Source organism: Pezoporus wallicus, unplaced genomic scaffold (genome assembly GCF_028554395.1).
Source record: "Pezoporus wallicus isolate ANWC-B61680 ecotype Strahan unplaced genomic scaffold, APGP_CSIRO_Pwel_v1 contig_6155, whole genome shotgun sequence".
Taxonomy (NCBI): Eukaryota; Metazoa; Chordata; class Aves; order Psittaciformes; family Psittacidae; genus Pezoporus; species Pezoporus wallicus.
The window spans coordinates 2,990,745-3,134,923 of record NW_026637610.1 but is presented as its reverse complement, the minus strand read 5'-3'; the positions used below and the strand labels follow the sequence as shown (position 1 = coordinate 3,134,923).

The window sequence follows — 144,179 nt, the reverse complement described above, 5'->3', positions numbered from 1 at the left end:
GGCTGTGTGCATCTCACCCTATGCATGCTCTGCAGGCACAGGGGTGCTGGTCACGGCACTGTTCCCCCCAGCGGCAGCACTGGGAGCCAACAGCAGGTTCAGTGCTGAGCTTTGTTCTCCCAGTGAATGGGAAATCCTCTATGCAGTCTTTATGTAGCTGTTTTCCTTTGGAAAGCACTGCAGGATCTGTGCATGTGTGTAACCTGTTTATACTGCATGACTACAGTGGTCATTTCACACGTGTGTCAATCAGGCTTGAAGAAGGGGTTGAGTCTGGCAGGGACAGAAAAGAACTGGAGCCTGTGCAGAATAGGTATGGCTGCTCCGGTGCTGATGGAGTCCTGCAAAGGCTACATTCATGGGTGCATGCTATACGAATAGGGGAATCATAGAATCACAGGCTGATTCGGGTTGGAAGGGACCTTAAGGCTCATCCAGTTCCAACCCCCTGCCATGGGCAGGGACACCTTCCACTATAGCAGGTTGCTCCAAGGCCTGTCCAACCTGGCCTTGAACACTGCTAGGGATGGGGCAGCCACAGCTTCCTTTGCCCTGTCACTGCATGCCCTTGTCAAAAGTCCTTCTCTAGATTTGGGCAAACATTTAAAACCCGTAGAGCATGATTACGGTTGCTATGGATATCCAAGCTAATCTGCTCTAAAAAGGTGTTTTGAACTCTCTTTTGATTACTAGGAAAAAATACTTCATCAACAGGCCCTGGATCCCAGAGAGGCTTCCTGGGTGCAGTGCAGCAGTCATTCATGGTGGCAGGACTGAGTGGCAGAGGAGGACAAGCAGCTGGGCATAGCACCTACATATGTCAGCTCTTCTTCCCATTAAAAAATAACAGGAAAACTTCCTAGCAGTGCCCCACTGGAACAGAAGGCGAGCAGGAAGTGATTTGTTGGTACTGGAATATTCACTGCCACCTGAGCAGGCTCGACTTGGGAAAATACAGATTCCAGGAGCTGAACCCCAAGGCTTCTTCACAAGCATTGCTTTGTGTTCACACAGACATTGATGCACTGGAGTGCTGGGTGCATATTTGTTTAGTTTCTTGAATTTCACCTTCCTTTCTCACTGTAGTAGATGAGAAATACCACAGAGCTCAGTTCTGCCTCTTTAGGGCAGTGAACACTACACAAACACCCCTTAGCTTAGGGTTTAAAAACACTATTTAAAGATTAGCATGCAGTTCATTTTGTTCCATGTCGAGGTATATGCCCATTCATTCTGAATGTGAATATGAAGTCCATAGATTCAACGTAAGCTGCTTCATTCCTCAGTGTGGATTTCACTGAGATGGAAGGAATAAAGCTGCTGCCCACCCCTGGACACAAGCTGATTTTTGGACAGGATTGGCGTTAGCAAATCCTCTCCAAAGGACAGCACAAAGGCAAGAGGTGTGAATTGCTGTAGCTATCTTACCTAAATTTAATTTCAGTCTGTTTTCTTTAAGGAACTACTCATGAGCTTATTTGAACAAGTGGCCTTTAATAATAAGCCCAGGGGTGCTCGTGATTGTAGGTGATCTGTTTCTGTTATTAATGCTTTATTTTTCTATATGATTTTGGGGGAAAAAAATCCTGAAAGAGATTTTTAAACAAATCAGCCAGTTTCTTAGGCACATGCCAATTTAGGTGACAAGAAAGCTGGAGAGTGACTTTTTACAAGGGCCTGTAGCGACAGAACAAGGGTTTAACCTGACAGGCTTTAACCTGACAGAGGGGAGATTGAGATGAGATCTCAGGAAGTTCTTCCCTGTGAGGGTGCTGAGACACTGGTACAGGGTGCCCAGAGAAGCTGTGGCTGCCCCATCCCTGGCAGTGTTCAAGGCCAGGCTGGACGGGGCTTGGAGCAACCTGATCTGGTGGAAGGTGTCCCTGCCTGTGGCAGGATGGAACTGGGTGAGCTTTAAGGTCCCTTCCAACCCAAACCAGTCTGGAATTCTGTGATAATCTATAAATACTTATTATTTGTACCAGTGCAGTTTAAAACAACCGTGACTCCAGCATGACCGTTTTGAGCTGTGTGTTAGAGAATGTGCTGTCAAAAATCAAGTCTTTGACTTTTTGTGTGAGCAAATGTGTGTCTTGGGCAGTTTGCAATCCACTTGGTGGGCTCAGAAGCAGGTCCCAGGGAAGTGCCACACAATTTGATGTGCTTTGCAGGTGATGGAGCTAAAACTTGGAGGAAAACTTGGCAAACATGAGAAGACTTGGGACTACACAAGGGCTAACCTGAGAACAAGGACTAACCTGAGCCATGGCTCTTCCATACACAAAGGCAGCAGTTCCCTGCTTGTGATCCAGCAGTGGGGTTCCAACACATGCTCTGGAATGACCCAGCCAAAAACTGCTTTGTGTGCTTTAAGGCATGTGTACAGGCTCTGAAGGACAAGAGCTCCTGTGCTGTTTGTGCACAAGTACTTGTGACCAAGAAGCTCTGGACCAAGATGTGAAAGCCCTGAGGTGTGAGTATCCCAATTGGCATGGTCTCCAGTATCACCACATTGTACTGTGTGAGAAAAACCCAAAGTTTTACTAAAGGCCCAAAAGCTATTTAGCTGGGAAAAATCACCCACTGAAATGGGCAAAACTTTTGATATCTTCCAAGAGGAGGGCTATCTGGGAAAGCATTTCAGATTTCTTCCTTTTGAATGCACATCTCATTTTTTAGGCCAACTGAACAAAATGTCTGTCTGGAGAGCTCCAGAAAGAGGAACAAAACTATAAATATTCAGCTCTTGACTTCAGGTTTTAATAAATGATGAGCTCTGGGAGAAGCATTTTTTCTTGCAAATATCAAATGACTTGATTCATTTTATAATTTCGTTATATAGTGCTTGTCACTTTCTCTCTGGATACAATACAGCAGTCTCTGGCAATGCTTTAAGATGACACATCCCGAAGGAAATTGGGTCCAAGGGTCTAATGAGGAACAACCAGCTGAAGTTTGTTCTAATGAGGAACAACCAGCTGAAGTTTGTATCTCTGTATCTGTGTCTATATCTATAAATAAAATCTCCTGCACTGGAAGGTCTGATACAAAACATGATGTTCAAAGGTTATTGACCTAAATATATATCTAAATGACTGAGCCCCTAGGGCAGGATGATGGGTAGAGGCTCACTCTGCTGCTGCTTGCCCACAGACCTAGGCTCTGCTTGCAGCACTGGCACTGACCAGACCTCTGCCTCTCAGATCTCTGCCAGCCAGCCTTGCATGGACAGAAGCCTGCCATCTGTGTTTCCAAACCACATCTGGCACACCTGGATGCTCATGCTTCTTGAAGATGGATCCTGTGGCCCATCCAGTATCACTGGCTTTTATTGAAAACCTTGACATGCAGATGCCTTCTGCTCTAAGGGATGTTATTGTGAAGCCAAAGCAGACTAAGGCCCTTGTAAACTGTTAGTGTTCTACTTGCTTATATGCTATACATATCAATGTTTACCAAGAAGTACACGTGGCTGCTCAGTGCAGTGCATTGGCACCACCCGAGCATGCCTGATTCCAGTAATGACAAAATAGCTATGGTGTGTTGCTGGCTGCTTCCGTCTGATGCTGTCCACTGCTTCTGCCCACTGCTGCCCACTGCTGCCCACTGCTCCCTGCTGCTGCCCACTACTGCCTGTTTCTGCCCACTGCTGCCCACTACTGCCTGCTTCTGCCCACTGCTGCCCACTACTGCCCACTGCTGCCGGCTTCTGCCCACCGCTGCCCACTGCTCCATGATGCTGCCCACTATAGCCTGCTTCTGTCTACTGCTGCCCGCTTCTGCCCACTGCTCCGCGCTGCTGCCCAGTGCTCCCTGCTGCTGCCCACTACTGCCCCCTGCTGCCTGCTTCTACCTCCTGCTGTTTGCTTCTGCCTCCTGCTGTTTGCTTCTGTCCACTGCTGCCCACTGCTGCCTGCTTCTGCCCACTGCTGCCCACTGCTGCCCACTACTGCCCGCTGCTGCCTGCTTGTCCACACTGCTGACCACTACTGCCCACTGCTGCCCCCTGCTGCCTGCTTCTGCCCACTGCTGCTCACTCCTGCCCACTGCTCGGTGCTGTTGCCCTCTTCTGCACGCTGCTGCCCACTGCTCCGTGCTGATGCCCACTACTGCCCACTGCTGCCCACCACTCCCCACTGCTCGGTGGTGCTGCCCACTACTGCCCACTGCTCTGTGCTGATGCCCACTACTGCCCACTGCTGCCTCCTGCTGTCTGCTTCTGCCCACTGCTGCCCAACACTGCCCACTGCTCTGTGCTGTTGCTCACTGCCCCGTGCTGCTGCCCACTACTGCTCACTGATGCCTGTTTCTGCCCACTGCGGCCAGCTTCTACCCACTATTGCCTGCTTCTGTCCACTGGTGCCCACTGGTGCCCACTGCTCCCTGCTGCTGCCCACTACTGCCCACTGCTGCCTGCTTCTGCCCACTGCTGCCTACGTCTGTCCGCTGCTGCCCACTGCCTGCTGCTGTCCACTGCTGCCTGCTGCTGCTCACTGCTCCCTGCTGCTGCCCACTGCTGCCTACTGCTGCTCACTGCTCCCTGCTGCTGCCCACTGCTGCCTGCTTCTGTCCACTGCTGCCTGCTCCCTCTGTGCTGCCGGCTCCCTCTCCCTGCTGCTTGTTCCCTCTCTCTGCTGCCTGCTCCTGCCTGCTCTTTGCTGCCTGCTCCTTCTCACTGCTGCCTGCTTACTCTCTCTGCTGCCTGCTCCTGCTCCCTGCTGCTCGCTGTTGCCCCCGCTTCAGTGTCTAAATCAGACACCAGCGCCGGGAATCCTGGGCTTTCCCAGTTTACACAAAGCATTTGCAGATGGTGTGTATCCCTTGAGTCAAGCGCTGCGTGTGACGAGTATCCCTCTGGTGATCTTGAAACGATTTCTTGTAACTTGAGGCTAAGAGAGATTTTATCATTAGTTTAATGCCCACCTCTAGGGAAGGAGAAGTGTGGTCACCCTTCCCTGCGGGCTTCCATGCACTGACCTTCCAGGGATTTTTATGATTATTTTAAAATCGACACAATAATATATTTAGGAATTTCAAGGAATAACTTTCCTCCCAAACAAATCCTGCCCCGCACTGCGTGGGCTATCACACGTCACACCAGTCAGTTCAAAGTAAGAAAATGAATAATTAATCCTAAGTGGGATTGCACTGCACGTACAGCAAAACTTCAGAGGGTACATCTTTCCACAATAGAAACCAAAGGTTTAAATTCTACCTACTGTTTTAAGCGGGAAATTTCAATTTACCCAAAGAGATTGCTAAACACTAACGTAACCCTGACTTTGGGAATCTGTTTAAAAGTGTTTGTTTCCATGAAAGAAAAGCCTTTGGGAAATGAAAATAGCATGAGTTATGTAAGGAGTGACTTAGAGAGCCATAATACAGAGAGAAAGCCTGAATTACAGATGAGTGTCTGCAGGGCTGCTCCAGGCTCCTCCAGAAAGCTGCCTGGCCACTGGCACACATCTCAGCTCCCCATCTCCTCAGGGGCCAAGCACCTGCAGTCAGCTCACGTCGGGTGCAGCGGGTGAGGAGGGCACATGTCTGCCCAAACACACCTCTGGGGAGAGACTGGTAAAGGGAACACAAAGATCCAAAGAAACAGGGAGAGGTTTGCTACTGGACTGAACCTCCTGGTTGGCTGCCCCTGTGCAAAGTGGCTGCTGTGCTTGAAAAGAGGGACATGCAGCGTATGAGAACCTCTGGACGAGCAGGTCTATCCCTGAAGTTCCCCTGGGATGCTGCATCCCTGCAGCCAAAGTGGTCCTTACTGGCTCAGCCTCTCCACCACATCACCTCTGCAATGGGAGCAGTGTATTTATTTTCCTCTTCCTGCTTTCAAACACTGTATGGCGCTGTGTGTGTCCGCTTCATCCCTGAGCCTCCCAGGGAGGGAAGCAGTTTTGGGGGAAGCTGCTCATTGTGCTGGTGGGCCTCATCCTGAGAGCAATTCCCCAGAGCAGCCCGAGATGAGAAGGAGTGCTTTTGGCCAAGCACTGCCTCTAAAATCACCGAGCTTCACTTTCCCCTCCTCTGAAAGAGCAAGTTGTGGGTTAGAAAAAAAAAAATCATGTGAAATCCGGGCTGAAATTCTCACACAGTGACAAGATTCGGGCATGTGGAGCTATAAGAAAATCAAATCCCCCAAACACACCAAATACTGTGAAATGCCTCCTATAGCAATTAGGAACTGGCGGCGCTGCAGGAGCTTGTACACCTGAAAGGCCTTTCTGGCCTGGCAGCCAGCTTCAGGTACAAATGCTTGGCTGTTGGTACCATTAAGATCTCAAGATAAGGGCAGAGCCCAAGAATGCGGGATGTTAATGAGGCATCTCCCACCCTCTGGCACAGGGGTCTGGGTGGCAGCTGCCCTCCCCCGGGCTGGTCGTCACCTTGTCAGCACAAGAGCTCCCCTTCCCACTTCCAAGCTTTCCTTTACTGCTTTTGCTCTGCAAATCCCAACGTGCACTATTTTTAGCTTCTGCAAAGATGGACCATGGTTTACTTTGCTCTTGAGATTGATGTCCTTGTGCAGCATCCTCCTGCCTTCTGCTCTGACTGGCAGCATTCACTCACTTGGCATAAAGTCTCATTTTTTTTTTTTTTGCTAGAATCCTTATGTAGCAAAGGGGACTTGCATACACTATGTGGTGTGGGCTCCTTGCAGGCTCACTCTGTCAGCAGCTCTTGTTAAGGCAAGACTGCAAAGGTTTAAACACAACCTCCTGCTCCCGCTGAGCACTCAGATGTGTTTAAATCCCTCTTGGTGACTCCTGAAGTATGAATGTGCTAAGATACAGAGTATTTGTCATTGTGCACTCTAAATGTTTGAACCGGTGCCATCGCCCGTGGCCAAAACAATGAAACTTCTCTCCAGAAGTGGAGCAGAGATGGCCCTTGTAAAGCTTGACTCTGTCTAACATCAAAGTGGGTTACACAAATCGAAGATGAATTCAGCAGCTCTGAGGGGGTTCCCCTTCCTGGCCTCACCTTAAGAAACCTTTGTGTGGAGCTGAAGCCTTTCAGACAGGGATTCAGGTAGGGGGGACTCGGAGAGCTTGGCCTGGCAGCCATGAGTCTGGGGAGAGGCTGTGCCTGGTGCTTGGCAGCTCAGCACTAGCACCCTTTGCTCTGGGGGAAGGAGGGAGCTGGTCCTCTCCCAAACATGTCAGATGAAGGGGAAGAGAGCAGCAGACTGGCACTGAGGACCAAACTGTGTCAAAGGGGCTGTATCCCACATGCTGGGTGCTTTATGGGAGCGGAAGAACACGGAGACCGTCCGTCATTATCCCCCGGTGCTGTTGCTCAGCAGTAATTCAGAGCAGGTTGAAGGTAACAGAGTTATTACAATGTTTCGGTGAAAGCCACTTCCTCATGGTCACAGCATCCCAGGAAATCCCTGTACACCCATGTTGCTGCCTGTCAAGGAGGTAGGTGCACTGCAGACCGCGACTGGCAGTGGAGCACCGGCTCTGTTCCAGGGCCAGCTGCAGGCTGCTCCGCTCTCCAGCCGGGAGCTGCAGGAGCACAGGGCTGTTTGGCTACAACAGACAAGATCCCTTTTCTTATAAAGGAGTGTGAAAGGTCTCAACAATGGGTGCCTCCTCACCAGAAATACTTATCTCCAATGCATTTGTCTTTTGCTGCATAATACTTGGCTCAGGTTCTTGGTGCCTTGGTCTCTATGTAATTTGTCTAGAGCAATATTCAAAATCCAAGTAGATTAAGAACTTATGTTCTTAAATTGGGTTTGGTTTTTGCTTTGTTGTTTTTTTGTTTGGTTTTTTTTTCCACTGTGCAGCTGTACAACTATGTCTTTCTAAAGAAATAAGAAAACCAAACTATGATCCAGAATGCTTTAGACAGATATTCCTGGGATAACCAGTGAGTAAGTTTTGCTTTCTTGGAAGAAATCATTTCCACAGACCTTAATACTGATCTTTCACATCAAACCTGTTAGAGGGAGCAGAATCATTACACCCATTTCAGTTACACTTAACCTTTTGACTTCCAATACCTTTAGGTTCAGACAAATTACAAAATCCTGACGCATATTAGGACTTTGCATTTCATCATACCATATAGTTTCCTTGCTAACGGTGCTTCACAGACTCATGTGAGACAGATGCTACTGCCAGCTTCATTTCACTGACTGAAAAACCGAGGCAGGGAGGGATGGGATGATAAGAGCAAGACGGGAGACTGGCAGGGCTGAGCCTGGCCCTCCCCGGTTTTGTCTTCTTACAAAGACGTGGGCAAGGCTCCCTTTGAACCCGGTCTGGTTTCCTGAACCGCTTCAGGGACTGTGATTAGCCAGAGGAAAAAAATGTAAATTTGTAAATGTGTATTTAAGAGAGAAAGAAGATTGAAAAGGTACACACAATAAAGCCAAGTGCTTTGGAAATCATGGCCATTAGGTCTGATTATCATTAAATCACAGCTTTGAGCAGAGCCCTAGGGCTCAGCTCAGCTCAGCTCGGCTCAGCCCTGGTGTCATCCCTGGTGCTGCTAGGTTACTCCCGCTGAAGGGCTTTAGCAATCACAGAGGTGTCAGCTCCCTGCTTGGAGCACTCAAACCTGTCCTCAACTTGCTATTCAAGTACTAAACCTGCACAAAATAAGTAAATAACATCTATTGGGTACTGAGAGCTGAGACATGAAACACGAAATGAAGCAGTTGGTAACATACATTTATCTTTTGGCATTTTTAGAAGATTACAGGAGTGCAATGATCTCATAAATTTCCTAATGCACTGAAGTCCGTGCCATGCTGAACTGTGGGGCTGGCAAGGCGAGAAGCCAGCTTACATAGGAGAATGACATCACTGTCCCTCACATCATCCCATCGTTAGTCTTAAACTACAACACATAAATGCCGCTGAACCAAAACTAACCCAAGTAATTTCTCACACCAACGGACCTATGGGGGGTTCTATGCTCTTCGGTTTCATGTATTTCAGATGCTGTATTAGGTACATCTAACTTAACTGCAGGACCTGCTGCCTGGATGGGGGGCTTAGGGATGGGTGGCCATGCGGATGCAAGCACCCCATCTGTAAGCTTCCACCTGGGATGTCTGGCAGAGGGGGGTCCCCAGGGAGCTATGCTGCACACCCCATAAAGGGGTGCTGCTGGGAGAGGCAGCAGACTCTGCCTGAGTCCTTGGGGAGTGGGCTGTGAGCAGGCAGACATACAGGCCCAGCTGGCCAGCTCTGCACTCATTTGGACCATCTTTAAGCACGTCTGTGTAGCCTGTGTATCAGTTCACACATGGCCCGTTCAGACGTGCTGGATGAGGAAACCTGGAGGGGACTCTGCTGCTAACCTCAGGAATTATCTGATGCCCAAGCACTGTCTGGGAGCAGACCATTTAGTTACAGCTTTTTAGAAGTCAGTTCCCCAGTCACGGAATGACTAAACTCTACAGGGAGGAAAACAGCAAAAGAAATTAATCTCCAAGGCAAGTAGATGTTCCAATAATATTATTCATTTGGTCAAATAACTGGCATAAAAGCAATATTTCCTGAACCTCTTGAGAGATGTTTTGCTTTAAGCAGAGACCTGACAATTAGGAGACCAAGGGGTGATGGAGACCTCGAAGGATTCAGACCCACACAAGGACAGAAATACCAGGACCAGGATCCCCATGAAAGGAAATAATTCTATTAGACTTCACTGCTTGTCTCCAGTAAATCTGCGTCAGTCCACCCACACTAACACTATCCGTTTTGGAAGTGAGAATCACTCAATAACTCCAGCCAAAGTGCATGATTTTTTTTTTTCTGTTGGACAAGAAGATGTCAGAAATCATCAGTATTACCTTGTGAATTCTCAATGTCAAGATGGTTTTGCACTGAATCTGGAGTGTTGACCACATGGGGCCAGTGGGGCTTTGTGCTTCTCACTTCAAATGTGAGTTATACAGGATAAGTGACTGAGGGTGAGGATGGAGTGCATCTTGTTACTTCTTATCAAAGCTCTATGTGCTGGCACAGGTTGCAGAAAAACATTAAACCATAGCTACAGTTAGAACAAGGTTTAGGAGGCACAAGAAGCTTGACTAGAACATTGAAGAAGTGCCTCTTTGGGAATAGGCCTGTGTTAACAGGGCATTTTGGCCAACTGAGAGAATTTGCATGCAGGTTTTGCTGCCTCAACAAAGCAAAAGAAAAGATCTTTCATCCTTTCGGCTGTTAATTCTTCCAGAATTTGCTTGCCAGGGTAATTGGGATGGTGAGTGATTAAGATCTGCTTGCAAACAGAAGTATAATGAGGTTTTAATATCTGGCATTTCCACAGCAAGACTCTAGAATCCCCATAAGATAAAATACACAGTCAGTAAGAACAACAGACATCTCTTGGGTTGTCACCAAGTAGTCTCTGGCTTCAGTGCCTTTGTGTGGTTTTTAAAAGAAAAAGGAATTGAGATGTGAGATTATAATTATCTGTGATGGCAACACAATGCTCACAACAAGAAAACAATGCTCCTTGGACTTCAAGCCAGGGCAGCACCCGTCCCTTCCTCTCTCCCTCCCAATGACTAGCTGCATTAGAACAAAACCACCACCGGAAGAGCAGGCACGCTGCCCATCGGCAGAGGGAGCACTCCCTGCCCTGCCCTGCCCTGCCCTGCCCTGCCCTGCCGTTCTGTGCCAGCCCAACTCTGGCATGAGCCATCGAAAGGCCCCCATGCCGCAGTAAAGTGCATTTGGGGCCCGTGCTGGAGGATACTGGATTATTTCTTGCTTTGAAACAGGAAGTCTGAGACAAGGCATTTCCCATTCTTGTTCCAGCATTATATGAATGGCCTTTTAAAGTGTTGAGGAGAACTAAACACAAAGGAATGTCCCACAGAGGAATGGGTTTTGACAAAGCCCCTGTTTTCTTCTTGTCCAGCTGCTTGGCTGAGCATGATCCCTCACAGGTCAGTGTAATTCTGCTCGCTTCATGGTGTGGTGAGCTTCTTCCTTGGTCCCCTCCTCTTGATGTCACAAACCATGAGATCTCTTGCACTTTAAAAATGGTGCTTCCTCTGGGGCTTTAGGACTAATGATCATGTTTCCAACCAGTGTGTGGGGGTTTAGATCCAGACCCACTTTTCCAGGTGCTGCCCAAATCAAATATTGAACGCTCACTTCAGTCATGGAGGAAGCATCCCTTCCATGCTCAAGTCTCACTGCTGAGGTCCCACCGCCTCCTAGACGTGGTTGAACAGGTTTCTACTGTCCTTGATGTGTAGGTAGAGCCTCTTCCAACTCTGCCTCTGCTTTCTGACCCTTCCTGGATCCTTTCCCCTTCCACCACCTCACCCTCTTCTACAAACTGCTTTTCTTCCCACATCTCTCTCCCCACCTTAACCCCTTCTTCCACTGTGCCTCTAAAATAAGATCTCATGTTCAGTACCACAATTTACAGCACATCTTGAACTCATTCCAGTCATTGTGTCAACAACTGGATGTACAAAAGTATAGTTGATGCCTTCGCCATTGCCCATTTCATCCTATTCTTCACCCGTCAGCTACTGAGCAGAAAAGATGTGGGCTCTGCATCTCAGGAAAAGAGGATCTCTTCTGAGACTGACCCAAGGAGGGAGAAGAACAGGGTTTGCACAGGTTAGTGCTGGACTGTCTTGTTGATAGAAACCTGGTCTTGAAGCAGCTGCTGAGGCTATTTTCAGCTGGAAACCTCTCCTGAGGAGGTCTCAGGTATCCCAAGTCCTGTTCTGAGCAGACAGGGTGAGTCCCATCTTTCTGAATATTCTTATAATAAGAATCAAATCCATGTCAGAAACAGTGAGTGGTAACTTCTTTGGGTTTATTTGTTTGTTTGTTTGTTTGTTAATGATGACTAACGATAAAGCTCAAAGGTTTTAGCTAACTTGTGATTACAGTCCTGATTATGGCTTATGGTCAATGTTAGATCCCCTGTTCACACCTGTCACTACAAATCCACTGCTGACTGTGTGTTAAAAGGGAATTCAAATATGGATTATGATATGGAAATTGAGTTCCCTGTCCCACAGAGACTCCCAAGTTGTGCTGCTCTCAGCTTAGCAGTTTCTGATGAGTACATCTCCAAAACGCCATGTTGAAGGCTGAGGCAGGGAAGCGGCAAGCACTCTGGATGGCTGGTAGAGCTGCCAAATGGCCTCCTGACAGTTCCTTTCTTTTTATTATCTTGATTATCGTTCACAATGTTTCTGCACTTTTACAGTATAAAACCGCAGACATGCCTCCTGGCTGCCTCTGTACACTGTCCGTTAATCAATGCTTAGCTAATTCATAAATATCCCCTTTAAACTTGCCTTCCAGCCTTTGGGCTGCTCTGTAAACTTTTCTATGGTGCATTTTGGAAAGAACTTGTAAATTATTCAAATCCCTGTTCAAGGTCAGGTTGGACAGAGCCTTGGGTGATATGGTTTAGTGTGAGGTGGGGTGGCAGGGGGGTTGGAACTAGATGATCTTAAGGTCCTTTCCAACCCTAACTATTCTATGATTCTATGATTCTAAATATTGCCTGAATTTTTCACGAGTCCTCTGCAGAGAGGTGACATTCATCTGAACAATCCATCTTTAATTTGCACCAAATGGGACAAAAAAAAAAGTTAATCTGTCTCCTCAAGGTCATGCAACAGTCCAGGTAGAAAAGTTTGTTTAGCAGTTTCTTGACTCTAGTCAAGACCTGGCCTCAAACCGTGCGGCAGGTTTAGCTGCAGATCTGCCACTAACAGCAGCGGTGTCTAGCTGCTGCTCAGACACACTCACCAGGCCAGTCTCACCTTAACAATGTAGCCATCGGTGGGGATGGTTTGTAACCTGTGTCACCTCACCAGGAGAGAAGTGCTTTGTGACTGATTCATATTTTGATAGTGCTGCATTTTATGTGCTGTATGTCAGGCTTTGGCACCATCAGAAAAAGTTCTAGTGAAACCTTTTTGTGAGAGGCAGAATGGGAGGGGGACAGGAAGATGGCTCTTCACCCTGCCTTGGTGAATGGAATGAAAAATATCTCACATAAAAAAAGAGAAACTGGCAGTTCACAGGAATGTTAGGCAGTCTGCCTGTGGCTCTGCCATGTACTAAGTTCAGAAACTCTAAAAACCCCGTGTTTTTTTTCCTTCTGGAATCCAGAGAAGCTGTATAATATTCACATCCTTCTTTAACAGACCGAGGGGGTGAGTCACCTCCCTTATCTCACACTGTGTTTCCTGACAGCATCACCTGAGGCACTGAGCAGCATCACATTATTCAGGGTAGGACTGGGAGAGTCAGCACAAGGGCTGGAACTGGGGACCAGATCCACATCTGGCAGCTGAGTAGCGATGATACACACACAAGAAATCCTGCCGTAGCTGAGGTTATACTCCTTATACTTAAATTGGGGCATATTATTAAAAGATCTGAGAACTCTTGGTGCAGCCAAAACCCAAACAACTTAAACTTGGTGAGTTAGTGTTTCTTTCAAGCTTTTCACCCCACTTGTAACCTGGTTGGTGCCAAATTGTACTTGAAAGACAATTTTCATCTGATGCTTTATGTTATTCCACTGGATCAATGTAATATTAGTCACCAGACAGAGCAGAATGAGCTGAAATACAGCACTGAAACTGCATTGCTCTAGTCTGGTGTACTCAGACACAGCTCAGCATCCAACTCTGTCACCTTAAATTGACCTTTTGTTCCTAATCCTACCTTCTCTGGAGATAATATCCAGTGAAAGTACTGTAACTTTATCTGGAGAAGTCTAATGTCAATCAAAGAACAGGGTACTTTAACATACAGAACATTGTGAGACAAATACCAGTCTTAGAAACAGAGAGGATGCAGAGCATGCTACGTCCTTTCATAATGAGCTGTGACAGGGAAATAAAGTTATTCATCTAATACCTCTGAATTTAGGAGGACTGAAGAGATTTCAAATAGGTCCTTGTGTTACAACAGTTGCATTATTTTATCACATTTTTATATCCTTTTGTATACTAATAGAGACATTTCTACTTCAACATTTGCAATCGTTTATCTTTCCTGCCACTGTGTTCCAAATATCCATTTCTCCACTGAGAACCTTCCAACACAACCATGTAATCACTGTCAACCAAGCACCTTAATGTTTGAGTATTGTATCATAGTTGCCTGTATCATGAACTGCAAGCTTCTTGGGACAGAGAGTGCAATGCACTTTTAGAGAAAATGTGAAACAATGGAGAGAAGATGAAAGTTGGTCTTGCTATAGAGCTTTCTCATGACCTCTTTCAAGCCCTTCAAACCTCCTCTGCTGAACTTTGTTTCTTACTTTTTCACTACAGCACTGTAAATCCTTACAGTCTCTCAATAAAGCAGGGCAGCACATTTTGTTCTCCCCCCTTAAAGATGTCTTATGCTTTGGGATGCAAGGCAAGAGGTAAGCAAGTTGTTTTTGAAGGGCCTTACAGTCTGACACTATGCCAGAGCTTATGAAGGTTTAAACAAAAATTAAAAACAAATGACATTAACTGAAGGTGTTGATTGGAGAGGGAAATGAACATTTTGGGAACTGCCAAATATTTTTTGATCCAGTGTCAATCTACAGGCTTCGCCTTCCATTGACTTATCACTTTATTGCTCTTTCAGCTCTTGCTTAGTTTCAAAATGACACAGGTTCTCCCAGGCATCTGGTAACCAGGGAGAATCCTTCTCTTCTGTAGTCTCGCATGCACTGCATACCTCACATTGGTGGCCTTGCAAGCTGTGATGATGTCCTTCCTGAAATACATCTCAAGAGTGAAATAACAACTGAATGCTGTACAGAAACTTTGGTAACATCTATGTGCATTGCTTAGAAGTTTGCAACATTTAGCATGTTAGGGGCTTGCCACTGCCATACTCTGGGCTTTACACCGGGCTCTAATTCTGGATCTATGACAAGTTCCTTTTGCCTGGGCAGTATGTCTCAAAGTTTGCCTTTGTAATCCCCATCTTACTCTTGACTGGGAGTGCAGTGCAGCTCTCAACAATGCAGACCACATGGGAGACCTTATAGAATCATAGAATAGTGAGGGATGGAAAGGACCTTAAGATCATCCAGTTCCAACCCCCCTGCTATGGGAGGGACATCTCACCCTAGACCATGTCACCCAAGACTCCATCCAACCTGGCCTTGAACACTGCCAGGGATGGAGCATTTACCACTTCTTTGGGCAACCTGTTCCATTGCCTCAGGAACCTCACAGTAAAGAACTTCTTCCTTGTATCTAATTTGAACTTTCCCTGTTGAAGTTTAAACCCCTTACCCCTTGTCCTATCACTCCTTATCTTGGGACACTTACTGCAGCCAACCATTAAGACAAGCTTTTACCTTTAAAGATGAGTTTAAATCTTCAAAATCTGACATGAGAATCCCTCAACAGATTTGAAATTTCTCCCTACAAGAAAGACCCAGAGCACTTCCTGGCTGTGAGGCAGTGAAGTATTTTCACATGTCTCATAAGAGAGCCAAGCTTTCATGGGATATAAAGTGCTTAAATCCTTCTTCTGTAATGGCTCCATCTTCTGGGATGCAATCAGGGAGCTTTCTAAGTACATTATCAGTTTGATGCCCAAAATTTTCACCGCTCCCTAAGCCCTATAAGCTTGGTAATAATGTCCATTGAAGTCTTCGAACCTGCTGAGCCTGCTCTCCAGTTGGAATTTACTAGTCCTGCTGCCTCTCTAGTACCAAGTCCAAACTTGTGAGCAAATGACTCTTCTTTCAGGAGTCCTACATGCTGGAAAGCAGAGATAGTTTCATTATAATCTCCTATGACAGCAGGATGACTCTTAGCCCTGGGAAGAAGTAGGTCGTATTAGGGAGACTAACAGGATTATGAGCAGTTCAGTAGGACACTCAGAGGCCACAGATCTCTCCCCTGCTGCAGCTGATAAGCACTATGCAGCACATCTGAAAGTGCTGGATGTCCCTGACAAAGGAAAGACTTAAATTATTTTTCTTCAAGTACACACCTGTTTTTAACCTGAATAGAGACAAGAACAGGCAGCCTCATAATAGGGTCCAGAGAGCCATTGGGAAGACGATGCAAAATGATTCCCATTTTACTCTTGATTCATCTCCTCAAAATTCCCACCGTCAGAGTGGGAGCTGTGAGTATGTGCAGGATGCAAGGCTGGGCACAGACCAAAGTCCCTGCTCTAAATCTCCAACCACTGTCATAACAGCAACAATTATATCCTCTCCACTGCCTCTAGAGGGTAGAGCAATCACGAATGTCGTTAGTGGGCAGGTTGAACAGGGCCACTTAACCCCCCCTGTTAAGTGGGCAGGTTGAACAGGGCCATTTCAGGCTCCTAAAAGCTTCACAATTTCCTTGGCAACCCTGCACAAAAATCGCCAGTCAGTGCAGCCAGCTGGCAGCCCTGAGACTGGTGATACAGCAGTTTTGCAGTGCTCTGCCAGATTTATCCCGCTCCAAACATATTCATAGCAGTCTCATGGAAGTCCCAGGACTGCTTTGGCAGCAATTGTGCAGGATAAATAAAGCTCCCATTGTTGCAGATGACTCTGCTTTCAATCGCATGGGAATCCAGGACAGCAGAGACTTCTGACTGATAAAGGTTAGCACATTTGTACTACTTTTCTAGTAACACAGGGATTCAACAGCACCACTGAACTGCACCTTTTGGAGTTTGGTTTTGGGCAGCTGTTTCCTAATTCCTTGCAGTATTTTTCTAAGCAGCTAAGGCTCCAATACAATGTTTAGTTCTTGTGTCCCCAGCCTTGCTTCACTGCTATCTGAACAGGCATGTAAATATATTCTCAACCACAGGTATGTCTGGCTCTTCACCTAAATACAGAAGAATTTCTACCTTAAAAATCATCAAGGGAGGAGGGGTTTACATCATGAGAGGAGAACACAGATCTATAATCAAGGGCTTGTGCGATTTTGTAATTGTTGAGTGGAAGAAACAGTGCTCTTTTTATGATATGCTTTGATAGAAAGTCTTTTTATAGTTAAGTATAAGCCATGCAGGTTCACTTAAAGCAGCCCTGATCACGACCTCTGAACATATTCCTGAAAACTCTTTGGATTTCACTAGCTGTAAATATTCCTTCCATAAAATAAATTAAAAAAATCTGAAGCAGTTCTTTGCATGAAACCTTAGCATTACATTTATTTGTCCCTCCAGCAATTTACCAAACTGAAGTTACTGCTCCTGAATATACAGCACGTATAGAATAGAGATACAACCTCTTCAAAGACAGAAAGTGTTCCACCTTCATTTGCATAACTACCTTCCTCCTAAAACACTTGAGAAACTGCATGCAACTTCCCTGAACCAGAAATTTCCCACTAGCAGGCACCTGAATAATTAGGGGTGTTATTCAAAGTTGTATCCCAGCAATCTGGTTTGCCTATACAGCATGTGGGGTTTTTTGAGCCTAATCAGAGCTTAGAAGGCAGTTTATATAAATCAGCCTCAGGATGGTAATATGATAGCAGCCGCGCGGATTTATAATGCAGCCTTCTACATGGTGCAAAGTCTGAGTTTGATTGTTTATAGCAGGCAATGAAAGTCATACCTCTGCCTTGCCCTTTGATTTCTCACCTGATCTGAACCATTAAAAGCTGCAAAAAAAAACGTTGGCAGCCTTTTTTTCTAGATTTAATTCACTATGTAGCAGCCTGTAGAATAGAAAAAACAAATGTAGTGAAGTTAAGGCAGACAGTTTTTCTGAAGTCTAAACATCCTCACATGGGGCAGGATGAGAGTGTAAACATGTGTGTCGCTCCATAACAGCATAGGAACAAAATTGACCATTTCACGCTGCAGCGACAGCTGTGTGCCTGAAGCCCAGCAGTGCAACAGCGCATTGCCTGCATGCTGGCAGCCAGCACGCTCAGGCAAGCTGGTCCCAAAGAGAAGGCAAAAAGTGGCATTGGGACTGAGAGAGAGTTGTTTGTTTTCCCACTTCTCTGGATGCCAGATGTCTCAATCTGCCTGTAATTTGGGGAGGGAGGGATCCCCAGGGGAGAATGAGGGAAGGGAATGGAGGAGGCTGCTTCCTTTGGTCTCTCAGAGTGGCAACTCATTGAGAATAAGGGAAGACAGACAAAAATGTTGTTAAAATATAGTCAATTAGGGCTATACAGGGCCATACAAAAGGAAGCAATGTTGCTTATAAACAATACTCTATAAACAGAAGAAATGATGAGACTTGCTTTCTGCATGTTATCTCATGCAGATTCTCTGATGTCTGATAGCACAGTTGTGCTCTTCTTGCAGCTTTTATACTTGGGGAGACATGGTGGGTTTCTCCCCTGTGCAGCACTCTTAACAGAGTGACACATGGAGCACTCTGGATTTATTAATTTGGGAACTTATCTCCTTGCTTCTTTTGTGAAAAAAAGAAAAATGTGAAGGGCACAGCCTGACCCCAACACAGCCACACAGGGCCAATGCAGACAGCACTTCCTCACCATTAAAAACAGGTTGGCACACCTGGGCTTTGTCTCCAGCAATCAAAAGTAATGTAATTTGTCTGACTGGGAGATCGTCTTCACTTTTGTAAGCTAAATGGCAATCTTTTTGCTAATGGACTTCCCACAGCCCTCATGCAGCTGTTCAGACCATGTGCGGTTGGCCAGAGAGGGCAGACAGTGCTTCTCAGCACTCCTGGTTCACCCCAAGCACTGTACACACAGGGAGCCCCTGTCCTCAAATCACCCAAAGTTGCAGCTGGGTCTCCATCAGCTCTAGCATAACTTGCCCTTCTAAAGGTCTCAGAGAACAGATCATTTGACATTACGTAAAATACAATGGAAACACGAGTGGCCAGGACTTGCTCTGCAGTGATGACCTATGGCCATTGTAAAGCCTATGTGGAAAGTCACCTGATGCTGGTGGCTTAAGACAACTGTGGTTTAGGGCACATTGTTTTTCCTTTTATTGTGCTTCTCCAGGAACGTGGGGCCACCTGAGATTTGCAAGATGCATATTCTGCGGTGCCCAACAGCCCTGCAGTGGGCTGAACTGACACACATGTATTGACCCCATGGAACTGTTCAATTTTACGGCAGCTGAGGATTTAGCTTGCAAAGCCTGCAGCGTGTTAACTATGTTATCCTTGTAACTTTGTTGTCAGATGATCCCACAGCTCCCTGGGAATGGGACTGTGTTCACCCAGTGCTGTCCTGTGTTCTCCCCACAGGATGAGCTGGTGGTGGTGAATGAGCTCCTCTTTGGAGAGCTGTTCCAGGCTGTGCTCGCTGTGAAAGACCAGGATATTCAGAGCATACACCCAGGTAAGGCTTTTTTGTTCCTTTTTTTTTTTTTTTTCCAGTATCTTCCTTTAACCTTAATTTTATATTTATACTTTTGGTACATAATGCCTTTCCTTCTCACTCTGAACATTGCTGACAGTAATAGTGTAGCTATACAGATGCATTGTCCTGGTTGGTATACAACAAAGATTTTAAACCCATAAAGAAAAATTAGAAGTGTTATTTTGGTGATGAGCTCTTTTATTAGAGTGGAATACAAATCACAGAACTCTTAATATTCTTTACCTTGCTGCCCAGTCCCCTCTCTTCTTGAATTAGCTGTCATTTTTTCCAGCTTATCACCAACATGCTAAGATTGCGATAAACTTCACAGCAAATTATTTTGGGAGTGGGAGTAGGCAGTCTGAATTTGGGAACTCTGAATTCCAGATATATTGCAGAATCATTTTACCTCTCTGTTACGAAATTCCTCTGGGACAAACTGAGATTGCCTACAGGTTACTTTTATCCTTTTGTGCTTCTTTCACCTACTTAACCTATTTTTCTGCTTCCTGGATTCAACTATTAAGGTTATCCAGTCCTTCAAGGAAAGATTCAAATTTCCTAACAGAGATGCCATTGATATTTGAAACCTCTTATTTCTTGAGAGCAGTTCCTCTGGGACCTCTGCAATAGCTAAACATATGTTGGTTATTTTCAGTGTAAGGGTTAAGGAGCTGCCCCAAGAAGCAGAGGCAACACCAGGCATCTAGCTGCAAACCACCACACAAACCTTCCATTTGTAACATCCCTATTCAAGTGTCTTTTGCACAGTAAAAGCATTCAACAACAAAAACAGGCCACAAGGAGTTTGTGTCATTGTTTGATACAAGAAATGCTATCTGTGAGCATCTAGTAAACTGCAGATATGTTTTTAAATGTCACCAAATGTGTGGCCTGAAAAAGAATCTCTGTCTGCAAATTGCAAAGCAAGATGACAGATCTATATAGGAAGATGATCTACATTGTTCCTGCTCTAATAGCCAGACTTCCTCTGTTTCACTGAGATGAGCCTCTTTCATATAATTTCTATGGTAATTTTTCTGTACACAAACTCCCAATTACTACAATATGCGTGTAATTGGTTGTTGTGTTAGTTAATCATATAGCCAAATAATCTCTCCATAAATAAAGCAGGAAGAATCACACCCCATCAATCTAGGAAAGCAAATGAAAAGAAGATTTTCTACATAAAGATTTGTAAAAACACTTCATTCCCTTAGTCTCAAGAAAAGAGAGAGTGTGCTCTGCCAGTGATGCTGCTGCTGGGCCTGGCTGTCTCCTCCTCTCCTTGGGTGACGGCTAGTGTTCCCAGAGGGATCCTCCTTCCAGGGGATCATCAGGCAGGTTCAGGGAGTATTTGCTAGGCATTAGGAAATATGAGATTTGGTATTTCATTGATCAGTCTACTTCACATTTTGTCTTTTGGAACTGGAAAGAGGTGGATTCAAAAATAACAGGGAAAGAATGAGGAAGCTCCTCTGGGCAGGAACCAGCAGAGAGCTGATGAAGCCAGAAGAACAGGAAAATCAACAACACAAGGGCCAATAGGCCTCTCTCCTTCACAGAGGGTATTGCTATTTTGTCTTCTTCGAAGTCTCATATCCCCAGAAATTACTCCTGAACCAGCCTTGGCTCCCTCCAGTTCTTTCATATGATGTTTTCTGATAGGAATTTTCAAAGTGCTCTGAAGAATTAAGCTTTGAAAAGTTCTAGCTTTCCTGACAACTATAAAATGGTGCGCATTTTTATTTATTTAATTTGTGTCCCCCCACCAAAACAGTCATTTTATTTCAAAATAATGGGCAAGGAAAAGTATTGAACCTGAGTTGGATGTAGCAGAGAAAGACAAGAGGGTGAGTGAGCATTCCACAAGGAGCATGAGTTTGTACATCTGCCTGTGAAACAGCAGTTTTCCTGCAGTGCTCCATACCCCACTATCAGGCAGAAACCCACAAGCAGGTATGTTCTTCTGCACTGCAATATGCTGTAGACGTCGAGTGACTGTATCGCTCTCCAGAGCTGCACCCTGCCACAGGTTGTGGGTACATGCTCGCTTCCCTGCACACAGGAGCATTCACCTGCACTAATTTCACCCCTCCGCACCAGGACTTCTACCTACCCTTGCAAATTTCCTTCCCTTCAGGTAGTGGGTAAGCCTGGGCTTCCACTCCTGCCTCCCTCCAACAACATACCCTCTGCTCAGCCACTGATTCCCAAAATCAGTGTCCATTCTTACAACCCCTTAAACACCAGGTAGAGTCCTTCCAACTGTGGATCCTTGACATATTTCCCTGCTGTCCTGCTGCTGTGTGTGTAAGATAACTATTTTACTTTTCTTCTTCCTTTGCTGAAGCAGAAGAGGACTAAGGATGTTCCATGAATTTCTAGACAGCCAGTCCTCAAGCTTTTGCCTGGCATGATTCAAAAATAGCTTATCAGTATGTCCAAACTCTACACAGCCAGCAGAATCAGACCAACAATCTACTTGGCCTCTAGTACCTGTCACATAGCCCAGAACCTCTCCCTCATGGCTACTATATGATGCTTAACCAAGCACCAGCTCATGTGGGACAGCAGATTAAAATCAGCAGTCTGAGGTTGCACTGCCTTCAGCCTTATTCCTCTCCAAGGCAGAGACATCTGATCCTCTGGGGAATCAGGTCCTATATTGCCACTGTCAGCCCAATATACTAAAGGAAAGTAACTCTAGCTTGGGTTGGCCTTAATACAGAACTGCAGCAGTCCCAGCTCTAAATCATAAAAAGTTGTCTTTGCTTTTGGGGGGCAGTGACACCTGACAAAAGCATAGGAAAGGTGACTGACAGTAGTGATATCTTTAAGCATCATGATCTTTGCAATGTAGTATTTCTGGGACTGTCTGACATTGCTATTAGTTATTGTTCAGGAACATAAGAAATGAGGACATTGGACTGGAAAAAGTTTCCTATTTCTTTGGAAGTAGAGCCTAGCTGTTGTATTGAGAGATGATCAGTAACAAGTTGGAAGTATCCTTAAAGAACAAAGTATTTAAACATCAAATTACCCTTGTGTTTGAACAACACTCCCTCTACTACAAATAATTTTCAGCCCTCAAATTACAGGATATAAAGAGGAAGAAAACTATTGCATTAGATTTGCAGGTCTGCAAAAGTGTATGTGTAAAGTTATGCACAGGAGTATCCCCATTGAAAAGCTGTGCCTGTGCCTGAAGGCGTCATGGCTCATCCTCTTCCAGCTGTAGCCATGCTGGCCAAGGCAATTACTGCCTTCCTCAAGTCCCAAGAGTCTGTGTAACAAGTACTTCAGCCTGTCCTATCTGTTAATACAGGATTGCTTCCTACTGTTTCAAACCCTTTAAGGGACATGCTTTGACCTTTTTTTCCTGGAAAGATATGTCCACAATTTAGTAAGTAGCACTAATAAGACAGTTTTCACATACTCAGCCCGAAGTTTTGAAAAAATATTCTGTCCTCTCACTCAAATTCCCAGAACAAATAATGGGAAAATCTTTGTTTTTTTTCTGTTTTGTTTTTTTTTTTTGTACCTGTGTAGATCTGAACTATCTCTTAGAATAATCCATTTCTGCATTAATGTGTGCATTGTTTTGCCTAGTTGATGCTTTGTTCTCTAGTTTCGGTTAAGCTTTAATGCTGTGAATGCCTAATGACATCTTACACTATACTAGCAACACCCAAACAGTATCAATTGAAAAATACCAACAGCCTAAACCAAAGAAAGTTACTGACCTATAATTTTTCCATTTTAAAAGAACATTCAGGTTCTCATTTCAGTGAAGATTCTCAGTCCTACATCCTGATTACTCAGAATTAGATAAACACAAGCCTTAATAACTGGGAGAGGTTTGGGTTCATACTGTGGTTGCTTGGTACTAGTGCCAAGCACAAGCTGGTGGTCTCCACAGCTGGATCAGCTGCTCCCAGTTTGAGCAGGAGCTAATGTTTTACCAAAGAAATAAACTAGCCAAGGAGGGAAAAAATAAGAGGATAAGAATGGGAAGAGAGTCTGACAGAACAATACAGAAGTTACAAAATCAGTATCTTATTAGAGACTCTCCAACAATAGGACAGAGGTGAACAGTCTCTTAGGGAAGTCAGTTCTCATGAGTGGCTGGCCATCTATGCAGGTCTGTCTAGATTCTTAACCCTGGAGTAACAGGAGGTGACAAAAAGAAGCTATTACAACAAGAAAAGACATGTAATGATGGAATTGGTAGGAGAAATGGATGGATACAGAAGCCAAGACATATTTAAAACAAAAAATAAGGCAACTCTCTGAAAGATACATGCGAGACTACAGCAAAAGAAACTCTGAGCTAAGTAATGCTATTCTGCAACAGATGAAGTTTCTGCTGGGTTGAAGAGCTTGATTCCTATAACACTGGAAACTATTTCCACAGCACAGGATGACTAAAATAAGATTTCTTGCTGCAGACTAAATCTAAAGCATAGTGGTTTTGTAAATGCATGGAGAAAGTCCACATAGCTAGTTATCTTTGATGGAAATATCCCTGAGACAAACAGTGTAAGGGATAGAGGCTGCTTTGGTCAGATCAGATGAAGTTTGACATAACTTAAAACTTCAGGCCAGATAGGTGATAAAACCGAAAGGTATTGGAGTAGTTTAGCCATTAGACGAGGTATTGGTAACAGAGTTCCCTGTTGTGTTGATACAAAGTGAGACAATAAGTTAGATAAACCTTTCAAGGGAATTAATTTGCTCAAGTAGCACTTTACAACTGCTTTGTATAAAATATTTAGAACAGGGCTCCATTATAAGATGCAGGGTAAAGTAACTCAAGTCTCCTCCTTGCAGTGATTTTCATCTGAGTTCTCTACCAGGTAAAATCTATGAGAAAATAAGCGACTGATGCATGAAATTCACTTGATGTCACCAAGAAAGTATTTAAGAAACCAGACAATGACTGATTCCAAGGAAATGAGAAGGCCAGACTCCATAAAGACCCTAGAACAGAGCTTTTGTAGGAGGTTTCAAAAATACCCATTGCCATATGAACTCATAACAAGGTGTTGAGCATCTACCTTGGAGAAATTCAGTTTAGATAAAACTTGTTGGCATTTTTATATCAAGGAGCCTGACTACTGGGATGTACTGCTTCCCATGTGATTTGAGGAAGGTCAGTGCTTTAAGCTTTAGGCTCTCATGGACTTATCACCAAAGAATCATCAAGAAAACTGTCAGTTCTTCTTTACTTTCAGCTGTAGGTTTTCCCAGATATGAAACGCAGCTGAACATCACTCAAAATCTTCTGCTTGTTCTGATCTGAGGCCAGAGGTAAAGGATTTGCCTTTGTTAGAAAGCCCCTGGCAAGATCTTTAAATATTCAATCCTCCTGGGGTTTGGTGTGTTTTGAAAGACATTCCTTCAGCTTCTGCTGTAGAGGACTTCTGGGACTGATCTCCTTGAAGCTTCTCAGAAGCACAAAATCCTATCCTCTCCCCTGCCCTGACTGAAGCATTCAGCTGACACCATGAGTTAACCATTGGTGGAATCCTCCAGTTTGATGGTGACAGTGTACAGGGCCTATGGATAGGAATATGAAAAAGACATCCCACTGAGCATGCAGAAACACCAAATTAACCCTTTTGTAGAAGATACTGTGTGTTACACTGTTAAAGAAAAACTTCTTGAAAGTATCAATGCAAGGAATACAGTGAATACCAACAACAGTCTGCCAAAACACTGAAGTAGCCTCCAGAAAAGTCAAAGAAATCAAGTGTCAAAGCAGGTTCTTACATGCATCATATTACTCCAGGCAACAGCCTTCAGCATTGGCAAAGCAGTGATGATTCTGCAAAGACTTCCTTTGCCAGGTACAGTCAGAAAGAAATGATGGGGGATATTAAATATGCATATACTTGGTGGAAAGGGCAAATGATGACCACAGGAATCCTGCTTTTTGCTCGATGCAGCAACTGTAGACATCAAGGATCAAACAAAAAAGTTATTGAAAATTATCCTAAGGATCCCAAATCAAGAAGTGAATTCTGACCAGAGGCAATCTTTGAAAAAGATCAATTCAAGGTTTTCAGTGAGTAGTGTATCTGAAAAACTGAACTGATAATTCTCTCTCTTCCACATGCCCTACTGCTACCAACCACACCATGCATCACAAATTATTTCAAATACAATATATCTAAAACTGCCAAAAAGATCCTCCCCTCACTCCAATTTTCTCACAAGAATTAAATGGTTTATTCTTACTGAAAACCAAGCTCAGCCAAAATGCACCCTGAGTGAAAGGCCACTTCACTTCCACTACAGTGGATATAGGAGGGGTTGCCTAGAAAGCAAGGCATGCTGAAATAATGACAGCCTGCTTTGAGCTGTGATGTTAGCACCAACTGAATGTTTAAGTAACTTTTCTATTCAAATCACAAGACAGCTTGTACTAAATATAATTAATATTCATTATTAAATATCAAGAACAAATAAATGTAGAGAGATGCCACATTTTGCTTTGACTTCACCATTGTGGAAATGTTAATTCATGCTCTCATCTTGCCTCCCACATTCTATTGTTAGTTCTTCTTCTATGCTCCTTAAAAGTCCAGCTTCCTGAACTCCTCTGAATGTAAACTACCTCTGAATGTAAACTAATAATAGGAAAAAGTGCAATTATGTGATTCCAAACAACTTTACCAGTTTCAGTTCCATTTCAGGATCCTGGTTAAATTCATCCTTCCTATTTTTAAGTCTTCAAATGCAATTGCCCCAGGGAGCCTTCCAGATGTTTATCTCTGTGCTCCCAGCCCTGCTCTTTCTATTACTCTAATTGGTATTTTCCTCCTCTCTGCAACATTCTGCACAATTCTCATTGCTGTGGTGAGAAACTCCACCTCCTCAAACCCCACATATAGGAGCAGTTTTCTAGCATTTAATTCTCAGTCTCTGCTTAAATGTCTGTAGCAATCATTTCTGTTCATATATGCCTCTGAAAATACCTTGGGGGGGGGGGGGGGGGGGGAACAAAACCCCATCTCATTTGTTTCTTAAGGCTTTTATGACAAGAGGCTGAAGGTATCTTTTTTAATTCTGTCCTGGGTTTTTGGCTTCCTTGCACTTTGACCTCTCCAGCTTTACTAGCTGGCAGATAGCATAGAAAAACCAGGAGGATTACAATAGGGCCGACATCTGAACAATCAGAGAGCAAGGGTTTCTAATCAATATACTTCTTCCTCCTACTGAACTCAAATTCCTAATAATACTTAGGAGACAACTTACTCTGGGAAAAATTCAGCAGTTCCATCTTTATCAAAAGTCAAAGGGCTTTCACTTCAGCAGTTTCTTGTAGGAAAAATGAAGCTTTGTAAGTCTAATACTCCTTTCATACACACACAGAGGGAAAAATATTTTTGTGCATTTTACTGAGACCTTCTGAAATCAAAACTCAAGGCACTGAAGGACACTACATTGGCTCCTGGATCTTCCTGCACATAGCTCCCTGCATGATCAGTGCATTTGAAAGTGGTCTAAAGAGAATCATGTCTTCTAGGACCTAGTTTATTCACTTCAAAGCAAAAGGTTTATCTTCCCAAGTTTATCTTTAAAAAGTTTCCGTTATTAGTTTCGCTTCTTTTAATTTATTCCCTCTCTACGATCTTTTCTCTGCCACTTGAACCAAATGGATTAATTCAGCCAATGTTGTAACATTTCATTTGACATAAAAACGCTAACTTCAGATCTCAGTTCCCTTGTTTTATTTGGTGATTTTGTGACTACAGGTTTTGTGAGGTTTGCATGTAAAACAGCTTAAAAGAATAAGCGGAGTACTGGAATCCGATCCACCTGTGCAGACTCCACTGACTTCATTGGGTTTACCTAAGCTGATCAAATTGTAGGATCAATTCCTACATTTATACTGAACTCTGCCAGATGTAAGTAACACATTGAAAAGAAATCAAATCTATCCCTTAATATACCACAGATTATCCTTATATGGTAGACAGAGATTCAATGTAGCCATAGCATCACCTATGCTTATGCTGTCCCTGCCCTGTTTGTTAAACTGTCAGGATAAAGTGAAGACCAGGGTGAAGAGGAATCTGGCAGAGAGGAGGCAATCATCAATGTGGACCCTTGAAAGAAGGGAAGGATTTGTGGAGGCAGGATTTTCTTCTGAAGAAGGTAGAGGAAGGTGATAAGGAAACTGCAGTGGATAGATGGCACTGTAGGTCTCATGCTGATGCCTGTGCTGCCATTAGCTTCATAGTACTCAAAAGCTAAACTCAGCATCCAGGTGGGGATCTGATGCACAGCCAGGCAAATGGAGGTGCTTTCATGGAGGAGAAACAGCTCAAATTTTGAAGTACTCAGATTTTCCATGTTATATTCTATATTTATTTTCACTTGAACATAATAGTTTGCATACTGGTTTGTTTGCTTAGCAGCACTAACGCTTGGCAGACCTACTCAACATCAGGAAACACTTTATTTAGCAGAGACAGTACCTGCCCATCTTTGTGACCCTTTCCTGTGATCAGACAAGCAGAGAACTACATTTGTTGATACATAACTACCTCCTCTAGTTAGCAAGACCCAACTTAAATGTGTGTTGTGTTCTAGATGAGTAATCAGGTGCTTTGTAGAGGAGATGTCACAGAAAAGGTCTGTGACAAAGCCAAGAACTGAAGTCCCATTTCCTAAATCTCAGCCTGCTACCTTAACTGGAAAGTTTCTTCTTGTCTTCAAGAACTTTCTTGGCAAAGGGAATAGAAATTCTTTAGCATCCTTCACAGCTGGATAGACAAGTGGCCAAATACCATTACATGTGATAGTTACTTTTGGTGTCAAAAGTCAAGAGACTTAAACAACAGCAACTTTGCAACAAGGTGATCAATTGCTATGCTGTGTCTGAGGAATTCATCTTATTTTCATTCCACTACTCTGTGCCACCTTTTCTTGTATATGTGAGAGAGGGATGGCCAGAACGTACAAACCATCATTTTTTTTCTAAAAAAGACCACACAACTCACTTCTCTAATACATATACAGCTCACATTCTGGTGCTGACAGTGAGTTAGCTGTTGTATGACCTGTGGTGCACAACAAGCTACTTCATCTTTTGCTGCCTGTTTGTAAATACAGGGATCTTAAGCACCTCCCCTCCCTTACAGTGGAAATGTACAGATTATTCAAATTCACCACATGACAAACATTTTGAGAACCTCTGCTGGTCAAGTGCTTCAGCAGAACAACCCATGCTGCATGAGAGGCATCCGTTTTCTTATTGTCAATACTTATTTTCCATTAATAACACATGTATTTTAAAAAGGGCTGTTGCAAGTGTACTTAATTGCATAGGTACTTTCCAGCTTCACCTTCTGCCTTCTACTCAGAGACACCACTTTTACAGCTACCCTTAGTTGTACAGGAAAAGATAGACCAGTAAAGTACCTTCCATTCCCTTTTTTCTTTGAATGTATATCACTGTAACATGTGGCTTCATAGTTTACTGTATCCAACAAAATTTGATGAGAAAAATGAATCACTGGACTTTTCAGTGGTAGTGAACAGAGACTGAGTTACCTCCTAGCAGCTTAGATGTAGACATACAACTTTTTAGGAAAATGGGCTTGGTTTTATTGTGAAAATGAAAGTTCATCAATTCTTCTCTTAAACAGGAATGAAATTAAATGCCTTGACTCTATGAAAGTTGTATGAAAGATGTGGCTTAGAATAACTGCTCAAAAATGTACTTTAAAACATGTAAATGCATCATGGAATGCATTAAGTTCTAATGGATTTACCACCTTTGATTATTAATGATTTATATCTCTCCTTCAAAGATGTTTGTTCAGTTAAAGAGAAATCATCAAACTAAAGATCTCTGAATTGAAAACATCCCTGAAAATTTTGTAATTATGTATTTTACCCTGGTTTCTTGATGAAACAGAGCTTAGGTATTTCACTGTCTGCCTGCCTGTCGCCCTCAACATAAAATGGTAAAGGAAGAAGACTGAAAGAAGACTGAAATAATATTCCTGCAAACTTTGTGGAAATTGCTGCCTCATTAAAGAACCATAGAATTAATTTCAGTTGGGAGTGACTTTCACAGCTCATTGGGTCCACCCCTGCTCAGAGAAAGACTGGGGTTATCTGGAGCTATTTGTCACTTTGTGAAAAGAAAAGCCATGAAGGTCTGGGTTTATTGCAGATGCTGAGGGTTAGAAAACACTGAAAATACATTTACAGGACATGAAACTTCATCCATCTCACTAACAGCACAACAAGTTGTTATAGCTACATACATTGCAGCCAAACAAATTAATCTAGTTTTTCACCCAGTTTCATGCCTTTAACAACATTCTCTGCCTTTCACCTCATGTTCTGCAGGAGCTGGTGATTATTTTCTTCCCAACACTCAGCTTGAAGGCGCTTGCTAGAGCCACTGATCACTTGGTTGAATGGGAAGGTCTCTGATTCACCATTGTGTTCATCTAGAGTGTCCAGGACAATGGATTTGATTTTTTGGTTCCCTAAATAAGGTCTCCTGGGATCCACCTTTCACTCTTCAGGTACAAAGCAAACCAGGCAGCATTAGCAATAGGGCAAAGCATCAGAAGGACCACAAACAAGCAAAAAGAATGCTTCCGGCAACAATGAGGATATTTTATCTACTTTTAGCCATGTAGTACTAATCATCTCTGATCATGGATATGGAATGAAGGAGAACTGTGACAAATGAAAAGAGGCTGCCTGAGTGGGGAAAGCAGCCTGGGTATGGTGGGTATGGTCCACCATATGCAAACTCAATGTCTTGAGGAAGCACGGTGCTGGCACAGAGGCACATTTGCATTAATGTATATTCCTCCAGAAACACAGCAGAGTAAGCTGCACAAACAGTAATCCCAGTTTTGCTGGTTTAGTGCATCTATATTAAGTGTGCTGGTTTAATTGCTCTTCTGTCATTAAATGGCTATAAATTTTCTTAATTATAGACATAGCCACCTGCACACATTATGGAGCACCATAAGTGGTGCTGGAAGTAAGTGTAGAGACTGGCCAGGAGAGGACATCTCTGAAGCTGAAGCCAGGGCAGCAAATGGAGCAAAGACAGAAGCAAGATTTCCTGAGGCAGCTGAGGAACAGGGAGGAGAGCAACAGACTGGCAGAAACACTCCTGGTCTAGCTGACTCTGCCATGGGGCAAAGGGCAGGACAAACACCTTCCTGCCTTCCTTCAGCCCACTTTTCTGTGGTTCACTCCTATAGTTTTCCCTGCAGTAGCCATAAGGCCCTGCTGAAGACAGGGGAATCCCACCAACAGGGCAGGGTGGGCCTCCCCGGTTTCAACATGGCTAGGATATCTCACCTTGAGGGCAGAAACACAGTGCAGACCCAGGACTTGCTCTGGTTCCTGAAGGCTCAGCTTGCCACACATGCAGAGGAACACAGGCTTGAGAGTGTTTTAAAAATAAACAGCCTGAGTTAGATTTATTTTTATATTTCAGGGAGGTTCGGGAGCAGGCCAGCCTCACAAAATGAAGCTCATTTCTTCAATGGCATTTTAAAGATGATAGCAGCTCTTTAACTTCATCTCTCATTACAATGACTAATGTGGAGAGAATGCCAGGAGGCTGCAGCCAGTCTCACAGCTCCGTTGACCTCCAGAGCACACATTAAGGGATCTCCTTTGCCTACTAATCTACCACCTCACCTGGAGGATAAAATCCTCTGCTCAGGTGCAGCTTTCACCAGCATTTCATGTGGGCACAGGGGCCAAGAAGGACTGGGATAGTTGATAGGACAGAGGCCTAAATTTAGACCAGATTCAGTAAGTGGCTGTAAGAAATGAAAGAGTAGAAAAAGAAGGACAAGAATAAAAGCAATAGGAATGGATACATAGATTGTATTCATCATGTTCCCACTTAAGATCTTTATTTTTTGAGTATCAATAACCCTTGCCAGAGATTTGCCCAACTCCTCTGCGCAAGGAATTTGCCATCAGAACTACAGTAGACAGGAATCACTTGCAGAGGAATGTGGCTGTTGAGGATGGGGGGTGCAGTGCAGAAACACATTTATTAAGGAAATAGAAGGCATTTGTGGAACAGCTGGAGAAATAACTGACTGGGTATTAACGCTGGAGTAGAGGTTGGGTGAAATGCAGGCAGCAATGGTGTGTCCTGGTGGTTATACAAAAGGTGACTGTCCTTTCCTTCAAAGAACAGTTTGTGTGTCTTGTACTGAAGAAAGGTGAAAAACATAGTTTCAGGATGGAGTGGCAGTGGACCAGAAAAAAAAAATCAGCATAAGTATTTTTCATGTAGTTGGGGTAAAACATTAGAATATGTTGAGACCTGCACTTCACCTTAGGCTTGGCAATTAATAAGATTTCTATTTCCTGTCTAGAAACAATCCAATCACAGTGCTACAATCACTGTCAGATGGTATAAAATGCCTACTAATTAATTACTTCATAGATGCATCTGAGATTATTATATACACATACTTAAAATTTATTCCCTCTTAAAATAAGTACCTGAATCAATTCTCAATAGATTTTTTCCTTTTTACTCATGGCTGTTTTCACACACTATAAATGATACATTTTCACATGTCTTTTCAAAACATTATAAGGTAATTTAGTCTGGATTGTAGCTGGACTCTGAGAAGATAAAAGTTCAGTTAAATTAGGAATATACAATCAAGTGCTAGACTGTGATATGCCATCTTTACAAAGTGATGACGCATCGCTCCTGCATCCAGTTACTGACAAGAAAATTCCTGCCTCTCTCGTCCTTACTGGCCTTCCCAGAGAAAAAGGTTTGTACAGTTACATTTTGCATGACTTCTACTCCTCTAAACCAGCATAGGAAGTCATCAATTTTGGAAAATCAGTTACCTTAAAATGAACTGAAGCTCAAAGAATTTTTGTATATAATGGAATGTGTTTAATGCTTACAATAACATCAGCTTATGGTTGACTTTAGGGACTCAATCTGTGCAGCAGTGAAATTGTGTTCCTCAGTTGCTCTCTGCCCACAGACTCAGTGTCCATGGCTGAAGAATCGGGTAATAAGCTGTACCCACCTTGTTGTTGTGACATACTGGTTCATCCTGTATTCGGGATGGCTCGTGGAGGGAGGACAGAGGGATGAGTTTAAACCTGTGTATGATTTAGGAGGTTGGAATGGAAGTCATTAGGAAAGAGCAATTGTTCTGGGAGGTAATTATAGGGGAAGACTGGCAGTAGGGAATTCAGAGTTTAGGACATTAAGAAACTAAAGATACGTGCATCAATCTCTCTGAACCTCTGTCCTAATCCTCCTCTTTTGTCAAGGTATTTTAAACCCAAGTCTAGCAGATTTGTTATGTTTTTGCTTGGGTCAATGGTAACAAACCATTTCTAGATTATAAATCATTTTTCTTTAAACAGCTTTTGAAAATTCAGGGGAACACCATGGAAAGTCAGAATGTACTTTTTGGAAGGCAAAATATCAAATTTGCTGTTTTTAACACCTGATCTTCCCACTAATATCTTCAACTTCCCTTTCCCTCTTTCTAGAGTTTTATTACTTAAGGCAGAGCTTCAGACTTGGAAATTCTTTTCCTCTCCTGCCCACCCCTCCAGACTCCATGAAGGGGCCAGCTGGAGCCCAGACAGGCTGGACTTGTCCCCCAGATTGCTTTTGACTTGCTCATTTTATAAACTAGAAACAAAAATAAACTTTCAGTTCACTTATCCACTTGCAGTCAGAGCAGTACTGTCTGCTTTGGGTACACTTTCAGTCCCTTCAAGAGGCCAAATTTTGCATGTCCTGAACCCTTCCCTTCACAAACGATTCAGCTGCCTTTTTCCCCAGCCCGTGAAGTAAATACTGGACTGTTAAATACAACTCTCCATTGCCTTCCACATACTCTCACCCCTAAGTGAAGTTGCTTCATGTGACCAACTGACTTGGTCCAGTTGTTACTTATTTACCTGCACCCCTCCTTTCTCCTTCCAGCACAGACAGGTCCCTGCCCATAGCAGGGGGTTGGAACTAGATGATCTTTAAGGTCCCTTCCAATCCAAACCATTCGGTAAATTTATGATTCAATGACTATGCTCTCCACACAAGCAACCCAGGTCAGGAACAGTCTTGTTTACAGCACGTTCCTTTTTCCTCTCCCCATACATCACACAAACTCATCCTTTCTGCCTGCCCATGCACTACACGTGTGGCCTAGGGCCGCGAGGCAGTGAGGTGCCCTGCCAGGCTTACTTCAGACACAGCTGATGCCTGTGCCCCGGCTTCAAGGCTAGGGCAGAGGTCTGGGAACGGCTCCGCCGTGAGCCCCGCACCAAGCCGCACACACGCGGGCCTGGGCACAAGGGGGAAACATGCCCACAGAAGCCCAGCGGGGCCTGAGAAACCGATACCGGCCCGCGGCCCCCGGCAAGCCCCGGCGGGGGCCGCCGCGTCTGCAGTGAGAGGGCTCGCGGAAGAGACAAGGGCCCGGGCCTCCCTCAAGTGGAGCCGAAGCCCCTACTCCTGGACGGCGGCAGAAGCGAGCCTCCGCTGCAGAGGTCGGGAGGGGCCCGGCGCCTCTGCCGATGGGCAGCAGCGGCCGCCCTCCCCGAGCTACACGCAGCTGGCGGCGGCGGCCTTCGGGGAGACCACGGCGACGCCAAGACCCGAACCCAGCCATTGTAGCCCCGCCCCTCCGGCCTCCTGTGGCGGCGGCGGCTGCTGTTCCCGGGGCGGCCGCGGCGCTGCCTCCCCCTCCCCGGCTCGCTGGGCTGCCCCTCATGCGGATGTGACATTTCACGGCGTTTACCGCAGCCGCCATTTTGAGAGCAGAGAGCGCTGGCGGCGGCGGAGCGGCACCAGCGAGCCGGGGCACAGGCAGCAGGGGCGGCCCGCGGGCCGGGAGCAGTGAGCCAGGCGTCGGCTAGCGGCTGTGCCGGGGCGCTGGGGGGGGCGGGAGGGCAGAGGAGGGGCCCCGCGGCGACTCCCCGACTTCGCAGCGCCGGGGACACCTCGCCGGGGGAGGGGGAAGCGCCGGGCGCCGCCGCCGGGCCCTGACTCCTGGTCTCCCGTCCCCCCCTCCCCTCCTCCCGGTCCCCTCCCCTCCGGCCCCCCGGGGAAGCCGCCACCCCCGGCCGGTCCCTCCTCCCCACCCCTTTCCCCCGACCGGGTGCCGCCGCCGAGATTGGGCGAATAGCGAGCAAATACGTGCGCGTCTCGCTGCCTCCGCCGGCTACCCGCTCCCTGTCCGCCGGAGCCCAGCCGCAGCCCCCCGAGGTGGGTGCTCAGTACCGGCCGCTGCCGAGGCCCCGCCGCTCCTCCACCCCTTCCCTTCCCGACACAGGCCTGCAGCCCCCAGCGGGAAAGGCCCAGGCCGCCGCCACCGCTGATCCCGAGCCCCATCCCGACATGAACCACCATCAGCAGCAGCAGCAGCAGCAGCACCAGAAGCCCGGGGAGCAGCAGCTGAGCGAGCCCGAGGACATGGAGATGGAAGGTAAAGCCCGGCCCGGGCAGGGCCTGCGCCCTCAACTCTGAGGAGAGTTTCCCCCTCTCGCCCTTCTCTTGCTGGTTCCCGGGGCTCCCCCGCCCGGCGCCGCTTATCCTGCGGGGAGCTCCCGTCTTCCCTCCGCGGTAAACACGCGCCCAGCCCTTCCCTCCTTTGCGAGCGGACTGGCCGCCCCTCGCCGTCCCGCGGCTAGCTGGGGATCCCCCTCCCGGGGCGCGGGGAGCTCCGCCCGGCGGCACTTTGGCCGGGGAAAGTTGAGGCGGTGAGGAGCAGTGCGGGGCCGCGGGAGGCGGCTCGGGGTTGGGGGGGCTCCGCAGGAATTTGCATCGCGGGAGGGGGAGGATGCGGGGGAAGCGCTGCCACAAAAGGAGCCCCTCGCCCCCGGGGCGAGGCGTGCGGACGTGAGCCCGGACCTTCGGCCTGGCGGGGCTGGAAGCCTCCCCGTCGGGAGGTGAACCCGGGAGGCGGATGGTGGGGACAGACAGCCGCGCCCCGAGGGGTCCCGAAGGCCGGGATGAGGGGGTTTTGGGGTTTGTCTCAAAGTAGTTGTGATTTCGGGGGAGGGTTTTGCCTTCTGCGGGGGAAGGGGGCGCGGCTGTCCTGAGGGCTGCCGGGCGGTGGACGGTGGGCAGCGGGGCCTAGCCCGACGCGGCCCGGTGTCCCTACTCCTGCCGGTGGTGGGCTTGAGTCCTTGCCCTGCCCGGGGCGGCGCGGCCCGACCGCTCATTGTATGCAGGCAGCCACGCTGCTCGCCATTTTTAATTAACCCTCCTCTGAGGGTTATTTACAGGAACGGCTGCAGGCGGGCCTAGCGCGGGGTCGGCGGGCAGCGTTGGCCATGTGTAGCGGCTGCATAGCCCTCGGCCCGGATCCTGCACCGTCATGCAGTTGTGCTGGTTTCATAAAGGAGGCACTACATTTTCAGGCTTGTTCCCTCTCCCGTCCGGTGTGGTCTCCGTTGGTGCCTTTTGCATTTTATTTTGCATTGTGTTGTTATTTTTACGCACCCTCCCTCCCCCCTTTGAACAATACCTTCCGCCTGGATTTAGCGATGTGAAAATTATTTTGAGCAAATGTATGGCAGGATTTTGTTCCCTGAGGAAGGGCAGCTACAGCATGCTGCTCATACCGATGGAATTTGACTTGGAGGTCAAAAACGCCCAACTACCTAAATATCGTTTAGAATGCCTGGCTGCGAAGATGGCAATTCTGTTACGACCGTTCTAATCAACAGTGGCATAAATATTTGCTAACACAAGATATTTTACTTGGAAACAATGACAGTTGACTTAGTAAATGTATCTTTTTGCTAAATAATTGCCATTGAAATCAGGAGGAGCAGAGATGGAAGTGGAGTGGAAGTTTGTCAGGGTGACTGTGAGATTACATTTCAAGATTAGAAGGTCATTACATAAAGCTTTGCTTTCCTGAGCATAAATCTCTATTTCATGAAATAATAGCTAAAATTTATTTACTATGAGAGTGATTGTTTCTGTTTTTGTTTTGAAAAAATCTCCAAACTGGGGTTTATATACTGTGTGACAAATGCATTAAAGGAGGTGACTTTAAGTATATGTAATATTTGTTTGTATGCACACAAATGTTAACATCTCATGGGTTATATTTTCCAGCAGATTGTTTGATAGCCCTTAGCAAACTGCTTTTTCTGAATACCCTTTTCAAGTCCTTTAGAATATTGACTGTATTTAATGTTTTTTTTAGTTTGATTTTTGTGTGCTTGATGCCCTACAATGCTGGGCACACTGTGAAACGCTAAACTTTTTTATGCATTTTAAAGGTTTTCTGAATGTCTCTGGATTGCATCTCCTCTCTGAGTAGGGATACAGGAGTCCAAAATACAGGCAGAAGTCCCTTTGGTTGTGGAAGTCTTACACAGGACACCACCTCCATTGGAGGGGTGAGGAAAGAGTCTCTGCATATATCAACATAGCAACACCAAGAATAAATACAGCATTATCTTGGAAATCTAGTTGAGATCTATTTGGCCACACACAGCTGAGTCTCAGTGATATTACAAACTGGCTAATTGGTGAGAGTTTACAGAACTGTCAATTTCATTTGTGCAAAAACAAAACTAAGAAAGTTTAGTCTTTGGTGATTTTTTCCTGCAATACTTGATTTTTCTTGAGAAATATGTTAAGTACAAGATAGCAGATTATTGCTATATTATACACCATAATAATCATCATGGGTGTATGTTCATTTAGTGTGTAAAACAGTGTTTATTTTAATTTATGGGTGTGCTTTCTTGAGAGAGATGCTTTCAAGCAGTGAGGAAAATACTTAACGTGTAGTTAACTTAATTTTAACATGCACGGAACAGTGTTGGGTGCCATTCTTCAGTGAGTGATCATGTTAGATTTAGGAGGTATGTGAAGAATGCGCAGTAGAAAATTGCACATCTTGATTTTGAGTTAGGTGCAGGTTCACTTATTCTATGTACAGCTACAGCAGATGATTGATTTTGGTAAGCGAGATAACCATTTCAGATGTAGTAAAAGAAGTGTGGAATTAAACTCTGTAGGATTAAATCAGATGTATTTTGAGTGTCTGGTCTCATGTCCCTGTTTTTCTCCCTTCCCTTTCCCTTATGACTAATTTACTCTTCCTTAATGACATTATGGACGCTGTGTATAAATAATAGTAGTACTAGACAGGGCCATAAGACTTAAAGTGGGAGGAAGAGATTCCCTTTAGAAGGAAAAATTAATCTCTGCATCATGAAGGAAAGAAGCAATGACAGCTTTGGTAAGGGTAGGTCCCTGCTCAGCGGGACTAGATGTGATGCAGGCTCACCTCCTTGCAATGCTCAGAATGCAGTGGTGTTACTAATCACCTCTGTGTGTGTTTAGTCTTCTGTTACCTGTGGATGTTGTTTGTAATCAGCTTTAGCCTTGCTGAGGCTAAGCAGCAGCGGTACGTAGACAGAGAAACTTTAAATTTAAGGAATGTCTTGAAGGAGGTTGTGTTTCCTAATACAGTTGGGCAAACAGTGTTTGCTGCTGCTTACTTTCATCTTGTGTGCCATGCCAGCCGCTGGGCTGACGCACCTCCCTGTGAAGGTGAAGTCCTCAAGATTAAAAACAAGAAGTGGGGGTTTAATTTGGTTCACCCTGCAGCACCATTTAGTGTTGTATGGTTGTGGTGAAGGTTTGGCATTGGGGTGGGAAGGAACAAGAAGGGCTGCTTGAGGCAGTGCAGATGCTGGCAGTTATTTGGCCAAATTCTGTCACTGGTTATGGATTTTGTGTGCAGCTCTGATCCACTGTCATATAAAAGCTTGTGATTCTGGCTGCTGTTGCTGCCTTTGGACTGAAACCACTGAGTGGGAGTGTGCAGGTGAGCTGCTGGTGCCTGAGTTTTAGATAAATTAACAGTTTGTGGTGGTGATTAGTAAATTATCCTGTAGAAATTTTGAGTTTATGCTAAATAAATTTAGTGCAAGAAATAATAGTTTTTCTGTACTGTAAGTAGGGTATATAGGTTGCTTTATTAGGCAAAGAATTACGGCTCTTTAGTTGCTAGTGAGTTGCTCTATAAAGTGTAATTGAATCCAAATCCCAGTACTTTTATATGCTGCTTCTGTAACATGTTTTCACAAATGTGTCCTAACTTCAAACAACTGGGTTTAATACAAACCTACAGTTACATATTTCGTAAAGCTTTTTCATGGAAAGTCTCATTTGTGCTTACTAACTTTAAGTTTCCCTTGTTTATGGTTTGAATCTGCTTTTTTGGTAGGTCCAGCCTCTGCCCATAGTTATGTATGTACATGTGTTTCGCATTATGGAAGTTTATTTTCCAAAGTAGCCAGCGCAAGCTTACTGAAACATTGTCACAGTCCATGAATATGTGGTGACTGGTAGTTCAGGTTGCGCACTTGTGTTCTCCTTGTGTTGCCTCTGCAGCCGGTCAGGCAATGCTGGCTTCCAAGTTTTATCCTAGTTAGGGCAATTATCCTAGTTAGGTTCAGGCTTGATTGACAGGTGAAATTATGCAAGGTATTTACAAAGAACGATTAAAAAAAAAAAAGAGTAATTGACATGGCTCTGTGCGTGCATGTATATGAAGAGTGTAAAATTGCACTTTTCTGCAGTTCCCGTGTAATTGGAAGTCTGTGTTGCTTGCTTTTCTTTCTGGTTTTGCTTACTACTAGATTTTACTAGATTTCTGACCCACTGTGATACTGGTCTCAAGTACAGAAGTAGGGTTTTTTTTGTTGTTTTTTCGTTTGTTTATTTGTTTGTTTGTTTTGCCTCTTTTCTGAATGCTTACTTCCCTATCATGTTTTATCCTCATTAATATTCTCAATTCCTAGCAATTTAATATCATTTGCATATATAAAAGTGTTCTTTTTTGCCTGCTTCCATGCCTTTCTCCTGAAGGCCTGTATCTCCCTTTTTTTCCCTGAGCTCCTTTGCTGTCTTCTGTGTTGCTGCTAGCTAAGCAGTGATAAAGTAGTGCTATATGTTTGGGAGGAGAATATGCAGACAAATACATCATACAACCGTGGGTATCTGCTTGTTTGTATGTTCTTCCTGCCCCTTCCCCTTTCCAGCCTTGACATTTTTCCATGAAATGGATGATGCTCAAGTGAGGGGAGATGAAAATGCTGATGCAGCAGACAGCAAGCAAAATTAAGTTAATTCTGATGTTATACCTAGAGAGAAGGACCAGGCCTGGCTTTTTATTCCTGGTAATGATCATGTTTACTACCTCTGGAAACAGCATGCTTGGCCTTGGGAAAAGATGTGTATTGCATTTTTCTGATGTAGCTGCTTCACACCAATTGAGAAACCAGCATTGGTGACTTTTAAAGAGTGTTAACTGTGTCTAGAGTTTCTTCTGCTAGTTCTTTATAAACTGGGTGCTCAATAGGTTGTCAGATTTAGTAAACTTTCTATGAAGGAGAAATGGAAAATTCAGAGGGAAATTTAGATGGCACACTATTGAGGATGAACTATACAAAACAGATTTCCTTACTCCACTCCAGTATTCAGAAGAGAAGTTAAACTGCTTCCTGTCATTACTGGATAGCTGTACTACATAAGTAGCAAGGGGTGTGTGTATAAAATAGAAATATAAGCCCAAACTTTCAAAAAGCAGATGGAGATAGTTGTTTGAGACGAGCTGAATCAGTTTCATTGCTGCAGAATTAATTTATCGCAAGAAAATCTCAACACGGCATCCAGCCTGTAGCAGTTAAACCAGTTTAACCAGTACATCTTGCATGACATCATTTGATATTTGGGGTAAGGGTGAAAATGAACTGTTTTAAAGCTTGTGAAACGTCCGATTTTTCTTAAATGATAATAAATTTAAAATAGAGCGTTGTTTGCTTTAGGTGTTTGCTTTCAGGTGTTCAGATCAATTGCTTTAATTTAACTTTGTATTTTGTAACTGTGAAGGAGTAAAATACTGAGTAGTTTGCATCACAAGCGTTAGTAATAGCAAGCGTGCTTTTCCCTCTCAAATCATATGTATATAAATATATATATATTTGCAATTATTATGAAGTGTCTTGGCAAGTAAGAGTGGGGGCTGGAGACTGGCTGTCTTACCTGTCAAGTCATCAAATATGCCCTGCTGTTTTCTGAAACTTTTTTCATTGGTCACTTAAAATAGAATGTGTTTTGCTCCAATAGTTGCAATGTTTTCATTTGATACACTAGCAAGAAGAGGAAGAGTGCACCTAGCATAATGTATCTGTGTGTATTGTTGCAGGCTTAGACTAACACATCTTAATATTTCTGCTAAACCGTTTTTTCTCTTCAGCCTGGCTTACTGCTTGTAGTAAAACAAGCTCTGTAAGTTTAGAAACTCAATGGAGTTTGAATGACTTGCCAGCAAAACGAAGAATGGTCAGCTTGGAAGTAGTGTTTTATTCTGACTTGTGTTTGTGTAGTTCCCTAGAAAGCTGTTACTTTGTCAACTAGAAGTAATTAAGCTTCTGAAAATTAGTAGATGGATTTTTGAAAATACTGAAACTGTACTGAGTATTTGCAGTTTGAGGAAGACACTGTTAGGTTTTCGCTGTAGTGCCTAGGAATCTTTGGGACTCTTTTCAGAATATAAACCCATATTTGCAGGCTGTTTTATGTTGGACTTATGCATCTGGAATGCCACGGCTTGGTTATTCAGCGTAGCAGCATTTGCAGATTTGTTAAACAAAAGATCTTAAATTTAAACTACTATATGGTAAATTTTGCTGTAACTGAAGTTCTGTTATGTAATCAAGATAGCATATCTCAGTTTGTGTTTTTAATTTACTGTTTTAAACATTACTGAAATAAGTAATTCCTGACCCATTTAATACTGAAGATTTAAACAAAACCATTGTGCTTTGTAGCATCAAACATTTTGGGAGAACAGGATGTTCAGTGCCTCCAAACCTGCAGTTCTTCTTGGCTGTAGCTGTAAGGCAACCTCTGGAGTGATGCTACTCAGAGAAGATGTATCAGGAGCATCCTATTTAAATTGGGGAAGAGAAAACGCTGGTACCTCAGCTTATTTTTGCATATGTGATGAAGATTTTTTTAGTAGTCATGCTACTTTGATATGAAACATCATAAAAGTGCTGGAAAACAGAATTTGCAGCTTTATATTTTGTATATTAAGGGGTTGAATTCACTCCAGTAGAATTTTGTGTTTAAAAGCAGAAATCTCTGTAAATTCTTACAGTGATTTTCATAATTTCTTTTTTCCTAGTGTGAGTGGGAAAGGATGTGTAGGAGTATCATTGGTGTTCACCGTAGCTCTAAGTTTGATCATTTGGTGCTTTCACATAGTGCAACTGTAAGGATGTTCTTAAAAGCTATGTCATCTCCAGCTGTGCATGTGTGTTTTTGTTAAGATCTAAGGAAGATTATGGCTTAGGGCTCTAAATGTGATGATGTACAACCATTGGATGGATTTCTGTTGAGCTGTGTTTAAAAAAGGAATGGTTGTGTGTTTCCACAATAGAGATTTTTCCCTCCCGTATGTTTCATACGTTTTGGTAAGTTATTTTCTAACATCACTGATACTGTTTGGCAGAAATTTGATGGAGATTTTGATAAAAGTATGAGGGTGCAGACACCTATTAAAACTTGGCAAAGGTTTTAAATCCATTTGGCTTAATATGCTTATTGTTAAACAGATCAGGGTGTAACCTTATTTCATAAAATGGCTGATCTGTGAATTATAAATGTACAGGCTGTATCTGCAGTAAATAAGTTAATAAATAAGTTCATATAAACAGTATTTAAGAAAAGTGAAATTGAATTTTTAAGAATAGAAAGTTTCCCAGTGTAAGATGAACACATTCTGTGACTAGGTAGGAAATGTTTGGTGTAAAACTTGGTTCTGAGCCATGAAGGTACAGGATAAATTGTGGATGTCAGTTTCAAGCCTGGGCCACGTGGTGCCTGTATGCACTCTGGAGCGTCTCACGTGTGGTTGCCCATGCCTGCAGTGGGACCCAGCAGAGGGCTGGGGACCCCCAGCTGAGGAAGAAGCCACCCTGCGTGTGTTGGGGCAGGTATGCCACCCCCTTCTGTTGTTTCACTGTGCAGATCAGTCCTTATCTCTCAGTAGATGAGGACTTTTGGGTAGATGTTTTAAACTTGCACATATTCTGTGGTTCTGCTGTGCTAGACATGGTGGTGGCAGCAACAGTGGGGTTGTGGTTTGTTATGATACAAACGTTCTGGTTTGCAGGTCTTAAGACCAGAAAGGATGGCCACTCTGTATCTGAGGTCTGTATTTTCATTCATCGTTATTTTATCCATCAGCTGTGAAGGGACTATTACTGATCTGGTCCTGCTAGGCTGCCCCAGCCCCTGTATGACTAGAAGAGTATCTGTGTTGGATTGTGTTTATTTAGCAGTGTACAGTTTTTGGACAGTAGCCTGTTGCCTTTTGTTTTTTTGTATCTTGATAATCTCTGGCTACTGGAAAAGAATGAAGACATTAAAAGGTGTTTGGGGAGCAATCAGTTTCAGGTTTTGCCTTCCCACCCCCACCCCGTACATTTTGTTTTAGGCAATCAAGGTGGAGTTGACAATCCTGGTACTGGAGCACAGTGGTTTCTGCATCATCTTTAGGTTTTTTTCAGTAATGGAGATCACCCCATTTGGAGATGGGGAAGAACTTACATTCTCCCTTCCTCCTTGTAAAACCAGGCAGCTCTCCTGATGCATTCAACCCATTGCTGTTGCTTTACAGTAGTTGTGAAATACTTCAAACTTGTGTATCACCAGAATATTTCTGGAAACCATGATGAGGTACAATTTTTAAACACCAGTTTACCTTCACAGTATGTTTTAACTATTCCATTTAGATAAATGGTTGGTTTGCTTCTGTTACAGATGTTACTGCTGACTGGACACTCAGATGCTGTTGCATAGGTTTACAGACTTCAAGTCCTAAGACAGTGAGGTGTACTTTTGTTTAAAAAAGGAAATGTGCTTAAGCAGAGGCTGTGTGAACCCTCTTTATTTGTTCATTAAGTGAAGTTAAGGATAGTTAGATTCTCTTCTTCATTTGGAATAGCAAGGAACTGACCTCAAGAATTTCTCATCTGGTTATGTACTGGTTGCTTAATAATGAGAGGTGAACCTGATTTCTGGAGAACAGTAAATACTATTAGAAGTTTGGACACAAGTGTGTCTGTAAATTATATGAATTAAACAGAGGGTCACAAGCCCTCCTTTTGTTAGTAGCAACTACAGTAGTGATGTTTCACAATTTTGTTCTGCTTTCCCTTGTCACATTCTTCCTCTGTGGTTTTTATCTCCTCTGTTTCAGTCTGACTGTTTCAGATACTTCTTGGACTTCAGCCGTGTGTCAGAAAAACAGTCTTCTTAAAAACTAGTGTAATGCTTAAAGTAGTTTACTCTAAAAGTTTAACCACAGGATTTGATAATTGATTCTTCAGGTGTATTGCTTCTGTTCTATATTGATTTGAAGATATTCTCAGATTTGTCTTGTTTTTTTTAACACATTTTGTTCCTTGGGCTCATGCTTTGGCTTGTAGCCTGTGCTCTGGAGTGTATCATCCAAAGTAAGAGAGGGTTGGTGTGGAAGGGATAGGGACCTTACTGGAAAAGATTCTTGGGGCTTCCCTCTAAAGGAGGGAAAGCTGTGCAGCTGCTTTGCTTACCAGTGGAGCTCTCTGGGGGAAGCGCTCTCTTGCTCTTGATAATAGCACAGATTAAGTGGAAAACTGATCAGAAAGTTGCACAAAATGGATCTCACTTCACCTGTGCCAGTTGCCTGTTCATAAGCAGCCTGGTCAGCCATGACTTTGTTCTGTCCCCTCAGCTTTGCTGGAGTTGTGTAATGTAACCAGTGGGTCCTCCAGTCCCTGCAGCTGAACAAAGAGCTGAGCTGGCTCTAGCAAAGAGTAGGTTTTTAGAGGTGTGAATGAGCCTGGGGACTGGGTGTGTTAGCATTGCCATGAAGAAATGTGTGTGGAATTGCAGTATCAGTCTCCAGACTTAAACTTAGGATAAAAACACTTCAGCTTTATTGGTTGGTGACCTCCCTTGCTGGATTAAGAAAACATTCCAACTAATTCTTTAAGACCTTTTAGCAGCCTTCAATATAATGAACTGAGAGGTGTTAACATTAATGCAGCGAGAGACCAGTGCCTCAGGTGGCTCTCCTCAGTACCTTTATCTGTTAGCTGCCTTAGAAGTTATGCGTGCCTCAGGAGTGTTTGTATAAATTGATACTGCAGACTAATAATAAAAGATGAATCAAAATCTAGATACTTTGTGGCACCTTAGACGAACAAAACTGAAGTCAAATCCAATAAAAATTCTTGGTTGCTTGAAATACAGCATAGTCAGGGTCTGAATCATAGAATAGTTAGGGTTGGAAAGGACCTTAAGATCATGCAGTTCCACCCCTCCCTGCCGTGGGCAGGGACATCTCACACTAAACCATGTCACCCAGGGCTCTGCCCAACCTGGTCTTGAACACCACCGGGGATGGAGCATTCATAACTTCCTTGGGCAACCCATTTGACTGCCTCACCACCCTTACAGTAAAGAATTTCTTCCTTATATCAAATCTAAACTTCCCCTGTTTAAGTTTTAACCCATTATCCCTATCCTGTCACTACAGTCCTTAGTGAAGAGTCCCTCCGCAGAATCCTTGTAGGCCCCCTTCAGATACTGGAAGGCTGCTATGAGGTCTCCATGCAGCCTTCTCTTCTCCAGGCTGAACAGCCCCAACTTTCTCAGCCTATCTTCATACAGGAGGTGCTCCAGTCCCCTGATCATCCTCGTGGTCCTCCTCTGCACTTGCTCCAACAGCTCCATGTCCATTTTATGTTGAGGACACCAGAACTGCACACAATACTCCAGGTGAGGGCTCACAAGAGTAGAGTAGAGGGGCAGGATCACCTCCTTCGACCTGCTGGTCACGCTCCTTTTGATGCAACTCAGGATATGGTTGGCTTTCTGGGCTGCAAGTACACACTGAAGCTGGCTCATGTTCATTTTCTCATTGACCAACACCCCCCAAGTCCTTCTCTGCAGGGCTGCTCTGAATCTCTTCTCTGCCCAACCTGTAGCTGTGCCTGGGATTGCTTTGACCCAGCTGTAGGACCTTGCACTTGTCATGGTTAAACTTCATGAGGTTGGCATCAGCCCACCTCACAAGCCTGTCGAGGTCCCTCTGGATGGCATTCCTTCCCTCCAGCATATCAACTGAACCAGACAGCTTGGTGTCATCGGCAAACTTGCTGAGGGCGCACTCAATCCCACTGTCCATGTCACCAACAAAGATGTTGAACAAGACCGGTCCCACCACCAATCCCTGAGGAACACCACTCGTTACTGGTCTCCAGCTGGACATTGAGCCATTGACCACAACTCTTTGTGTGCGGCCATCCAGCCAGTTCTTTATCCACCGAGTGGTCCATCCATCAAATTGATGTCTCTCCAATTTAGAGACAAGGATGTCATGTGGGACAGTGTCGAACACTTAGCACAAGTCCAGGCAGATGACATCAGCTGCTCTACCCCTGTCCCTCAGTTCTGTAGCCCCATCATAGAAGGCCACCAAATTGGTCAGGCAGGATTTCCCCTTAGTGAAGCCATGCTGGCTGTCACCAAGCACCTTGTTTTTCATGTACTTTAGCATGCCTTCCAGGAGAGTCTGCTCCAAGCACAGAGGTGAGACTGACTGGGCTGTAATTCCCTGGGTCATCCATTTTCCCCTTCTTGAAAATGGGGGTTATATTTCCCTTTTTCCAGTCGTCAGGAACTTCACCTGACTGCCATGATTTTTCAAATATAGACAGTGGCTTATCAACTTCATTTGCCAGCTTCCAACTTGGGTGTTGTGGTTGGAACATTTGCCAGTGAAGACCAAGGCAAAGAAGTCATTAACAACCTCAGCCTTCTCCAAATCCAGGGTAGCCGATTCTCCTGATGGCTTCTGGAGAGGGCCCACATTGTCCCTAGTCTGTCTTTTATTTGCAGTGTACCTACAGAATCCCTTCCTGTTATCTTTCACATCTCTAGCCAAGTTTAATTCTAACTGGGACTTAGATTTCCTAACCTGGTCCCTAGCTTCCCAGACAACATTCCTGTATTCTTCCCAGGCTGCTTGTCCTTGCTTCCACTTTTTATAAGTCTGAAACATGAGCATAAGAGCCTTCCTAATGCCTTATGCATCCAAATGTATGAACACATGCTTTTGCTAGTAAAGTTATACTAGTAGCACTGAATGCAACACAGAGCACATCTTTGCAATCCATTTTATTAAATAATAATATTACTATTACCTGTTTTTTTGCCTAAATTTGTATAGTGGAAGCCCACTTGCATTTAGCAGGGTGCATCCTAGAGCTCTAGAGTAAGGGGCATCAAATGTCTCCCTCATCCAGGTAGTGTGTCTGGACTGGTGTGGTGCAAGGTGGCTGTGCTGTGCAGCAATCAGCTGAGAATAGTGCCTGCAGAAAAGGGAGTCTAACCCAAAGTTGAGCACAAGCTGCAGGGAAGGTCCTGGATTTTGGTCTGGACACCAGACTTCATTATGTTGTATGACTTATATGCTCCTGGGAGCCAGGAGTAGAGTTTGTGTCTGTTTGACTCTTAACACTGCTACAGAGAAGAGGTATCTTCTGGAGCAGGGTTTTTTTGACCTCTGCACCTCTGTATTGCCTCCTCACTTGCACTGACACCATTGTGTGGGAGCACGTGGTAGACAAGATGAATGAAGATATCTGAATTTCAAGTAACTTCCTTATTTTGGGTTTATTTTTAACCTGGCTCAGTTCACTGGTCTGCTTTATTGTTTGGCCCTGCGAACAAGTGGGTCAGCTTAGCTGAGGAGTCAGGAGGGAGAAGAAACTCTGAAGCCATTAATAACTTCTCTAACTTAGTTTTTAAACTTTCCCAAGACCCTTTATTTGACACTTGGATCTGTCTCCCCCAAGAACTACATTAGGGGATAGGGCTATAGCAGAGTTCCAAGGATGAATATCAGATCCAGGCTTACAGAACACTAGGTTTTGCCATTGTAAAAACTGAATGCCATTCAGCTGCAGATCACTTCTGGGGGTGAACTTGTTCCCATTGCAGGTCTGCTTCTGAATGTCTTCACTTCTGTTGCTTTTTTTTTAACCACAAGGGTATTCCTTGTAGCTGAAAATGTAGTCTCTTGCATTTTCCAGCTTAAAGATCTATCTGAAGCTTGTCTGCTTTCTCACCTACAATAAGTGGGTTACTATTTTCTGATTTATGTACCTATTAAAACTTCAGACAGTTACCTCAAATCATAATCTAAATGTGTTTGTGGGGGGTTTAACTTCCTGTCCAAACTAGCTTTACTTCTGATATTTTCAGCACAATGATAAAAATTTCCAGGTCACATTCAGACCTGGAGTTGGTGCTTACTGCAGCTGTTCTGTCAGCCAAGCTCTCTTGCCAGTGTCATGGTCCTAATTTAACAGGAGCCACTGGTTTCTGGAATGTGGTTGGATCATACAAGGTTTTAGCAGGTCTGTTAAAAGAATTTTCCAAGTTAATCTGCCTCCTGATCTGGGAAATTTGCACGAGATGATGCATGGAATTTTGGTAATTTTAAATTCAATGTAGAGTATACATATTGCGGTTAGCATCATGTTCACAGATAAGACTGAAGAATATAAAACTGGCTCAGTACTGGCTGGCTTAATGCTAGACAGGATCTAGTTAGTGTAGCTGGGGGAGAATACTGGCAGAAATTAACTGGGCTAATGTTAATTTTTGATCTTTCATTTTTAGTATACCTTGACATGCACAGTAACCACCTCAGATGCATGCTTTGTTAAATCAAAGGAAAGGTGTACAGTAAAAGTATTTGAAATTTTGGCAGGTTGCAACTTTGTAAATAGAGATACGTGTTTTCTGAAGTAAGAATTCCTTTTTAAGTAAGTGGAATTCTTGACTGATTTATAGGTCATTTCTACCCTAAATATGGACAGCTGCATGCTATGAGAAGCTCATTAAACTCTCAGTATTATAAACCCATTCTTCATGGTAGTGTTGCATTTTTGATTTCGGCATCATGCTCTCAAATTTGGGGAGGGGTTATTAATTAATTTAGCAAGATGGAAACCTGCTTCTCCAGTGGGGATGCATCTTGTTACTGGCAGCACTCTTTCCTTGGGAGCAACCTCCTAGTGGGTGACTTGGGGGGATGGCAGAAGCTAGCTGGTATGCCCCTGTGTTTCCTAGGTGAGGGTGCACCAGAGGTAGGGGGAGAAGTATCTCGGGAGAATAAGCTTTGAAAATAGGTTACTACTTCCAGAAGAATGATTTTGCCATACCTACTGGTCTGGTTCAGCAAGGCAGCTGGAGAAGTAGGCAGCTGAGAAGGCTTTGGTTGCCTTTGGGCTTGAGCAGAGGAGCGGCTGGAGAGGGGTTTCTGTTGCTTTCCCCCTGCAGCCAGGGAGAAGATGGTATGTTAACTGCCTGCCAGGCAAGGAGTGGTGGCAGTGCTCGGGTGGATAACACAGGGTTTCTACTGGTGTGTGTTAACTTCAGAAGTTCAGCTTACATTCAAGAGATAGCTCTATAGCTGATTGAGATGGACGTGAATTTTCTGAGAGCTGGAATGCTTTCCTCACCCTACCGTATTTCTCCTCCATGTAAAGTCACTCACTCTGTAACTTGTGTCATGGTTGAATGTATGCAGCTTCCTCCTGGGTATGCAGGGAAATTTGGACTGTCCTTGTGATATTCATCAGTAGCAAAAGCTATTTTAAAATGATATTTTAACAGTAGTTTGATACCTGGGCATGCCTGAATAATGTGGGTTTGGCCTACCCAGATTGTTTTACTACTAGCAAGTAGTTGTACGATTTAGGAGAAAATACAAATATCTCTAGATGTGCCAACTGTAGTGGTGAGAGATACCTTCTCCTTTCCACAGAGCTCCACCAGTTCTTTCAGATGTGTTTTTTAAGCAACAATAATTAAATATGAGAGTTAAATTGTTGGAGCTGTATTGGAATGCATGTTATCAACTGTAAAAAGTTTAAAGAGCACCAGTGCATTGTGCAGCCCAGCAGGCTTTTTTAATGCTCAAAATGCTATTCTTCTAAAAAATATTTAATATTTGTCTATTAAAAAATAACTAGGGAAAATATAAATAAATAAAAATATTAAAAATAAAATACAAAACTACAAAACTATCTCAGGAGCAGTAGTTGTAACATGTAGTTAGTGCAGCACAGGCAATGCCATCATGTAACAGGAGTTTGTAACTTAGTGCAGGTTCTTAACTTCAGCTGTGGAGGGATGCCATAATCCTGATGGAGCACTGTGAGCATCAGTGTCTTGAGTTTTAGTTTACATGTGTGCAGATGCATATGGGGTCCATTTACTGGTGGATCTGGAATAACCTTTCCTTTTTTCCTGCTAGCTGGAGCTTGGCATTCAAGTGGACATTCCCTGAACAGTTCAGAATTGCTGTGCCAGAGAGTGAAGGTTGCAGAGACTTGAAGTGCGCTCAGACATCAAGAATGCTGGATTATATTAAGTGATAAGGAATAAGCATTGTTGGCATTAATTCTTATATTTATAGCCTTTCTGTTACCTTGTGGAATTGATGGAGTTGGTTGCTAATAGCATTTGCAGAAAATAATGGAAATAATTCCTCTCCTCCGCCCCAACTTTGTGAACACTGCATCAATTAGGCAAGTATGATGGCAGAATCATAGTAAAAGGCAGAACTGGGTGCCTGTAAGATACATTTGGAGGTGTTTCTCTTTGTTCTGGGATCATTTATTCTGTCTCAACACTTTGAAGCAAATATTTTAATTTTCAAAGAAGAGAGGGTAGCATTTGCAATGGTTTGCACAGTGAAAGAACATGGGGTTTGGCTTGGTTTGTGCAACCTGGCAGCAGTGGGTGTGATACTTGCGCTGTGTGTGCAGTTCAGTCCCTGTGATGGGCTTCCTCTCTCTTGCCATGCACATGGGTTAAGTCCCAGGGCATTGCCTTGAGAAGGGGAGTATGGGGAGATCTTACAGCCTGATAGAAGCTCTCTAATAAAATCCCAGAGATCTTTAGCATCCCACAGATTATCATCCAGATATTTAGTGGAGTCTCTTGTTTACCCATACTGTCCAAGCCAAAGTGAGACAGACATCTGCTCACCCTGCCCCTTCTCTCTCGCCGTCTCTGTGGTCTTGTGGGGTTTCTTTGATCTTAAAAAGTGTGCTGAAAATGCACCAAGAGTAAAATATCCACAGGGACATTAAAATACCTGGATTTGGCCATATGAATTAGAGCAAATCAAAACGTGTATGTTTATTTATTTATTTTAACATTTTTATGGTCAAAGGATGTAATGGGGGCATAGAATATCTGCTAGGTAAAAATCTAGACAGTGTATTGTGTCTGATGGGGCTTGTGAACAAGCTTAAACAGGTAAAGACTCTCCTGTTACATGTGGACATATTAATTTCCTTTTGTATAGCTTAGCTGTTAGAAGTATGCCAGTGTTGTGTTACCGCCCTGATAAACGTAACACATTGCCATTTACTTGTAGTCACCTGGGTTTTGTAGGTGAAATAACTGAATATTGTATCTAAGGGTTGGTTTGGTTCTTTTTCTACTCTGAGTGCTGTGTCCCAGACTGCAGCTGCTTCTCTCTGCTAACCATTAGCAAAATAAGTATTCTTTTCAGTCCCAATCTATTTTGTATTTGGGTTTGTTGACTTTTATATCTCTTATTATTCTTTATTGTAAAGGTATGGCATGTGTCTTTTCTGAAAGAAAGTTTTACCCTTTCAGAAGGGGAAAGGTATTCCTGTGTGAGTAACAGTTGCAGTTAAATTATTACTGTCTCTGTTACAGAATCACAGAATCCCAAGGGTTGGAAGGGACCTCAAAAGATCATCTAGTCCAACCCCCCTGCAAGAGCAGGGTAACCTAGAGTACATCACACAGGAACTTGTCCAGGCAGGCCTTGAATATCTCCAACGTAGGAGACTCCACAGCCCCCTGGGCAACCCATTCCCGTGCTCTGTCACTCTCACAGTAAAGAAATTTTTCCTGATGTTCACATGGAACCTCCTATGCTCCAGTTTACACCCATTGCCCCTTGTCCTATCACTGGACATCACTGAAAAAAACCTAGCTCCATCATCCTGACACTCACCCTTTACATATTTGTAAACATTGATGAGGTCACCCCTCGGTCTCCTCCAAGCTAAAGAGACCCAGCTCCCTCAGCCTCTCCTCATAAGAGAGATGTTTCAGTTGCCTGTAGAAAGCCTCATCAACTCCTTTGTCCTGATCAGGAGGTCTATAATAGACCGCCACAACTGTGCCACCCGTACCAGCCTGTCCCTTAATTTGCACCCACAGACTTTCCACTTGGTCCTCATATGTCCCTGGACAGAACTCAATACATTCTAGTCTCTCTCTCACATAAAGAGCGACTCCACCACCTCACTTTGCTGACCTATCTTTCCTAAAAAGGACATAGCCGTCCATGACCACATTCCAGTCATGTGAGCTGTCCCACCATGTCTCTGTAATTGCCACCAGGTCATAACCTTTAGACCGCACACAGACTTCTAACTCCTCCTGTTCATTCCCCATGCTGTGTGCATTGGTGCACAGGCATCTCAGGGAGCGAGCAGAGCACGCTAGTGGCACCCTTGGGAGGTGGGAGGCCTTCTGGTCTTCATTCATACTAGAACAATGCCCCACTAGTTCAAACCCAGCTACAACCCCCTTGCACTTTGAATCTAACCTAAAGCTCTGTGACTGAGCTCTGCTAACTCTTGCCCTGGTACCCTTTTTCCCCTGCGGGACAGGGTCTAAACAACTCTCCCTCAAATGAAACAACAGATTGAGAGTCCTCCCTAGTCCACCCTCCTTCAGGCCCTAGCGTGTTTCTCTTGGGCTTGTCCCTAACAGGCCCAGTTATCTCCCCTTCTCCCTTCATATCTAGTTTAAAGCCCTGTCAATGAGCCCTGCTAACTCCTGCCCCAAAAACCTTCTTCCCCTCTGGGACTGGTGTATCCCACCTGCCACCAGCAAACCAGGTGTCTCATATAGCAGCCCATGATTGAAAAACCCAAACCCCTGCCTTTGGCACCAGTCCCATAGCCATACATTAATCTACAGACTCTTCCTATTTATCTCTTTGCCCTTGCTTGTAACAGGTATGGAGGCAAACACCACTTGCGCTCCAGACCCTCTAACCAGCTGTAATTCTTAAATTCTCTAGTAATTCTTAAATTCTAGTCTTCTTCTGACTTTGACCAGTTAACATCTGGAGTTCATTTCAGAATTGGGTCAGACCTGACTATAATCACAATTAAATTGGAGTTCTGCTTCAGTTCTGTCAGTTTTAGGTATTAAAAAACCAGGGACTTTTAGATGAGAAACCTTCAAATAGTGCACTCTAGTTGCAGATCCTTATAATTATTTTTTTGTTTGTTTATACTTTTATTTCTTAAGCAAGATTTTTGGTGGAAAAGGTCTGGAGCTGAGGAAGTGCAAAGGAATTGCATACTAGTAAGACAGCTTGTGGTGTACCTCTATGTTCAGATGTTTCTCTCTTCTCTGTGATCCACTGCCATGCACTGTCTCATGCTCATCCCGTCTGAGAACTGTTAGCGTGGAAAAGTAGTTGAAGAAAAAGACAGGAAATGAGATGAGATGAGGATCCAGTAGTGGGGAGGAATAACAAAAAAATCTGCTTTTATGTGCTCCAGGAGTATACGCAAAACACTGAGAGCAAAATAAGTATTGAGTAGTAAGGGGTTCTATCCCAGCTCTGTGTGTGTGTAGTGGCTGATGATGACACGGTCCACAAATGCTGCATTATTGAAGAGAAAAATAAAGTGTGGGGAGAAAACTTAATGCACTTAAGGTTTTCCTGAGACAAAGGAAGAATCATTCATCATCAATAGAGTAAGGAATCAGAGATACAGCTTAATCCGGTGGTAATTTTTATACCAGCTTCCAGACAGAGGCAAAGCAGGAAGGCAGTAATTAATTTTGAAAGTCCTCAAAATTTGCTTCAGGTGAGTGGTGTTCACAATGGGGCAAAAATAGAAGTAGTTGGGAAGATTTGCCAGAACGAGCAGGGTGTTAAGATTGGGTATGTATTTGTAGAATGAGGGTCTTCTGCAGAGCATAAGATGGAATTCACTGAGTGATACACAGTAGTCAGCTGCTGTAAAACACATTTTCAAGTCTGGTTTGTTGCTTTTATCCTCTAAGAATAGTCTACCAAAAAGCTATTGAGATAGGGTCTGAGGATTTGGCTTATGAAACAAAAAAAAAAATAAAATGTGATATATAATAAGAAAGTACAAGACCATACACAACAAACATGTGGGTAGTGAAGTACAACTTTTCTCTTCAGAATGTACATTTGCACAGAAATATACTAGTTATGACTGATGCCATGTGTGAGGTGACTGCCTTTCTGAAGAAGAAAGAATAACTTTGGACAACTTTGGTCTCCCTTTTCATGGAAGAAGTAATTTGGGTGGTTACTTGGGGTGGTGACACATCAGGGCATTAATGAGAGTGCTGAAATATGTGAGAGCCCCAGCATCTAAAATAAACTTCATCGGGAGCATCATCGCTCCACCCTTCAGCCACTTGGTTGCACTGCAAGACAAAATCTAAATTATATACGTGCAGGGTCTTATTTCTTGAATATGTGTCTCAAGTCTTGTTTCTAAAATAGTTGTTTGTGTGATTTGCATAAACCACATAGTTTTGAATTTTGCAGCTGCAAATCTTACCTTATGATGTACATGGCTCAAGCTCTGTCTGTGATAAAGTACAGTTGTAAAAATGATTGCTGCTTTACACGTGTTCCAGTATTTATCAGTAGGTTGTATTTTTTCTTATTATTGTTTGTATTCCAGGTAGCTTTATTTTGGAGATCTGAATTTAGCTGTACTCAACTGATGTGGAAGAGGATGCAGTAGTTGCTTTGCCTCATTGATTTCAGTGCATTTGTATTTGGATTTAGGCTTAAAGTGTGGGTATGGTTGTGCCCTTTTTTTGGATATATATTGTTTTCTTTGGTGAAGGGTCTGGAGCACCAGTCTGATGAGGAATGGCTGAGGAAGCTCAGGTTGTTTAGACTGGAGAAGAGGCTTAGCGGTGGACTTGGCAGTACTGGGGTAATGGCTGGACTTGATGGTTTTAAAGATCTTTTCCAACCTTGTTGATTCTGTGATTAATTTCTGATTGCATTTTCTTAGCCAATATGTGGACTTGGCTGTATGGTTCCATGGCTGCATGGTCCCATAGCAGCTTTTTTGGCACCAGAACAACTGGCTGGCTATTTAACAGTGAATAATAGTTAAACAGAAAAAGGTTGGTGGGGGTTAGAAGTTTTCCTTTGTTTTCATTAAAAAAAAAAAAAAAAGTGACTTAAAGTTGCTGACCGAAAAGTGATAAAATTGTCAGTGGAGCTTAACTGAGGATTACAAAATTCCCATTCTGCATTCTTTTAAGAATTCCTCAGTAAATGATGGAAGCTAAAGCCTGAGGTTCTGTCTTTTCTATATAAAACCGTTTTTCAGCTGTGCTATTTGAAAAAAGTTGTTCTCCCTGTAGACAGTATTAAATAATTAACACAGTTTAGTGCTAATTTTGGCATCTGCTCACATTTGGATGTTTTCAGTACAGTAACTTATGTCTTCAAAGCAGTAGAGAAGCTGGTCTTCAGAACATTTTACAACAATAGTAAGCTCTTCCTCAGAGCCTAAGTTGTTATTTTCTTGCATTAGCATCTGGGGGTTGAAAGGTTGCTGTCAGAATGGGAAGGGAAAGTAGAAGTTAAATCTCATCTGAAGGTGAAGGCTGAAGAAAGCCTGAACTGCTTTGGGACCTAATGGTTCTGTTGTAAAGGCTGAGGAAGTCTCTTGGTTCATTCCTCTGTTAAGACTTTGTAAATAATGTCAGTGATTGGTAGTGCTTGTGCTGCAGAGTAGAAGGCAGAGTAGCCCCCTGGCAGATGATTCAGGGAATTAAGGCTGGCCAGTAACAATGGCTGTGGTTTCTCGGGAGTGTCCACACCCCAAAATCTTTGTGGAGACTGGTCAAAATGGGGACACTTGTTATGTAGGGAAGGGGCTTCCTGTGCCAAATGGGAGCAGGATGGGGTAAATCACCCCACAGCCCCAGCTCCCTGAGGCATAATCACCGGGCCCACTGTCCTGGCTGGACACTGCTCCCAGGTACAGTCCTTCTCTGCTTGTCCTCTTTGGCTCAGTGAGGTTTTTGTGCAGCATGGAACAATGCTAACAGATGAGGCTGGAGAATTGAGTTTATGAAGTAACAACCTCAAAAACTCCTGGGACAGTTTTGTTTCAGGAATTTGGGAAACTGGTGAAGAATGGAAAGCTCTGTCTTAGAGAATGAAAAAGCAGCTTTTTGTCCAGCTCATTGTAAAACATCCCGTTTGAAAAAGGAATGGGTTTGGTTTGCTCATTCCACAGTTGTTAATTTTAGATGAAAGCTGAATTACTTCTTGTTAATTACAGTGAAAACAAATGGTAAAATTAACCCGAAGTGTATAATTTTGGGTGTTTTTTTTTTGTACTAGGAATCTCTTAAAATCATAGTTTACCATTACACTTGAAATGTATGTGTTAATAAACATAGTGAAAATTTCAGTAGAAAAGAATGATTTTACCAACAGTGCTCTTGGTATCGCTGGGAGGAAACAGCGAATGTTCTCTGTTACCAGGATCTGCACGTGTGCATTAGTACACATTAGTACTGGCACGGAGGAAAGTGTCAGGAGCACCAGCGCTGGGCTGGGAGGTGAAGCTGGAGCTGGTGCTGTGGGTGTAGGGCTGGAGGGGAGCCTAGGGCTGGTCCCACTCTCTGCCCCACATTACCTGCGTGCTTCTCACCAACTGGGTCTGTCTTCAACTCGAAGGGAAGCATGGCTTGGATGCACTCTTGTTTTAAATACAAAGTGCTAAACATTTCTGTGATAGGTGTGTGGTGTTTCTGCAGTGAAGTTTATAGCACGAAACTGTGTTGTCAGGAATCTTGGATTTTTATTATTTTTTTTTAAATCTCTTTTTAACGTTAGCTGGTAACAGGTTTTCCAGTGTGAATGTTACCAAGCTGCTTATGGAAAAGCCCTGTATATTTGCATGAGGTTAGCCATCCTGGATTGAGCAAAAATCATTTAACCTGGTGTGTTGCCTCTTGAAGTCTGTCTCTAGCACATGTTTATGTTAAATGTTAGGGCAGGGGGGTATGGTGATTTCCCCTCCCTGCTGTGCGCCCCCTAAGGGTGTCTGGGCCTGGCCAGGCTTCCTCCTTGCCTTTTCGCTGCCCCTGATGGATTCTTCTTTCATTCATTGCTTTGCCTTCAGAAGCAAATGGGGAATAATGCATGCTTTGTGTAAGTTCATTGTGTGACTGTGCTTCTGCATCTTGAACACTGAGTGCAGCCTGGCTAACAGCCTTGCTTTCCTCCTCCATTTAAAAAAAAGGTATAGGAGAAGTAAAGAAGTTACAACAAGGAAAATAAAGATCATAAAAGTTATCAAAGGGACACCGTAGGGATAAGGACTACATAGGCTAGGAGGTGTCCATCTGGGTAAGGGTGGGAAGGTGTGCTGAAGTCTGGAAAGCACAAGTAGCAGAAGAAAGTGAAACAGAAGCAATATAACACCTGGAGAATACGGAGTGTAACATCAGAGGGCAGGTTGAAAACAAAGAGTTATTTTGTATAACATAGTTAGACTATGGCGCTCCTGGCTGTGATGTTGTAAATACTACTGGTATCTGGTGGTTTGAGAAGTGGGGGCATTTTGAAATGCAGAGACACCATCCATGAATCAGGCAATCCCAAAGCCATGAGGTGGGGACCTGGGAGGGTGCCCTGCAGCAGTGTCCCTCCCCATTCCTGTTCCCTTTAGACTGCCAGGTCTTCCTTTGTTGGCTGGTGTCAGACCTGCGTACTGTGCTTTGTGGATGGACCTTCTGTTTTGCATCACTGATGCTGCCTTTGAGCCAGAGGGAGCTGGGGAGATGTCTTGGCCTGCACAGCATCTTTAGACACAATGTTTTTGTAGCTTTCAGAAGTTTCAGGTGCAGCATGAAAAAGCATTTTGTGTCCTTTAAATTCACATTCTGGCAATTTCATGTAATGCCTTGTGTATTTGAAGTAGTAATATTGTTCTCTGGTGGGGTTTTTACTTATTGATTGGTTGTTTTCCCCATCTCCACCTCCATGTTATTCAGGATATTTGTCTGGTGTATCCTGTAACCCCCACCTGCTTTAGTTACCTTTTCTCAGAAGTGAATATATCTGGTCTGTTTTCTCTGTCCTCATTCTTAACCTGTTTCTGTGTTATATGAAGCCAAACCAGCATACGTGGCAAGCTCTGTTGACAGTTCTCCTTTATAAATAGTATGTTTCTGCTTCCATATTAATTATCCAGTGTGCTGTGCTAGTTAGAGCCCATAGTAGTTCTTTATAGAAGCAGTCCTTTAAGAACAATTTAGTCAGACACTGCTTTGGAAGTGCCAAGATCTTCCAGCTGTGCATCCCAGCTGAGCAGTGTGTGCATCATGTAGCATGGCATGGCACGGGTCACCACTGTCTGTGTGCTCACAGCCAATTTTACATTGTTGTGGATTTGCCATAGATCTACCAGATCCAGTTTGCAGATGATTTGGCTTGTGTTTTGATGCTGCTTTGCTATAATAATCACCTTTAAAACAGGTTTTGTAGTTGCATAGTTATCCTAAAAGCAGTAATTTTCTTGTGAGTATATTTGGACTCTTACTATTCAGCAAAGAAGCCTGGATTTAAGCTTGTTTGTATTGTCAAATGAGAAGGAAATATCGTTAACTCTGCTTGCTTTATCACAACGGTGTAACAGTTTTTGAAGTTACTGTCCTGAATCTGATCTGGTTGCTTTTTCTTCTCACAAAAGCCTACCCTTAGAACTACTAGCTAGCTAACCACCAAGTCAGATACCTGTGAACCTAATTTATGGATCTGTCCGTTTCTCTGCACAGCAGAAAGCATAAGGAAAGCAAGATCAGTGTTAGCAAATCTCTGGTGATAAAGGAAGACATCACTGAAGATAACAGGAAGAAATGTTGAAGGAGTTAGAGGTTAGGTATGAGGTCTCTGATGTTCCCATTGCAGTTTCTCTAGCTCAGTAACTGAATGCTTGTTACATACTTACGCAGCAAAAGGTTTTGCACTTTTGACAGCAATATAAAACATTGCCTTACGTAGGTGTGTATGATTACATATGCCAGCTGTCCTGTTTAAGGTAAAAGGCTAAAAGATGTTTTAATTTGGTTTTTTTTCCTGCTCATGTCTAAAATCTATTGCAGTGCAAAATCCGTATCATTATCCATTGTTGTTCTCTGGTAGGAAATTTTTTTTTGCATTCAAACTCTAACTTGGACAGATCAACAGTGTTTCAACAGTTTAAAAACATCCTATCAGAATTAGGAAAAAAATATTTTGATGCATTCCTGCTAGCTTTCTGTGCTGGTGCTAGTGTGAGCAGAGCTCAGCATGAGTTTAGACTGAGTTTAGGAGTGAGCCATTAGCATCAATCTGTTCTCAAACAGAATTTCAGAATCTGAAATAATGGCAAGTAAGATTTTAACTTTATAACAAAGTACTTAGAATCAGTCTGCCTTCATAGCTAGTTTGGGCAAGTGGTATATGTAATCATACAAAACCTTGTAAGGCAACATTTTATATTGCTGTCAAAGGTGAAAAACCTTTTGCTGCCTAAGTATGTAACAAGCATTCAGTTACTGTATTTACTTTAAGAGATATACCCCAAAACTTTCTGACACAATGGTCTGACTCATCCAAAGTGATACAGAAAGTAGTTCTGAAAATGTGTGCAGCTGACAGACCCCTAAAACTTACGCTGGTACAGGTGGTGAAAGGTGTTTGCTTTTCCATACTTTAACAAGGAAAGGAGCATAATCATCACCCCATAAGGTGCTTATATCACTATCCAAATAAACTCATTTTAATTGCTATGTAGTTGTCTTTTTTTAAAAAATGCCAAGTGCTATAGCATGCTGAGTAGAGTATCATGTGCAAACAGAAATGCTCTGTGATGCTCGGAATGCCCTGGCTCCTGTTGCAAGTATATCCTTTTCTTCCCTGTGTCAGAAGTTCATTTTAATTTGAGTAGTTTTTCATCCTTTCTGGTGATGATTGCCGAAGAGCTTAGCATTTGTTGTTGCAAGAGATAAGTCCATTACTCAGTAAAGCAGTAAAATATAAAGAGGGGTGTGATACTGGAAAAGCACATTGTTTAGGGTGTGTTCAGTAGGTTGGGACCGAGTGCCTTGTCTTCAGCAAAGATGTAATCATACTACCATCTCTGGAATGCACGGAGACAAGATGTGACGAGTTGGGGTAGTTGCTTCTGTAGCCTTGCTGCTCTAGATACAGCGAAGAGAAGGTAGTGCAAGTCCCATAGCTGTTGCCGTAACAGGTCATGACACTTCTGATGTTTCAGCCTTTCCTTATTGTGGAAGGAAATAATTTGTCTTGTCAGCTGTTCTAGTTACTGGGTTTTGGGTATTACATGGGAACCAGAAGCAGTCTTTCTTACTTTCCTCCTGGTCTGATAGTTTTCTAGAGCTGCAACCTAAGCTAAGAAGGTTCATCAGTCTAAGAAAAAGACCTATGAAAGGTTTTTCAGGAGACCTTCTCTTGTCCTGATGACTGCAAAGGAGGGGTTGTGGTACTGAAGAATGGGTAAAGCCAGGTTAGTGTCTGAGGCAGGCAGGTTGGTGTCTTTCTAATAAATAACATCATTGTACTGAAGAAAAACTCATGCTGATGCTGCTGTCTAGCCCAAGTTATTAAACACCTGAAGCTTAAAAAGTGTACGAAAAAGTTCTTAAAGGCTGTACAAACTCCTTCAGCAAGAGCATGAAGTTGTAAATACACTGGCTAATTATAGGTGTGTTGTTAGTGTCCAAACTGAACTCTGGTTTGTGCAGTCTTTCATTTGACACTGAATTATTCATAAAGCAAAGAGTTAAACTGCTGAAAGGAAGCAATAATGTACTCACTGTTTGTTTTAGTAAATTCTTCAGGGTGACTTCTTAAATAGCAGGTTTTGGTCCACTGAGTAGTTGCACTGATAATACCTTAAATGCTTTATGCATGTCTATAAGAAATTAATCGCTTTTTTAAAGACTTAAAATTTTGTTTCGTAAAGTGCCGTCAGACACAGATAAGCAGATAAAGGAGTTATTGCAGCAAATTGCTTAGTTTATAGAGCAGTATATACTTCTGTGTGGGTTATTTGTTCTCAGCTGGTTTTCTATCAACAAAGTTACACTGTACCTCCCTTTTATTTTCACATAAAGATAACTCAGTAGGATGATGTTTCAGATACGATTTGCCTTATAGACTGGTATCTTCCATGCATGGTGTTCAGTGTTCAGGAGCTTATTAGAGTAATAACTTGTTTTATCCAAGAATAGTCATGTAAACTATTAATAACTTTATTTTCAATTACTCATTAGGTAAGCAGGCACAATTTAAAGCCAGTCAGGCCATCCTGGGTTTTGTCGACATGTTCCCTTTGGACAGGCAGACATAATGATAGGAACACAAGGCAACAGCAATATAATGATTGATCTCTATAATAAGTGGTGGCTGCAGCGTTACTGTCCAGTCATTGCTACATGTTTTGTAGACATGGCAGAGATGATGAGTCTGCTTGCAGGAAGTTGTCCTATCCCAGCAATGTTTCCTTCTTTATTTACTGTCTTGTGTAGCATCATCTCCTCCTGGGGGGGATTTGCAATTCACAGTCAATAATGCAGTAATTCTTTCAGGTGGCAATTAGAAGGCAAAAGACTTCTGTATAATACTATTTCTTTTCTGGCTTTTGCTTTTGGTGGTTTTTTTTGTGGTTTTTTTTTTTTTGGACCTGATGTTGGATACTTGCTCTCTAGTAAATAAATGTCATTTCAATATTTTTTTTCTTCCTTCCTAAATTTGCTAAGGAAAATTTTGAAAGCATTGAAAACTTTTAAATTTTGTATCCTTAGCTACAAATCATCTCACTTCCTATGCTCGTAACACCTTTCTCCCTTAATCTGTAGACTTGCCTTTTGCCTCCTGATACTTCTCTAGAAGCGTTTTCCCCTTAAGCCTTAGTCATTGTCCTTCGTAGCTTTCTTGTCTAGAGGTTTACATTGCGAGATACACCTTCTTGACACCAGATCAAGTAATGAAAGCGTGATGAACTGTGAAGGAAGAAAAATAATAAATGAAACAAAAGCAAATTACCCACCCTTTTGCTGATCTGAGAATTAACTTCTAGCTGTAAAGGTGTATTACATGATTTTTTTTTATAAGCCATGGAAACATCTGTGGCAGAGGTTACCTACACCTTGACATCAGTACTTCCCTTTCCCCTCCCCCTATGCTACTGGCCAAATGAATCCCTGTTTCTGTTACTGTTTCATCTTTAAAAATGTTTGACATGGATTGCTTTACTTTTGGATGCCTTTTGAAAGGCAGTCACACTACAGAAATCAGTTTAGAATTTTGTTACAGCAACCTAGGACTGTCTTGACAAAATGAAACTGTGTAGAACAGTTCTAATTTGATTCCTTTTCTCCTGAGTCCCTTTGTGCGTAAGTGGTGATTTTACTGTAACTGCTGGTAGGGATCACAGGCCAAGTAGTTTCTCTTACTTTTGAAAGGCCAAATTCTTCCAGAGCAAGTGGAAGTGCTTTGGTTTGGGGTTGGTTGGCTTTCGTTTGGTTTTGGGTTCTTTTGGGTTTTTGTTTGGTTTTGTCTTGTTTTTGTTTGGGGGTTTATTGTTATTGTTATTTATTTTATTTAATTTTTAAAATTTATTTTATCAGGAGACCCTGTCTCCTGAGAGTAATGCTTATTAATCTGGCTTTTGTAGCAATGGTTTCCAGATTTCTGCAGAAGCAAGTTCCTGGAGCCCCCAGGTTTTCTTGTGAGCTGCTAAAAAGCACTGCCGCTGGTTCTATAGAGTAACTGTAGATCACTTACAGGCATGGTCTGGGGAGTCTGCTACAGGGAGTTGTGAAGTTACCGGTTCTCATTGCCTTTCCCAGTTAAAGACAGATACTTATTCTTCACCTTCTTCATGTTATTCTAAGTTTTCTGTTTGCTTTCAAGAAGCAGTATTACTGCTTTAAGGCTTTCTGCATGAGTCCTCTTTGCATCACCACAGTTCAGTAGCTGCTTCAGAAAGCACTGAATTTACTACTTCAGGAATTTTTCAAGTACATATTTTTATATGCTGCCCAATAGTTAAAATAGAAAAGGTCAATTTGGTGGAAAAAGAGGTTATATTTAATATAATGCTTGAAGTTACTGAATGTTTTTTCGTTATAATTTCTAGCAATGTTGGAGTTTAATTTTTTTTTTCCACTTGTGTGGTGTTATCCATGCAAGACTGACATTCTGAAACGTGCACTGAAGTAGTAAAACTTCTAGATGTTTATTTGATGTATTTAAAATACTGATGTACTTAAAAATATCATGGTTTAAAACTCTTTTTAAGAAACTGTAAACTCTTAGAGGCTTGTTTGATATATTTAAGATACTGATGCTTTTAAAAATACTTAATTTTTAAGCTCTTTAAGATGTGATAATATGTTTCACAGCTGAAGAAGAGTTAGACAGAGAGCTGCAGATCAGTGGCTCAGTGGGGCTGCCTTTGGATCCTTACAGGTTCCTCCGCTCTCAAGTGGTCCAGTGGGTTCTACACTGAGGTGCAAAGCTGTACCTGGACTACATGTTAAGAGTGCAATTGATATCCTTTGATGCCGATGTAATTTAACTGCTACAAGACTGACTACTCATTTTTCAGTGAGATTTTCATTGCCAGACTTCATTCTTATCTCCTACCGTCTTAAATTTTGCTCAGTAAGTCCCTTTTCTTAGTGTTTCCTGCAGCTTCACTTACCCACCATAATTCATGCCTGCCCAATTTACCATACCTGTACATACTGTTCTGTTTATATTTAAACAAAAAGTATTAAAATGCCCTTTAATATCTTTTATAAAATCTTTTGAATTTGAACATGCATTTAGTCCAGCAGCAGAGGAGAAACTTGTGTGTTTTTAGCTTTCCTCTCCTAAACGCAGAGTCCTGGATATAAAGTTTAGTTCATCAGTCTTCACGTTGCAGGCAGCAGTGAATGACTGACTTCTCTTCAGCCTGATAATGCCTGCTAATCTTTAGTGCAATTCCCTCGCTGTTTCTGGGATTGCTATGGCAGCTCTGCACAGAGGCCTGTGGAAACCATCTGTAGTGGCATGTAAAAAGTCCTCAGGACTAGTGATTTCCATTGTGAGACAGTTGTACATGATAATTGTAAGCAGGTTTTTGGTATCACTATTGCTCCTCCATTGTGGTCTCCTTAACCTCAAAATGAAAGAGAAATGTTTCATAACTAGCTAGAGAGAGTGCTTCAGTTTTTCCACTGTGGCTGCCAGATCCGAAAGCTAACGACAAACATAATGTTTCAGAACTTGAATACTTGGTGTGATATGAGGCATGACTGAAGCCTATGAAGTCAGGAGCTGCTGTCATCATTGTTAAAGTAGTAGCAGTGTTCTGTAATTTAACTGCTGCAATAGTGGAGTCATTCTGTTGCTTTTGTCCATATGTGACTGCAAGCACGTGTTTACTGCTGAGCAGCGTAGCCTATGTGAAATTCTGTGGTACTCCTGTCTTGTAACAAGACTTATGTTGTGTCAAAAGCCACATGATCTTGACAGGAAATCTGATCTGCTTTCTCATTAACAGGAAAACTAGAAATAGCAAACTTCTTGAGATTCCTTCCCTGTAGATTTAACTTATTGTAAACAGTAGAACAGTAAAGCCGTAGGTCTTTCAGTGACATTGAGTTTATTTTGTTAAACCAGCTGAATCCATCTCTGAGTACAATCTCTTTTAATTATTGGTGCTGGTTTTGCTCTGAGTACTTAACAGTGTGAGTATTTGAGTATGATAATGTTGAGGTCATAGTCCATAACAAGGAGATTTTTATTTTAGTATTTTCTGTAAGGTCATGGCAAGATTGTAGTTCCAGAGAATTTTGTTGTGTCTTTTTTTTCTTTCTCCCCTCACATCAGTTGCAATAACCATTTTGCTTTCAAGCTTTCATCTCAACACCTCGGCAACAGACTTAGTTGATGAGCGATGTGAAGTGTGCACTAGCAGAGTTATTTATATGTGAGCCAGTGCTTTTTCTGCGTAAGATGACTGACACTTCTTACTAACTTTCTCAAATCTATTGCCATGCTTCTTTTTCTTTCCTGTTACACATGCCAAGTTTTAGACTTGATTTCATCTCAGCATTCATGATCTTTCAGTAAATAAGTGAATGCTCTCACTTTGCTCAAACCATTAATATCTTAAAAGCCTCTTCTTGGAAGGCTTAACCTCCAAATGGCAGAGACCCCCTTTGAACACTTCAAACTGTATTGTTGTTTTTTAGTTCAGTGGAATGGGTAGATGGAAAACTATATATAACAATAAATCTTAGATGTTTTGGAGGAAATTGTTATCAGTTCACGTTGTCTTGCATTCCTTTTTGTAATGGAAGAGTATCTACGAAGTTGTGTGTGTTGCATTTTGGGGAGGTAGCAAACAACTTCAGTGCTCTTCACCAAACACTGACAAAGTGTCTAAAATTCTGCATTTGAAAGCTATTTTTTTAGTTAATATTTTGCAGTACTGTATTTAAAGAGTTAAAAATATTCCTTATTCATAAGGTCACTTCATACTTTGTTGTAATACTTTCTTAATTTATGTGATTTATGTTAACTTGTTTGATTAATGCACTATGTCTTTATACCAGGGATATGGTTAAAACTGGGTATTCTGGTCTAGGAACTGACAGCTAACATGGCTGGGGTGATGTTGACACATGATGGTTTAAGCTGCATTAAAGACGGTGCTGTATGAAGTGATATGCTTGATAGGAAGGTTTTTCTGGACATTGTGGACAGGTTTTGTTGTTTTGTTTTCTTGATCCTGTATTGTATAATTTGAATAAATCTTTGACATCATTCTGCTTGAGGCAGAGGAAAACAGGATTCTTAATTAACTGCTGGTAGGATTTGACAGTTCCTTCGTATGAGCTGCAGAGGACCAGAGAAGAAAACAGAAATTGCTGGTTGTCAGTGCTAAAGTTGAAAATAAATTTTGCCGTCCTGCTTGCTAAAAAATGTTGAACAAGAACTGTTTTGCTCGTGCAAATTATTTACTGTAATAGTTGAATTCTATTAGAAGTTAGAAATGTTCCTTATTCACAGAAGCCACCATACTCACTAATGTTGTCTGGATTCCATATCTGAAAGCTGTGTTACAAAATGTGTCAGTACATGAATGCCACTGCTGCTTTTTCTGACATCATGATTAAGTTTATCTTATCATTAAATAGTATCTCAGAAGCTGCCTCTGTTTTTAAGTTGATTGCTTTTGCTGTGATCTCTTTGGCATTTTCTCCCTCCTCTCTCTAACACCATTCATGCTTTTGGGGAATGTAGAGCAGTATCTCATAGGAAGCTCTTCATTTTCTTAGTTAAGGACAGTGCTTTCCCCATAAAATACAGTATCAATGTTTAAATCCTCTGTTAAAAGGAGTATTTTGGATGAGCTCTTATTGAAGAACTGACTATTCCTCAGATGTTTCCTTTATTTTGTTTCTAGATACTAAGCTGCCTTGATGATAACTTTACAATTAATTTAAAAAAAAAATCCTAGTATTAATTTTGTGTAAGCAATTGTTGGGTTGCTGTAGGCATGCTTATGCTCTCAGACAGGAGTGACGCAGGGGGCAGCTCCCTTGTTGGACTATCAACGCATTGTTCAAAGATAGCAAGGGAAAAGACAAATCCACAGGGATCTTCCCTTCATACTCTTCTTCTTGTCACTTTTCCTGTTCTTTAGTTGCAGCAGTTCAAACCTGTTCCTGCACCCGCCCATGATTTTGTTGTAATTTGATTCTGTTTGGTTTAAGTTTATTAAAGTTGCTGTTCTACTGGTGCTGTGACAGCTGCTAGTGGGGGCTTCTGCAGCTGCATCACTCAGGAGCCCATCTTCTGCAAAACTTTTTATTAGAAAATTAAAACTTTAAATCATTCTTCGTTTTACTTTTGTACTCATAATAAGAAGGGTGCACAATTTGTTGCGGGTGCTGCATACTGTGTTTCAGCATTCACATTTCACTGGTGCCTTAGCAGGATCTGCTGCATCCTGGGAAGCTTTTGAAAAGCTGTGTTTGAGCATTAAGTGCGTGATCTCTTGTACCTCTAATCCAGAAGTAAATCTCTAACCTGATCTGTTTCTGTTCACGCTCAGGGTAGTGGTTATTAGTTCTGTGGCTTTACTTGAAGAGTAAATAATCAGACTAGGAATGCTGGTTGTGAAAGTATCTTGTGTGCTGTGAATTGGAATGAGGCTGCAGGAGCTTGTTGCACACACCTCAGCGTGGCTGTGAGGAGAGGGTAGTCTGTGAAGCAAATGCAACTGATCCTGCTTTGCTTCTTGTGTGACTTACAATGGCTTTGGCCTTAGTTCCCTAGCTTTGGAAAGGGACCGGTACCCGTCACCGGTGGCCCGTAGGCGGGAGCATGGACACGGGTGTGGAGGGCAGCGCTGTCCATGGTGCTGACAGACAGGGGCAGCACCGTGACCAGGTTCCCGTTAGCAGAAATCGTGGTGTTTCCTCGGGAACAGTTAACTTCTGAAGGAGAAGGTTACCTGCGGCCCTGAGGACCCACACAGCCAATAACTCGTGTGTAGCTTTTGTGTATAAAATCGTTCTTAGTTACAGACACCAGTGACTGGGCATGGGGTGGGGTTGGTGTGGTGTGGTGTAGCAGAATATACAAGGTAATAGCAGGACTGGTATAGTTAACAGAAACTTCTCAGAGAGTGTCTTTTAAGGTGTGCTTGGCCTTGGGGTGGTTGCAAGAGATTATAGGTTTTACAATTTGATTATGAAAAACAGTTTGTTAAAAAATATATCCACTTCCCTGCAGTTACACTAAAATGATCCATCAGCTTTTGGTGTGCAGTGATAGGAGGTGGTGTTCTTCAGTCGCTGAATAAATCAGGAAGATGCTTGTTCAGTCGAAGCAATGTATCTTTAAAATCATGAGGGGCTTATTTCATGGGGTTGTTTCATATTTCTTCAGTGGTGTTTACATATGTTTTAAACAGTTATTGGAGGAAAACTTCATAGTAGTGATGGCTAGAAACTGGAAAATGTTACGTCTGAAATGTTCCTGATAGTAAAGGATTTCCTTTCCAATTTTGCCCAAGTAAAATAGAAATCTTATTGTTATATTTGATTAAATGTTTAGGTTGCTTGTTTGTTTTTAAAGTAACACCAAAGACATCTTAAAATAAATAGTCGGTTTAGAAAATCTCCTATTTGAAATTTGTACCTGTATAAAAATGTGGAACTCCAGAAAAAGTAATTTAAAAATTTGTTTTTATTTAATGAGACTTGATGATAAGATGCTGACTGTAAGACAATTTGGAAACTACAAAATAAGTTTCTATTCTTCGTATTTGTATTCCATATTAATGTGGACTTTTTGTTTCATCCATAACTACTTACCTATTTGAGGAATTTTACAGTTAGATGGGTATCAGTACCATTGTTTTTTGTATGCTGTTTTGCACTAAAATATGCCATTTGCATGTCTCATAAGCACTACCTGAAACAGAAATGTTAGTGTAGCTGATTAATTGTTACTTTTTGGTTTTTTTTCTGTGTTAGCTGGAGATACAGATGATCCTCCAAGAATTACTCAAAATCCTGTCATTAACGGGAACGTAGCAATGGCTGATGGACATAACAACACTGAAGAAGACATGGAAGATGGTAAGTAAATATTTGCTAAAAACTTGCGGCTTGTTGGCTTATTTCTATGATTTTTGAGGATAAAATGGTCCCAGTCTTACATGTGTTGTCTGAGCTGCAGCTCATTAAAAAAATGAAACCTTCTGTAGTTATGGTTTTCTGTGTAGGCATCCTTTTAGCATAGCTATACAGTAGGATTAAGCATCTGAGGGCTTGGAATTTTTTTTTCCTCTTACTCCTTCTAGGCAATTTAAAATTGCTGAAAATGATACTGTCCATTGTTACATTTTGTGATAAATGTCCCTTTAAACAGCCTGCAGCTGGTGCTTGGCTGCATGGTAATTGTATCAGTTATGCAGTTCCTTCAGGACATTTAGAATCCTTATCTATCCCACTCTCTTGTCAGGTGGCATCTGTGATCAGTGTTTGACTTGGTATGGTAAGTCAGTGGTAACTGTTCTGTTGAGGAACATTGCCCCCCCCCCGCCCCAGGTCTGATGCCCTTTTACTTGCAAATGCAAATGAAGAAGTATGTACTAATATCCAGTTAACAAATGGGGATGTGTTTGTGAAACTTTTGTTGGCCTGTTCAATGAAAATAGGGGTATACAGGGTTTTTTCTTTTGCAGAAGATCAAATAATTTTGAAGTGGATGTGTCTGGGCTTATTTAAAGAGGGATGATAAGTTTGATTCACTTAAGTCTGTTGTTTAGTGAGGAAAACGTAGAATAATTTTTTTTTATAGGAGAGGATATGGGGGGGGGACTGTGGTTTTTTTTTTAAGAATTACATGAAATTTGAATTGGAGAAAGGAGACGAAGTATGAGTAGGATTTCTTCCCCTTTGATTTTTTATTTCTGCTGTCTTGTGAGAGGATAGTACATTCAGGACTAGGCTTAAACTTTTAGTTAGATTTGTGCAAAATGTTGATCAGTTTTGGTTAGGAAAAATGAGAGTTTGTAGTTAAAGGTCAGAAATGTACTTACTTTCATGTATTCATGAAACGTATAGTAGAATACTGATAGAAAATAGTAATGTTCCATTTAGAGAATATGGTTTAAATTCAGGACAAAAGCATCTCATGGTTGAATTTCCTCCATATCATTGTCAAAGAGAAAGTTTCCTATGATCATATTCTCACAATAAAGTAAAAATGAGGTCTGCTGAGTCTATGAAATTTTTTCATGTCTGATTGCCTGATCTCATTCAGAGGGCTTTGATTTCTTGCTCAGAGTAACTAGCTGAGGCTGAAATAGGGAATTTTGTTTTTATCAGAATCAAATTACCTGCTACAAAAGAAGCTAAATGTCATTGTCAGGCCATGGTGTTTGGAGGGAAGATCACATGGGTGGACATTGACAGGCAAGGACACTTCTGTTGAAGCTCTATTCTCAGTAATGTTTATAGGTAGAAAGCCTGATAAGTGTTTGCTATCAATACAGCTAGTAGATAACATGCCTGCCAACTAGCACAAAATTTTGTCCAGAAGTTGGTCTGTATGCACTTGCATAAATGAAGCAAAAGGGACTTAAGCTACAGAAACAGCAGATGAAACCGAGGCCATGTCCAGGGTGTCATGTAATCATATGTACCCCTCTTCGTTCAGAGTAATGGTGACTTTTAACCAAAGAGCTACTGTCAGCCAGTTTTCTGTCATGTATCAAATACTTGACTCAGCTCAGAGAACTGGATATGAAGAAGTCACAGTAGGTAGAAGGGGAGGATCTGACAATAGTCGGCAAAAAGCTTGTGGAAGATTCTGTGTTTATGGGGGTACTTACGTATTTGTGGACTTTCTGTAGGGTCAGGAGCTTTGATGCACTCTGCTGTGGAATATCTTTTGGGGTTCAAATGTGTTTATTAAGCAGTCCTTGTAGATCCTCGCTATCATATTTGCATAAGGAGTGTCTGACTACATCTTGGTGCTGTTAAAGTTTGCGTTGACACATGGAAAATAGTGTTATTGCAAAATGTTATAAATGCAAAAACATTCCTGAAGACTTGCATCATGGAAGCGGCTGATGCCTCTTTTCCAAATCTTATAAATCAGATTAGTTGCCTGCTGTTGCATTATTTGCACATGAGTGCAATTGCTCTCTTGCTGTTTGTTCTCTTGCTGTCCTGGTTTGCAGCATGATGTACACAACTAATGGACAGGTTGGAGATTCTCAAGATAGGAAAAAATGGAGGGAGACATTTGATAAACATGTTGTGTTTTCCACTGCTGTTATTCATAGCAAGTCGGATCAATCTGAGCTGATAAAGAATGCATGAAGAGAACGTAGGTACCTCTTCAGTGAAAGTCTTAATGAGTTTAATGGTTCCTGTGAAAGAAGTGAAGAGTAAGATAAAAGGTTGAAGCTTCCAACCGGATCATAGAAACCAGCTTTCTGGTGAATTTCTGAGTTCAAGAGACTTCTGAGGTTATTTTGTTCTTTCTGCTTAGCATAAAAAGAAATTACTGGTAAGACTGGGGGGAAGTGCAGCTCTCGCCCCCTTTGCTAGGCATTAACCACAGGCATTGTGAAGAACACATAATGGGAGCAGCAGTGGACCACCCAACAGGACCTTCAGATAAGGCTGTGTTCTCTCAAGGGGTTTGACTAGAACCTGTTGTTGCTATGTGTGATGTCTTGCTAGTTAAAAAGAACCAGCTGAAGGAATGTGTTATGCTTTGTACAGAGAATGCCTAAACGACCCAGGCTTTGTGATCTGGAATAGCAGCTTCTGCAAGTAAAGTAAAAAATAATAAAAACAAGGTTCTGATAAAATTTTGTTTGCAAGTGCCATCAGTATTCAAAACAGCACATAGAATAAATTATTGTGGAAGTTAAAGTTCAAACAGAAGGTCCCTAGCTAAACATAAACTCACAGCTTTGCAATTACCTACTGAAGTCTCATTTCTGTGAAGAATTGCAGCAGCTAGGAGGCTTTTGGAAACATCAGTCTTAGCCATTTGCTAGTATTGCATGCTGTATGTGGATCATTATTAAAATATTCATAGAATATTCAGCCAGTTTCTCCATTAATAATTCAGGTTCAGAATATTTTAATAACCTCAGTGTACTTTAAAGATAGCCACATTTACTAAGAGAATAAAGAAATCTGCTTAAAGTGTACTTCAGTCTTAAAATGGATCACATTCTGTAGATGGATCTGATTTGAAGGAACTTTGTAACATCAAAGTGCTAAACATGACATTCACCTCATCAGTGAAAAAATCTTTCCCATATAGCAGGTATAATCCATTGCATGTAACTTCACCAAGTGTGGTCACTCGAGTCTGTTCTTTTTACCTTGTGTTCAGGACCACGTGTCATATGTCATATGTTTGTAGTTCAGGGATTTATAGAAGCCTTACTCATCAACTGCTACTATATCATCCTGCTGCCAGTTGCAGTCTTTTATGGAAACTGGTGCTGGTGGACATGTTTGTAAAAATAGTGAAAAAGTTTTTATTTATGTGCTCAGTATATTCATCAAATGTTTTAATCAATTACACTTGCTGAAATAAGGGCTTTCTGGAAGGAAAGGGAGGTTGTTACTTTGGGGGATTGTGTTATGTATTTTTAAAGAAACTTCTGTTTTAGGGTTGACTTACATTATGAGGCTGCATTTCTGTGGAGTGGTTACTAGTCACTGCTCAAATATTTTACAGAGAAGAGTACACTTTCCTGGTGAATTCTCATGCATAGGCTTTCCTGAAAAGAAATCAAGAAATAAACTTTCTCTGAAGCCTCTGCAGATGCTGCGTGGGCTGCTGTTTTTAGCTGACACCATGGCAGCACTGCTGCATCCTTGTACTGAAGTGCTCTGAAAGCTGCATCAAAGGAGGCAGAAAGCAAACTTGATTGGCTCGTTTTTTTGAAGCTTAGACTATGCCCAGAAGTACCGATCTTGATCGTGAGCAGGGAGGCGTTCTTGAGCTGGTTCGAGATACGAGTGATGTAGGATTGATCTCTAACCATTGCCAATCAAGTGTGAGAGTGTACAGCTCCTTTGGATGCAACCTGTCTGTCTCTTGGATGTAGGATACCAGCTGTCTACTCTGTCAACAGGCAGTGAGTAGGTAAAATGGGCAGGGAGCAGTTTTTGGGTACGTGATAGACTACTGGTTAGCTACACTTACATGCAGGGGGAAAGAGGACAAAATAATCCTTTGAACTCTTCTGTTACTGAGGAAGCTGGTAACGCACAGTAATGTGAAGGTCATCGCAGGTGTAGAGAGGAGAGGAAGCCTGTTTCTGCTGTAGTACTATTACTTTCAAGAGATAAGTGGGAATGTTTAGTGCTGTCAGGCCATACACAAATAAGATCAACTGTGTTGCCAAGATCACGATAAAGAAGTAGGACAACAGCTTGAAAAGAAAACTGATTTGCAAGGGAGAAGAGTCTGCCAAAGCTCCCCAGCAGTGGTGGGCAAAACTTGTTAATTTTCTGCATTGAAGTGTATACTCATTACACTGTTGCATGTGGTAATCAAGAGAGTTTAATTTTTTAAGTAAGGGCTTGCCTGTTTTTTAATAAAAATCACTCAACAGTGTCTGGTGCCATGCAAAGCTTCGAGTGAGGGACTGCTTTGAGTGTAGGGAAATAATCCATGTTTGGATTCTGTGCGCCTTGTCACATCCTTTTGTGATCTGATTTTCAGGATCTTGGTGGTGTTGTACATCAGTGCTTTTGATTTCAGATGTCACTGTGACATACCTGCTTGAGCTGTGCATCTCCCATAGGTGGTGCAAGCATAGCAGTCTGACCATGGGTGCTTGTTTGCTGCCCTATATGGTACTCGAACCTCTGTACACATAGTAGCAAATCTTTCCCTGTTACATGGGTGTGAAGTTGGAACCATGGAAAAGAGGGAAGTGTCTTGTGTGTACTCTGGTTTATCCCTGCCCTGTAAAATTCTTGGGATAAGTTGCAGGGTTTTCCTCCCTGTATGTCAGTGAGGCACGTCACAATAAAGAGAGCCCAGCTTTGTGCCTTCCCGAAGGTGTTGCAGTCTTCAGCACCCTGTTATAGCTGTGTACAACAGAAGCAGAACAGATGGTAATATATGAAGAACTGGGGATGTGAGAAGAAGGCAAAATTAGTTTGTGTGTGTCAAATTAAGCCATTTTAAAAAGAAGTGTCTTATTTAACTTTGTTTTAGATCACTAAAACTCTTTAAAATGCTCACATACCACAGTGAAGACACTACTCTTGAGCTATTCTTCAGCAAACTGGTATGAGATTTTAAAAGAAAAAAAAATCCAACAAACCCTCCTCAAAATCTGGGGCTCATCTACTTGAAAAGATACTATTGCAAGAAATAGCTAAATGGTGCCTTGATATCGATAGGGCATATATATCTATATATCCCTATCGATAGTTGGAGAGATTGTGAAAATCCTTTGCACATCTTGGTTCATGCAAAGAGCTAACTTAAATTTGGCTGGGAAGATACTACACAGCAAGAAGAGTTAGAGTGGGCTATGATTTGAGTTGTAAAGTGTTTGGCTGTACCCACTGCTTTAGAAGAAACTAGAGTGGTATTAGGTGCTAAAGAATTACTTAAGAAAATAGTGTACAAAAGGAATGCTCTTCCAGTGCTCTGTTTTCCTGAAGGATGTTGCAGTGTTTTTTAAAACTAAAAATCAAAGCTTCAGTTGCTCTGTGCCTGTCAGGGTTTGGGGTTTTATTTGGTTGCTTCCAATATCCCACTATATAAAACATGTTTGTGTTGCATGATTGTTGAAAATGGCATTTTGGAGTGAAGAACATATCGGTTTTGGTGTGTCGTTTTTTCTTTTCAAATAATTGCGTATGTGTTTGTTCCAGACACAAGTTGGCGATCAGAAGCAACATTTCAGTTTACAGTGGAACGCTTCAACAGATTGAGCGAGTCAGTTCTCAGTCCTCCCTGCTTTGTACGGAATTTGCCATGGAAGATCATGGTTATGCCACGACTCTACCCGGACAGACCACACCAAAAAAGTGTAGGATTCTTCCTTCAATGCAATGCTGAATCTGATTCCACGTAAGACCCTTTTAATTACTGTATGGGCCCTCATGTACTACTGGCTAATCTGCATTGCATCTAAAAAGAATATTTTACCTCTCTGCAAGAGGAAAGAATTCTCACAGGGATTTGATTCCCCCTTTTCCCCCTGACCTTTCTAAATCCTAAAGCATAAGAGTAATCCTCTCTTTAGGAGCTAAAAGTAGCTTGTGTAGCCTCAAGTTTGTGGTAGAATTTCGATACATTTGTTTGATTGCTGGGGGCGTGGAGAAGTCTTTGATAGTTTTCTTGGAATGGCAAAAGTTCTGGGTTTGTTTCAGATTGAGGTGGTACTGGAGCTTCTCTAACCCCGCAGAGCTAAAATCCTGCCCTGTAAAGTGTGTGAGCAGGTAACTGCTTACAACTGAGGCAGAGCAGTGTATGAGGTAGTCATCTCTTGTTTAAGGAGTTCATTGCCTGTCAAGCAAGATGTGAATATATGCATGTTAGAATTGTAAATAGAATGGTTTGGGTTGGAAGGGACCTTAAAGCTCATCCACTTCCAACCCCCCCTGAACGTGGGCAGGGACACCTTCCACTAGACCAGGTTGTTCCAAGCCCTGTCCAACCTGGCCTTGAACACTGCCAAGGATCAGGAAGCCACAGCATCTCTGTTCCAGCGCCTCACCACCCTCACAGGAAAGAACTTCTGCCTAAGATCTAACCTTGATCTCCCCTCTGTCAGTTTAAAGCCATTCCCACTTCTCCTGTCACTACAAGTCCTTAATCAAAAGCCCCTCTCCAGCTTTTTGTCAGCCCTTTAGGCACTGAAAGCTGCTCTAAGGTCTTCCTGGAACCTTCTCTTTTCCAGGCTGAACAAGCCCAGCTCTCTCAGCCTGTCTCCAGAGCAGAGGTGTTCCAGCCCTTGGAGTATCTTCATGTTATTGGAGTCCTCCATGCAATCTGTGTGAATAATATAGAAATTTAAAAGATAAATACAGACTTCTGGGACATTACTGCAGTTTATCCAGCTAGAGTGCAAAACCCTCATAGGTATCCTTTCCGATAGAGTAGCTCCATTCTGTCGCCAAATTTCACACAACTTGTAGTTCACACTGAATAGTAAGTTGCTCTTTTCCATCAGTTTTGTAATCTAAAATGTGAGTGCTTGGTGAAAGCAGTAAGGAAGAAAGTTGTGTCACAACTAGTGAACCACTAGTCACAGAAATGGTTCACATGCAAGTTGTCGCAGAACAAGGCTAATGTGATCTTCAGATGTATCAACTAAGGTGCAGCTGGAGGAGCTAAGCAAGCAGTAATGTCCCTGCATCAGGCAGTGACAAGACCACGTGTGATCTGATATTCAGTCTGATTGTCTTGCACAGGTGGGATGAATTTGAACAAGAATGGTCATAAAGGAGTGCTTCTGAGAAAATCAGTTTTGAGAGTTTATCTTGTTGGAGGGAGGTTAGAATCGCATCCTCCTTTCCTTATTGAAAGGCTGAGTTAACCACACTCTGTAGACAGACACCAGCACTACTTGGTGACTACTACAGAGAAGGCCTAACCATCTATATTGCAGTAGATCAGAATTAGCTCACCTCAGACAGCATTTAGGTTAAATCACTGTTACCTGCAGTTGCATGACAGTATTTTCTCAACATTGTTGCCCTCAGAAAATCTCCATTCTGGATTCATACTCATAGTGTGCCATCAGAAAGCCCCAGGGATTCATGTCCTCGATAACAATTAACCAAATCTTAACTTCTAAGGGGGGGGGAATCCTGTATGTGAAAGTAATGTCCCATAATCCCTAACAAAAAAATATTATTCAGTGACTATGCAAAGCTTGTTTCTGAGTTTCAAATGTTTCTGCTGTATTTATAGGTCATGGTCTTGTCATGCACAAGCAGTTCTCAAGATAATAAACTACAAGGATGATGAAAAATCATTCAGTCGTCGTATTAGTCACTTGTTTTTTCATAAGGAAAATGACTGGGGCTTTTCCAACTTCATGGCCTGGAGTGTAAGTAATTGGACATGCATTAACCTATTGCTAGATAGGAACATTTTTGAACTTGCACTTGTGGGTACTAAGATACCTGTAGAAAAGGATTTTCTCCAGGCTGTGTTTTTTCCTGTCATTGCTGTAGATTCTTTTTCAGTTTCTCAGAAGTTCCTGTACTTAATTGTTGTAGATGGCTTTTACTTACGTTGTGATTTAAATACTCCCTCATTACTATTTCCTGCATACCTAAATGCTTTTTTTTATTTTCACTGTGATAGTCAGTGTCATTCCAAAACAACATAGATTTTCTTGCATTTCCTTGTATTTTTGTGTATGTGTACACATATTTAATGCCCTAGTAATAAATGCTACTAAGGCTTATCTCGAATTGAGACAGCTTATTAAGCATTTTCATCTGTCTGAGATACTGGTGAGAAGCAGCAGAGCCTTTGATTACTGACTCTTAGTGTCCACAAAAAATTGAAATAGTACTGCAGAATATTAAAAGCCAGGAACAAGATTCCTGACTTGAGACATGAAAAGAATTAATGTATATTGAGCTGAAGAACAGTTTTATTGTTGCCCTTCAGTTTTTCTTCATTTTATTACTGCTGATAGCTCAGGCCTGCACATTAGAAAGTGATGTCTAACTGGTTGCTTCACTACAGTCAAGTTGCAAGTTCCAGTTTTCATGTTCGTGGGTTATTCCTGTTTTACAGGAAGTCACTGATCCTGAAAAAGGCTTTATAGAAGAGGACAAAGTTACTTTTGAAGTCTATGTTCAAGCAGATGCTCCACATGGAGTGGCGTAAGTATCTTTGTTTAAACATAAAATTCTTAAATCTAGTATTTTTATGTTGCTCAAAATTGTTCAAGTATTTTGTGTTATTAACATTTGTAGCTCTCATTAGACTTTCTCACTTTATCTCTAATTGGTGAATTCTCACATGGCAGTATTTTTCATTAATCACACAGATTTTTGCATAGGTTAAACTTCAGCTTGCATTAGTCAGCATAGTGTTGTGGAGCTTTCAAATTCTCTATGAATTTATCTAGCCTCACCATTTCTGATCTTAGAGCTGGTAAGGGTTTTAGACACTTGTGGCTCTGGTGTCCAACTTGCCTTGCTTTACAGTTGCTTTAAAACTGCCTCATCTGAGTCATTCTACTTAATGTCACTTGTAAACAGTAGTTGTACTGAAATGAGACTGGCCATTGAAAGTACAGCTCTGAGTTCCAGTGTGCTTTCACTATACTTTTTTTCTTGCCATATAGCACATCTGTAAAAAGAAAATGTAACAAAATTGCAAAACATTTGATTGCACACTGTTGTTACCAGCAGGCAGGAGTGAAGTATAGTTAATTGGAACCTGAAGTAGTAGAGAAGAGTAGCTGATACCTACCAGCAGTACTACCATAGAACAAGTACTCTTTGTTATAGTTAGTAAAGAACTATCTTGTTTTAACAACTAACTATTTCCTAGGTGGGATTCAAAGAAGCACACAGGATATGTTGGCCTGAAGAACCAGGGAGCAACTTGTTACATGAACAGTTTGTTACAGACTTTATTTTTCACAAATCAGCTACGAAAGGTAATTAATATGTAAAAGGAAACAAGGTTGCTAATTGAAATATACAGTATAAATGCTTCAAAACAGAATTATATGTTCCTTTTGCTTCCTTCATCCTTTTGGAGAAGTGACTTAAATGGTGATACATGTTCTACTTAAACCTGAGTGCAGAAAGCTTGTTTTTTAACTTCTGCAGTTTGTTGAATGTAAACTTTTGGTTTCTGTGAAAGTAAACAGAGTACCTGGTGAAGATCTGCCTTCAAGGAGTGTTTCTTAAACTGTATTACGGGTTCATATTGCTACAAATTGCTGGGGAGTGGGGAAGGATGACTACATCATGCAGGTCAGAGATGGAAGTAATTTCTCTTTTTTGATATAGTTAAAATAGAGAAATCAATTATGACTTCTTAGCCCACGAACAGTGAGTGTATAGAAAAGATAAACATGTACAACCTTTGCAAGGGTTTTTTTGTGCATTTTAATTTTTATTATGCTGTTGAATTTCCTGCTATTATGGTTAGCATCTCTAATTATGGAAAGCCATATAATTTTAGTAAACATAATTTTGTATTTGCTTCATTCATGTGTAGTTTGCCTACTGTTATTTCTTTGCTGGAAAAACTTTAAATATCAGCTTAATGAGTATCTCATTCAAACCCAGGATGAAATATTCTAGCTAATGTATCATTTTAGAATAGTGCAGTAGCCTTAATAGAATAAAAACATAAATGATGACTTGACTGGAGGTGACTATCTGGAAGAGGGGATATACTTGGGAAGAAATGTAACTGCACCATTTAGTTCATATTGGAGTGTCCTAGTTATCCTGATTCAAACTTCTGCACATTCCTGTGCTTATTGTATCTCAGTGAAAATGAGCTGTTCTGACTTACACTTTTTTCTGTGTATACTAATTATTACATTTCCATTTCACTTCTTTCTCCAACTTTTCCCTTTTTAATGTACCTACTTTCCACTGTCTTGGATTTTGAACCATCATTATTTAGATCATTGGCCTTTAAGTGTCCCAGTTGGGATTTCTTTTTTCTCTTTTGCAGCATGCTGCTTACTCTGAAGCATTGCAAAAAATAGCACGTCAAGCTCCAGTAGACTGTAACTGAGATCTTACCAATGCCATGCACAAGGAATAAACACTTGTTTCACATGATGCACCTGTTTCTTCCTTGCAAGATCTATAACATACTCATTCAGCTTATCATTCATTATAACGCCTGTTCCTTTTGTTCAGCACTCACAATGTTTGTGCATTTTATGTTTTTGGACAACTTCACTTGGCTCTTGAAAGAAAGATGTGTTCTTATAATAGCTACATCTAATCCAATTGAGTAGTTCCTTTCAAGACTGTCTGTAGTCAGTAAATCAATATGAACCATGAAATAATCTTGTTCTGTGAAGAAGAAATTCTTTTTGTGATACAGATTTGTTTCAACTGAACTAATCTTTTCAGGCATTTCCCTGCAGTTCTCCAGCCCCCAAATAAGTATCAGCTTCTAGGGAGTGTTAATATCTGAAGAGTGAACATACGAGAAAGCTTGATTTACTAGCTGGTCACTGCAGCTTCCTTTATGAAAATGTTACCGGACATCAGCTGAAATGCCTCATTCTTTGCTTGTACTTCAGGTTTTTGGATCCCCCACAAACAGAACAGACTAGTGGTAGTTTTAGACAGTTTTACTTCTTGTTTGCCATTATTACAGATAAGGGAAAATCAGTAGTTATCTTCTCTGAGAAGATTAATTTCTTGTTTTCACTTTGAGCAAAGCTGTTCCTCTTAAAACAGGAAAGAAAAAAGAAAATGTGTAGTATATTTAGTTTGCTTATCACCAATTCCATTATTTCTGTTAATCCTCTTGATTTAGAAGAAATAATGATTTCTATTGCTGTTACTTAGAGCTTTGTTAACAGGAAAGCTGCTGTCAGGAGTAGATCTGGAAAAGCAATGAACAAAAGCAAAGGCAAGCACATACCTATTGAAAGTCAGCTTCTGATGAAGCATAGGTGGGGATGGATGGAGAAGTCCTTCCTTCCTTTCTGTTTTTAGACAGCAGATGGAAGGTTCTTAGGTACTTGGAATGAGATCCTCCCTTTATTAGCCGCCAGGTGGCTTCAGTGGTAGGGAACTGTCATGGTTTAAACCCTAGGCAGACAAAGCAAAAGAAATTTCTCTTCAGAGAGTATCTTTATTTGTCTGCCTGTAACTGATAAATGCATGTTTAAGTGTACTCCACCTAGGCTAAGGACAGTGGTAACTTCTAAAATTGGTCCCAGTTTCATTATGAGCCATGTTTACATGAGCCTTCCCATGTCTGTCAGCGATCAGTCAGTACATGTAGCTGCTTCCAGTCTTTTTTAAGTCCATCTTAAAACTCTCTGCTGTTTCTTTGAAAAATTCCTTACAATTCATGAGAACATTGCAGAATGTTTGGATAACTATATGTCGTGATTTAAACCCAGCCAGACAGCTCGATCACTCACTCCCCCCGCTTCTTGCCCTCCCCTTACTCCTGAAGGGATGGAGAGGAGAATCGAAAAGAATGCAACTCTCATGGGTTGAGATAAGAACAGTTTAGTAACTAAGGTATAACAGAGATCACTACTGCTACCACCAATAATAATAATGATGAAGGAAATAACAAGGGAAGAGAACACAGCACCTCACCACCCGCTGACCGATAGCTTGTCCCACCCTACCCTACCAAGCACCGACCCATACCTCGTCCAACCCCACAGTGCCCTAGCCCTTCCGGGTAACTCTCAGTTACATCCTGGGCATGCCGTGCTGTGGTATGGAATACCTCTTTGGTCAATTTGGATCAGGTGTCCTGTCTCTCCTTCCTCCCGGCTTCTCCTCCTCCCTGGCAGAGCATGAGGCTCACAAAGTCCTTGGTCAGACTAAAACATCATTGTTATCAGCACTGTTCCCAGGCCAAAAGTCAAAACACAGACTAAGAAGGAGAAAAATGGCTGCAACTGCTGAACCCAGGACACTATACTAAAATCAGGAATACTGGTCCAGTACATTTCTCCCTGATGTGGCTCTCCTCAAGTTGTCCAGTGTATTTTAACTTATATTGGAATTTCATACATAGTATTTTCTTCCCTTCTTCAAGTAGTCATCTTGACTTTAAGCAGTATGTTCAAGCTTATCAATAGCATTCTTTTACCATATCAGTTTCTAGAATTCTTCTCATATCTATGTGCCTTTTGCTTATAGCCATTGCCTGTACATGTTCTTGTCACTCTTCTGTGTTTGTTTCCTGAGGGAACTTCTCAGGTGTTAAATTAGACGTTCTGCTTTTTTCAAATGGATCACAATCCTCTCTCCTTGTTCTTGAGGTCAAACTTTCAGAGTTGGGAGGGTAAGGCATAAAAATAAAAGTTTGTAGAGCATTGTATTTGAAAAGTGTTTGGTTTAGATTGGAGAAACACTTGAGCTTTGAGAAATCGGCTTTGATACTGTTTATCTACATAAACAGAATGAAGTACCAAAGAAGGGCTGTGCTTTAAATGTTTATTTTGTAGTAACATGTTTAGGATTTCAGAAGAAACAAAGCTGGTGTTTTTATTTAATGGTAGCTGGAATGCAGTAATTGTAAGTAAATTGTAACTTATTACTTTAATATTTCTTGAGAGTTACGGGAAAGGAATTAATTGTCCAGATGGTATATGAAGAAAGCAAATTAGAACTAAATGCAAAGGATCTAATTTTGATTAACTGTCAAGGTAATCCGAACTCGCATTATATCTTTGTGATAAAAGAGTCAACAAGTAGGTTGACTTTGAACCTGTAGTATCATCTTGGTTTGTTATGAAAAATATTTAGCATTTTAATATTTATGTTATGAGAATGCATCAGTACTGGCTGTATTTGTATTCATTATGTGACTTTTGTATCTTCATTTAAACATAGCAGGTAACTTACTATATATTTGGGGTTTTAAAAGCATTGGTAAGATGACAAAAACAGTTAATAGAGGCTGATTAAAAAGACTTGGAAGATTTGAGGCTTGGTCTTTCAACTAGTTCCTGTATCTACCTTTAGGCAGTAAATACCAGCTCATAAAAGAGTTCATAAACCAGGGGCATCAAGAGGTTAAATTCACTTTGCAAGATGCCAACTTGATGTTCATATTTGAAAGCAAAAAATAACTTTTTGTTGCAAAATCAAAGGTATCATTTTAGCTATTCATATTTGAATTGGAGTTTGCCCAGATCAGCACGGTTAAGTGTAACTCTGCATTTGGATGATAAAAAACAGAGAAGCAATTGAAAAGAATTTTCTTTTTTAGTTTTATGTTCTGATCTTAGGAAAAGAATTTTCAGAACATGGGTGGCCAAAATTTACAATAGGCTGTGTAGAGAGGTTGTGGGACCTCCATTCCAGGAGGTGTTCAGAGCTGAACTGGGTACGACCCTGAGCAACTGGACCCAGCTTTGAACTTGGCACCTCTATGCACAGGGGCAGAGTTGAAAACCTACAGAGTTCTCTTCCAGGCTGAACTACTACAAACTCCAAACTCTTAAAGCAGATCTTGGCTCATAAAAAAAAATTGCTGGTGCAGCTACATAAAAAAATACTGTTTTTCTCTTAATTTTTCCAGACTAGGCAGATAGTTAGCCAGATGGGTTGGCAAAAATAATGCCATGAAGTTCAACAGTTCAACTTGTTGCTGGTGATAAAATTGAAGATGCTATTTACTTCAATTTATGAGATTTCAAAAAGCAGTTTATGCAAGTCTCAAAATTAAAGCAGAGGAAAAGAAGCCTTTTTTGCTGCCATAGAGGTGGGGCTGGGCTGTACTTAAAATTATCTTAAGGAGGTAAGGTTGGCTCTCCTTCAAGAAAAGTTGATGATAACTTTCAGCTCTTTTCTATTTATGTGTTCTTTCTTACGTACATAAGTACTTGCAAATAAGTAGGAACATAAAATGTGGAAGTTACTAGTGTTCAGTCATGATTCTGCTTTAGATCATCTCTGTTAAATTTTGAGAGTTGCATATAAAACTTGAAAGATGAAAGTCTTGTGAACTATCATATTGCGTAACAGTTACATAATTAAACAGTGGTTTTCTGTCTGAATATAAGGGATTTTATTTCTTTATGATAACTTTTGATATTTTTGTAAAATTATTTTACTTATTACTGTAGCTGTTCTGCTGATATTTTATATTATTCCAAGTATTTATGTTGCTGTATTTTTGAAAATTTTTGTGGATATTCAGAACTGGAATAGGAAACTGGCCTGCCAACTTCTCAACAACTTTCTTTGCCTTTTCTCTTTCTTCTTTCCTTTTTTGCCACTCCCTTGTGTTCTTTTTGCATCAGCTTTGTCTTTATCTAGCGGCTATGTCATCTGGTTAGCACCACCTCTGTACGGAGCTTTCATATAACAATGAATGTGTTTCCCCAACAATTCAGCTATGTAGTGGAAGTATTACCCTTGCTCTCTATATAGCAAGCTGAAGTGCAGGATAAGTTAGAGGTGCTGGACACCTCTTGAAATCTAGGCTGGTACAGAAGCAGAGTGAGAACTATTGAGATCCAGTTACGCTCTTCACTTGTAGAAATGTATCATTCCCTGTTACTTCACAGACAAAAACTCAGGTGGTAAGTTTTCTGTTGCTTAACACGTTATTTTCTCATATGCTACTAAATATCCGAGTCCTTACTTTTTCATGTGTTGTTACCTAATCTCCTTCCAGAGCTTTCAAAATGAACATCTCCCTGTAAATACCTTTTCTTGGCTGCAACTTTTCCTTGGATATATTGGTGTACACTTCTTAAATCTCATTTCAGTGCCTGTTGAATTCTCTTAATCCCCATTGGGTCTGTTTGTGTAATTTCTTTGTTCTCAGTCCCTCCCAGATCAGTATAATCAGAGAAGTGAATTGTTAAGCTGTTTATTTGCTGGACAGTGATGACATTAAGTAAAAGTGAATGTATTGGGGAATCTCAAAAGCTTCCTCTGACATCCTTCACCTCTCTTTGGATCATTTCTGTTTTCAGTTGCTTGCTGCCCTTTATTGTTTCATGTGTTTTTCTGTGTTTTTTCCCCACATGCACTATAGGTGACAGTATTCACAGATAGCCTCAGCTTTGTGCTGTAGCTTGGCTGTTTTCAAAAGCCTATAGTATTGATCCGTATATCTGGTTTCTACTGCGACCAGCCAGCAGTGATAAGTTGTTTGAAGGTGTTAATGCTTTAATGCATTTACTTTTCCATAGTGGAATAAGAGAACTGTTTTAGATAAAATAACCATGGATGGAATCTGTTCTTTGCATCTGTCTGACCACTGTGTGCTAAGAAAAGCCATTCCATACAATTAATATTTTTACACTACAGGATGAGATTTTTTGTAGTCTCTTGGAGTGATGATTGAATGGAGTGATATGAAGGAAGTCGCTGAAGAGGAAATAATATATTAAACAGTATGAGCATTAAACTTTTCCTTAGATACTAATGGAACTAAATGCTTTTTCAGGCTGTGTACATGATGCCCACAGAAGGAGATGATTCATCCAAAAGTGTTCCTTTAGCATTGCAAAGAGTGTTTTATGAGCTGCAACATAGTGACAAACCAGTTGGAACGAAAAAGTTAACAAAATCTTTTGGGTAAGTTGCAGAAATTTGGACTATTTATTAGGCTGTTACAGACTTCATGAAGCTTTTCTTTTAAAGGGTTTTATTTAAATCAGGCTGGGTTTAGAGAGGTGCAGAGAAGTGAATATGTTAATGGCTAACTTTCCTTAGTTTACTTAAATAGGTTTGTATTTATAGTTAGTAGCAAAGACAACTGATCTAAAAGTCAGTTTCGGGGGGGGGGGGGGGGGGGGAAGGGAAAGGTACATGAGCATAGCTGGTAGTAGCAGGGTTATAGTTTACATACTACATGAAAATTGCATTGCACATTTGACTTATCTAAAATTCAGGACAAAATACGTTGTTGAACCGTTGTAGTTCGTGTGTTGTTGTTTGGGGGTTTTATAATCTAAATCTATTTTAAATTTAGAGAAATGTCAGGAATTTGCATTTCTCTATTGTTCTGCGTTGATGACAGTTGTAACATTTCCTTATAGCACCTCCAAGGTGCATGTATATTTGCCTGTGCGCAATTTCTGCATTTAGTGCTGTATTCTGCTTTGTGATTTAAAGCTTAAGAGGAGTATCTGTTGCATGAAGTAAAGGTGTTTGAGCACACGCACAAAAGTAATTCTTCACATTTTCCTCATTCTGACACCCTCTTTTCCTTCATAAAATGATACAAAAATGCTTGCAGTATGTTTTAATTTTTGCCTCGTATCTATTTCACTGGCTGGTATTTTTTCCAGTCTGGTGGTACTTCTTGTGGTACTCCTTGTGAGATGGTGTAATTTTAAAATTACAGGGTGTAATTTTAGGTCTGGAACTTCTAGACATGGAATTCTAGAATTTCACAATATAGCTGTATTGAGGGTGTTGACTTTTTTTCTTTACTAGCTTGATGTTTAAGCTGAGCACAAATTAGAAAAGAAGATTAAGATTAGCATAACCTCTACAAGCCTTCTTCTTGCATGTTGTTTAACAAGGTGTAGGATTTTATCTTAAACTGTTCTAAAAGTTTATATTTTCATTACTTTGCCCAGTATTTGTAGACTTCTGTGTTAATTTGACAAGCATTTTTTATTTAAAAAAAAGGTAGGAAGTTTGTATTGTCTTTTTCACATAGGGTCCATCCTGCATCTTCTGCTAAAGCTTGTAGTAGTGCTCTGTCCTGATAAGACTCCTTGTAGCCTTGCATCTATATAACCTTTACTTTCCACCTTTTGGAGAATTTTAAAATGAGACCACCTCAGCCACTTCAATGTTGTATGTTTATCTGGTCATACCCTCTTCCTACTAGCGCACTGTATGTTTAGTTTATTTAGTTTATTTTTGCTGTCCTGTTACACTGGAAGGACTTGCTGATGCTATAAATATTTCATCTTGAGTTAAGATCCCAACTGTGCCTGCCATCTTTAGTAGCATGAAAAGGCTTTTTCCAAGGGTGTTGCAGATGCTTAATTTTGTATCCGAGAGCAAAGTTTTAAAGGTGTGTTCATGCCTGCCTTCATTCTTGGGAAGGAAGTTTAGATTATGCTTGAAGATTTGGTCTTTCTCACCATATTAAATCAGAGAGGGGTTTCTGGCCTTGTGAGATCTATCTACATGCTGGGCATTGAGAGTTCTTAAGGAAGTTTGGCTGCTTTGAGTAGAAAGCAATCCATTGTCTGAAGGAACCCCATTTTATTCTAATAGAATGTAACCTTTAAGATGGCTAGTATTGAAAGCCTAGGGAGTCAGAAGATTGTTTTCCGTTCTTCATTCTTAATTATCCAACAGGTCCCTTCCTTCAGCTTGTTTAAGTGTGGGCCACTACACAGTTGTTTTGGCACACTTTTGGGAGTAGTACGCTGCCCTGTGAGTCAGCAAGAAGAAAGTGGGAGGGGAAGGTAAAGTTGGTATTGCTCCTGATCACCCCTCTGATTGTGGCTTCAAAGGCTGGGGTTGAACCTCATGCTAAAGCTAGAACCTACAGTAAACATAGGTTATCTCATATGGCTAGCAATGATGACTTGAAAAGTATTCTTGAATTTAGGTTACAGAGTTCATAGGATAAAGTATTTCATGTGGAAACTAAAACCAGTTTATGCTGCTTTTTTCATTCAAGGCAGTAGTGCTGAAACCCCTTGATGCAGTGTGCCAGGCTGTTGCTCTCACCCCTCCTTTGACCTGACTGTTCTTGCATAAGGACAGTTTGGGAAGCCGGATGTCTCCTTGGATCCTTGAGGTGCTATGAGTTCAGGATTAACTGTTTAGATGAGCACAAAGGAGCCAGTATTTCCTATAAATCCATTTTCTACTTTTCATGTGCTGCAATAATCCCTTGAACACTTCTTGACTGCACCTGAAGGGCCCTCAGAAGAGAGGCAGCTAGAAGCAAACTGCTGCGGAATCAATTCTGACGGCCTTCAATTGGTCCCAGACCCTTTCTTCAGAGGTTTTTGACGTGAACTGAGACTAGGTTGTGGACAGGAACAAGAATTCTGCTAGCAGCAGCCTGCCTCTGACTGCCTTCCTGGTGCCTGTCCCCAGATCCATAGAGAGGGAAGGCAGAGAGGGCACGACTTGCTGCCAGAATGTCCTACAAGTTCACTGCCCCTTCTTCCTGCCGAGTAAATGCTACATGCCTGAAAAAAAACAGTGCATCAGCCAGTACTAAATCTCAGAATCTTTACATCTTGCGGAGTATTAAATTCTTGATCTGCTGAGAAATCATGAAAAGGTCTTTTGAGCTATAAGTTTTCTGCATAATATACTAATTTTGTATTAATTTGCCTTACAAAGGTGGGAAACTTTAGACAGCTTCATGCAACACGATGTCCAGGAATTATGTCGAGTGGTATGTTTTTACTATTTCTTACTAAACTGTGATGCATAAATTTGTCTCTTGATATTGTGTATACATAATATAATGTAGTAACAGTTCTAGTAGTACTGAATGTACTGATTAATTTAAGCTAAGTCTCCCAGACACAGAGGTTTTTCATTGTTTTGTCTTTTTTAAGAATGGGATTGTGTGGCTTTCTGTGGGTGAGGAATTCATAAAGGATAGAGAAGGCTGAAAATAAAAGGACTGTATGCTTGTGATTCTTGTATAGTCATGGAGCGAAATGCAGTTTTGAAGACACAAATACATCATTACATTTGTGAGTTTTTCCAGACTCGAAGGAATGTAGCAATGTAGTTTTTAGGGGGAAGACAGGGATTTGAAGGATTATAAAGGAGATGGCAATAAGAGTAGACTAATATTTCATTTTTATTCAGATGACATAATCAGTGAAGTAGTCACCAAAACCTGCAAGTTTATCCTATGTAAAAGCTAATTTTTCTTTCAGCTGCTTGACAACGTGGAAAATAAAATGAAAGGCACATGTGTAGAAGGCACTATTCCTAAACTGTTCAGAGGGAAGATGGTGGTATGTATTTAATCCTTTAGGGGTTTTTTATTTAAATAATTAAAGTCAGCAGTTACTTGTATACGTTGAAACTATATGTTTCTCTTTTTATTTACAGTCTTACATCCAATGCAAACACGTAGACTATCGATCTGAACGAATAGAAGATTATTATGACATCCAGCTAAGTATAAAGGGAAAGAAAAATAGTAAGTGATATGCATCAGTCAAATATTTCAATGTCTTGGACACTTTTAGTGCCTGTTAATTTCAAATGGTTTTCCTGGTGCTCAGCACTTTGAAATATCATTGTTTTAAGACACCTCATTGAAAACATTTTTGCTGAAAAGTTTTTTGCTTACGTAACCTTTTTTCCCTTCTCCCATTTCCTTTCCTCTCTAATTCTCTCACTTACCTGTTTTCATAAAACTATGAATTTTAGGAGTTTTCCTGGTGCTTACTGTGCCATAGTGGTAACAGTAGTGTCACAATAGGTTATCGTTTATATCTGAAGTTGAACTTGGAGGTAATAGATTCTCCTTTAGATCTAACCAGTAAGCAAATAAAAAGAATGAACTAATTGGAGCAGCATAACAGTGATCCCTATCATCGCTTTACCAAGTACTTTGCAAACAAGACACGAAAAAGGCTGAGTCTAGCAAATGGAATCATCTAGCCTTGATACTTAACGGTTGCAAAGTGAGAAGAGGAGATTTGGCAGACAGCTGTAACTGTGATTTTAAAATCTGTTGGTATTCTCATTTGCAGTGGGAGTTCCTACAGTTTGGTGCATTTTGTGACATTATTAAGCAATATAAATTCTTTAATTTCAATAAGGACAAATATTCAAACATGAACTCATGTTTTAATGTTACTTGATTAATACATTGTGAAGCCCTTAGGCTTAGAGTATGCTTACATTTTTCTTCCTTATTCCCTACGATTCCCTCGTCTTATGTTCTTTCAGTTTTTGAGTCCTTCATTGACTACGTTGCAGTGGAGCAGTTGGATGGTGATAACAAGTATGATGCAGGAGAACATGGCTTGCAGGTATTTTTTAAATTTATTTCTCTGTCCTTGATAAAATAAGAAAGCTATGGTAGCCAAAAAATGTTGCAAAACCCATTCTAGGTTGTATCAACTGATTTTGGTGATGCTTCTCCTTAGACAACCTTTTATGTAGCTCCTCTCAATATCTGTTAGATTTCTTAAAATGGAGCTTGGATTTTAAAACGATCTAATTAGCAATGAGTTTTATTCTTATACGTGTGTTATAGTGACTAGAATGCTGAACTTCTCTGCTGATCTCAGGCCTGAGAAGTTCTTTCTCTAAGAGAAGTCTGTTCTTATGTGTATCTTGTAAAATAGTGGCATATCTCTTTAAGTAATGCTAGGGAGGTAATTTTTCTATCCTCAACAAGAACACCAAATGAACCCCTGGAATGTCACACATTTATGTTTGCACACGTTTCTGAGCTTTTCAGCTGCACTTTGCTGCACCCACTGCAGGAAGCTGAAGTCCCTTATAAAAATATGTTTTACTAAAGCTTATTCCTCCAGCTTCCATATACCAGGCTTTGTCAGTAATATAGTATGTATTCTTCAGCTGTTCTTAGGAAGGTGCGGCATGGTGGCCAAATACTTGTTTGCAGGATGCAATGAAAGTGAAAATTTTAATTGATCAAAATAGAGTTTTTACCTTTGTATTCTTTTTTATTTATACAGATAACTCACCCTTATTGCAGTGAGGTGTTCACATATACTTGTGTGAATGGCCTAAATTTAAATGAGTTCTAAGTGTTACTGGAATAGCTCTTGGGAAGGTTGGTGCCATGTTATGATAGTTAACTTCCCCCCAGGGTTTGAACTGTTCTTTGCACATGGTGTTGTCAAGCCTATAAAAGAAAAGCCCATAAGAAAAGTGTCTGTAGTAAGCAAGTATTGAGAGTTGCTAAAAATGTTGCAATTTAAAACATCTGTTTCCTTTAAAATGTCTAGGAGGCAGAGAAAGGTGTGAAATTCCTAACATTGCCACCAGTATTACACCTACAGCTTATGAGATTTATGTATGATCCTCAGACTGACCAAAACATCAAGATAAATGACAGGTAACTACTGGTGGTGGTTGTTGTGCTTTGGGGGGGGGGGGGGGGGGGGGATGTTCAGTGTATCATTTGGGCCTGTGAATGTATTTTACCAAAAACACTTTGGCAAAATCCTATTTTGGATTCAGCTCTGAGGAAGGTGCATACAGTCACGTATGGTGGAGATCTCCAGAAACTGCACTGATTGTATGTTCAGGTTCTGAGTAACAAATTCAGTACTCAAACGGTTATTTGTAGCTGTTGTTGTGAATACGAAACAAGTGAATACATCTTTTAGTACTTTGTGGAGCATTCTGTGGCACATATGGGAGGTTGCTACATTCCCATTGGCTGTCACAAGGGTAAATAGGATGAATAGGTAGACCTCTGCTTTTCCTATCTTATTTCCATGCCTGCTCCCTGTAAGTAGAGGCTGAAAATTTCTCAAGGAGGTGCATTATTGATTGTAGACTTAAATCTGTATTGCAACAGTTTCAGTCTCAGCCAGAAAGGTTGACTGCAGCAGCTGAAAGACATCCCAAAATCAGGTTCCAGTCCAGTGTTACCTGTGCTAGAAAAGCTGTATTTATGTACTAGAAAATAACAGGTTCCGAGCTTCTTCCTTTGGCACAGTGAATCTAAACCAGTGCTATTTCAATTCAAGTGCTCTTACCCTTGTAACTGAGGGCATACTTTTTCAGAGGTGCTTATGAAGGTTGTTCTTATTCCATATTAAACCAGTATAAAATCTGCCACTTTAAGCAGTGTATCCTGGATAGAAATGGCATTGTAGCAGTAGCTTGTTCAGGTTTTGTAGCATGCTTTAAGAGTAACTACTGATGTCCTATGTAATAACATGCATCTGTCTTTACTATGAATATAACCAGCTTAATTCTTTTCAAAACTAGGTTTGAGTTTCCTGAACAGTTGCCGCTAGATGAATTTTTGCAAAAAACAGATCCCAAGGATCCTGCAAATTACATTCTCCATGCAGTTCTGGTACACAGTGGAGATAACCATGGTGGACATTATGTTGTTTACTTAAATCCAAAGGGGGATGGCAAAGTGAGTATTGAAAAGTGCCTGAACATATTTGTGCTTTGTGAATACTTGCAGTTTTTGTAATGGGCAAATCTTTGTTCTTTGAATATTTGTTCCCTAAAAGGAAGAGTGTGCTGGCACAGTCACCTCATCTCACAGGGGTTGACTTCATTTAGTTCTTAGCTTGGTACTCTTTCATTTGGTGCCTGTTCAAATGTATTTGGAAAACTTCCTTCTTATTTACAAAAAATAAAAGCCAACAACAGCCCGCGTGTCTAGTTTTTGCTCTTCAGGGAGGATCCTGCATTTGAAGGCAGTAAAACAGTTGCCTTCTTAAGAGGAGCAGCTTCATCTTTGCTGTTACATGTTTTGGGCAAAACTTTTAAGTAAGGGAATCCCTTCAGTTGTGTGTGTATACGCATTGAAGTTGTGCTGCAATCAAGGTTTATCCAGCATTCTTTCTTGGGCTGACTTCATGCTGAAGCAACTATGAATATTTCAGATGTTGCCATGACTCAGAAGTTCAGTATCTTTGCATGTCCCACTGTTACAAGTTTAGATGAATTAATTGTACCTGTTTATAGCTCAGATGCCTCTTCCCTTAGGTTGACTGCGTTTGTGTGCATGTGACTGTCCACAGTAAAAGTAGAAGTCAGACTTTGCTGTGAATTTCTTACTGTTTGTTTCTTAATTGGCTTTATTGTTTTAATCAAAAATTTGCTGTAAATTACTTTCAGTGGACAAATAATTACTAGATATCTTGTGCATCACTGCTTTATATATTATCTTACAACAAATAAGATCAATTTTCTAATTCATATAGAAATGTTTGGTATTTGAATAGCTGTTTAAGATAAAATTCGTTGAATAATTATTGGGGTTTTGATATTCAGTGTAAAATGTTGAACTATTTCAGTAAAGATTTGGTATGTACAGCCTGCCTTATGCTGAGCACCAGTAGCAGGTAGAACAAATGATACTGAACTAGGTTTTTTTTTTAAACTCGTGCTGCTTGAAGAGCTGTTTTAATTACTCCAAGGAGACATGTCAGAAATAGGTGTAATTTACCATTCAAGAACGTGGTTTTGTGTGGTGTATAAAATTATATTTATATAAATTTTTTTCTCTAGTGGTGTAAATTTGACGATGATGTTGTATCACGATGTACAAAGGAAGAAGCGATTGAACACAACTATGGAGGTCATGACGATGACTTATCCGTACGGCACTGTACGAATGCCTACATGTTGGTTTACATCAGGGAATCCAAATTAAGTATGTATACTCTGCATGTGTTCCAAGTTAGCTTTTACGTACCGGGATTTAGGGCTATATTTTACATATGAATTCTTAACAGTCTTCCAATACAAAAGGACTTCATTAGTTGCAGTTAGAATTTTTAGATTCCGTGGGATCAACTGGCCTTTCTGTCTTTTGACAAGCATGTGCTAATCTAGACGTCTTGTCTTAGCACAGTAAGGCAAGATTGTGTATCTGCAGAGTTCCCAGCCTTGTTTGTTTTATAGGATGGACAAATTAGTGAGCTACCTTCAGTGATGGAAATAGAATCAAATTAATTACAAATATGTAAAACAAAACAAAAAAATGAGTGGCAGCAAGTATTTTTATAAACCCTGAAATGAATATTTAATTCAGAAGCCTATGATAGGCACTTCATGGAAGTACTACGTTTTGGCTTGGAATAGAAAAGGCTTCTTTTGCCAAATCATGATGATATCAAACCATGTTTTTAAATAAAAGCTGAAAAAAAAACCTGGTTTTGACTTCAAATCACAGGAAAGTCAAGTGTGTCTGAAGAAAACCCTGTTTGATATAATAAAATCTGCTTTGTAGGTGAAGTTTTGCAGCCTGTCACAGACCATGATATTCCTCAACAACTTGTAGAAAGGCTACAAGAAGAGAAAAGAATAGAAGCACAGAAGAGGAAGGAGAGGCAGGAAGCTCACCTCTACATGCAAGTGCAGGTCAGCTTTTGAAACAGATCAAGTTGCAACTATCTTACTATTAAAATTCACAATGTTGAGCCACCAAAGACAAACCTTGATTTTAATTTTTTTCATTTGTGTTTGGAAGTAGTGTTTGAAATGAAATTATGATTTTAGTGCTTGTAAGTATATTTACATATGCAACTAATCCTAATGAAACAAACATGTTATAGACATGTCTATTTCCTCTAGAAGTTAAGTGTTTGCAAGTAGAAGTGGTAAGTTCAGGTGAGAGGAGGGAGGACCAGGTTATTTTAAATGGCTCACTGCCACTGCAGTTTTATCTCCTTCAGGAGTTATTTTCTAAAATTAGAATGTATCTGCCCATAGGCTGCAGGCCTGGACTACTGCCAACCTGAGCTCATCAAGTAGAAGCAGAAGGAGAGTGCTTATATTTGCAATTACCTTTTTGGAAAAGCCAGATGGACTAGATTATTATGAATTGCCTTAAGGAATCCTGTTTATGGCTCTTTCCAGAGCCCACCTGGCACAAGAAAACAGAATTCATTTTCCATTTGCCTCCATGTTTCCTTCCATCTTCTTTCTGGTGCTCATAAGTACACATATCAGTGAAGCTTTACTTGTTCTACACTGCAGTTACACCAGAGCTGTTGTCAGTGGAGAGACTGGCAGAGTTGCACAGTTCGTCTTTCTGTTGACCAAAAATGCATGGGAGCTGTGGAATATCTAGTAGACATTTCAGGCCGGCCTCCTTGCATAACAAGAGTAGAATAATTATGTAGCCTTTTTTTAAGTGCCAAGATTGCTAGAGCACATGTTTTCAAGATTGGGATCTAAGCACAACTGGGTTTAATTGTGTGGGATTTGTAAGATTTACTGTATTTTAATTACACTGATTTGACTATCAATCACAATTTAAAATAATTCATTAGAGTCTGTATACTTGCAAATTTTCTTCATGAGAACATAAATATTGTTAGCACTGTGCCACTATGCAGAGAGCCAGTGATGTTGCATAGTAAAGCGTCATAAGAAGCTACTACATTGTGCAGTTAACATGAATAGTAACCTTTAAATGTAATTTTCCAGATAGTGGCAGAGGATCAGTTCTGCGGTCACCAAGGCAATGACATGTATGATGAAGAAAAAGTAAAATACACTGTTTTCAAAGTATTAAAAAACTCCACGCTTACGGAATTTGTTCAAAATCTCTCTCAAACAATGGTAAGTTTCCTGTAGCTGAATATCTGTATATTTAGGATTGCTTTGTGGTCTTTATCTTCTCTAAGTATTGGCAGCAGTAATAATACAGACCCTTTAACATAGAAGAACTGTTTGGGTTTAATAAAAGTATCATTTTTGTTTGTTTGTTTCCTGTCACAATTTCTATTTATTTTAGGGATTTCCCCAGGATCAAATCAGATTATGGCCAATGCAAGCTAGAAGTAATGGAACAAAAAGACCTGCAATGTTAGATAATGAAGCAGATGGCAGTAAAACGGTAAATATTCACTGATTGAGGACATTATTTCTGTAAATGACCCACGATTTTTAGTCCTCTAAGAATGTGTACATTTGGGGCATCAGAGTTTTCAGGGGTTTGATTTAACCTGTATCTGGTAAAGCTTAATATTTAAGAAGACTTGAGATTTAGTGGATTGACTTGGATGGGAGGCAGGAATGTGGTCTGTGATTAATCTTCCATGAAGAAAAAAAAAAGATCATGAATACTTATGTCCAATTTCAAACAAAAGTGTCTTTTTGAGTCCTCCATTATTTGGGCAGTGATGTCTGGATTAATGAAATGTCTTGCTTACTTTGATGCAGTGTTTTACAATTTATCACAGAAAACTGATCGGTTTCACTGTCGTGTTACTTCTCAAAAGTAATTTTCTTGCCATAATAAAAACAGCTGTAGGTGTAGTACTTAAGTGACAAAAGAAGTAGGTCAGTTTTAAATAAAACATGTCATTTGTGCTTAATTGAAACTTTTTTGGTGTCTTTATCTCTGTCGTCATTTCTCTTAATAAACTTCATAGAATTCCTGTCATTGTTGCAACTAAAAAAAATAAATCTCCCACTCATAGAATGTCAGAAAGTATCTGATGAAAATGCAGATATCCAGTTATATAGTATATTCTCCAGAGACTTTTTTTTCTTCTTCCATATCTTTCTGTATAGATGATTGAGCTCAGTGACAATGAAAATCCATGGACAATATTTTTGGAAACAGTAGATCCAGAGATGGCTGCTACTGGAGCAACATTACCCAAGTTTGATAAAGATCGTAAGCATATATGCTGACACTTGAGTAAATACAAAATACTTTCATGTTGGCTATATCTCAGAAAATTCACATGTTTTTAGAATCACTGAAAAAAATTATATGTATAAAGTTGGCTTATAAAAAATCAGCATTTAAGAATATTCTTAAGTATGCTGATAAAATTAATAAATCAGGCATACCTTTGTTACTGTTCAAAGAAAAATACTGAGGTCATATTCCCACCTTCACTCTCCAAATAAGCCTTACTTAATTTTAAGTCTTGTTTCTTAATTTGTAGATGATGTAATGTTGTTTCTGAAGATGTATGATCCGAAGACTCGGAGTTTGAATTATTGTGGACATATCTACACACCTATATCCTGTAAAATACGTGAGTACTAAAATTCAATTTCATGGCTACAATAGAAACTTTTTAAAGACAATGGATTGCATATCTTTTTTAGGTTTTTTTTAAATTTTTTTTTTAATTAATTTTAATATTGCTGTCCATTTTTTTTTCTATTTCAAGTGGTTTTGGTTGTGGAATATCTTCCTGCAATAGCTTTTAAAATAACTCTTCTACAGCTTTTCACTATGGTCGCCTGAGAGCAGCTGCTCAGGCTGAATTGGTGTGAGCCTTGGTTTTTATATGGATCCATGTAAAGAATTCAGCAAATGTCCATGGAGTAAAAATACTTCTGTTTGTCATTTGGAATGTCTCATTTTGTTGAGTTGTACATGCTTTCCGAGTTTTGTATTTTAGCGTGCTCATAAGAGATTAAATATTTTCTCGGGGGGGGGGGGGGGGGGCTGTGCTACTTCATCTCTTTGATCTTGGATGGCCTTGCACATAATTTTTTTGTTACTGTTGTTCAGATTAAGTGGAAGGAAAACTTAAAAGTCTGTCTTTTGTTGAATGTCAATAAGGGAAGCTTTAACCTAGAAGGCTCTCAGGCATTTTTTAAACTATTTATCCAGGGTAGAAAAATAGGTTCTCTCCTTATTGCTGGAGGTCTCAGTAGCAGTTAAAGTGCAACACATTTCATGATCCTTTTCTTTTCCTATAGGTGACTTGCTTCCAGTTATGTGTGAGAGAGCTGGATTTCCACAAGAAACTAACCTTATCCTCTATGAGGTTTGGACTGATAGATTTTTTTTTTTTTGTAACATTTTTGTCTTTTACACGGTATAACTAGAGGGGGGAAAAGCTTTATTGGTTAAAAAAAAAAAGATTGCTCATAACAGTGGTAATTTATAAATCGTAAGCACTCTGTAACATGCAGCTGTGAAGTCTGCAATGCTGCAAGAGAATAGCAGCACACAGTTAACTTCAGAACAGATTTCAAATTAAACAACCAGAAGTGTGAGGCTTTAAAATGAAGAAACTTCTTCATGAAATCCTGCATGAGCAGCTTTGATGCGCTGAATCTGTGCATATCGTCTGAGTCACAGAGTTAGATGAGCTAATAGTGCTAACATTGGTGGCCATCATATTTTCAATGCCCTCCTTAGGCAGTGGGCATGAGAAAATGTTTCATTTTCTCTTTCCTTCCCCAGGTCAGAAGTCGGCAAACAAAGTACTTAGTCTGGTAACATGTTTCTGCCCAACTACAGAAATAACTTTATAACTGCTGTATTTAATGAATGCTGAAAATGCAGATCTTGCTAAGGCAAAGACCTTGCTATAGTAAGAACAAGCAGTTGTTGGGTGGTTTTAATTGTGAGTTTTGTTAGTAGTTACACATACGCTTCCATCCTAAAAAGCGGAACTGTCAGGTACTCTACTATGTGCCAGTCAGGGCTGTAGATTGACTCCAGTTTGTTTAGACAGGTGTTTTTACCCCAGGAGGTCAACTTACAAGTGTAAGTATGTAATACGCATATAGGTATTTTATAGTATACACATTTTTAATATGGCTTTGTTTTGATTTCTTGACTTTTTTTTAATTAAAAAAGGGAAGTGATTTGCTATACAGAAGTACTGCACTATTAAAATTAAGTGAGCATAATCAGTGTTCTCTAGCTTCCTGGAAGCTGCTTCAGTAGAAAATGAATCTCTGAATTTTGAAAAGTTTTTAGTGCTAACAAGATAATGCTAGATGATAAAATACTTCTGAAAATTGCAGTAAATTGAGGGAGACTCCAAAAGTAAAAATGAGCAGCCAGCTTTATGAGTGACAATTAGATGTATCTGGACCTTAGCTAAGATTACACTTGATTTTGTGTGTGTGTTTGTTTTAACTGTAAGAAGATACAGGTTACTTTAATGATTTCTTCACTATTGTGACCTTTACTTGTATGTTTTATTTTTATTCTGGGATCAACAGTTTTTTGCTCTTTATTGCAGGAAGTTAAACCCAATTTAACAGAAAGGATTCAAGACTATGATGTATCTCTTGATAAAGCTCTTGATGAACTCATGGATGGTGACATCATAGTGTTTCAGAAGTATGTATTTTAAGGGGCTGGCTTATCGTTGCAGTTAAATCACCTCTGATTCACTTTGAAAGCAGAACTTCTTTAACTTAGCTTTCTTAACAATAGCAAAGTAGTTTTCCAACAGTAGACATGTTCTCAGCAGTTCTCGTTTGTTTATTCAAAGGGGAAACAAAAATAAAAAATTCTACCAATATTTTAATTATCCCATGCCACATTATTTAAGCAAAATAAGGTTTTGTCCCAGTTCAGAAAACTAGTAACTGTATAAATAGGTCTTAATATTACCCAAGAGTGTGGTTCAGCAATGTGTCTGAGTTCAGCAGCTTTTTACTGGGAGCCACTGTAATTCAGACCCTGAATGAAGGGGCCTACCAGCATTTCAGCTCTCAGGCTCACTACCATTCCCACTATACAAGGCTCTTGGCTTGGAGATCCTTTCAGCCTAGAACTAAACTAAACTGCTTTCCTTTTTTTTCCTTTTGCTCATGCTCACAGTAAGGTCCTTAGTCTGCGGTGATGCAATGCTCCCAGTTTGCCTGAGCATATGCAACTCGTAGGTGTACTGGTGCTTCAACTGGAGCTTTCTCCAAGGCAAAAGGAGAACTCCTGCATCTTGTATCCATTAAAGGGATCTTTCATAAGCTTGTCAGGGCTATAAATCAGCATTTCAATGCTCTCACTCCTGATGGTCACACCCAACTGTGTTGCTCTGTTTCTCTCCATGGGCTGACAGTGGGTGGAAGCCAGCTAGTCTATCTTCAGCACTCTTACCCCAGATTATGTGAGATGAATGTATTTCTCATGTCATGCCTTGGAACTCGCATTCCCTGTTGACCCAGTTGGTGTTATGCACCTTTGGCTGGCTGCTGACTCCTGGGTAAGTGCACAGCTTGTACCCTGGTGCTATTTCTCTGCTGAGAAGATAGGGGTACCAGTCAGTAGTGACCCAAACCAGTGTCTGTGTCAACTCTTGCTTCTGTGGTTCAAGGAGTGCTATTGTACATCTGGCCTCTGTTCAAAGCAATTAATGCAGTAGTACCTCAATACAGGAGTACCTGGAAAGCTGTGGCAGCATTAGTACAGATGCGCAGTGATGTGCCAGGGTGGGAGGGAGGGACGATAACTGCTAGAATGCTGCTGTGAAATGACTGCATCCAGGGTGTTGCCAGATTGCCCAACAAGTGAGCACAGTGTGCAAGTGTGTTTGCCCTTGCACCGCACAGAACTACTCAGGGGTGTGGGTCACTACTGACTGTATTAGTCCTACTGTGTACAAGTGGTGGCTCTTTACAGAGGTTTCTAAACTTTATTTCTGTGTATCTCAACTGTTGCTGACTTACCATAGGACGTGTTTTTAAAAGCCCTAACTGCTTTTATATGTAACAGTGTGATATGTAATGGTATTACTGTTTGTTTGCTCCTGTAGGGATGATCCAGAAAATGATAACAGTGAACTACCAACAGCTAAAGAATACTTCCGAGACCTCTATCATCGTGTGGATGTCATTTTCTGTGATAAAACCATCCCAAATGACCCAGGCTTTGTTGTTACTTTATCCAATAGGATGAATTACTTTCAGGCACGTGTCCTGTTTGTTTCTCTGCTTTTGTTTCCTTGTTCTAAAAGTAACTTTTGCGCTAGTTCACAAGTGCATTGCATTATGCATACTTCAGAAAAGAGTAGATCTGTTCTTGTACACTAGTTTTTGGATTGTGGTAATGAAAAATTTAAGGAAGCCAGTAATGTTTGTGAGAAGAAAATGCTCCCGAACCTCCCTAGTTTTATTAATAATGACTTATTTGACAATAGCATTCTTTCTTGATATGCCACTCTGCTCTTGTCAGGTAGTTTCAGTAGCATAATGTATTGGTGTGTAATGAATGACTGTGATTGTAGAGCAATATCACAACTGCCTGTAGTAATTCAGAATGTACCAAAAACTTTATTTGTAGGTTGCAAAGACAGTGGCACAAAGGCTTAATACGGATCCAATGCTATTACAGTTTTTCAAGTCCCAAGGGTAAGATAAATTTTCTGTGTCTAAACTGTTCTTTTAAAATGCTTATTACAGTATTTTATAGATAGGTGGCAGTTACTTTGTAGCTTTTCCAGGTGGTTAACTAACTCTTGACCAGTGAAGTGTTAGTGTTCTGGCTTGCATGCACAGCAAGTTGCACAGTTTTAAGTGCTACAGTGAATGGCTTTAGACCCTCAAAGAATTGCATGTTTTAGAAGAGATCTAAGTGTGACTGAAAAAAACTGGACTAATTGTTTAAATTTATGAAAACATTAATTGCTTCAAAACCTTACTGTAAGGGACCAGTTATTAAATTAATGTACTTGCTGTTTCAGTGAATGCAGATTTCCAGAATGGGGGAGAGCAGTGCACATAAAAGCAGCATTTTTGCTGATTTTACAGGTTTAAATACAGAAGTTAACTCCACTGATTATTTCCCCTCCTCCCCCGATGTCTGCAAATGAGATTTTATGAAAACGACAATGATCTAAAGAATTCACAGCTGCTTAAAGGGATATTTCTGGTTAAAGTGGTGTTCTCAGGCACAGTTGTGTAAAATTGGATTTGAGTCTGCATAAAATGATAGCAGAAAACAGTATATTTGTTGTTACATGTATATGCTGCAGGAATAATGCACACACAAAAATGACATAATCTTTTTGTATTCATGTAGATTGGTCTTTATTAAGCTGTAGGTATCTCTATCACCAGTGAGTCTGTCGTTATTTGAATAGGTCTTTATAGTTGACAGTGCTGTGGTCACTCTGGAATTTGCTGGGTCATATGGCTCTACAAATTAACCTTTCACAGGGTAAAGCATGTGCTGCTGTACTAGTAGTTTCGGAGAAATGTAGGTCTGCCACCCTGCAGCATTAAAAGTGAGCTTGTAAATGTCCAGGAGGGTTAACATGCACAGTAAGTTGTATTTCTGTTCCCATGTGCTCACCTGTTTAGAAATTACTAAAGCACTGAATAGAATGCTGCTTAGGCTGTGCTTGCAATTGTGAAACTGGAAGCCAGGGAAAAAAATGTTCTTGATTTACTGAACAGTGGTGGACTGTAAAGAGATACTAGTGTTTTTCTTTTTCCTTCTGTAGTTATAGGGATGGCCCTGGTAATCCTCTTAGGCATAATTATGAAGGTACTTTAAGAGATCTTCTGCAGTTCTTCAAGCCTAGGCAACCTAAGAAACTTTACTATCAACAGGTAAGAGTCTTCTGTTTTTATTGGTGTGAATTAAAAAAAAAGATAATTCTACCCTGTACAAATTATGCCTAAAGTGTTTTTTCTTTTCTTCCTTAAGCTCAAAATGAAAATAACAGATTTTGAAAACAGAAGAAGTTTTAAATGCATATGGCTAAATAGCCAGTTTAGGGAAGAGGTGAGTGAGGCTGGTTGTTATACACATGCTGTCATTTCTGTGTCAAAGCTGCTATGGCTGTGATTATGGTTTACACACTGTTGTCCCTCAACAACACAAAATTAGAACAAAGTTGTAGATTATGTAATGGGAAAAAAAAAGCCCTACCACCAAAAAATCTCCCACAACCAAAGCACCAAAACCTAATAACAAAGAACTGTTTAAAAGTCAGGACAGTTCGTAAAAATTAAGATAACACAGGTGTTCACTTTAATAATTATTATATTTTGAAGATGATTTTGTGGTGAAGAATCTTCTAAATTCTATTTAATATGGCTGTTTGCATTTCCAGATCTACTAATGGTTTTCCTGTTTCAAATTCTCTAGGAAATAACAGTATATCCAGATAAGCATGGGTGTGTGCGGGACCTGTTAGAAGAATGTAAAAAAGTTGTAGAACTCTCTGAAAAAGGTTCAGGGAAATTAAGGTAAAGCTGGAAGATTGTGATTTCTTTTACGTGATCATGTGGGTTTTACACAGAAAAGTATCCCTAGAATTTAAAATATTGTGGAGAACATTATTAGCAAATAATAGTCCGATAGTGTGTTAAAAAGCTTCCTGGTTCACATTGTTAAGGGAGTTCATATTAACTGAGAATACAAATTTTATATCATTGTTTTGTATTTCATAAAGTTACATCCTTGAGATGCATAATTTCGTCAGTTGCATTTGTTACGTTGCAATGTAATAGCTGTTTCCAATTCCAGCATTTCATGCTGTTGTTCACTTTTCAGATGTTAGAAGTGGGGTCATTTAAAGAGCGTTTTAAAAATAATCTAAATTTGAAAAACCCTTTGTTTTGTAGTTGCACGCAGTGGGTCTTTGTTTCACCATGAGCCAGTAATTCCTTAAACTTTAACTTCCTTTAACTTTACAGCTTAATTTTTATTAAAGACTGAATTTAAAGTTTTACAAATACGGTTGTAGCATCTTTTTACATCCTGAGTACACTAATCCTCAACGTCTGAGAAAGAAATGTTGCATTGATTGAGTTTTTATTTTAATTTGATTCTTTTTTTCTTGCTTTAATGCTTTTCCTATTTGTTTGTTTTTAAGGCTGCTAGAAATTGTAAGTTACAAAATAATTGGTGTCCATCAGGAAGATGAGCTGTTAGAGTGTTTGTCACCTGCAACAAGTCGAACGTTTCGAATAGAGGTAAATACTACTTTCTTACAGAAACTTGAAAACTTGACTCTGAGAGAAGAAACTCTCTGAAGTGGTAATTCTCCTTGGCTGGATTCTGATTTTTAAATAGTGTGATACGTGCAGCAAGCTAGATTACGTTATAATATGGATGTGTTTTTAAAGATAATAACTTCTAAAACTTTTCCTTTGTTCCATCTGCTTCCCTATAATGATTTCATTCTTGAATTTTTTTTATGTATGTTTATTATTGCATGAAGACTTAGCAAGGGAGGGCCTGTGCATAGGCCATTTGCTGCCTTACCAGTAATTCCAGTTTGAGGACTTATGATATAAATGTTTATGTTTAGAACCTGCTTTCATACTCTGAAGTTAAGTGTTTAAGAATACTTCGTTTTTCTGTTAAGTTTGAGCTTCTTGAGCTAAATTTAAGCCTTACAATGTGATTGATTTTTTTTTTTTTTCTTTTAAACATTTCATCATTCAAATCTGTTAACTTGCCTCAAAGATCAGAAATTTAAAAAAAAACCAAACAAACAAAACACAGTTTCCGGTGTAAACTTAATGAGGAGATGACAAGAAGGCTTGAGATACTGCTGTCAGCTACTGCTACGGCTGACAGATGATTGTATGTCCAAAATGCCAACTGGGAAAGCCAGGAGAGTATTTACTGAGTAAGGGAACCTGGAATGCTGTCCTGCCAGGGGTGAGCGACTCCTGTAAAAAGACTCTTGTCAGACAGCATGGTTCTTTAGATTGCTTTCAAATAGACTTGCCTGTATCAGTAACAGTGCATGAGTTATGCTGTTAGTTACTGGATAAGTTACTTTTTAGGGAAGTTTTAGCTGATTGCAGTTATAACTTTATGTCTTGATCTAGGAAATTCCTCTGGACCAGGTAGATATAGATAAAGAAAATGAGATGCTAATCACAGTGGCACATTTCCACAAAGAGGTTTTTGGGACATTTGGAATTCCATTCTTGCTGAGGATACACCAGGTACAGTATGCCTTCCTTTTTCTCCCCATGGGATTATACTGATGATGTTTTCTTAAAGTACTGTCAAAGAAATTATAACAAGTGTATAAAAAATATTGCTCTAGTATAAAAGGTTCTGCTCCATATATGCCTTTTTACACTTAAATCGTTTGCCATCTCAGTTCTCTTTTACATATACAGACTATTTCATGTTTCAGTGAGCATGTGCAATATCTAGAAACTATTCATTGCATTGGCCGAGAGCTTGAAATGCTATTAAAACAATACTACCCTTGATCCCCCTTGGAACCTTCCTTCCCCTCTCCAACAAAACAGAATCCTATTTCTAGTACCACTTTAATAACCATGGTGCAAACTTGTTGGCAAAAGTAGCTAGGCAGTGGTTGCTTGGTTTCTTATGGAGACATGTGATGATGAAAAATGAGTTTGCTTCCTTCAATGTTTTCTAAGATGACTTTGCATTTCCTAGCCTCTGTGATTTGATGTGCTTTATCTTCTAGGGCTAGAAGCGAATACAGGCGTGAAAGCGCATTTTGAAAGCTTTATTTAAATACTTAAGGTTTTTTATGTGGTGCTGCTTCAGCTGAATGTCACAGAGATTCTTTGACTATCGGAGTGTGTATTTCTGGGGAAGTTAGCAATTTGCTTCTAATCTAACTTTAATTAGTTTGTATGAAAATTACCTACTTTTCCTAAAAGTTTGGGAATGAGAAATATGTCCACATCTCTGCATCTCATAGAATTTTATTGTATTTCTATTTTTTTATCAATATGAAGTAAAACCTGCATGTTGATTTCTGGTGGAAACCATTTGCAATTCTTCCACAACAGTGTGTGTGTATATATATGTATTACGTATATAATATATGTATATTATATATATATTATTGATCTTTAAGTTGATGGTATCCATCACTTTTTTTGGCAGCTTACATATACAGCATGCAGAAACACACAACAAAAGGTTATTGATTGAGTGGGAGCATCACAGGTGTAGACATTTCTAAAAGTGATGTGCTTAGAAAGGATATGTAAATTTTATTTTTCCAAATTCTGATTTTGCTGCTAATATTCTAACTTTTTCTTAACTTTAACCTGACTTGCACATATCATTAGCAGTGCTTGGCTGATCTATGGGACAGTTACTGAAAGACTTAAAGCGGATGAGTTCACAGCAAGTTTTATGTTGTTATCCGTATTTTAGAGGATGATGTTGGCACTTGTGTGGTTTTGTAAATAACTGAGAGATTAAGGCAGTGTATTTCAATGAAGGTTGAAGCAGGAAATACTAACAGTATCCCTGTATTTTTGTGATACTGAAAATTTTGTTGAAATTTTAGGGTGAACACTTCAGAGAGGTTATGAAGCGGATTCAGACAATGCTGGACATACAAGAAAAAGAATTTGAAAAGGTAATGGCAAGTTGTGAGAGTTTAATTGCTGATTATAGACCCTAAAGGAGTTTATTTTAAGAAGCTGAAACACCACAGAATTGGGATAAGTGTAAATTTTGATCAATTGAACAGTTGTTTGACTTAATAATGCTTTTTTCTGAGAATTATTAGGTAGGATGTGTAGAAATGTTTCTGTCCTGCATCAAAAGAGGTACCTCGCAAAACATTAAAGTAACCTATGAAAGTTTAGATGGTGCAGGACCCCTAGAAGCCATTTACTTCAGGTTCCTGCTTGGAGCAGAAGTAGATTAAAGTTAACTGAGGCTGCTCAGGGTCTTACCTCGTTGCAATTTGAAAAATGCCAGAGATGGGAATTGTGTCATGTTCTGGACGCTGTATGTTACAGCATTACCACAGTCATTGTGAAGACTTTGGTTTTCTTTATATGTAATCAGAATTTTTCATTTTGCAGCTTCTTGTGATGGTTGCCTGTTGTCTTTTTTGCTGTAGAGCTCTTTGAGAAAAGTCTGTTTCTGTGTAACATCCCACAGTTGGTGGAAGACTGGATGCCCCAGTTAGCCTTTTCTTTGGGCTGAACAGATCCGTTTCCCTTAATTTCTTGTATGTTCCAGCCCCCAGCTGCTTGCTGAACTTGATGCAGTTTGTTGCTATCTCTTTTTCCCTGGAGAGCCTCAACCTGGACAAAGTACTCCAGAAGCAGGTTCATGATTTCCTGAGCATTCATTTTTTCCCTTTATGCAGGTTGTTGGTGAGCATTTTAAATAGGATTGGCCTTTATCAACCCCTGAAGAATACTACTTACAGTGAGCTGCAAGTTAGACTGTGAAATTAGACCTTAGGGCTTTGTTTTAATGTGGTATCTTACCAGCTGGCTTTTTTTTTTTTTCCCTTTTCATAGTTTAAGTTTGCAATTGTAATGATGGGCCGACACCAATATCTCAATGAAGATGAGTATGAAGTGAACTTGAAAGACTTTGAGCCCCAACCTGGTAAGTTGTTAAGATAACCTCACTATTCTTTTGACCTGCTGAAGTTGCTCTGCCAGTTGTTACAATGTGACAATCCTTAACTCAGGGTGCAGAAATAGTTTGCTCTTTGTACATAAAATATATGTAGTAAATAAGCAGGTATTTGTATACACTTGTGCACGCACTTAAGTGTATAAGTTAGTCTGAGAATTTGTATTTTATAGGCATACAAATAACTAAATCTGTTTCCTTCCGAATTGAAAGTTTGCATTTGAGTGACTAAATGGGTCAATATCAACATACTTTACAGAAGAGAATAACATCAGTTGTACCTTATCTGTACTGTCCATCTGCTCCCTTGTATGTTTGATTCTCACATTGTTACTGAAGTATATGCTCCTTTTATTGCATCAAAGTGCCTTATCATAAGATCCTTATTTTGAATGTGCTGCAAAGAGGTATTTGAACTCTCATATTCACTGGAGATACTTCTTTGTTCTTGATATCTTCAATGAATCTGGAGAATCTAACAAGGATATTGTGAATGTGAATAGGGTGCTGTTTAGATTATTTTCCTAAGAGCTGATCTGCCAAGCTACAAATGCAGGTATGTTCTGAATTTGTCTGTGGATGGTTTCCCATCTTGCTTACTTGACCGATGTTTAAAGCTATATTCTTGGAGGGATTTACACATGGGAGAAACTAGGTTAATAATTCAAAAATTCCACCACAGTGGAATTTGAGAGTTTCAGTTGGGAATGGCACCACTGAATCTGCAGTCAGGGTTCTGCTGAAAGCTGTGAATTCATTGGGATATTTCCTCCCCCCCCCGGTTTAGCTGACTGTTCCTTTTTGTGAGCTGCTCTGTCTAGTAGAAATGAGATTGAGTACATCTTGCTCTGTAGTTCTGTTTTTCTGATAGTTACAAGCTCTATCTTTTGTTGGCAGGTTATGCTAGGACCAAACTTTCACTCAGTTGTTTTTGGGTTTTTTTTCAAGCTGTGTTCTGGATTTATGTAACAGTTGTAAAGAAATTGTGTAACTGGCCCTTTATTTCAAAACCCACAGAGAGCGAGACCTACACTATTATTGAGTACTTTGCAGGAACCTAGCAAAACATTCTCTAGTTGTGGTATGTTACACAGCCAGGTTTATGGCTGTGAATACAAGAGGATTTGCCAAAGCTTTGAATGCCTGCATCTGTGTGCACAAGCCATCTGTGAGCAGAGGCACGTGTCACTGGAGAGATCTCTTTTTCTGCACTAGCTGTGAGGAGTCTCTGGATGATGAACTCAGGGGTGGGCAGTTCTCCATGGGCACATAAACTCTCTCTTGTGTGCTCAGAGCAGGCAGAGTCTTGATTTTATTCTGTGAGTCATCTTCCATAGGGCAAAGCAACAGTCTGAAACTGTTGGGCATTCTGAACAACGTAGAGCCAGTATTGCCAAAACAGTGTGAAAGACTAACCAGGTAACTAGGTCAAGAGTACAGAACATGGCAGAAATTGGAAAAGGGAAAGCTTGAACTGTTTGTAGGAGTTGTAGGGAATGAGATATTAAAGGGCTTTAATTTAAGACCTCATGGGAAGTTGCCCCTTTGATAGAACTCATCACACCACCCCTGGAGTTACTGTATGGGGTGATATGATGCTCTGATGCATTTTAATCTAAGTAGTATTTCAAGGAGTGGGGCTCACGTGTTTCTACAAGTACCAAATTTGAACACATGCTGGACTGATTAAACCAAAGCTTTGGCATTCTCTAATTTGATTGATGTAGCTGATGTCAGTAGTTTCCATCTGCCTTTACAAAGATGCACTCTAGCAACAATTGTGCTGGCACTAAGTGTAGGACTTAATTTCTTTCTTTAAAAGGCATTCAGGTGATCTCAGCAAGATTGGCAGTTCTGGTTTATGTTTGGCATTGACTATTATGTCAAACAAAATGACAAATACTTTGGACTGAAGAAAACATACCCAAAACGTAGATGCAGGCAACCAGCAAGGTCAAGTGTTTTATGCTTTAGTGGTTGCATTTGATGGCTTTGAATGTAGGAGTGTGCTTTTCGTGCTGGGGCGCTATTTAGTTTCTGCCTTTATCATTTCACTTCAAAGCACATTTGATACTCTGCATTGAGGACATCTTAAAAGAGAATTTTTCCCATTTGCAAGAAGTATGTGGACTGTGGATTTTCATGAAAAATGGTTGTAGATAAACCCCTATTGGGTTGAACAAGAGAAAAAAAAATCTGTATGCTTTCTATACAGCCTAAATATGACTAATTTTTTTTTTCCTGGGAAGATAAAGAGGAGGTCAGTTACATGACTTATTAATGGATTATTTGCATTTTACAATGAATTTAGCAAATACTCCCACTTAAACCAGGTGATGAGAATAAATTAATATAGCAGAGAGAACTTCTAGTATGGCAAAGATTATATGTTGTCGTATTTGGATGCTGGATGCCTTCCTGTTTCAGAGGCTGGAAGCTGATACTTTGGTGTGCCTATGGCCATAAATTATAACAGTAGTTCTCTTTAGTGCCCACTTCACTGCTTTAAGCTCCTGTAACTGATTGAAGAGGAGAGAAGTCAGCTACCTGATCCAGGAACAGCTGTCAAATGTGTTACTGGAAGAAAAGCAGTGATCAGGAATGCCACCCTGTTGGCTGTGGACTATAGGGTTATTCTACAGTCCTCTTCTATATACATTGGGATTCCTTGCAAAATGTGAACAGGGCACACAGCAGTAGCTTGTGTAAAGGAAACTTTCCAATTTAGTCTTAAAGCTTACTATTTTTTTTTTCTCTCTTTTCTTTTCTAGGCAACATGTCTCATCCAAGGCCATGGCTAGGGCTTGACCATTTCAATAAAGCCCCAAAGAGAAGTCGCTACACTTACCTTGAAAAAGCTATTAAAATCCATAACTGACTTACTTAACCAGATTGTCAAGGCAAGGGACAAAAATAAGTGTGTGTGTGCACCTTTTTAACAACTGTAGAACTTTGGTACACGTGCACTATATCTGAAGTCTTCAGCAAGAGGATTTGCTGCTGATGTTAATTTTATTTTGTTGAGGCTGTTCAGTTTGGCTTCTCTGTATCTATTGACTGCCCTTTTTGAGCAAAATGAAGGTGTTTTTATAAAGCTTGGATGCCAATGAGAGTTATTTTATGGTAAACAATGCAAGGCAATTGTCAGCATAATGAGGGAAGAGTTTAGTAGAACAGTTGACATTGGCAAAATATTTGTCTGTAGTACGTTTATAGATGGCATAAGCTGGCTGGCTGCCCATCACAGTATGGTGTTCACCATCACTGCAGCCAGTAAGTCTTATGTTTAGACTCACATCAGATTTATTTCCTTCAGTTATACTTTAAATGACATTTTTGTGCATTTGTAAATGCAAAAAAACTCACATCATCAATAAATAGCAATCTCTACTTCATTGTGTACATTGTTGGCACTTATTCGGGATTTTTGTCTCCTCCAGCTGCATAGAATCTTTTTTAATAAACTAGTTTTCGTTTAATTTAGTCACTACTTTACATCCCGTTTTGCCAAGTGGATGCCCCGAGTCATAAAAAGAAAGATATTTGGGTATTTTTATTAAATTTTCAGCCATTGATAAACACTGTTGCGATTTGTTGTGCCATCTTCTGGCAAATAGAATGACACTCAAAAGTTGGCAAAAGCAAGTGAAAAGATTATAAATACCATTAATTTAGTTATTTTGGGAAGAGATGGGGAAAACACAGGAACTAGCCTTTTAGCACAGAGGGCATGCTCACTAGTGTTTAGTAAGCTGTTGACTTTGTATAAAAAAGGAGGAATAAAGAAAAAAAAAAGAAAAAAAGAAGAAAAAAGAAAATATGAAAATGTATATTTAATGACTGAACATGTACAATTTAACACTTGGAGGTTAATTTTATTGGGTGAGTCTGCAAGTGAATTTCACTGATGTTGATATTCATTGTGTGTATTTTTATTTCAGTCCCCAGACTGCTTCCTTTTCTTTTGGAGCTCATGCCAGCTGCGTGTCTAGTTTTGAGTGCAGTAAAGATAGAATCAGCAATTCACATTAATTTTACATTCTTTTCCAGTATTTTATTTTGTTTCTGTAGCCGCAGTGTACAACAACTCTTCCTGTATATTGCCTTTTTTTGCTGGAAAATGTTGTATGTTGAATAAAATTTTCTATAAAATTTTTTTCGGTGAGTGATCACATGGACATTGAAGATTTTTCCTCTCCTTGGAAACAGAGTTTTGGGAACTGTTTTCATTTGTGAGGTTTTGCTAAAGGTGTGGTGTTTTGTTTTTGTTTTGTTTTCTTAAGTGTTAACAATAGTGTAACCCTCATGTTGTTTGTTTTGGGGAAGATTTGTGGGATTTTTGTCTCATTGTTTTGGGTTTGGAGGGTTTTTTTTTTTGTTTTGCTTTTGTTTTGTACCTCCTAACTAGTCAAATTTGAGCTTAATCAATAAAAGGTTTTCCAGGGAGGAGCCATGTACAAATAAGACAAATGGAAGAACTTATTTTACTAGTTCATTTGTAAAGCTTGTAGTAGAGTTTTTGTGGTAGACTTGACTCTGCCTGCCTGTACAAAATTTTGTGGTCCAGATTCTCAAGTCTAATACTATAAATGCTGTAAAGTAAAATCTGGAGTCTCTAAAGGTAAGCTTCCTTAATAGAGCAATAGATCCCCACTGTAATGTCTTCCCTGTATTCATAACCAAAACAGAAAATGCTTAGAAGCTTCCCTGTCTCAGACCTGTCAGTAAATGTTTAGTAGGGCGTGAGTACATGTGATGGCCTTTATACATTTTTCTGAGATGGATTCTGGTGATTACTGAAAACACCAGCAAGGATTTGTAAATTTAATTTTTTAAGATCTAATTCTTTCTTTTAGCTTTAAAATGAATTAATTGCTCAAGTTTTAGGCATTTTTTTTTGTTTGTTTTAATTTATATCTTTCAGTGCTTTTAATTGTCTCTGATTTCTAGTCAAGGCTTTTCTTTTTTGTTACCTGAGTGCAGAGCTTCCAGGTAGAGGGAAGTGCTTTAAATGACTTGCCTTAAGTGGATAAAGTTTTCCTTTAATTTGTATTTGCATCAAAGTGGTGAGAATTACAACCCCATCCAAGTGGTGTTCTTACTAGTACTTGGATTGTCTCTGCAGGCTTTCAGTAAATGTCAGGATTTGTATTCAAAACATTTTGGTAAAATCAGAGACTCTGGTCAGCAGTAGTAAGCCCTAATTATGTTTTGTGACTTTAATGTTACAGTAACTGATCTAAAAATGAGCTTGTAGCCAAATGTCACTAATTTTTCATGTTCATGCATAGGATGTTGGAAGCTTTTAGGAAGTACCTTAAGGAATCACAATACTTCCTATTTCAGAAGAGAATACCACTAACGAAGTAAATTTTGGGTGCCTTTTGATTTTTTAGATGACGAGTTTTAACGTGCTTCAGTGTTTGTGCTATTTCCTCACTAGTTTTGAAGAGATGATACATTCAGGCATTCCAGATGCAGTTCTCAATAACTGAAGGTTTTTAATGAAAAAATAAAGTAATTTTTTTTTGGAGCACAAGTAACTTGTTCAAAAGTGGAAACACCTACAAAGAGAAGAGGAAGACAGGATGTTTCTCAGGTGCAGTATATTTAATTCATTCTAAAAGTATTTACAACAATACAGTCCTCAAAATTACCTTTCTTTCAAATTTTTTATTCAGATTTTGGAATTATCTGGATAATAAGCAGTGAATGCATTAAATGAAGTTAATAGAAGTGTTAAGCAATAAGGACGTAATTTCATGGTACAGATCATCAGAGCAAAATTATGTTAAATGGCCCGTCTGAATTCTCCCTAGGAAAATAGCAAGCATTGTTCCTGTAGATTCACATAGTGCCTTTTATCCTAAAGGAGTCCAAAGCGTTCTGTGAGATCTAAGCAAATCACACCAGTGACATAGCTGCTGATTAGAGAGTGACAGCCAACCAAACACCCTGTGTACAAGGCCTACTGAGCAACACCTGGACAAAGCTGTGCTGCCCCAGGATGTTGGAGGGATCGGGCCGATGTGCCGGAGGATGTGCTGAACGTGCAGTGCCTCCTGCATACTGGATCTACCTCAGCTGCTGCCCCTGCAGAGCTGGCACGCCAGCATCCTGCCCACATCCCATCTGGCATCCCACTGGAGCCCAGTCGCCCTGCCCTGTGGGCTCTCTGCTGGCTGCAGGTGTCAGGGCCCAAACACAAGCTGTGCCGTAGTTTTGCTGGTGAATATCCTTTGTGAGAAATCATTTTCTGTAGGAACTGTATATATTGTAAATAAAGTAGACTAGGATAAACACTGGATTGGTGTCCTGTCTGTTCATTTTAGAGAAGATTTGGGTATGAAAGCTAAGGAGTCACTCAGAAGTCAGGGTGATTTTGGTTAGACCAGGGTGATAAATTCAGCTGACCTGTGTGTTAGGAATGACATTCACAGTGTAGGGAGAGCTGGCCACAAGGCAAACGTTGACTTCTGTGGCAGTTTCCAGTTTTTGAACTCTTGTTTTTTCCTTGGAGGAACTGAATGATTTGGATATTGAGGCAGAGAGCATCAGTGTTTGGTATGTTAATGCTGTGGTGTCATTTATTGTTGGCTTTTAAACCAGCCTGGTCTTTAGGGTCAGAAAAAGGGGAAATACTCACCTGTGCTGTGACCAAATCTGGTTTCAAATCTGTGCTCAACATAATTTCTATCCCAGGTGGTGTTGAAGTTAGCTGTGTACCAAGCACAGCAGCAGTAAATTACATTTCCCAGCCACCAGGCTGTGCCTGGAAGCCTGCATTTTGTTATTAAATACTTGTGTAAATTGTTGTTTAAACATCTCCAACTATTGATGTAAAAATGATCCAACTACTTCTGTTAAATGATTCCTGTACATCTTAAATCATATAAATAATTTCTTATGTATATATTCATGTGGGGTTTTGCTCTGTCACCTTTTCTCCTGTTACTGGTTCCATGCATTCTTTACCACTACTTAACAGCAAAGCTTGCTGTTTCACAGCCAGATTTAAAAATGGAGAAAAATCTTAACATTTAAAAATAACGTGTGAAATGGCATGAAACCTGTTGGGCCGACATCTCCGTGAGTGCTTGTGGATTTAATCCGTGTGGTATTAATTTCACCCTGGGTTGAAGTAGGTTGGGTCCCCATTGGATGGGGCATTACTGACCTGGTACAACAGAAGGCACTTACAATTGTACCACTGGGCTGGGAGGTGGAATGTGTCAGCCTCGATAGAAATGCCTCCCTTGAGGAACTGCACTGTGGAGCCTGTGCTTCTTTTGGAGGTTGTGAGTTTCTAAGCGTGCGTACAGCAGTAACTCACACAGGTGATAGGCACTGTGTTTCCAGGTGGTTCGCTTTGGCTGCTGCTGGTGCTGAGGTCCTAAGGAGGGCCACGTCTGCTCCAGGCGCTGTTCTTGGTCCGATGCTCATCAGCACGGGTTGTGGCCCATATTGCTGCAGATGTCGGGCATGCTGAATCATGCTGTGCTTGCTCTACAGACAGTTTGTGCTTGGCTAGTAGCCACGGTTTCCTTCAGCAGTGTCCCTCAGTGCTGCTGTTCTCACCTTCAGCAGGTCACCGTGCCTGTTTGTGGTGCTGCCACGCTGCCCCAGCCTGATACTCCCTCTGGTTTGAACTGCTTGGAGAACGCTCGCTCTGCGTTATCGCTGGCGTTGATCCAATGCTCTTGTTTAGCTCAGGACCGCGGCTTGTGCCGTCCGAGGCCTGGAGCTCGGATCCATCCACCCTGCTGCAGCGAGGGGCCCCACAAGGGGGCGCAGTGTGGCGGGAAGGGCACTGCCTCAGGCGCCCGGCGCTGTGGCGCTGAGGGCTCGGTGTGCCGCCTCTGGCGGTGCCGGCTAGGCGCGGTGCGGTGTCAGCGGGGAATGGCGTGCTGCCGCGGGAGGACGGCGAGTGCGGGCTGCCCTCCCGGAGCGGCCTGCTGCGCCGGGGGAGGCCGTCGGGCTCTCTGGTGTCCCCCTGGGGTGTCCTGAGGAGAGGAGGGTTCTGTGCGTGCCGGTGGCGGCAAACCCCTCCTACGGCGAGTCCCGGCCTCGAGGGGGTTCCCGCGGAGCTGGAGCCGATGTGGCTAAATGGCTGTTGAGGGGGACACTTTAATTTTTGCAGCTTAAGGGGACTAAATAGCTACAAGAAATAACTCGATCAAACTTAATGTCAGAAGAACTGGGAAGTTTAAAGGTGTTTTTAACTGCAAGGTGGTAGGGATCCTTTGGAGCGCAGGCAATGTACCTCATCCATAGTCAGACAATGTCAGGGGATCAGCCTGAGTGCTGCCAGACACTGAAATTATGGTACTAACACGAAAACGCTTGTGGTAGAACGTTGAAATCAAGGGTTTCTTACATTCTTTTGTTGACTTTTCCAGCCAGCAATAAACAGCAGCTGGTCCTGTCAGTGTTGAGCAGGTTCTTGGCACCTTCTGGGCATGTAACTGCAGAAATTTGGTTTTGCAAGTGTCTTTGGATGAGATCTGTGAAAGCTCTCTGCAAAGTGTAAAGCCCAGTAAGGCCTTGTCTGGGAGGTGGTGCACTGCAGTGGTGAGGCCGAGAGGTAAAATGAAGGCCTTGTGCTGTGGTACTGGTGGCTTTTTTCCAAGCTGTGCTTGCTGATTTTTCTGTGTTTGCCTGTTGGTTCTTGGTTTGTAAACGGGGTGTCCCAGGCTGACCAGTGTCTCCGCTCAGGATGCAGTGGGTCATGGAAGCAATGCAAACAGATGTTTTGCCAGTATTGTTAACAATAACAAGTTTATTTTCTTACCATGTATGTAATACAGTAAAGACAGTTTCATAACTTAGTGTTTTATTAATAAATAATCAGCTACACTGTACCACCCACAGCCCTGCAGGGGTAGTACTATGAAGAAGAGCAGAGAGAGATGAAATCCCAGCCTGTCAGTTCCAGTGCATAGAAGGTAAGTGCTTCCCTAAAATATGCGTGTCCAAACCTCTCGGTTAGTGATGGGTTGAAAAGTCCAGAAGAGTCTGTGTCCCATCTGGGTTGGAGATTTGAGAGCAGCAGTAGTAGCACTGAAGTAAGTACTCATGAGCTGGTCACTTCACAGCTCAGGACAATGAATCAAATAGAGCATAAAAAATACAAGTGACACTAAATTAGTCTTCAAGACTTTTTGTTTTAAAGTAAGTCCAACTATGTGATGGTAAACTCCAGACAGATTCACCAGCAAGGGAGCAAACTGCAGAACCTAAGCCTACTCCTATATATTTCATACCAGTAGTTTTATGTGTAGAATCTTATGCAGTTAGGAAACAGAGACTTGATGCCATCTGGCTGCATAAACTTTGTTTCTATAGTCTTTTGTATCTATAAATATGAAAATGGCAGCATGGGCAGTAGTGGTCTGCGTCCTTGAAGATCCTCACAAAGAAAGGTACAAAGCAGCATCCAAAACAGCACCTACAGCCAAAGAGGAAATGGACATGCATGAATGATTTACTAACTTTGCTTTCTGCTTGGCTACATCTGTGGTTTTCTTCTGCCTTATTCTGTCTGCCATTTCACTGCATAAATCTCAAGTCTTCTAATGTTTGAAGTATCTTCCAAAAAATTATCTTCACCATTAACACCTGATGCATTAGTCTGATTCTGAGCCTGAATCCTAAATTGTACTGGGGCAGTAGACAGTGTTGTACTAATTTTTGCTTGTCAGTTAAATTTAGCAAGTTTGCATCCCCTGTAGCCATGATGACTGTATCTAGAATGGACAGAATAACTAATTTCCAAGTAGAGAAGGGTAAAAACCATCTATACAAGCACTAGCTAGAACTTTGGGCTTTTAATACTTTTTTAACCTTCTGCTATGAAGAATCTTCAAAGCATGCATGAAAGCTTACCCAACCATGCACAAGCTGGTGCACAGAAGGTAGGACAGTTTGCCCAGTCTGTAGGTGACCTGTGTGGTGATGTGCTGGCGGCAAGAAGGGCATATTGTGGATGTTGGTTTGCTTGAGAAGATTCCTGCTACGATAATTGGAGGCTGAGACACCATGTAAACTGAGAGCAAGAGGAAATGAGAAGGAGCAAAATTAGAAATAAAGGAAATCTTTTACAAGTAAGTCTTAATTGGAGAACGCAGGTTCTTAATATGGCTGATCTAGAAGCATGTATGGTCCTATTGCTGATTTCAAGTATATTGATAAGAACTACAGTAATGCTTGTTCTGTGTATCCCAGTATGTTGCTTCTACCCACAGCGAGTATTTACCCAGATGAGGACATACGCAAGGAATTGCCGATACGATAACCCTCATTGTCAGGCAGTCTCCACTAGCCACTCTGACATAGAGAATTTATCTTCTGATACTTAAAATAATATGAAAAAGCATGTTCTCCCTGAAGAAGATACTTGAAGGCTATAGAAGAACTTTCTGGATCAACTTTTCAGTAGTTACAACAAATTCATCGGGGTAGTTATTCTAACATACAAATGTCATTACTTGTATGCTGGTGCTGTGCTTACTCAGTGAATTCTATAGCTTCCCTCATGTTTTTTTCAGTCTGGACCTGACTGTCATAATTCTTGAGGGGCATGGCTTTTGTAGGTACATAAAAACTATTTTTCAGAAATGTTTTCAGTGAAAACTAGGATTTTAAACATCCTAAACCAAATTTAGGGTACATTCATACTGTAGCCTGAAGCAAACTTTCAGAGTGGGAAGGTATTTTCTGTTAGATAGATAGGATATAGTATATCTGAGTTTAATTGCCTTCTGGTCTTAGTGATTTTTAACAATGTTATGTGTCTCCTCCTGTAAGCGATGTTATTTGACTGTTCTTTGAAGCCTTTCCTCAGCGTCCCCTTTGAGCTTCTTCACTTCCATAAAAGTGGCTAGAACAGGAACAACAAAATACACTGGACTTAAAATTGTTTGTTCTGAAAGTCCTAGTTTCTAGCTGATTAAAAAAAAAATAAAAATAAAAATAAATTGGGGGCTTCTGTAGATTATCTAATGCTGGAAAACCAAGTCCGAATCTCTCATCTTTAATCTTCCAACATTTCTTGGGAAATTTTCCAGCCTCTTAGACTGGGGGGGGGGATGTGGTCAGAAAACTCCATCTTCTGTGTTGATTTTAAAACTAAAAATATTTCACTTTTGTTAGCATGTAGAACCTTAAAAATTATCAGAAGCACAGTCCCCTGGCACTTACCTGGTTGCTCAATGGTGGCTGTTTCCCGATAGGAGTAAGGTGGGGGAGCAGGATATTCATAACCCCCTGTGCAAAGAAAAACAGGGAAAACCGTAAAAATGCGTACAGCTTAATGCTTCCTGAAAGCCCCATTCAGAGTCTGATAAGAAGCTGTATTGGGAGGTGCCTTGCAGGTGGGGCCTGATGTAGCTCAGTGAAGTACAGGGCAAAAATGCTGCGTTGAACCATGGAATTTTAAAGGCAAAAGAGCCCACAGTGGCAAGCTGGCCTCATTTCCAATATAACATAAACTGAGAAACCAAATTGTTTTTTCTACACAAAGGCAGTAAATGCATCTATTCCAGCATACCGTTGAAATGATACTTGGTTTTAATTTAAGGATTCTATTGATAAAATATCCACTGTAACTAGTTCCAGTGATACACTGAAATTCTGTTAGTATTTAGACCCTTTTCTCGCTCGAATTTTATCTGCCCTCAGCTTCCAAGTATTTTCATCATACCCTTTGTTCTAGAAAATAAAATTAAAGATCTTTTTACTTTTGTTACGGAGAAAGGAGAAAGGAAGCTGGTGACTAAGACACCTCGTGCTTTTCTAATTCTTTAGTTCTGATCTCACAGATTAGGAGTGTAATCAGTTTACCTGAGTGTGAAATAAATGAATATGTAAAATATACATTCGTGAATACATTCAAAATAAATTAATGTATAAAACTTTACAGCCAGCTGGCATAGATGTGGTCTGCAGCAGGAGGACAGTCCCTGTGAGAAGTCTTGTTTGATCAAGCTTGCACAGCATCAGAGCTTTTGCCCCCAGGCAAAGCAGCATTGACCTGGCAGTCCAGCCTGCACAATTGAGCCTTGCAGGAACAGTGTGAGCTTGAACAGGGAATAAGCCCACACGGATACAAAATGAGATGAAAAACTGGATTTTTCCAAAGTGAGACAAAATATAGTGGCAAAGTTGAAAAAATGGTAGCAATGTTTCCTTGAATGGCTTGCCAGAAGTGGTAGAGATTTGCAGCAGCATTTGGTTTTAATGGTTGGGTGTTTATAGTTGCCAGGTTGTTTGTTGGGGGGGTTTTGTTTCTGTTTTGGGTTGTTGTTTTTTTGTTGGGTTGTTTTTCTTTTTTTTGGGGGGGTGGTTTTGGTTTTTTGGTTGTTTTTTTTTTGAGGGGGGTTTGTGGAAAAACAAATATGTAAAGAAATTAAAAGGTAAAGGATTTCTTTCTGATTTAGAATAGGAATATTACCAAAAGTGAGATAACACTTTATGTGTTTTTGTGATGGATCTGCAAGGACAAGACACTGCAGCTCAGTGTTAACATGTGTTGAGTGCCCATCCCTTGGCTGAGTAGTTCACAAGTGACTTTTTCTCTTCAGCCTCTTGCAAGCTCGTCTGACTTTAGAAAGAGGCCAGAGAGGTCTTTGAAGACAAAAACACTTACTGAGAGAGCTCATCAGAATAAAATGCTCTGACAATGAGTCAGGGTTAGAGGCACAGTACTGACACATCTAGCCTTATCAGTCACCTTCTGACCTCCCATTCTGGTTTTCTGTTCCAGTCCCGGTCTGGTGAATGGCAATTTCCTCAATAGCAGGAGGGTAACAAAGGTAAAATCACTGATATCTCAGTGTGTCTTTTAATGAGTGTGGGCTTGAACAGGCACAAGACAAAGAGGTGTTGTGAGGTAATTATGTAGGTGTGAGAGCAATGCCTACTTTCAGAGGGAAAAGCCATCCCAGCAGAGCAGCAGCTGTCCACATTTGTAGTCATTGGGCTGAATTGTCAGCACTCAGTCATGATGTTTTCCCCATGGTACAATAGTGGGGAGGGGTTGTTCGTCCCTATAGAACCTGGCTGCAGAACTGACTCATGTAGGGATGGCAGCTCTGGGCAGCAGGAGCATTTGGGAAAAGGCCAGTCCTCAGGAAAACTAGATTACAATTCAAGCAAGACAGCCTATCCAAGTACAGTTTGCTGGCTGAACATTTGCTTGTTAGAGATATGAAATTATTGTAGAGATACAACTGCAATTCTTTTTCCAATAAAGCATATATTGTTTCAAAAATTATTAACTAAACCAACAAAAATGTTCTTTTGCCATTTTAAGTGATGTTTCTGTTAGGAGATTGTATCAGTTTGCCTACCCCAACTCTGGTTTTATATTCTGGCATAGGTACTTTCTAAACTCATCATGTCCTGGCTAAGCTGGGCCCTTTAGAGCTGGCTCAGGTACACTGTCAATGTTTGCCACACAGCCACGAAGAGGGTGCTCTTTCCAAAACCCTCCCAGTGAAGCCTGCTTACCTTCTTGACTGCAGTACTCTGGTGCAGAGGGTTCTTGTGCATAGGGCTCATGGCGCGGTTCATACATAATCATTGGAATTTCCCCACGTGCCTTCTCAGTGGGCATCTCTGCAGTTCACCTGCCAAAAGCAGTGCAAACTAAAATCCACTGTGACTTCCAGTGCCCTGTAATGCCTGCTTCTGTAATTCTTAGTTCTCACACTCAGATTTTACTTAGAGGAAAACCAGAAGTTCTCATATTCTGGCTTTTTTTATATACTGAAGTGCAGTCAGTTCCTGTTACACTTCATGATGAGAGAGATGGGAAGGGAGAAGAGAACATACCTTTTTTACATATTTCTTTGTGCTGTAAAGCTAAAAATGTTCCTCCAGGAAAACACACTAGTCAAAGTGTGTAAACTCGTGACTGGAAGTGTTACCTTTGCAGAAAAGTTAACCTGATTTTTTTCTATGGGTTCTCAAAGCAATCAAGGAGGGCTAGAGCACATTTGAAAAACCTTTGTGTGTCATTAAGGCAGAGCTGGCAACAGTGCAACCAGTGGCAATCTGGATCTGTCTTTCCTTGAGTTGTTGTGCAACCTTATCATCGTCATTATCAGGACCAGTTTTATACTGTGAAACTATTGTCTCATCACTAGTGTGACAGGCTTTTGTTGTGCAAGATCATTATTAAATATGACTGCACTGCCTGAGGCTCTGAACAGGATCAGGCCACAAAATATATGTGTTTTGCAGGTGTTAGCAGGAACTGCTCCTCACAATAAAGGAGAGTGGGAGGAAGAGGAAACAGACGTGTCTGCATTACTGCAAGTGGAATGCAGTATTAATTATTTCTAGCTGTCCCTTAAACCAGTATCAGCCTGTTGGTTTCCTACTAACGTTAACTGTAGGAGTCATTTGCAGAAAAAAGTTACAGTCTTTTGCAGAGGTCAGCAAGGAATGGCAATTTTGTGAGGAAAAAAAGGAAGAAAGATCTTTGTGAGGAGCTTCTAAATGAGCCTGATGCAGGTTTAGTGGCTGCTCAGGTAACTCCATTTAACTCCTTGCATTCCAGCTAAATGTCTTGGGTTGCTGTGCAGACACCTTCCCTGGTTCAGATCAGGACTGTGCCCATCTCACTTGCTCTGTGGTGACGCAAAAGTGAGGGGTTCTATTGTTAAGACACTTGGATAAGCAAATAGAGTCTAAGAAATGTAACCTTTGGCAAGTCAGCACAAGCTGGCTAAATATGAGATCAAACTGGTGTAGGATAGAAATTGGTCTTGATGGTCAAGATGGTCTTGACAGGTCTGTTTTCAAGGAGCTCTGGAGGGGAATATGGATGGGGGAGGCCAAAAGAGGGGGGAGTTTGTAGTGCTGAGATAAAGCATAGGTCTTTTCAGGGAGGAAGAAAAGGAGAAATTTGAAAATACCACTAGGGAAGAAGTGTTCACAAAGAAGAATTTTCACAAATCTGTATGAATTGAAAGTGATATTGGAAAATTGTAGCAGAATTAATAATAAAGGGAATAGATAGAATGGTGGCAAGAAAAAAATCAGAAATGCAGCATTGGCCATGTTAAAGCCAAAGATGCTGAAGAAAATTGCTAATATCTCTATTGAAGAGGAGGGATGTGTATACTTGTTATAAAGAATCTAAAATAGGTGATTGGGAATGTCAGAGGTATTAATAGGCCATTGCTGAAGCTTCATGAGGATCCCACTGAGCAAAAAAGAAATGCTGAGAATCAAGAGGACTTGGGTAAGATGAAGCTATTTGAGCCAAGGAAGAGTAATGATTACAGAGAAGACAGACAGTGTGTCAGTAGTAACTGTGGGTTCAGGAGTGTGCTGATAGACAATATTGCATTAGCCAGTGTTAAACAAGGGTTGTTTACCTGGGACAGGGATCAGTGGGCAAAATTATAGGGAGTCTCTAAGTTTTTGGCTTACTGTTATCTTGGTACTTAAACACCATACACTAAATACTGGGTGGTGTCGATTCAGGTGACATTTCTGCTGAATTCATCTCATTCACTGTGAAGCAGGAAAAGAAGGAAAGGGCTTTTGGATTTCATCCAGTGACTATAGGCCCAGGCAAAAGGCCTGTTGTAAGGCACAATGTAAGAGGGAATAATAATGGTTAACATAGTGAGAGTGTTGCATATTAACAGGTGAATGCAAGCAAACACTGACTAATCCTTGCTCCACCCAGTGAGGTATTAGTATAATATCACCAATTATAAATGTATAGGACAAGAGATACAGAAGTGAATCAGCAGCAGAGCCAGGAGTAGTGTGGGAGTGCCACTGGATGCCAGGTTTGTGCTTGATCTATTGAGCCATCAAGCACAGAAGCTGTGGGCCATAAGCTGTTGATAAAGTTGGTGCCCTGAATTTGCTCACTTACAGTGTCTTGATATGCGCTTCTAATAGTGCTGTCAGTAGCTCTGTGTATTGTGATAGAGGGCCTGCCTCAGAGCAGGTGAGCTGTGAGAACTGGATGGGCAGCTGGGCCCCAGCTTCTGCAGAAGCTTCTTCAGCCTACCTGGGAGAAAGTACCAGGGTGTTTGATACCCTCTGGGCCTGAATGCTGCAAGTCCAGAGGTCCACGAAAGACATGCTGTAGGATGTTTTATGCAACAAAGTAGATCCTTTCATTTGTCATATAAGTGGTTACTCTCAGTTCTTGGTTGCAACAATGTCTGTGGTACCCAAGAGTTCTCTGGGGCTGTGCCCCCCAAGCCTGTAAGCGTTATTGCCATAGATTAGAGCTAGAGATTTTCATCTCGTTTATGATCATCTGCTGGGTATAGCTGATGGGTATGGGCAAGAGCATACAGTGTTAGTAGTCCTGTAGGAAAAAGATGTAAGGAGAAATACTGGTCAGCAGTTCCTGAAGAGCAGGAAAATGTCCTATAAACTCCGCTCCAGAAACCAGTAATATCTAAAAAGCCAATACTTAATAGCTAGGGAGGTGATGTAAATTGTCTCCTCTGCAGTTACACTGAGCAAAGGGAGCTCTCTGCAAGTACACAGCAGACCCTTAAGCACTCGTGAAGTGGGGGCTTTGTTTATCTGAAGATTGAGTCAAACAACTGCAAACTGATTGATTTGCAGGCAGTAATATGAAGTCCCAGGGCACCAAAACAAGTCTGTGCCTTCTCTCCTCTGAAGTTTCAGTCTCCTCTACATATGAGTATAATGGGTTTGCTGTGGAAATTACTGTTATAAAAAAAAAAACAAAGAAAGAAAAAGGAAAATCACACCCAGAGGCATATTCACAAAGAGCCAATTCAGGGAAAGGGAGTTGGAAACGACAAAGCCGTTGTGTTTCAGGAAGGACATATCCTAGGGGAGGATGGACAACAGCAGTTTCCATCATCTTCCTCTGGATTTACCCCAGGCACTTGTGTTCTGGTGTGAAGAGCAGTGTCATGCAGCCAAGGAAAGCTGCTGAACTGCCAGATTTCACAGCAGGTCCCAACTCTCACCTGAGCCTCTGCACATTCTCCCAAAGTCCCTGATGGCTACATAATACCACAGATGAGCATAGTCTGATGTGTGCCTGCAAAGAGGCACAGGTGCTGTCATATTTGCTTGATAAATGGGAAACTGAGGCACACAGAGGACAGCCTTATCAGGAGTCCTGACAGAGTTGTTTGGCCTCCCCTGTTGGTTCAAATAATTGAAAAGAAGAACCATGGCTTTCCTCCCCTCTGTGGTATTCTTCGGAAAGATTTTTCAGGTGCTGCATGTTTGCAGGGGTGGGTAAAGTGCCATCAATGCAAATCATTTGTCACCTTTCAGAAATACTTTATTCCGTTTGATTTCAAGTTTGTTAGTAATACGCTTTTCTCACAAACACTTCTTCAAAGGTGACATTGTGGTATTTGAAATGGAAGCATTCATGAGCCTCAAGAGTCCCATGGGATTCGTGCCTGGTTTGACCTATCTATAGCTCAGCAAAACACAAACTGGGAGCTACTTGACAGTCATCTCAGAAATCTCATTATTTGAGTGCTGATGCATCTTTGTTTTAATCTTACAAATGTGCCAATGAAGTATGTATGATTTCATTTGAAAACTGAAGTTCACTGCACTGCTAATCTTTCTCCATTTAGATTCAGAAATTACAGTCTGAGAAGAGGCAGATGGGATTTGGCAGGTGCATGTGTATCAGTCTAGGTAACATTTCCTTGGAATTCTGTTCTCTTGAAGGAATGATGTGGTACTTCTGTGAAAGCTGATAAAGATTTACTGATCTATTACTACTATTATTAATAATAATAATATTAATATTAAGTTATTATTTATCTGGGGTTTGTTTTAGCAAGATTAATTGTTGGTCTCATATTGCAGACTCCAAATGAAGTTTCAAAACAGTTTTCTAAAGTGCTTGGCACTGGCCTGTCTCTATTCCAGTTGAAGCAGTGGAGCTGCTCCCGGGACCCAGACCTGGATGTAACCGCACAAAGTACCTCCTGTTTCTGGGATTGGAGGGAAAAATGTAGGGACAACTTGGATGTGTGAGAGAGGGACTAAAGCTGCAAAGGGCTGTTTCTGTGCCCTGCCTGTACTACAGCTGGCTGTAAGGACTGGATCAGTATCATGTCACCTGGCATGTGGTTTTCCTATTTGGCTATCACATCATGTACCAGGATACCATCCAGAATCTTAGGCAGGACAAGAAGCAGACGCTTTATAAGTGTTTAATCTGCATTCCAGCTCCAGCTGATATTAGTGTGAGATTTGCCATTGATTTCAGTAAGATTCAGAGATGGAAGAAAAGGAACATAGAATTTGGGAGGAAGCATTAAGTGACTCATGGATTTGAAGAAGATAGAATAATGCACTCAAAATTTCTGTGTTTTGTAAGATTAATGTTAAAATTTTATAGTAAGTGATCTTCAGATTTCATGGATATAGATTTCATCTATACCTCACGTGGAGGTATAGATGTTTTCACCAGTGATCTGCTGGCTTGCAGGATGCTAGTCCAAAGTCTTTCAGTTTGCTCTAATGTGTTCTCCTGTCATTACTAGTTTAATGCTTTCTTGGGCATTTAGCCCTTCCAGCTGCATTTATGAGACAATTTAAGGTTCTGCTATTTTAAAGAGTGACCATAAAATGCCATCGCTGGCATGCCATTGCAGCTACGACTTGAACAATATCAAGTGCCTGTGTTTTACTTTATTGAAGCAGTTAATTCTAGTTTTCAGCTAGCAACAAAACACCGAATTCCTCAGTGGAGAGATCTTTTCCCCTTAGCTCTGAGTTGATTGTTTATCGTAACATTCACAATGTGCTGAGGCTTTTCAGATGTTCAGGAAGGCAGATTTCCAGCTCTAACACAGCTAAACAAAGATTTGGGGGAACAGCATTCAGGTATTTGTTTATTCTTATTCTTAAAATAGAAGCTAAAAGAGATTACTGCTGGCAGCAAAGTAAAAATAGGACATTAAAAGGTATTCAGGATGTCTGAAGTGGACAACCTTTTCAATGAGATGAAGGATGCTCTGCCAATTCCCTGTTCTTTACTCCCAGATTTAATTTTAAATTCTATTATTATTCTGGCTTTTAAGCCTATATCAGGCTACCAGCTTTCTTTCTCAAATGGAGAGGATGTCGCTATGGGGGATTCAGCTGAGTCTGAACTGTATTTCTCTTTGCAAACTCTTCACCTGGTTCCTTTGGCTTGTCTGTTGACTGCGTTGACTCACTAGCCACCATGTAAGGTCACTGCTTAAAGTGGTCAGTGGAACAAGTCGGTGGTTCATCTGTTGAAGTCATCAGGATGTTTTTGTTATTGAGCCAGGTAGCCTGAGTAGAACCTAAAAAGTCACTGTGTAGATATGGCGTCTCCTCTCCTTGTGTGGAAAGGGAGATATTTATGTGTAATCCAAGTCCCTGTGGCTTAAATGGAAGTTTAGACTAAAATGAGCATAACCATTGTTCATAAAATCAGGAGGAAGCATATAGTGAGCAGTGAAATGTTGGTGAACTAAGCTCTACTGAGAAAGAAATAGCTTTTTGCTTCTTCCATTTTGGAGAAAATCTTCTCTCCTCCTTGGTATTGTAAATGGTAACACAGAGGCAAAGAGATTTTAAAGGTCTGGGGGTTTGTTCTGGTTTGGTTTTGTTTGCTGTGATGTGTTCCCAAAGATCTGGTTGGTTAGTTACTGGGCTTGTGCAAGCAGCTGCAGCACTTGTGCATGCAGATCAGCAGCCTGGCCCTGTCTGTGTGGACTCACAGTCCCTTGATGGATAGGGAAGGACTCCCTGAAATTTCCAGGCCTGACCCAGAGCATATGTTTATGTTAGGTCATTCCTTCATGAAGGGAGCTCTGGTCTATAATTCAGTACCTTTACTGCTCCTGTTGCTCTCACCTTAAAGCCATTCAAAATACTGTGAACTTTCAGAAACCACCTAGCCTAAAATCATTGATGGTAGTTTATCCCTGTTTGTTACTGTGCCAGCATCATGTGTCTATAGAAAAACCTTCTCCCATTAAGACAGCCCAGAGAACATTCCTGGCTCTCTGCAGCCTTTCCTTCACAGGGCTAAACAAGCTTTTGAGTCCTTCTTGTTTCGGAGTGAATTCATCCTTAGCTATGAGCAGCCAGTGAGCTCTGTCCTCAGCCTATATAATGGTATGAATGCCATCTTATATTTAATGGAAATGCTGGTTTTAGAACAATCCAGTAGCACTTTTTCTTTTTCCAAAGCCATATTGGGCTGATAGTTTGTATTTATGCTATTATTGACCAGCAGTAGGCCTTTCTCCTCTAATGTCATTTTGTGCTAATGAACTCTCAGCTTGTAGCTGAAATTCCTGATACAATTTTCTAACTGCACTGCTTTGTAGCATTATAACATATGAATTCTGTCACAGCATTTCTCTAGGTTTTCTTATTCTGTGTAATAGATTTTCTGCTTCCATGATTTATTTCTTCATTCATGCATTTTATTAGCCACTCCCATGTTTCTGTCAAGGTTATAAATTAAATCACTGAGTAAGATCCATCACCTTTGATGCAAACCAGATGTATCTTAAATACTGTTCCTTCATTTATTCTTTGAGGTATAATCCCTTGCTTCCCTCAGATGAACAACTTTATTCAGATTTAAAAGGCCTTTATTCTGAAGGATGAGCATGCCTGGGCCCTGGGATTGCATTAGAATTTGTCCCTCCCTAATTGCCATTACAAAAATAGAGTCCCAACCTCCCCACTAAAAGGAAGTATTGTCCGGTGGTTTGTGTATTAACTGGAGTGTGTGTGTGGGAAAGATGGGCTCAGTTCCTGTTCTGCAACAGTGATGGTGAGCAAATTAATTAGTCTTGGTTTTGCTTAGCTCTGCTGTATATGGAAACCCTGTACTAGGGAGACACTGAGATCATTCTACAGTGTCATGGTCCACATTTGGTTATGCCTTGTCTTAAAATTTGAGCAAACAACAGAGGATAGGAAATGCTGAGTTGTCCTCTATTGGCACGATTTTGTCTTTCACATTCTCTTCTAGCTGTTGGAATTGAGGGAAGCCTTACGCGATTGTTTCCAGCAGTTCATCATTACCTTAAATTTTGATATTTGCCATTTAATTCTTTTATGGACTAACATTCCTTTAGCAACAGCATTGAATCATGGGTAGCCAGCATTTCATTTATACCCATGTAAAAATGATGTCCATAACTTGTCCTTCAATTGAAAAATGACCTAACAGCTCAAGTAACATGTCATATAGCATCTGGACCTGGTTTAGCAACTTTTACATAGTTATTATGAACAAACATTCATTTGCAGAAAGCAGGTATGTGCTCTGCTCTTATGCGTAAGCTAAACCCATTCCTACAGAGGATTAGTTTGACTTTCCATTTTTATTACTCTTCCCATCTTAACCTTATCAGAAAGCTTATTTTCCTCTTTTCCATCTCTGATCTCTTCTAGGAAAAAGTTAAAATATTCTGAGAAAAACCTTTGCCTTCACATTTTAGGAACATGCAGATTTCAATCATAAAGAGTTAAAGAGCCACAGCTGTCATGCTCCTTGAGCTCACTGTCTGGTTTAATCCTTGCCACTTCCCTTCCTTTACTCCCTAAGGAGCAAATATAGTATTGATCCCAAGCCACTTGAAATCTCTTACCTTTAGGTAGCTCTGGCAAATCTTGGGAGCAAAACTGCTTCAGGAGTTGATCTCTTCATCCATGCCTTTTCAATGTGTGTGTGTCTAGGAAGGGAAGCAGCACACATGACCTCCCGTCATGCCACAGCAGCGTATCCATTTGAAGATGCGAGTCAGGTTGTCACAGTGTATAATTACCCCAGTTTGCCCACAGACCCAGCCTACTGCTCACACCTGCTCTGCAGCAAAAGGAATGTTGTGTGACAGGCTTGCATGAGTTTGTTGGTTTGGTTTTTTTTAATAATAACCCAGAAATTTGACTTTGTGCTAACCTGGAAGCTAGACAAAGACAATTAGAAGAAGCGTAGGAATAACTTGAGGACAATGGGGAGAACAGTATATGTCCTAACCCATAGTGCCTCTATACAAACCATCATGGAGAATGTTGACAAGCAACAGGTACAGGTGTATATGAGGCTCTGATATTGTATTACTGAAGTCAGTGATCACTTTAACTTTCTGACCAATTAGTTTGTACTTAGGTTAGCAAAGATACCTGTGCTGGATGGTAACCCTTGACATTATCGCTGAGATCATTTTGGTAACTAGGTTTGTGGCTGAACTGAACTATTTTTTAAATAGGTGCTTTGTCTCTGTGGTGGGTTGACCTTGGCCAACTGCTAGACTTCCACCCAGATTTTCTGACCCTCCTCCTCAACAGGAAGGCAGGTAAAAATAATGGAAAAGTTCTTTGGTTGAGATAAAGACAGGGAGATCACTTACCAGTGACCATCACAGGCAAAAAAGACTTGGGGAAAATTGATTGAGTTTATTGCTCATGGCTGGTGAGAAACAAAGACAAAAATTGAAACAAATCCCCTAGATGCCACAGATTTGGCGTCTCCAAGTATAACAGTGGCCACATGAACTTCCCATTAAGGACCATTCTTGCTTCATCCAAACCCACTGCAAAACTGTTTGGTGGAAAGACTGTTCTCCACAAGAGGAGCCCATCCACAATGTACTGGACAGGGACAGAGAATGATGCATTGTGTTTTGCCTGTTCAAACCATGCTTTTTGCTTGGCGCTTGAGCAAAGTCTTGACCAAGAAAGCCTCATAGCAGTGCAGGAAGCCCCTGACCTGGAGAGGTTAGGATTGCACAGTAATTAGCAAAATAGTAAGGTATGGCTGAGGAACTGCCAATGGGTAAAGGAAGAAGACAATGAACAGTTGAGCATGCCAAGTTTTCATGCTGCTTTTGTTACCATAACTTAGTAACTCTTTAAAAAAGAGATTGTTGTTAATGGATGGTTTGGTGTTACCGGTGAAAGCACATCACCTGCCTCTCACTCAGACTTGAAGGACCAGGTACAGAGTCCTTGCTCAAATTTGCCTCACCAGCAAGAATGGAGTCTCAGCACTTTGTACACTATACACATGCTATGATTTACCTTTGACCACCATCAGAATAGTTGTGAACTCCCCTGACAAGAGCCACACCTCCAGGCTAAACGAAAAATATGAAAGGATGGCTAAGATTAACCGTGGCTGGTCTGATTTTTGCTTTTCAAATATTTGCTCTGTCACAGATTTCACAGATTTTCACAGATGTTGGGCAAGTTAGTCACTCCTCTGTGTTCTCTCCATGTAAAGGGGGAAATAGACTGATCATAATAGTACTATGCAATTTAATTTTAATAGAGAGGTTGAAATGCTGCTTTATTGAAACTGAAATGCTTTGGGGAGATATACTATTTTGACATTTTCTCAGTAAAGGTTTTATTTCTCAGGGTTCAGTAGTCATTTCTGATGAGGGAGAAAGATCCTTGCTCCCATGTATATGTCTAAGTATTCTAGGGTTTGAAGATATTTGATGAGGTTAAAAGCCAAGATGTATAGCTATAATGCATAAATACAACAGGTAGTAATAGGGTATTGAAGAGGCTGAAATATGGAATAAGTAAAAGGAATGCTGATCTATAAAAACATTACTAATTATGTATATTCTTATATGTTGTGAAGATGGTAGCCACTAGCACTGAATCCTTTCACTCCTTGCTTTTCAGTGACTCTAACATTGCAATCAGAGACACTACAATTAAGCAGGAGGTAAATCTGTGGGAGAAAGGGCCCATTTCTTTGGGGAGAGCTGTCTTTATTTTTTCTTCCCTGAAGAGTAGAAGAAAGAAGGTGATGAAAACATGAGTGAATCCAGAAATCCTCATGCACAAGAAATTCTTACTGTGGTGTAGGGTGGCTTAAGTGCTTAAATATTTGGAACAGCTTTAATATGCTTAAGATGCTGCCAAGCTGACGCTCGTGAAAGATCCTGAAGTTGTTTAAGCTCTTAGGGGTGTCTACAGGCTTGTAGGACACAGGCAGTCACCATTTCATCTGTTCCAAGTGGCACTGGGCACACAAGTTTTCACATCTTCAACCTTTATTATAGGTGAGGTGAGAGGACGCAAAGAGCCTCTTGTCTCCTGCCATACACACTTTTCTCACTGCTGTGGTCACCCACCAACCTCACTGTGATTCTTCAGCTTAGGGGAGAAGTGAGTGACTTTAAACCTTTATTTACATGCCTGTCACTGGCTTTCTTTTGCAATCTTAATTATGCTGTTTGCTCTAAGAGGATTTGTGTGATACTTAGCAAAGAGAAAGATGATATCAGTCCCCCTGAATCATTATTTCAGCCCCCTTGAATCATATATATCAATTCCCTGAATATCACGTATGCTATCAGAGACAAACAAGGGTGTAATAATTACTATAAATGAGTCCATCAAGGGCTGATTGCTTTTCCTATCATCACAAAAGATAGCCTCTTATTGCATGTAGGAGCTCCATTAACAATTATTTGGGGACTTCTCTCTTGTTTTACCTTACAGTCTCTCATATGATGGGACAACTGGATTCAAGACTTTCTTCTGTGTTGATAGCCCTAGTTCTGACTGTGGATGTAGTAACCATGGAGTTAAGATCAGAAGGATCATTGTGTATAATAAAAGCTGTGAAACCTCACGTGGGGATTCCTGCATAGCTGCTGGTGGAGCCAAGAGCACTTCTAGATACTGAACCTTACACAAACCCATGTGTAAGGCAGTACCATGGGGAAGCTGCATCAGTGAAAGCTCTGGGAGGTTTGTAGCCTGGCCCAGGCCTAAGAGCATCCTGAGGGTGCACACTGAAGAGAGCACACAGTGGTGCAGCAAGCCCCTGCTAAGGCAGGGCAGCTCTCCTCCTTGGCCAGGCCACATATGAAGGTGGAATGGAGCACACTGGAGTTCTCTGTATCTCTCCATTGACTTCAGGGGTCTTCAGCCAACTAGCTCATGCTGTGCTCCTCACTTATAGGTGGATGAAACTGTGAGATGTGGCCCTCCCTTTGCTCCCTTTTAAATCGTTTGTATGCTCTTTGAAGCATGATTATCTCTTTTTTGCTGTTTGTGTTCAAGGTCTAGCACAGTTGACTGAAACCTTTGTTGAAGCATGACAGAATAAAGTTGAATCGAGATCTTATTGCAGATAATCCATATTTTTATATAGCTTCTCTGCTACTGGAAAACTAACAATGAATAAAGTCCTTTCCTAATAAAGCTTGGCAAAAGATCTGAATATCTTCGTGGTTACAAAAAGCAGATACCTTGTGCACACAATTCCCCTCCTGTTTACACCAGCAGTTATTTGTTTGCAGTCAATGGTATCTGGAGCTGGAAGTATTTTGTAATTCAAGAAATCAGCATCTGTGAACATCCCTGCAATTGTCTACCATATATATAGTACAGGTAGAAAAAAATCCTCTCCAATTAAAACATCAGTTTGTCATAGCTGAGGATTCATACTATTGACTGGGAACTTGCCTATCCTGTTTGGTATCTGAATGCAACATATTTCTTGGAACACTGATTACACAAGAAGGATCAGAGTGACTCAACTATGAAACATCATTCTTTTCAGATCAAGGTCTAGAGATGTGTTGCTTTGGTATGCAAAGTAAATATGTAAGTGTCACATAGTACATAGCTCAAAACAAAGCAGAAACCACTTCCACACAATGGTTTCCAAATGAAAAAAAAGGATCAGCAATATGAAAAAGTATACACAGGCTTTTTCCAGTAGTTCGCCTGTTGAAATAAGACATAGACAAAAGCACCAGCCACGTGCCATGCAGCAATCTGAAAAATCACTGTACACTCTGCAACTAATCTGCTCTGAAACCCCAGCCTGCTGCAACTGGACTGTGTGCCCCCCACAGTGGAGACATTGTTCAGCTAAGCTAGTAGCACAGAAGTCATGATTTTCTTTATTTTTCCCCTTTTAATGTAACAGTTCTAAAAGCTCAGAGCCTGGTGTCAGAAAGATGTTTGCAGCTTTTTTCTAGACTGACTTTGCCAAAAAAGTTTGGACCAGGTGATCCTTGAGGTGCCCTTCCAACCTGGTCTTCTGTGATTCAGAGAGTCGTACTGATTGACAACCTAAGGCAGAGGAAAAGCTTAATTCAAAATTAATCATTGAATCAAAGGAAAACTAGTAAACCTAGGCCTTGGTTTGCAAGGAATATCCTTATGGAAAATGTTTCATTGTTTTCTTTGTTATCTAGGTAATTTCTGAGAAGTCAAGTCCTCACGTTCACAACAAATTCTACTTTCATGCTAATACACCCTTGCCACCAATTGTAATATTTGTGCTTCCAACTTGGCACCACACAGTTTGGCTTAGACAAGGCAGGCAAAGCTGTCAGCTGAGACCTGTGGAATTACTGCTGAGCTTTTGTGCCTTGGAGTAATAGATCACAGCATGAAACACTGCAAATCCTGCTGTAAGAATGAAATTGCATCTACTGGTTATTATCACACCTTAGCAACTGCTAGAGCCAGAATCATGAAGGAGTAGACTCACAAACTGGAAAAAATGCAGAGTTGAGAAATTTCATGCAGAGATGACAAAGCCCATTCTGCTGCATGACTGTAGTGCTGACACCAGTGATTATGCAGTTGGGCTGTGTTTCGCATGTCCAAGAGTTGTAAAAGCTTCTGCTTAATTTAATGGACTTTCTGACTTTTCTAGACAATAGGAATTAATAGGATTCCTATCTATATGATGTATGTGACAAAACCACCTTAGAGATCATCATAGTGGTATCAGAAGGAAGAGGACTTGACCATTAGCCCTCAGGAAGTAATTAACTTGAATGGTAAAGCCTAAGATGCTGGAAAGGTGATCACTAGAGCTGGCTTGCAAGCCAGAGATGTTTCTGATGTAAGAAAAAGTATGTGGTTGGATGACTGAATTATTGTCTAACTACAAACTTGGTGCAGTCAGAAGAATAAGTATCTCGGTATTTCAGTTGTTCCTAGAATTCTACATTGCTTTAATTATAAAAGTGGACAACGTGGAAAGGAAATCTGACATAGTTTAAATAGGCCAAAAATACCTGTTTCTTTTCAAAGGCTGTGTTGACTTTGCGCAGGCTTTGCAAAGACTAGTTGCAAGTGCAATCAAAATATTTTAGAGGTTGCTTCCCCTCCAGGGCACCCTGCCATACACAACAAGGTCACACCTATGTGGTTCTACAAGGAAAAGGGACATGAAATGCACAAATATGCAGAATCTCATTGCTGCTATCACTCATGAAGAGGGGCTTCAGGTCCCTGCAGCCAGGAGGAGTCCAAAGGTAAGGGAAGTGCTGTGTGGTCCAGTGCCTGCATGGGGGTTGTTCCCGGAGGCTATTAAATCATAGAACACTGAGGATCGGAAAGGACTTTAAGATTATCGAGTTCCAACCCTGCCATGGGCAGGGACACCTCACACTAAGCCATGTCACCCAGGGCTCTGTCCAACCTGGCCTTGAACACTGCCAGGGATGGAGCATTTATAACTTCTTTGGGCAACCTGTTTCAGTGCCTCACCACCCTCTGACTAAATGGGCCATTAGTTAACCTTAGTCACAGATTTTTGTTGTTTGGGTTATTTTGGGGTTTGTTTGTTTGTTTGAATGAATAGATAATCCATTTTACAGTATATGATCATATCTTTTTTAGCCTTTTCCCTTAACTGGGCTTTCAAGAGCACTTAACGAAACTCCACCAGAAAAGAGGTTCCACTTAGGGAGAACAAGTTTTCCTATACCTCTGTCCTTAGCTTTTCTGTGTGGTGACTGCTCATGAAGATGGCATTGCTGAAAGAGTAATTTATACAAGTTACCTGCAAAGTATGTAACTAGAGTTACATGAGAATGTGACAACAATACATAGACAGAAAAGTCATAAAGGTCAAGAACTCAAATACAGATTAATGATACATTGATTAGTAGAATAAATATTGTATTAAAACAGACAATTCAGTCTGTACAGATACTAATGCACTGTGGGTTCAAACCTAACAAACCCCAAATAGTCTTTCCTCTGGTCTCAGCTCACCCTGCAGCTGGGTTACTGGATGCTGCCACCTACAGTCTGCATTGCTCCAGATCTCTGTTTCAGCCACTGACAAGACAAATACAATCTATCACGTCCCTTGCTCACTTTTAGAAGCCTCGGGTTTTGTCGTGGTTTAAACCCCTTTTAATGCAGTCATTATTCTGCAGGCAACGTGACCTGAAAAAGCAGTCACATACTCTGGAGAAGTTGCTAGTTGTGATCACTATGGTCAAGTGAAAACCAGACTGATCCACTTTTTTTTTGGCATGAAGAGACAAGTATTCTGCCTGTACATTGTTGGTACCCAGCTGGCTGGGCTACAGTGTCTTTCACTGGGACAGTAAACTATTCTGGCTTTACTGAGAGAGCCATTAAACATCCCTTTCTTTGGTGATAGTAAAATAACTGAAAACCACCACCCGAAGACAGAATTTACACACCCATAAAAACTGATGAGGCTGGTTGGGCCAGTAAGTGCAGGAACTAATTGATCTGCATGAGGGTTGTTAGGAGCAACCATCATAGAGATGAAGGTGTCCTTGTGCCAGCATAGGGTATCTCAAACATAAGCTGAGTATTTCACTTACGCAGTTGAGTTCTGAAGTCTCTGAAGCTCTCTAATGCCATTTTAAAGTGGTTTTGAGTTATGGTAGGCTGAAATAAATATACAGAGAACTGCTTCAGCATGGCATGAGTCAGCTGCTGCAAGCTGTGCTGTGTTGGAGGTTGAAGCTGTTACTTGGTTAGAAGTGATTTGATTTGAAGCAGGGTCCTGAGAAGTCCTCTGAGGCAAGGTGCTGGCCTTGGACAAGAAGGAAATGCTTTTGTGATGGTCCCAATATGCACACACGTATGCCTCCTACTTAAAATGGGATGTAAGTACTAAGTCACCACTTCAATATATTTTTACTTAAGAATCATTACAGAGAGCAGTATTTTCTATGCAGAAACTTAATAAGAATGTCTCTGGTGCCTGCTTTGCATCTGTGGGCAAATAAGGATCGTGAGCAGAGAGAAGTGGCAAAATCATTCCCTGATAAAAGTGGTTTGTCATTTGTTTGCCTTTCATCAAAGAGGACATGCAACAGCCATGAGCAGTCCTTCCTTCGAGGACTGAAATCATGAGCACTCAGCCACAGTGCTATTACAGTGACACTGTGGCACCAAGCACATCATCATTAACAGAGCACAGCCAGCCTCATTCATTCCCAGATCTTTCGTCTTTTTTAATATGCACTGTTCTTAGGAGGATTTCACTGCTGTACACGAGGTGCTATATTTGCTTCTCAGATATTTCTCACAGACAAGACACCTAGTGATTAAGTACTGAAGGATCAAAAGACAGACTGGTGCACCTAACCAAATGGTTTCATTTTTGGAGCATAAGGAATTCATGCACAGGACAGATCAGAGAGTAGGTTAATTTTAACACAGCATGCTACTCTTGAGCAGCCCTGCTTGGAGGGGGGGAGTGTTTCTTCTCAAAAAATACTAATTGAACAAGAGTAAGTTAGATTATGTACCTCTGGAAATGCTTTGCACTGCTCTGTGTCTCATTAACTCTTGCAAAAATACTGGTCAGAGCAATATATTGTAACGCATCTGTTTCTTGGTGCCTCTATCAGTTAGGAATGTAACAGACAAAGCAAGAAATTAAAAGATAATAAAACCTTTTGTTGCTGAACCTGGTCTTTTTCCTTGTTCCTGGCACCCAATTAATTTCATTTTTCAGGAAACAGCCAAATGAATGATTAATAGATCAGCCAGTGCACTGTTGTGAAATACAGAGGTTTTTCTTCAGAGCAAATAGAAGTATTCCTCTTGTTCTGCTGTTTGAGTGCTCTCTTAGTGGCTTATGGCACAATGGCTAATAGTTTCCTGTAGCAGTCAGACAGGCCAGTGCGTTGAGCAGCTCAGAAATACTATTTTTTCCCGTATCTGTCAGCTGTGACACTTTCCCATCTGCCCCTGCAACCTGTCTCTGGATTGTTGTAACAGCATTAATCAGCAGAATCAACAAAACCCAGATTACATGACTGACAGCAGAGAAAGGCCCAGATGTTACCTCATCAATGTTTTTGCATGGGTTGACCAGCCACATTCTGCCTGATCTTGTCAGCTCGCTACTCTGAGCAATGTTCTTGCACTGAGGCATAGCATGGGGCTTTGCTACGGTAGGATAGAGTGTGAAGAAGAGATTGAGAAAGTGAAGAGTGGCTTTACAGATCCAAACAGCCTACTGTCAGATCTCCCTTTTTATGGTTTAGGGAAGGTACTTCTGGGTAGTTCAGTAGTTCTGTGAAGGAGACACCCAAGTGATCCAGAGTTGGAGAGTTCAGATTTGGATTCCCCCTCTCATTGTCTCGTAAGGAAAGACTATAAGGAGATCTGCTGGAAGGAGATGTGTCCGTAGCATATGTCAATCTCTGCAACATGCCTTTTGCAGAGGAAGCAGTGAAACTAAACTGGCACGTACTCAAACACATACACAAGTGTGAAAAATTATATCCTTCCCTGTTAATCTGGAAGGATAGTTTATCAGTACCCTGTCATGCTGGCATCCTCTGAGAGCAAAAGTTGCTTTAAGGACAAAACCAGGAAATGTTGATTTAGGCCTTTTACACGTACTCCTGATAAAGTCACTCATTGTGACCACAAAAACAAGGCTGATACAGAAGGCAAAGATGGGTTTATCTGTTGTTAGGAACTCAGTACCACCGTCTTGTCCCCCTTCTGAGACAGCTTGCTGTGCCAGCTAAGTAGTACAGACTTTCTGGCTTAAACTGAACAGGATTTAAAATCTTTTGGAGTAGTTTTTGAGTAGTGTCATTGTATTGTGATTTAGAGTCTATAGCATCTAATCCTGCCCACCACTTAAACTTAAAAATGGTTTTAAGAGGTAGAGCTGCAGCATCTTAATCACTGAGGGATGGTTTGTGTCTACAAGAGACAACAGACTACACCCAAAGACAAAGCTAAAAGCAAATGGCAGTTTCTAATGATGATATGCAGTAGCTAATGTGTTTGGCCTTAATCGCATTTACGGTAAGTGGAGCCCTTGAGGGAAAACCAGTTTCCCTGTCAAAATGGAGCCATAAAATAGGCGTGTTGTTTAAATTCACCATCTGCTAGTGAGCTTTTAAATCTTTTAGAAGGCGGGAGCTGGTGTGTGACAGTTGCAGAGTAAATGTTTACCTGTTTTGGTGCTGCTGACTACAGAAGGCCCAACAATAGTGCACAGCATTGGCAGAAATGGAGACATCCTGGCCTGGCAGCTTCTCAGTTCTCCTGACCGGGAGATCACTGAGCTCTTGGCCCTAGGACAGTGAATTTGCACTAATTGACAGTATCTTACTTTTCTGTGTTACCTTAAGGAATAGTCCATAGTATCCCAAATATTCCATATTCCAATATCCCAAATTAAGAACTAGTCCATAGTATCTCTGCAGACCACAGACTGCAGAACACTGGTATAGTCTACACTTACATAGCGACATAAGGAGCCCCAAAAATAACATCAAAGTTACTCCAGTGCAAGTGTTTCTCAGCCTCTGTGGAAAGAGTAGGTATGTAGTTAATTCAAAAGAGGAAAGAAGGGAGAAGAAACATGAAAGCTGTGAAGCTGCCTTGTCAAAGGAACATTACTCCTGTGCTTACTCTTTTAGTCCACAGAAAACACACTGATTCTTTTACTCTCTCTGCCAAAATGACTGCCCCCAGATGGTCTGCTTGAGAGACAACACGGTACTTAAAGAGCAGAGAAATGTGTATAGTTTGAGAAGATGGAAAAGCTGCATCAGTCTGCCTGGTATACAGTGAAGGGGAGTTGTATGTTCAGCAGGGCTGTCCCTCAGGTAATGAGGTGTGAGCTGGCCGATCCAACCCCTTCTGCTATTTAAGCTGAAAGATCTTGCATTCTGAGTTCTCCCACATGATGGTCTGTAAAGCTGCTATAAAGAGTGGATATCTTCACCAAATTAAGGAAAATTAGGAGACTGAATGCTGCTGCATCCATGATCATGCATTGTTTCTGTTGATTACTAGTTTTAAACAACAGGTCTTGCTGCGGTATCTGAACACTGGTTTATATACCTTTGTCTGCAAGTCTGTTTTGTTAGCTCATTTTCCTTTGCTACAAAAGGTACCTGAGTTATTTACCTGAGTAAATAACTGTGAACTTGAAAATGTAATTAATATCTGTTTGGGGATTTTTGTTTTTTTGTTGTTTGTTTGTTTGTTTGTTTTTGTTTTTGTTTGTTTGGGTTTTTTTGGTTTTTTTTTTGTTGTTGTTGTTTGTTTTGGTTTTTTTTCATCTTGACAGAAATGGATTGTAAGTGAGACCTGAGACCAGCTAATTTCTTCAAAATTAAAACTGAGTCTCTCAGTCATCACTGAGCAATTTGGTACCTGGCAACAGAATGCTAAGGCTGAAGGGCTGTTTTTTCTATTTCATGGCCAAAGTGAAAAATTGAACACAATTTCACTTTGAATCAGCTCGAAACAAAACATGAACTGAATTCAGAAACATAGATTGCATGAAATAGAACATTGTATTTGGCATAAAACATCTTTACCATGAGGCAGAATTGAAGACATTCACAAACTGATAATAATAATTAAGCTGTTTAAACCTATTAGTGAGGTGGTATTGCTAGAGGCTGTTGAATGAGAACTTTGGTGGAGTTGCAGCAGGTTTAACATCAGAGTGGGGAATCACCTCATTGCTGACTGTAATGACTCCAGTGAGCACTTCTTTCTGTGTCAGCCTGAAGACTGTCTTTTAATCTCATCCCACTGAAACATTTATGTGTCTGGCCTAAGTGTTGCACCACATACAAATATTTATATGATTAATAAAAGCATCCTTCAAACATCAAATTCTAGTCTGTCAGTCTGGAATTTGAGGCTGCAGGTGGAGGATTAATGGAAAAGCACAAGGCTACTATCCTTAGCAGGAGAAAATTTTAAAAAGAGACAAAGAAGAGTGCTGCATTATTGATGTCACCTCTGGTACATAGAGAAACCCTAGAGATGAACAGGAGCCCTCTTCTTTCTTTGGTGCTTGTTACATGCGATGCTGATTCTCCTGGTGAGAACACTGCTATTTAGTTCAGCTGAAACTGGAGTAAGTTTGGGATCACTTTAATCTGTAACTGAACTGAATACAGTGTCATTCTGAAAAAAAAATCCGAGCTGGTGTTTCTGCTTCATAGGTATTTTCTGTTTTCCACAGGCTTAAGGATGTAAAACACCTCTCAGAGCTGTCTTCATCATTAATACATCTAAAGCTGAGTATGTATGGCTGTGGGATTACTGTTCTTCAGTGTTATCATGCAGGAGTGGCTATCTATAGACTTACTGTGAAATCTTTTCCAGAGTCAAAGCTATTTAGAGATTAATGGAAAGGAATTAAACACCTGAAGGCAGCTATGGGGCTGTAAAATGAGAGACACGGATGAGGTGGAAACTGACCTGATGAACTAGTAGGAATTGTTTAATTGATTTCCTTTTAAAAATATAATTCAATTTAAGCAATGTATCTGGGAATTTCTTATACTTTCCCACTGATTCTTTTTTCCCCTGAGGAAATATGACTGGTGGAAGGACAGAATAGTGTAGCAAATTCCCTGATCAGAGCACCCTTATCTTGGCCTTTTCCTTGTCAGCTGCCCTGATGCTGGCATTTAAAAAAAAAATGCAATATTCTCTAAGAAAACAGCAAAGATGTGACACTTCTGCACCACACTTTCCAGCTCCCTGAAGCCCTTTATAAGCACAACCATTTTTAGGCTACCATCTCTGTGCAAGGATCTTATGTTCCCATTATTTTATTTTCCCGTTTCATACACTAGTGTGATACAAACCCAAAATCCTTCTATCCTTATATTTGACATGCAAACAAAAATTCATATATTTTTTTAATGTTGTATTAATGCCTCCAAATTTTCTGAAAGCAGCAGGAAATTGTTGGACTGCATGAAATTCTTTGGGTTTTTTTCAAACATACAGAGCCAGGGGTTAACTTTCCTCAAATAGCTGATGGAATCTGACACCTAGAATTGTTAGTATAAAGAGTACAAAAAAATGCCTGCTCCTGCATGCCCAGCTCCTACTGTCAAAGAATCCCAGACTGTCACTACAGAGGGAATATTCATGAACCATTTCTCTGGGCTATGAAAAGTAGCCCTTAGTTGAAAGAAGGGCAGTAGCTGAAAGAAACTGATGTTGTGAACACACTCCTGTTTTAATCCTCCTTTTGCTCGTGCTCTTTTCCCCACCATGAAGGTAGAAGGAGGCAGTGAGATACTGAGGGCTCAAGCTGCCTGCATAAGTGAAACCTGAACTTTTGAAGACGCAGTCTTCTTAAACAGTTCTGTCCCAAAATAGACATAGGAAGTAGTAACATGGATGGCAAAAGACTGGGAGCAAGGTAGCTGAGTATTTCCTGTTTGCTTTCTCTGTTTGAAACAAAAGGGTTGGAAGATATTTCCTCTTGATGATAAGAACATGCTCATTGCTGGGAAATGGGTATGTTTAACATCATCACAAAGGGCCTTTGTGGCTAATCAGAGCCACAAATAACTGTAACCAGCCCACCCTGCTGCAGTGTTCTGGTAGCTCATTGGTGTTGTAAAGGCTTCTGCAGAAGCAAGGTCAGGCTAAAACAGTGGAACTTTGTGAGTGCTGACCTTAGCAGGCACCAATTCAAGTAACTGATTAGTTTCCTGGAGGAGCTGAAGCATCCTCAGAGTTGTTCTAGATCCCTCCCCCAGTAATGGCTGTGGGGCAGTCTCAATGCATTCATCCAAGGGAGATGGTGCTGCCTGAAAATTTTACATCTTATTTGCTTGTTTACTTAATGAAACATTGTTGTGGTTTAAAACCAGTCCTTGCTCTGCCCCTACTCCCGAAGGGACAGAGAGGAGAATTGAAAAGAATGCAACTCCCACGGGGGTTGAGATAAGAACAGTTTAGTAACTAAGGTATAACACAAATCACTGCTGCCAACACCAGTAATAATAATTATAAGGGAAATAACAAGGGAAGAGAACTCAGCACCTCAGAACCAGCCGACTGATAATTCACCCCCCAGCCTGACCAAGCACGGACCGATACCTCCTCCAACCCTGCAGTCCCTAGCCCTTCCGGGTAACTCCCAGTTTATATACTGGGCATGACGTGCTGTGGTATGGAATACCTCTTTGGTCAGTTTGGTTCAGGTGTCCTGTCTCTGCTTCCTCCCGGCTTCCCTTCTTCCCTGGCAGAGCATGAGGCTCACAAAGTCCTTGGCCAAACCAAAACATCAGTGTTATCAGCTTTGTTCCCAGGCTGAAAGTCAAAACACAGCACTACACCAGCTACCAAGAAGGAGAAAAATGGACTGCTACTGCTAAACCAAGGACAAACACTTGCTTCCTTTCTCCTTCAAATTTGTACAGGAGATTTTGACTTGTCCTTGACTCCCCCACCCCCATTTTAGAGCAGATTTTCCAATATTTGACCTGCAGATGAAGATTCAAAATTTGATGAATGCTTTTTGTTCCGTTTTCTAATTGCCAAGTTCTTTGCCAGCACTTGGTCTTGTCTCGTACATAGACTTGCAGAAAGTACATTGGATTCTTTGCATTAAGGATTGTTTACATTTTCCTGTACCTTAAGTGAATGTTTCTGCTGACGCAAACCCCAGAACGTGAGCACATCTGTACCCATTTAGTGCAGTACTCCCACACATTCAACTAAATATTGACTTTCAAGCTTAAATTGTTTGTTGTATTGGGACTCTATACAGTGATTAGAAGGATTTCCTCTGGGGTAGATGCAGCAGCAGTTTAAATGGAGAAGTATGCAGTTATGCAAGAACATAACTGCTAATGTCCTCATGGATTTTCCATCCCAATAAGCTCCTATCTGCTTTCTTATCAGGCATCTGATCTATAAAAGTACTCTCTGAGAACAGTACAATCATATTTAAGTATGTTCACCTTTATCAGGGGATGACATCAGTTGTCACTATCCTGGACTTAACCCAAAGGACTGTACCATAGTCTGTACTGTGTGGCACTTTGAAATAAAGCCCAGCTATGGTTTTTTCCTAGCCTCTATTCTGTTGTGCAGTAGAGAAATATGAAGTGCCATGAGAGGGACCTGTGAACATTGTAGAAAGCATAAACTTCTTTCATAAGGACATGCTGCTGTTCACTGGGTGGGTTTAATAAGCCAGACCAATTCTGTTGCTCTGTAAGGAGACTTTTTTTTAAAATTATCCTTATAGACATCATTTTCCTTTTTATGCAAACCAGACTTCATGCTGAATCTCTTTAAAATGACTTTTGATGCCCTTTGCATCATCACAGACTAGTTTGAGAGCAGCGTTGGTGAAGCCGATGTTTTCGGTTGTTGCTAAGTGATGTTTACCTTGACCAAGGACTCTGTGAGGCTCATGCTCTGCCAGGGAGGAGGGGAAGCTGTGAGGAGGCAGAGACGGGGCGCCTGACCCGGGCTAGCCGGGGAGGTATTCCATACCACAGCACGTCATGCCCGGGGTGGGGGGTAACTGGGAGTTACCCGGAAGGACAGGGGCTTCCGGGTGGAACTCGTTTTCTTGGCCGGTGGTATCGTATTCTCTTCCCTTGTTATTTTCCCTTATCATTGTTTTAGCTGATAGTAGCTGGGAGTTGCACTCTCTCGATCCTCCTCCCCGTTCCTCCGGGAGCGGGGAAGGGGAGAGCCCCGGTGCAGGGAGGGAGACGAACACGGACCTTGATTGTTGTCAGCTCGGCACCACTCACTGGGAGTGAGTGAACAAGTTACCTGACTGGGTTTAAACCACGACAGTTCTTTTTTGGCGCCCAACGTGGGGCTCGAAGGGGTTGAGATAAGAACAGATCTGACTGGATTGATAGTCACTCGTCACAATGCTGATTTATTGGCTCTCAAGGTTTTTCCTCTTGATCTCACAGTTTCAGTATACCATATCTTACGTCCATCCGGTATTGGCTGTATTAGTGTTTTTCAAGTGTGGGGCTTGGGCTAAGGTTTTTATCCCATTGTACTTTATGGTAATGACTTGTAATACAATAGAATCGTTGATCATGAAACTGATCTGGTTTATGTTCCCAGTGTGGTCACCACCTTTATACTTTGGGAGGTATATGATGGAGGTGCTTAGCAATTACACATCTTTTTTCTCCTTCTCAGGTGCTCAACCTGTGAAGGAGACATCCTTTTACCCTCCTAGTCGTCCCCCCAGACCATTTACATTTGAGAGTTTTGAATTTTTTAAATGGCCTTTTAATGCTCTTGAGACTTGTTTACTGATGGTGATGGGAATCACCATGCTAACACGCATACAGAGTGTGTTTTGCCCACTACTGATTTCAAGAATTAAGCAGATTCAGGTTTGGGTCTTGTCTGGGGTCAAACGACGATGTAGGAGGACCGAGAGATTTTCCCAGAGGCTGGACAGCCATGAGTGGCAGGGTGTGTGGGATAGTATGGGCAAGTATCTAGGTCAGTGGGCCCCTCCAGTATTTTGGAATTTCACTACCGAACAACTGCAAAATCCAGAAGAATTAGTAAAACACTTAAATGAGGTGTGTGGTCATTCTGGCCATACCAGAGATGGACAAATCACGGCAACGTGCTGGGGCTTGGCCTATGCTTACAGGGCCTTGTTCAACACTATCCAGCACCTTCAAAAGGAAAAGAATGTCGGCGGATTTGAGGGCAAAGTGACAGTCGCTACTCAAACTTTGGCTGCAATGAACTGCGCAGCTACCCCAGTGGCAAGTACAGCAGCTGCTCAAACTTCAACTGCAACAGACAGCGCGGTTACCCCAGCTCCAAGCACAGTAGCTACACCACCCCCAGCAACAAGTACAGTCGCCACTCAAACCACAGTGATAATCACTGCAGCCAAACCAGAGGACCAATTCGTACCAATATCAGTTGCCCCTGTACGCAAGAGAACAAGCAAAAAGGAGGCAAAAAGGGTGAAGCGAGATGAAGAACCAATGAATTCACCACCCGGTCCAGAATCTGATCAGGAGTCATCCTCACATGACGAAGAAGAAGAAGAAGAGGTAACTTCTCGACCTCGGACCTCAACCGAGCTGCGGAATATGCGAAAAGATTTTACCCGTCAACCAGGGGAGCACATCATCACCTGGTTACTCCGATGCTGGGACAATGGGGCCGATGGTCACGAACTAGAAGGTACAGAAGCCAAGCAGCTGGGATCACTTGCTAGAGAAGGGGGAATTGACAAAGCAATTGCAAGAGAGAAAAAGTCCCTCAGCCTTTGGAGGAGGCTCTTGGCAGCTGTGAAAGAAAGGTTTCCGTACAAGGACGATGTTACGAGTCGTTCGGCCAAGTGGACTACTATAGACAAAGGCATCCAGTCTCTGAGGGAATCGGCCATCGTAGAGATGATCTATCACATCAAGCCGAATAACGGGGATACACCTATAGATCCAGATGAAGTTGAATGTACACGACCCATGTGGCGAAAACTTACACGGAATGCACCGTCATCATATGCCCATTCATTGGCAACAGTGACCTGGAAT

At 41.2% G+C, this 144,179-nt stretch overlaps 2 protein-coding genes across 2 annotated transcripts; one reads left to right on the top strand and one right to left on the bottom strand.

Annotated features, from left to right (window-relative positions):
* Nucleotides 1–34,256: 34,256 nt before the first annotated feature.
* On the top strand, nucleotides 34,257–109,730 carry USP7 (ubiquitin specific peptidase 7). The gene is made up of 31 exons (XM_057406640.1): nucleotides 34,257–34,788; nucleotides 68,121–68,225; nucleotides 74,025–74,223; nucleotides 76,072–76,210; nucleotides 76,912–77,000; nucleotides 77,677–77,785; nucleotides 84,268–84,398; nucleotides 87,150–87,204; nucleotides 87,701–87,781; nucleotides 87,879–87,969; nucleotides 88,728–88,810; nucleotides 89,759–89,868; nucleotides 90,753–90,909; nucleotides 92,016–92,160; nucleotides 92,740–92,870; nucleotides 93,942–94,076; nucleotides 94,252–94,353; nucleotides 95,034–95,139; nucleotides 95,417–95,509; nucleotides 96,186–96,253; nucleotides 97,466–97,566; nucleotides 98,984–99,137; nucleotides 99,511–99,578; nucleotides 100,673–100,781; nucleotides 100,879–100,956; nucleotides 101,323–101,423; nucleotides 102,053–102,152; nucleotides 103,020–103,139; nucleotides 104,480–104,551; nucleotides 105,453–105,543; nucleotides 108,345–109,730. The coding sequence occupies exons 1-31, from the start codon at nucleotides 34,701–34,703 to the stop codon at nucleotides 108,449–108,451; spliced, it is 3,318 nt and encodes a 1,105-aa protein (XP_057262623.1). The 5' UTR covers nucleotides 34,257–34,700; the 3' UTR covers nucleotides 108,452–109,730.
* Nucleotides 109,731–114,397: 4,667 nt separating this feature from the next.
* Nucleotides 114,398–119,326, bottom strand: LITAFD (LITAF domain containing). Its single transcript, XM_057406651.1, has 4 exons — nucleotides 119,083–119,326; nucleotides 116,773–116,838; nucleotides 115,459–115,618; nucleotides 114,398–115,021 (listed from the first exon to the last, which is right to left on the bottom strand). The coding sequence occupies exons 1-4, from the start codon at nucleotides 119,186–119,188 to the stop codon at nucleotides 114,913–114,915; spliced, it is 441 nt and encodes a 146-aa protein (XP_057262634.1). The 5' UTR covers nucleotides 119,189–119,326; the 3' UTR covers nucleotides 114,398–114,912.
* Between the last annotated feature and the right edge of the window lie 24,853 nt (nucleotides 119,327–144,179).

Bases quoted from the DNA above. Each gene is read 5' to 3' on its own strand.
- LITAFD (XM_057406651.1), bottom strand. From the start codon at position 119,188: ATGCCCACTGAGAAGGCACGTGGGGAAATTCCAATGATTATGTATGAA. The intron at 116,839-119,082 runs GTAAGCAGGCTT...TTCTTTGCACAG, and splicing joins AGAGTACTGCAGTCAAGAAG to GGGGTTATGAATATCCTGCT. The intron at 115,619-116,772 runs GTAAGTGCCAGG...TCTTGCTCTCAG, and splicing joins AGCCACCATTGAGCAACCAG to TTTACATGGTGTCTCAGCCT.
- USP7 (XM_057406640.1), top strand. From the start codon at position 34,701: ATGAACCACCATCAGCAGCAGCAGCAGCAGCAGCACCAGAAGCCCGGG. The intron at 68,226-74,024 runs GTAAGTAAATAT...TGTTTGTTCCAG, and splicing joins TGAAGAAGACATGGAAGATG to ACACAAGTTGGCGATCAGAA. The intron at 99,138-99,510 runs GCACGTGTCCTG...CTTTATTTGTAG, and splicing joins ATAGGATGAATTACTTTCAG to GTTGCAAAGACAGTGGCACA.